This window comes from Podarcis gaigeae (genome assembly GCF_964106915.1).
Source record: "Podarcis gaigeae genome assembly, chromosome: 16".
Classification (NCBI taxonomy): Eukaryota; Metazoa; Chordata; class Lepidosauria; order Squamata; family Lacertidae; genus Podarcis; species Podarcis gaigeae.
This window is the reverse complement of record NC_139693.1, coordinates 23,219,741-23,362,353: the sequence shown is the minus strand read 5'-3', so window position 1 is coordinate 23,362,353 and position 142,613 is coordinate 23,219,741. Positions and strand designations below refer to the sequence as shown.

Sequence of the window (142,613 nt, the reverse complement as noted above, 5' to 3'; positions counted from 1 at the left end):
GGCTTTTCCCTCACTGCGAGAAGTGAGGTTACAGGGAACCAGGCAGAGGGCCTTCTTGGTGGTGGCACCCACCCTGTGGAACGCCCTCCCATCAGATGTCAAGGAAATAAACAACTAACTGACTTTTAGAAGACATCTGAAGGCAACCCTGTTTAGGGACGTTTTTAATGTTTGATGTTCTATTGCGCTTTTAATTCTGTTGGGTGGCTGGGGAAACCCAGCCAGATGGGTGGAGTATAAATCTATTATTATTATTATTATTATTATTATTATTATTATTATTATTATGCGGCCCTCAGAAGATTGCCCAGAACAGAATGTGGCCCTTGGGCTGAGAAAAGGTTCTCCACCCCTGCCCTAATTTCTCATCATGAATCTTTTATACGAGGCCACAGTTGCCTTGCCATGGTGCGTGGGGGGGAAATGAGCTAAATTATGTACCACTCAAAACCACAGATGGTTCTACGATCGTGCAGATCAAAGATAATGAAGAGGGTCAAGCTCCTGCTGCTGCAGTGAAGCTGTAATTTTTCTCCAACTTCTCTCCCTGCCAGCCGTGTCTTAAGCAACTCTGATTCATTTTCTGTCTCTCCTGCTCATCCCAAGGTCACATCTACAGCTCCTACCTGGTGATCCTGATTCTTACCTTTAATTTTTAACACAGGGTGGGGGGATCTTTTGGGTCCAGTGGGCCAGATCCCATTTTGCCCCCACCTGCCAGTCCTCAGGTGCCATAATGCTGTCAAGTGATTGACACCTGTCAAAGTCCCTGGAGCAGTGCTTCCCAAATACCCAACAGTCAGGGGCAGGGAACTTCCAGTCTGGAAGCTGAATGCAGACCTTTCAAGTACCCCTATTTTCCATGGACAGTCCCTGATTTAGAGAAGCTGTCCCGCTTTCTGATTTGATCCTGGAATGTCTCACTTTTCCTTAGGACATCCCTATTTTCATTGGTGAAATGATATTTTTTTATATATGTTGGGATGTGGGTGGCGCTGTGTTCTAAACCACTGAGTCTAGGGCTTGCTGATTGGAAGGCGGCGGTTCAAATCCCTGTGACGGGGTGAGCTCCTGTTGCTCGGTCCCATCTCCTGCCAACCTAGCAGTTTGAAAGCACGGCAAAGTGCACGTAGATAAATAGGTACCACTCCGGCGGGAAGGTAAACGGTGTTTCCGTGAGCTGCTCTGGTTTTGCCAGAAGTGGCTTAGTCATGCTGGTCACATGACCTGGAAAAACTGTCTGCGGACAAACGTCTGCTCCCTTGGCCAGTAAAGCGAGATGAGCGCCGCAACCCCAGAGTCATTCGCGACTGGACTTAACTGTCGGGGTTTCTTTATCTTTACCTAATATATGTTGGAAGCTGCCCAGAGTGGCCGGAGCAACCCAGTCAGATTGGAGGAGGAGGAGGAAGAAGAAGAAGAAGAAGAAGAAGAAGAAGAAGAAGAAGAAGAAGAAGAAGAAGTCCCTATTTTCATCAGAGAAATATTGGAGGGTATGTGAACATGGTCCTCAACGTTTCTCTACCTGGCCCTTGGAATGCTTTCTAGGCCATGCCCCCTCCCAGAGACACACCTCTCTCTGGCCCTGATGGGCAATCTTCTTGATAAAGCCTCTTGTTTGCTTGGATAGAGCAGGCATGTCCAACAGGTAGTCTGGACGTCTGTGGTAGATCATTGGCTCCCCCCAAAGAAGCTGAACAACTGTGGCTCCCCTAAAAAAAGGTAAACATTTTACCTTCTCCATGAAAAAACTCAACAACTTTGACCTGAACCCAAAAAAAGGGTATAGATCATTGCCAGTTGTTAACTCTGTGAGTATATTGCAGTCTCTTGGGAGTTGGCCACCTTTGGGATAGAGAATGGAGAGATTCGTGTAGCATGTGTGTGCACCTTCACAGAAACCTCTTCTGTCGGGCTGTAGCAGGCTGTCCAAAGGTTAGAGTCACACCTGTTGCTCCACCCACTTTTGTGTCACCTGACCCTTGGAAAAAGCGATAAAAGTGTTGGGAGCCGCAGCTCAGTGACTAGAAACTGCAGGCGGTTGCAGGTTCAATCCCTGCCTGAAACCCTGGAGAGCTGCCGCCAATCACTGTAAACAAGACTGAGCAAAATGGACTCAGTGTGAGGCAGCTTTCCTGTGTTCCTCTGTTCCTACCCTCAGCCAGAGAAAGCAAACAGCTGTTTAGCATTCTTGAGTACCCCTCAAATCGCCCCCCTCTCATGAACAATGATAAGCCGCCCCTAAAATCCCCAGAGACCAAGGAGAGGCCATTGGAGGAGCTGCTTTGCATCTCCCTGAAGACCGTCAACCCTTCAAGGTACTTGTTAATGGACAAAGCAGGTTTATTAATATGCACAGCCTCACACTCATATGCCCACGCTGGATAATTGTGCTTTGCCTCAGTGCACCATAGTTTGGGGTGGAAACTTTGTCTTAGCTGGTGCTGAAACCGAGACTTCCCAAGGCAATTTTGCTGTCTGTGGCAATGATGGCATCATCCCAATTCCACATGCAACAGCTGGCTGGACTGGCAGTGGGATTTTACTTCAGGCTGGTCCTCTACTGCACCTGTAAATCTGTCTAATGGTAGGGCTGGCCTTGGCTAAAGCTGGGAGCTGAGTTGCTGACTGCACTCTTCGCACAGTACATTCCAAGCACATGGTTTCTCCCAGAGAATTCTGGGAAGCGTAATAATAATAATAATAATTATTATTATTATTATTATTATTATAATTTATTATTTATACCCCAGCCACTCTGGGCGGCTTCCAACAAAACACTAAAATACAATAACCTACTGAACATTAAAAGCTTCCCTAAACAGGGTTGCCTTCAGATGTCTTCTAAAAGTCTGGTTGTTATTTTTCTCTTTGACATCTGATGGGAGGGTGTTCCACAGGGCGGGTGCCACTACTGAGAAGGCCCTCTGCCTGGTTCCCTGTGGCTTGGCTTCTCGTAGTGAGGGAACCGCCAAAAGGCCCTTGGCACTGGACCTCAGTGTCCAGGCAGAACAATGAAGGTGGAGACGCTCCTTCAGGTATGCTGGACCGAGGCTGTTTATGGTTTTAAAGGTCAGCACCAACACTTTGAATTGTGCTCGGAAACATACTGGTAGTTTACCTCACACTGAGCTATCGTTCCCAGCACCCTGTAGGGTAAACAGTATTGCTGGGATATATTTGCTATCATCATCATCTGTTTTCATTTACCGTCTTCATTATTTCTATCATTAACGTATCTTCTTTTTATGTTTTGACTTTCACGTATTTTTATTGACAACAAGAACATTAGTGGGGAAATGAAGAAACCCATCACCAGTTGTTACATTTAATAATAAATTAAATCCAAGAAGAACTAAATCTAATTATAAGCGAGCCAGTGGTGATCATAGTGGTTAGACGGTTTGAGCTAAGGACCTGGGTGGGGAAGGTTCAAACACAGCCGCCAATTCTGAAACACTTGTTCTGCTATAAGCTTTATTCCTTATAAGTGTGCCATGTCTGTTGATTGCAGCTGGCCTACCCCCAGTGTGATCAGCACTGGATAGGACTATAGGGATTGTCTGTGGGAACCTGCATTTATTTAGCAAAACTGCTTTGTTTATCACTCCCACCCTTACCCCGCCTTTTATTACAAGGTCCCAGGGTGGGCTGCAGCCATATGACATTTAAAATCCAGTATGAACCCAACTAAATTCTATGCAGAATAGGTAAAGGTAAAGGGACCCCTGACCATTAGGTCCAGTCGTGGCCAACTCTGGGGTTGTGGCGCTCATCTCGCTTTTCTGGCCGAGGGAGCCAGCGTACAGCTTCTGGGTCATGTGGCCAGCATGACTAACCCGCTTCTGGTGAACCAGAGCAGTGCACGGAAACGCCATTTACCTTCCCACCAGAGCGGTACCTATTTATCTACTTGCACTTTTGACGTGCTTTCAAACTGCTAGGTTGGCAGGAGCAGGGACCGAGCAACAGGAGCTCACCCCGTCGCGGGGATTCGAACCGCCGACCTTTTGATTGGCAAGTCCTAGGCTCTGTGGTTTAACCCACAGCACCACCCACGTCCCATTCTATGCAGAATAGGCCTGTTTAAATGAATGGACCTAAGTTAGTCATGTCCATTCATTGCAACGAACCTCTTCTTAGTATGGCTGATGTTGAATCCTATGGGAACGATTCAACTAACAAGTCATGCTAGCAGAAGAATCCTCCTGTGTGCTGGATTCACCCTCCAAAAAGTATTTCTGGTGGTGGAACGCAGGGCCATCACGTGGCAACATTCTGTCTGGTGGAACTGCTTGCACTGCCAGAATGATTGTGGTAGTGTTATACTGAATTCCTCCCTGTCTCTCTCCCCCCCCCCCCCGTTTCTCTATGGAATTGTATATGTGGCTCTACATATTTAGCAAAATGGGTTTATTCATTCATTCCAGGGATTCCTTGTGCATTCTTACTACAATGTCCCATGAGTTATGTTTCTTTCCTATTATTTTGTATTTCACTTATTTATTGCAAATTATATCTCACCTTTTCCTCCAAGGAGCTCATGGTTCTCTCTCGCCTCGTTTAATCCCCAAAACAACCCTGTGAGGTGGGTGAGGCTGAGAGGCAGTGACTGGCCCAAAAAAAATCACACAGTGATTACGCTTGTGCTAATTTTTATTTTTATTTAGAAATTCTGGGCAGGAGGGACTGTCTTGTTTCAGTTGTCTGTAAACCACTCTGGGAGAGTTTTTTGGCTGAAGAGCAGAGCACTTTAAATATATAAATAAAAACCCAGGTCCATTAATTTTAATGGGTTTGCTCTGGGTGGAATTTAGCTGGATTGAACCCAGAGATATAGCTGGCCACACACACACACACATACACACGGATACACATATATTGCATTCAGAACATCTAAGGTAGATGCTGCGTCTCAGTCGTGCAGAGATTTCAGCTGCTTCTCTATGATTGCTTTTATTTTTAATTGAATTCCCCTGACCATGCTGAGAGCGGTGGAAAGGGGTGACTTTCAAACATGAATCGCAGCCTAGATTCTCATTTAAGGCAGGGAATTCATTTGCTGCAGAAGTTGCAGAGACATTTCCCCCCAGAATAAACAGTTTCTTTTTAAAAGGGACTCCCGTCTGGTTAAAAATAATAGAATCTTTAACATCTTTCCCCATATCACTAATGACGCCTTTGGGTATTAAAGGCAGAGCAGTGGAACGAATCCAATTCTCTCTCTCTCTCTCTCCTCCGCTCTCCCTGCAAGTTTTTGTTGTTGTTTTTCCTTCCTTTAGCTCGCATGGTGAAAATAGGGCAGTACCATTCTTTAGCGGCTTCTCCAACCTGGTGCCCTCCACATGTTTTGGATCACAACTCCCGTCAGCACAGTCAATAGACAGGGGTCATGGAAGCTGTATTCCAGCAGAATCTGGAGGGCCATAAGTTCCCCATTTCTGATATAGGCTCATGTCCTGTCCTGGTTTTAACTGGAAGACCACAGGACACAAGGCAGACCAGCAGTTTCAGCACCATGGAGAGCTCTAAGTGAGCTACTTGCTCCTGGAGTGCCTCAGCCTTTTATGCTTCCAGGGACAACACACTCCTCCCACATTCCTCTCCTGTCTCAATCGGTGGAAGGCTGTGTGGTTTGGTCCAGGACATCGGATTGGGAGAAGACTGGTGAGAGAAGAGAGCACAGTGAAGAAACATGGAGTTTGGTTCAAAAGAGAAAAGGAAGTAAAGGAAAAAGGCTGGAGTCAAAATCTTGTCATCCCCACCCCCCGCAAAAGCAAACCTGTAGCCCAAAGCATCTGGAAAGCTACCTGGCTGGTGAAAGCCATTCTTTGCTCTCCAGATAGAATTGCCAACTGACCAGGAAAACACCCAAACCCTGTGCTTATGAATGCAGCTTTGTTTGCAATAATAAAAGTGATAGGTTTTTATACAGCAGGGAGAAAATCACTGTCAATTGCTAAAGACCTCGTGCCTTCAAGACACAGAAACATACTGGTGGGCTGTTTTTGGTGTTAGCTGTTTTTACTCCTGCCACCCTTTCCTCAGTTTCCCCGTGTCAGTTACTAAATTCTAAGCTAAATAGTAGAAGGGACTTTTCCTCTGTTGCTCTGAACACTTGTACTTTGAGCTGCTTTACCATGCACTCCAGTTTCACTGTATAAATCATTCCCCCTACTTTTGATGCTCTAGCTTGTGAATGCCAATGATTATGCCATCGTGGCTGGTGATGTAGTGACCTACAGTTTGGGGACCTTGAAGCCTGAACTCTCATGTGCAAAAGGGGGAATGTACTCTGCTGTATGAATAAACTCACTATAGTGTGAGTTAGGAAGGATAATATTTAATCAATATATCCTCTCTTGCTACCCACAATCCCACAGTTCCTTCGGTGCTTCTATGCCTGTTACCTTTCTGTGTTGGGAAAAGGCTTCGTTGGCTGTGTTTCTGAGAGTCGATCCGCTGTTAAATATGCAGGAGAAGGAAGGGAGCAGCCATTGAGATGGAGGCCGCCCTGCCTGAATCCACAACAGCTTTCCCAGCCACCATGCAAAGGTTTCTGAGAGGTCAGGGAGGGCAACTGAATCAATTGAAGCCCAGCTGTACGTTTTGGCGAGATCCTGGAGGCTGCGGTGGCGTGTCTGAGACCCAATGCATCGGGGATAAAGGAGAGGCCAATTAATGAACAGACTGAACAACAAAGTAAATGAGCAAGGCATTAAATGAACATTAAGTAAATGAATGTGAGGTGCCAGCATCCCAAAACCACCGCTACGAGGTACCCAGTTGCTAATAACTTCCAAGCCAATTTCTCAGAACCATCGAAGGGACTCCCCCCGCGGACTCGTAACTCTCACCTATAGGGAAGGCAGGAAAAAAGAGAGCAGAGAGGGATCAGACAGGATGAGGATTAAGATGGGGAGGGGGATATGTGGATATGCCGAAGCATGTCGGGAAAAGGACTTGGATGGAGGGCAGTTTTGTGAAGCTTCCAGGCCAAATCTGGTCTCCCCTCCACACACCCAAGGTGTACTACAGTTTTATTATTGCTATTATATCTATTTATGCCCCACTTTTGTCCAAAAGTTCCCATATTTTAAAACAACATTATAAAACGCAAAGAAAATTTTGGGGAGGTTAAGAACAATAATTAAAGCACATCAGAACATACCGTATTTTTCCATGTATAACACGCCCCCATGTAGAAGATGGCCGCTATTTTTGGCGACCCCAAATTAAGAAAATGGGGAGAGATTGCCCAGAGTTGTTGAGCCAATCGATCACCCACCTGGACACTGCTGCCCATCACACACCTCGCAGAAGCCACCAATCGACTGCCCGCTCGCCACCATTTCTTTACAATAAAAAACAGTGTCTTATCTTATACGTGAAAAAAATACGGTATTTAGAACAGGCAACTAAAATCTAGTTTGCCCTGAGTGCAGCTCAGTGGCATCTTAGTTTTCAGTCTGAACAAGAAGGTCTGCCAGCAGGAGGATAACAGCAAGGGAGGGACTCCCACAATACTGGAGCAGCCACAGAAAAGGTTCTCTTTCAGGTCATTGACAACAGTGTTTTTCCGAGGCAGCTTTAAGGGCAACCTTGCACAGCGCACAATGCAGTAACCTAGCCTTGAGCTTAGCAAAGCAGGAAAGGCTTGCATCTCTCCTGGACACTGTATCCCAGTGTTGGGGAAGCAGTGATGCTGCACCTGGTGAATTTTTACCTGCCATGCAACCTGTCAAGGCACAGCACCTCTGTCAAGGGATGGGAGGCAGCAGCATAAGCTTAGTGGGGAAAGGAGACCCAGCTCACGGGTTAGAAACATTCAGGAATGGCTTAACAAGGAGGGGGAAGCTTATATAAAAGCAAGAACCAGGCCTGAGCTCCGACAGTATCAAAGAGCCCATGTATTGGTCATGAGGGCCTGGTTTTCTCTCTCTCTGCCTTACAGTGTAAATCATTTTTTATGCTGTGTAAACTTAGGGTGGCTGTTGAGTTCATCTGCACATCTCAGGTGTAACTCCATGCTCACTCAGTGCAGCTCTCTTTCGCCCTCTAGTGGCTGCTGCATCTATGCAGGTGTGTGTGTTGCAGGCCAGTGGAGGATTTTCCAACACAATTTGTCCACTGGGAAAAGCGGGTCCATTTTCCCCCAAAGAGTCAGCAATTTTTTCATTTCCCAAATATTTCCAACTGGCTTCTTTAGGAATGTCCTTTGTTCTTAGCACTGCATCAAAAGTTTGCAGTATACAGGAGGGAGTAGAACATCTGATGAGACATCTGATGAACAGGCTGGTGGACTATCTAGCCAGTGGTAGATCAGGATGCCTATGGGAAGCCTGAAAGATGGGTAGGAGCAAGAAGCCACGCTCTGCCCACCTGTGAGTCTCAGCAACTGGTCTTCAGAGGCATAATTCAGAGGCATAATATTCCCCCATGCTTGGTGGAGGACTGGATCAATTGCACCACAGAACATCCCAGAAGGTCCAGAAGGTGATTGAGATCCCTGATGATGTCCAGAGATGCCCATTCCCACAGTTCAATAAACACACAAGACGTAAACGGTTTTACATTTGGAAAAATAATATATACTATTCATTGTATTGAATTGTAGATTTCAACGGAAGTAGCTCATAAAGTTCAACGAAAAAAGTAGAAGACCCAGTGCATCAGTTCATTCTCTAATCAGTTTATGTGTAAGTGTCTATTCCACCTGTCTGTTCACGGAGTCCAACAATCCACACGAAAGGTTGTTGCAGTTCCACAGAATCCTTTCCCAGAGTCTAAGACAAGGATTTCCGGAATATTAGCCTTGTTTCACCATCTTGGGCTTCATCAGTAGTCCAAACTCTAGGTAATGCAAATAAATACAATATCGTAATCTCACACTTTTTTACAGCAAAAATAATATAAAAACCGTCAACAGCCGTACATACCATATATGATATCACAGGACAGTGGATCTTATAGCACAGTAGTTTTGTGCATTCCCACAGTTCAAATTCTTAGATCAATAATTAGAGCACTCAGCATTTATATTGCCCCATTCCAGACAGTCTGTAAGCCTCTATCTAAGCCACTGGATCAGGCCGATGGCCCATTTAGTCATAGAATCATAGAATTGTAGAGTCAGAAGGGACCCAGCGGTCATCTAGTCCAACCCCCTGCAATGCGGCATCCTGTTCTGACAGCGGAGGGCCGGATGTCCCTATGGGAAGCATGCAAGCTGGACGTGAGTGCAACAGCCCCTCTGCCCCACCTGTGATTCTCAACACTTATCCAGAGGAACAATGGCTCTGGAAGTGGAGGGAGAAGACAGCCATCATGGCTAGTAGCTGCTGGCAGCCATGCCCTCAGTGAATTTCTCTAATCCCCTTTTAATGAGAGAGGCGCTCGTTGTATAAGCCCAGCAGATCCTGACTGAGAGTTGTCAGACTTCCCGGCAAGTTCCCTGTGCCGTACTATTGACCTGAGGACCGAAGAGTCTGCCCGCTGCCTGTCTGCAAGGCTGGAGAGACCCTTCCCACAGAAACAGAGGTTGTTGATTCAAGATGAGAACCCCGAGCCAAGCCACTCCAAGGCAGCTTTTGAGAAACTCTGTTTCCCGATCGCTGCACCGCTGAGCACTTGAGGGGCTCCGGGTAAGGGAGCGGATGAGAAGGAGGGCACTCAGCACTCAGAAGGATGCGGCTCCCAGTGAGCCAGTCTGTTCCTACCGCAGTGTCAACACTCTGATAGGAGCCCAGTCGTAGCAGAGCTGATTAATATTTGCAGAGCACTTTCGCAATGAGAGGTGCTGAGCGGGGTTAAGACTGCAAAGCTCAGGATGTGGCTGTCGGAACCTCACTGCGTCTGGGAGTCGGGAACAGCTGGCCCCACTTGGGGAGCAGGAGAGGTGCCTTGCAGTGGTGCGGGGGGGGGGCAAAACCCCATCACACAGCAGCATGTGGTTAGAATGGGAGTGAGTAAGGTTTTTTTCCTACCAAAGGCCACATTCCCTTGGAGATAATCTCTCTCTCTCTCTCTCTCTCTCTCTCTCTCTCTCTCTCTCCACACACACACACACACACACACACAACTCTCTCTCTCTCTCTCTCTGACCATATGCTAGGATGAATTTAGCCCAGTGGTACGTGGGTGGCGCTGTGGGTCAAACCACAGAGGCTACAACTTGCCGCTCAGAAGGTCGGTGGTTCGAATCCCACAACGGGGTGAGCTCCCGTTGCTCAGTCCCTGCTCCTGCCAACCTAGCAGTTCAAAAGCACATCAAAGTGCAAGTAGATAAATGGGTACCACTCTGGCGGGAAGGTAAATGGTGTTTCCGTGCGCTGCTCTGGTTCGCCAGAAGAGGCTTAGTCATGTTGGACACATGATCCGGAAGCTGTACGCCGGCTCCCTCAGCCAATAAAGCGAGATGAGCGCTGCAACCTCAGAGTTGTCCACTACTGGACCTAATGGTCAGGGGTCCCTTTACCTTTACCTTAATGCTGCAGGAAGTGGAAACACTCATCTAATTCAGCACATTTACAGTGGACACTCGGGTTGTGAACGTGATCCGGGCAGGATGCACATTCACAACCTGCAGCGTTCGCAACCCGCGTCTGTGCACGCGCAGGTTGTAATTCAGCACTTCTGCGCATGCGCAAAGAGCAATTTAGCGCTTCTGTGCATGTGCGACTGCCGAAACCCAAAAGTAACCCGTTCTGGTACTTCCAAGTTTCGGCAGTCCGCAACCCGAAAAAACGCAACCTGAAGCAGACGCAGCATGAGGTATGACTGTATTTATTTTTATTTTTATTGAGTTTTACATTGCAAATTTAAATTCAAGCATTAAACATCAACATCATCATTTAGATTCCCTGAATCCTTCGACTTCCCTCTGCCCTTCCATGGTTACCATTGTCCTTCTTTTTTCAGCTGCTTCCCTTAATTTTCTCTATTTTTAAAAAGAATCCATTTCTACCATAGCTTTTCGTACTTTACAAGCATTACTCAAATCCTGCCAAAGTTTTTAGTTGTTCACAGTGTTCTCTTCAGTACATTGTAAAATTTCCCCCTTTCCTTCTTAAAGTTCTTCTCTCCCTGGTTTCTGATTTTTTTTCCGGTCAGTTTTGCCATTTTGGCGTAGTCCATCATCTTCATCCACCATTTGTCTCAGGTTGGGACTTTATTTAATACAGCACATTTAGGGAGCCTGAGGTGTACCAGCATATGAAGAAATGTACAAGTCCCCCAAATTCCCCAGGGGAGACCTCACACCTTACCTGCAGGTATTTATAGCAAGGTTTGGGGGTGTGCTGGTCCTCCAACTCCCATCAGCCTCCAGGTTGTGGGATGTATTCCATTGGGAGCAGTCAAGTACAACATTCCTTGTTTTCCTAGAGTGGACATGCAAGGGATTGTTTGGTCCTGCCAGTCAAAACTTCCTGTTCCTCCTCCTGGCCTGGAGCATCCTTCCTTGCATGTGAATAGTGGGTGGGCATGACCTTTCCAGACCTGGTAAAAGGCCAAGTCACACTGCTACCTTTCTCTTTTTTCGACCTTCCTGTTCGTCCTGTCTGCTTCCTGCATCACCTGGACTGAACTGCTGGCTGCCAAAGCAGTTCTCCAAGTTATCCTCCATATGGGGTAAACCTGTTTGTACATGTTTGTAACTTTAAGCCTAAAGCCTGCCTTCAGGGATTGCACTGTGCTCTGCCTGATCGTGAGTTAAACTACTTTTTGTTACTTATGAATAAGACTGTAGTGTCTTTATTCTTTTAGGAGGGATTCAAAGGGGTCTTACCAGGAATATTAGAACATATCTCAGTCTGGACAAGCCAGATTGAATTGCTTATTGTCTTAAGAAAATCATGAGTTTGCAACCAGCTTTCTGCTGTGTGAGAAGGGGAATGCAGTCTGCTAAGTGCAGAATCTTGCTAGCACAAGTTAGGAAGGATATTAATAAACCATATATCCTCTCCTGCCACCCTAAACATTCCCACACTAGTAGCACAGTCAGTGTTCAAAAATGATGGGAGTTGTGGTCCAGCAGCATGGTTGGGGGGGACCAACAGGTACCCCTGTGTTCTGCCTCCATTGTCAGTATGCCTCTGGACGCCAGTTGCCAGGAATTTCTGGTGCTGTTGTGCTCATGCCCAGCTTGCATGCTTCTCACAAGCATCATCATGGACTGGTTGGATGCAGAGGAATGGTGGCAGAAACCAGCTGGGGAGCCCCCAAGGGAGCCCCCAGGAGAAGAAGACTCAGAGCCAGGGGTTTGGTGGTGGGACAATGATGAGTGGACAGAGGAAGAAGAAGGAGCAGACTGGGAGGATGAGGTGTTGGACACTGAAGAGGTAACAGGGTTTCGTGAGCAGGAAGAGGCTGTGTCAGAGATCAGTCCAGAATCAGAGGCAGCAGTGGAGGCTGGAGGGGAATGGGTCCAGGAGGCAAAGATGAGGCTGGCTGCTGAGTAAGTCTCCCTCTCCAGATGGGATCAGCTCCTCTCCCCCTTGGTGTCCCCGAACCTGACGAGGTATGAAGAGGGTGGATCAAAGTCTGATAAGACAAAGGAGACCCAGGTTGCTTGGGAAGAACCCAGAGGAGACTTAGGGGGTGGGGTGGGGAGGCAGGGAGCTTCAGTCCTCATTGGGGCAAGACCTACTGAAAAGAGCTGCTGTGATCATTAGGCCTGAGCTGCTTTGTTTCTTTGAATAAAGAGTTAACTTCACTGACACCTTGTGAGTTATTGCTGGCCTGCTCCTGACTCCTACCTTGACATGCATCTGGTTGGCCACCGTGAGAACAGGATGCTGGACTAGACAAGCCATTGGCCTGATCCTGCAGGGCTGTTCTTCGATTCTTATGGCCTGTGATGCTCCAGATGTCTGGGGACTGCACCTCCCATCAACCTCAGCGAGCACAGACAACGGTCAGGGGGACGATGGGGATGTTGTTGTTGTCCAACGAAAGCTAGAGGGTCACAGAATCCTTAGCCCTAGACTTCAGGATGGCTTGGAGGTTAGAGATGCTGAACCCCAGATGGGCAATACAGTGGTACCTCAGGTTACATACGCTTCAGGTTACATACGCTTCAGACTCCGCTAACCCAGAAATATTACCTCGGGTTAAGAACTTTGCTTCAGGATGAGAACAGAAATCGTGCTCCGGCGGTGCAGCAGCAGCAGGAGGCCCCATTAGCTAAAGTGGTCCTTCAGGTTAAGAACAGTTTCAGGTTAAGTATGGACCTCCAGAACGAATTAAGTACTTAACCAGAGGTACCACTGTACTGACCCCTTTGCCTTCCACTCAGGAGCCATAAGTAGCTGACCCAATGGGATGATTGACAGGCTCCCAGCTTGAATCCTCTCCGATCCTAAGAGGCAGAATCCCCTCGCGATGCAACACCCACACCCACACACCCCGGATGTATCAAGGTGGGCCACCCACACGCCTGTTGTCAGTCGCTGCATCTGTTCCGCCACCCCGTGAGAGGAGCAGAGTGTGCCTGCGGAGGTTGAAACGAGGACAGAAAATTGACCGCGCAGCTCTAAAGAATAAAAATGAAGTGGCTGGGGGAAGAAGGGGGGAAACGGCAACGTCGAGCTGGAACAAAGACACAGCTGTTGTGTACATCTCCAATGCACAGCTGCTGGTGGGTTAAGGCTGTGGGCGATGGAGGGATCTCACAAGTCCAGCCTTTCCTAGCTCAAGGACACAGTGTGGAGGTGCTTAGCCCAAGGGCCACATTACCTTCAGGGGAACTGCTTGAGAGCCATGTGCCAGGGGAGGGTGGGGCAACAAATACAACTCCCCACCCCGCTTTGCACAGTAGGCTGGTTTCTTCACACCCACAGACATCACCTCTATCTATCCAGGCAAGCAAAAGTCATCAGTGGTGCTTTTCTTCTATATATATGTCAGGCGGCAGAGGAACCAGCTCCCACGGCAGGTTGCCAGGAATGGATAAGACAAGGAAAAGTCCTTATCACCTGCTTATTAGTCAATATTTACAGAGAGAGGCGTGGGAATGCAGCCTCTTGGGATAATGGTGTTGTCCTGAGTGACTCTCTACCTCCTTCCCCCCCCCCACTTCCTCATTCTCTTCTATGGGTCGCACTGAGGGCCCTTTGCTTCTGAGCCCTTTGCTCTCCTACTTTCAAGGCTCGGAGGGTTCTGGGAGAGGGGGGTGGGTCTGGAATGCTTTCTAAAGACACTGTGTCCATCAGCTGGTCTCCCTCTTCCTCCTCCTCCTCTCCCATTATTTCCCAGCTTTCCCCCTCATCCGCCTCTGAGCTGTGACCTCCCTCAAACCCCTGTTGTAATTCTGAACTGTCTTCTTCTTCTCTGGAAGGGTCAGGCTGGGGAGGTGGTCTCCACCCAGTCCCTGACAATGTATATAAAAGGTTCCAGTACCCACCATGGAATTGTTACGGTAAGTGTCACACTTTTATCCAGTGTTTTTCTTCTAGGAAAAATGGTGCCGGTCATGGGCGCCATCTAAGGGGGGGGAAGGGGGCAAGGGCCCCCCAAAAATTAAAAGGAGGGGGCTGGGCCCCCTGAATATTCCTCGGTCTATGGTATTTGGTGACAGCATCTCCCAGTACTGTGGGGACCAGCATGGTCAAGCAGGCCTGCAAAACGTTGGGAGGAGCAGGTGACGTCACATGTCTCACATGTGATGTCACATGTGTGCGCCGGGCTTCTTCAATCTTGAGGGCAACCCAGGGCCTGTGGTGCTGGTACTGCGTACACTTGAGGACTGCTAGAAGAAAAAGAAAGCACCATTCATAGACTTCCCAGAGTCTTTTCTGCCCATATCCTCTGCTGAGGACAGCACAACCAATCGCAAACAGCCCGTGGCACCTGGTGTCCATTGAGACTGGTACTGCAGAAAGCAGGGAGACCCACAGTAGGTAGCTCCAGAACCAACAACTGGTGGGGTCATGTTTGAAGACTCATTGTAAACAACTTAAAACATTAGCAGGATTGACAGCAAACCCATGCAGTAAGAAATAATTAAAAGGGAATGCAAAGGGAAAATAGCAAACAGGCTTGAACTGGGTATGTTTTTTTGTTAAATATATTTGTAAAATGAGGGGGGGGGAATTTGGGGGGGGGAGACAAACAACCTGGCAGAGTCAACTGAGTAGGTTTGTTTCTATCCTCCTCCTTACTGAGTTCCGTGAGGGAAAAACTGAGACCATAAGGTGGAGGAGGAAACTGACAGCTGTTCTTATCAGCTTTGGTTCTGTTTGACTCCTTTTTCAATAAGTATATACACTTTTGGTTTAAGGAATTTTCAGGGGGTGGGTTTTATTGGATCTTTCAAAAAACAGAGCAGTTTGCCAAAGGCCACTAGATGAACTCCAACCGGTAATGAGATTTAAACAAGGGACTGCCTGGTGCACGGCTTAGCCTTTCAACCGTTCCGCCAAACAAGGTTCTCTATTTACACAATCGTGTTAAGTCGCAGGAACAATCCTCAGATTTGCTTCGTCTTTTGCCTTCTGTTAATAGGAGTTCTGCTGTGTGCTTTACTCGTTTAGTGCACAACGGGGATACACAGGAGCCAACTCCTAGGACCTTAGAGGAAGAGGTCCCTTCGTCCCCTCCAAAATAAAATATTTGAGGCAGCCTAGCCCCCCCCCCCCCCAAGTTGATAGGTATTACCATTCAAAAGGTATGTGTGCACTGTGTCTTGTGATCGAATATGCGAGGCAGGGCTTAGCTCCCTCCCCCCAATATTTTATTCAAGTTGACACCCCTGGAATATCCTGCCTTATCCTGAATCAGGTCACTTGCCCATCCAGCTCTATATTGCTTACACCAATGGTGTCCAAATTTTTTTCAAAGAGGGCCAGATCTGATGAAGGGCATGAGGGCCCAAAGTTGAGCTTTTTTAAAGATTGCTCCCTAAAGCAGAAGAGGAGAGGAGACAGACCGGGCTGGACTTTGGACATGCCTGGCTTACACTGACCGGCAACAGCTCTCCAGGGTTTCGAACCAATCTCTCCCAGTCCCACCTAGAGCAGCCAGGGATTGAACCTGCGACCTTCTGCATGCAAAGCCTATGCTCTACCACTGAGCCTTCCACTATACCGCTAGCTGATCGAAGCCAGTGTTGGCCACACTGGCTGGCAGCAGTTCTCCTGTGTTTTTAAAAATGCAACCTGGAGGTGCAGTGGGATTGAACCTGGTTACCGTCTGCAAAGTGTGTTATGTGTTCACTTTCTCTCTTTTTGTCTTTGGGAGTGTTTGTGTGTTCTGAGAATCACCAGGGAGATGGTGCCCACAGCATTTGCTCAAACGTTCAAATGTATCCAAAATATTGGTGACCCTGAAAAGAAAAGGCAAGTTGCCAGCTCCCTTCCTACTCAAGGAGGGGAAAAATCTAAACCCTTTTGAGCAGCAACTCTAAGAAATCACACTGGCAATGTTTTCATAAGGTATCCTCCAAAGGCAACAGGGAAGACGATGGTTTATGGAGTGCCAGGAAACGGGATCTGTTCCTGAGAAATAGGGACAGTTGAAGCATATGCTGTGAGCCCGTCGGCTATTTGTGCGATGTCTGCAAAGAGTGCTAAATAGCCCTCCAGCCTTTCTGGGTGACTGGCACCAGCAGAACCTTACAGACGCTTCAGAACATTACGCTGCAGAGTTGATCGCAGCCTCACATCTGCCAGGTGAGTCTGCAAGCTTGGCACAGACAAGCAATGCCAACACAGGGGCTGACTGCACCTTCATGCAGCAAGTAGTCCTCTTCTGTCTGAGAGGCAGCTTGGTGCAGTGGTTAGAGTGTCAGACTAGGAGCTGGAAGGCCAGAGTTCAAATCCATACTTCTTGGCCATGAAACTCACTGGGGGATTTTGTAGGCCATTCACCGCTTCTCACCCCAGCCAATCTCACAGGGTGGTGGTCCAACCCCCTAAATTCACCCTTTGCTAGCAGTGCCTGGTCTACCTACACATCTGCCAGCCCCACCAAGGCTGGAGGTCTGACTCCATCCAAGAGCCAAAATCTCCCCATTTCAGTGAGTGGGGCGCTTCTGTGATCACTCAGGTGTGCCTTTACTTCTTATAAGTTTGCAGAGCTTCTTTTAATCAATGGCAAAGTGAGAAATAAGTAGGAAAGAATCAGGGTTTGAGTGCAACCTGGAAATAATTAAGGTGGGGGGGGGAGGAGAGAAGGTTTCTGAGCTGGAATGGATTTCTGTTCTTCTGGGCTACCCCCCACCCCCGCACTGGCCTTCTGATGAGGACAACTGATTTCAACAGCGATGCAGCTTGGGAGCAACCAGTCATCTAGCTCAGAGAAGGAGGAGAGAGAGAGAGAGAGAGAGAGAGAGAGAGAGAGAGAGAGAGAGAGAGAGAGAGAGAATTACCCTGGAGATTGAAGTGTTTATTTGAGTGTCTTTTCATTTTCATAATTGACATGCCCAGCAGCCGCAGTTCCTGCCTCCCTGTCCACAGCTGCCAATCAAAAGTCATGGAAATCTCACAGAGAGCGAGACCCTTTTGTTTAGCAGATCTCTCCATTCAGGAGGCAAGTGATGTGTGTGGCTCAAAGCTTCAGCTGTGCGCTTTCAGCAGAGCAGGGGAAAGCAGGGGGTTCAAGGAGCATGACACTGAACCAGGAGGTGTGCAGTGCAAGGCCAGTCCAATACCTCAAGGTGCCCTTGGCACAGTACCACTGTCCCCACCTCAACACCACCCCCAGCCCCATGCATGCCTCTTTGGCCAGTGCTAGGATCTTCCATTGCATTATTCACATATCAATTCATAAATTGGCGTCTGTTGGCATTATGCCTTTCTCAGGCAAAAGCAATCAGTTCCTGCTCCTGAGGAGGTGACATTCCTTGTGATCTGAGCAGTTCAGCCAATGGCAGTCCCTGGGACTTAACCCAGGCAGGCAGCTGAGCCAATCATCAGCAGAGAATCCACCAACAGGGTCTCCACTAGCCGCCCAGAGTGACTTGGGCTACCCAAAAAGATGGACAGGGTATAAATAACAATTATTATTATTATTATTATTATTATTATTATTATTATTATTAAACATCCCACAGCAAATACAGAGTTGACCCAAGCTAAAACCAGTGTGTTCCTGGGTCTGGGTCTGCACTGATTCATTTTTGTGTCCACGTTCTGCTTTAAATTTAGATATACCGTATTTTTTGCTCTATAAGACTCACTTTTTCCCTCCTAAAAAGTAAGGGGAAATGTGTGTGTTTTATGGAGCGAATGCAGGCTGAGCAGCTATCCCAGAAGCCAGAACAGGAAGAGGGATTGCTGCTTTCACTGCGCAGCGATCCCTCTTGCTGTTCTGGCTTCTGAGATTCAAAATATTTTTTTTCTTGTTTTCCTCCTCCAAAAACTAGGTGCGTCTTGTGGTCTGGTGCGTCTTATAGAGCGAAAAATACGGTGTTTTAGATCTCTCTGTGGCTTACGATTTCTATGTTTTGATATATTGGAACAGACCAATGGAGCTAAATGCATAGGTTTGTTTTGATGTTATAAGACCATGAATATGGTTGCAGGGTTTGGGACTTTTTAGTTTAGAAAAACGGTGAGGCGACATGCTAGAACATTATAAAATCATGCATGGTGTAGACAAAATGGATAGAGAAAGTTTTCCTCCTCTAATAACGCTAGAACTTGTGGACATCCGATGAGGCTGAATGTTGGAAGATCCGGGACAGATAAAAGGAAGGGCTTATTAACGCAGCGCAGAGTTTAACTACAGAACTCATGACTGAGGTGATGAGGCAGTGTGGTGTAGTGGTTAGAGTGTTGGACAAGGACCTGGGAGACCAGGGTTCAGAATCCCCACTTGGCCATGAAGCTCACTGAGTGATGTTGGGCCAGCCACTGCCTCTCAGCCTAACCTACCTCACAGGGTTGTTGTGGGGATTAGATGAGGAGGAGGAGAACTGTGTGCAGTGGTACCTCAGGTTAAGAACTTAATTCGTTCTGGAGGTCCGTTCTTAACCTGAAACTGTTCTTAACCTGAAGCACCACTTTAGCTAATGGGGCCTCCCACTGCTGCCGTGCCGCCACCGCACAATTTCTGTTCTCATCCTGAAGCAAAGTTCTTAGCCTGAGGTACTATTTCTGGGTTAGCGGAGCCTGTAACCTGAAGCGCCCTTAACCTGAAGCATCTGTAACCTGAGGTACCACTGTACACTGCCTTGACCTCCTTGGAGAAAAAGCTAGGATATAAATACAAATAAACAAACGAATTTGTTAATGATCACCATGATTCAGGAGACTGAGCTAGGCTGCTGCTCTCAGGTGGAAGACAGGTTGCTGCTCTGTCCACAGTTCTGAAGTAAGATTCAGCTGCCTTTCTGGTCAGCTTCTTTATAAGGAATGGTAGGGGTGCCATCTTGCCCTCTGCCTGACAATATCTTGGCTGATTGCTGTCCCTGGTTTGTCTTTTTCTCCCTCCCGCATCTTGCAACATCTGGTTTGAGTGCAAACCATTGTTGTTCTTCAAGGCATGTACGTTCAACCGGAGTTAAACCTCAGGGAGCAAACGTATCACAACATTGATGTATGTGTGTGGATGTAAGTCCATAAGAACGTAAGAAATGCCTAGTGGATCAGGCCAATGGCCCATCTAGTCCAGCCTCCTGGTCTCACAGTGGCCAACCAGATGCCCGTGCGAAGCCAGCAAACAGGATCCAAGCACAAGAGCCTTTTCCCCTCCTGTGGTTTGCAGCAACTCTGAAGCATCACTGTCTCGGAGGCGAAGTATGGCCATCATAGCTAGTACCCATTTATGGAACCTTCCTCTGCATAAATTTGTCCTATTCTCTTTTAAATTCATCCAGGTTGATGGCCAGCACTGTTTCCTATGGGAGCAAGTTCCATAGCTGCATGAAGAAGGACTTTATTTTATCCTGAATCTTCCAACATTTGTTTAAAGTCCCTGCATTTAAACTCTGCCTGCCAATTCATTCATAGTGCCTGCTAATGTATATTTTGAACTGCTGGTCGTCTGTTGTAAGGCAATTACAGTTTTCAAGTGTGCCATTAATCAAAAGCACAAACACACTCCTGGATTTTGCAGAAGCTGGAGTAAAGTCTTCTCCAACAATGTGTGTGTGTGTGTGTGTGTGTGTGTGTGTGTGTAAAAGAGAGAGTGAGAGAGAGAAGGTGACCTTGAGCAGTCATCATACAATGGGTGCCCCCCGTTTTCATCTATAAAAAGGCAAAGACATTGTCCTAAAGCCACATCCACAGCTCATCTTTAAAGCCTGCAGCTTCCCCTCAAAGAATCCTGGGAACTGTAGTTTGTAAAGGGTGTTAGGCATTGGAGCTCTGCAAGGGATGTGCTGTGGTTCTCAGGATTATTGGAGGAAGCCATACACTTTAAATGTGCTGTGAATGGACGGTGTATGGGTGACCTTGTACCTCTCTAGCCCTAAATCGCACCACATGTCTCTGAAAGTTCTATAAGTTTCCTCACCTCCAGGACCAGCCCTACCATTAAACAAAGTGAGACAGCAGCCTCAGGCAACCAAAGAAGCTGGGAGGGGAGTGGCAGCAGCATCCTGTAGGACAGAATGGGAGTGCCAGGTGGCCTGCCTTGTGTTAGTCTTCTTTCCTCAGGTGCTGTGACAATTGCTGTCCCATTACCAGTGGTGAAGCAAGATCATTCATCTGCTGGTCTGGTCAGCTTCAGTACATGGAAATAGCTTTAACAGAGGATTGGACAAATTCATGGAAGCTACTGATGGGTACTCGCCACAATGGCTATTCTCTGCCTCCACCATCAGTGGCAATGATGCTTCAGAGTACCAGCTGCTGGGAACCACAGGAGGGGAGAATTGCTCTTGTGCTCAGGTCCTGCTTAAGGGTTTCCCACAGGGCATCTGCTTGGCCACTGTGAGACCAGGTTGCTGGACTAGACGGGCCATTGGCCTGATCCAACAGGCTCTTCTTATGCAAGGCAGATAGCACCATTTTCTGGGCAGCTCAGGACCTCCACACACACTGTCCAGGGAGGTCACTTAGGTGCTGCTAACGCAGCAGTTTGACTTCACCCCCGGAGGTACTCTCCACTGTCTCTTGAGACAGATGAATACCAACAAACAACAATCATATCTCAGTGATGGAGCATCTGCTTTGCTTGCAGAAGGTCCCAGGTTAAATCCCATGCATTTCCTGGCAGGGCTGGGAGAGACCCCTGTCTGAAATACTGTAGTACCACTACTAATCAGTGTAGATAACTAGGTAAACCAATGTCTCAGTATAAGGCAGCTCCCTTTGTTTCTGTGTTCCTTTGTTCTGTGCCCCAAGTGGCAAAACTTTCAAATGCATTGCTATTTCAACAACTATGTTCAAAATCATACAGTATGGAATACCAGTTAGAGTGTCAGGCTAGGAGCCAGGAGACCCAGCTTCTCAAATCCCCGTTCAGCCACATGGGTGACCTCCAGCCACACAGCCGTCATCTTGATGGGAAGTTTTGCTTCTGCACATGACTCTGGCAAACCGTTCTAAGCTGAAGCATTCCTTCCTCACCCTAGAATGTTCAGTTCACATTGAGTTCATGAAACATTGTACCCTGACCTGTTCTTAATGCATGGTTGACCACATCTACGGAATGCGGTAGTTATCTTCTTTTAAGCCTTGCTATATCAATCACTAGTAATAGTTTGAGTCTTGCTATATCAATCACTAGTAATAGTTTAATAAGGAGGTTTTCATGCCTGTCCAATTCTGTGTTCCCTTTCCCAGCCTTTAATCTATTGATGATTAATGCTTATATGCAACCTTTGCATTGTATTTGTGTTAACCAATCAGCAACACGCCCATATGTGGCAATGCTGTAATATTCAATAAAAGGGACTCCCCGAGACATGCTCGAGAGATGCCTCCCATATGACACTTGTCACTCATCTGTCGTTTATTTCAACCCAACATCATCTCTTGACCTAGCCTACCTTGTTGGGCAGAGAAAATGGAGACAGGAGGGGGAGAAGAACCATGTGCAATGCCTTCAGCTCCTGGAAGGGAAAGTGGGATCTAAATGCAATGAGTGGATAAAAACAACAGCAGGATCCAGAGATGCTGCCTTGGGGTGTCCATCGTTGTGGTCTAGAAGAGATGGGAGGCCTTTCTCATCCCAGCTGGAGACATTTTAGGTTAGGGCCAACAAGGCTGGTGCCTGTGCCCACTTTGCATGCACTGGGTCCTGGGTGTTAAGTGCTCTACAGACCAGGGGGCCCAACCAACAAAGGCCCTTGTGCTGCAGTCTGAATTCTGGACAAATGAGCACAATGGAGATGGTGTTCTTTGGGTTTTTTTAAAGCATTGCTTCTGTTCTTTCTCTCTTCTTAATCCATTCCCATCCCTCCCTACCATTTTGGGCTCCCCCTCTGCAACCAAACGATGGCTCCTTTTCTTTAGGAGATGCAGGGGATTTTAAAATAGATGAAATGCTTGGCCAGCAAAGTGGGAGGCCTTTGAACATGTACTACAAAAGATACGAAAGAGAACAGCAAGACCAAACTGAGTGTGGCTGTCTGCATACAAGGTGTGTGGCTGCCTTGCAAGGAGAAGGCCCTAGATCCAGCCCCCAGCAACTGCATTGGGGCCTCCTGTTAGAAACCCTGGAGAGCTGCTGCCACTTAGTGTACGCAATACAGAGCTAGATGGACCCCAGGCCTGGCTCACTATGAGGCAACTGTGTATGTGTGTGCATGTGTGTGTGTAGGGATGTACCGGCACTTCCTGGCTGTTGCCATTTTAAAATTTCCAGGTGGGATCTACAATCATGTACGAGTTTGCCCAATCAAAGATGATTTAGAGCTCTTGTGCAACAAACGTGCCTCCTTAAAAGACCAGACATTTTTGCAGTAAGGTAAGTGACTGGGAAATGCACTGGAAACCGCAGAGTAACATTTGCTTGGTGTAACATTGCCTGACCTCCTCGCAAACAAATCAGGAGTGCTCAATAAACTGGTTCTCCACTGCCCTGTGTGTCTATTGTCTTCCTTTCCCACCCACATAAAGGATGGTTTGAGAGGCCCAAACAGCACCCAGAAGGAACGAAGGGTTCTTTTCATTTATACCTACTGCTTGGCCAGGCTCCAGGTGTTCTTAAGCCAACAGCCTGTGTGTTCCAGGGCTGAGAGGACACACAAAACCCACACTGGTTGTGGGAGGCAGTAGCTGAGCAGCAGAGCATCTGCCTTGTGTGCGCAGGGTCCGAGGTCCAATATCCCAGTAGGGCTGGGAATGAGAACTGTGTCACTGCCAGTCAGTGTCGACAGTACTGAGCTTGGTATATAAGGCAGCACCCTCTGTTCCGGGGTGTTGTTACTGGGCAGGGGGAAGCTTTCTGCCTTCTGGATGTGGGTGCAGTGTGCTCCCCAAGGGCAGCCAAATGTGCAGTGCTGAAGTGTGGCGTGTGTGAGATGAGGGGTGGGTGGAATCTGAGAAAGGAGGTGAATGTTTCTCACCTGCTCCCACCACCCGCTCTCTCTCTCCTGCATGTTGCTGATCTTTTCCTCCTATTGATTTAGATGTTCCGCCACTCAGATGTTCATTTGGTTGGTAGTGGGGGGAGTCATGTGTGCATTGTACGTGTGCTGGGTGTGTGTGTGCGCATGAGAGGGGGAGACCGAGGGAGCAAGCAAGAGGGGGAAAAGCCACACAGCTACACCGATTGAAGAGGCAAAGACTGCAAGAGAAAGGGAGATTAAATATTTTTTAAAAATAGAAAGAGTCTGCCACTCAACTCCTACCGAGGGAAAACTTGCCACTGGGGTGGCACCCTCTCCCCCTCCTCTTCTCCCACCCCCTCCCCATGTGCAACCTCAGGGAGCTGGCCTAGAGCCATGCTGTGCAGCATCTAGCTCCACGAGGTCTTCTGCAGCTGAGTATTTTTTTTTCAGGCTCCAGCGAGGAAGGATTGCAGCCTTGCGTTGTGACACGCTCAGAGCCAGCAGCAAAGGGACAAGAGAGTTGCTGGTGAATGGAGAATAACTGATTCTTCCTCTTCCTCCCCGGTTTCGAAGCTGGGGGTTTAGGAATTGGCTGCGGCGGGTGGCGAGGGGGGTGGGAGGGAGAGGAATCCTTTCGCCCCCGGAATTTTGCCACCTGGTTATTTGGATGCGGACAACAGGAGAAAGTCTCGCTGTGCTGTTCACCTGTGCAGAAGCAGCATCGGAGGCGGTTTTTGGAGAGGGAGAGAGAGCCCTTTCCACCGTGGCCCTAAATCTCTTCGAGGCCGGGGTGGCGAGGCTCCGATTTCAGCCGGAGTCGTCGGGATCTGCCGCGCCAAGGATCTGTTGTGACTAACATAACAACCACTTTAAAAAAAAATATTAAAAGAGTTGCGGTTTCTGCTGTGGTTGGGGACAAGGAGGGGGCTTCTCTCTTTGGCTCCGGGAAGACCACAGGTAGCCCCGTGGCAGGTGCGAGCCCTGCCTCCCTTTCCTGCGCTGCTGTGTGTCCGGCCAGGTCGCTTCCTATGACATTTGGGATTAAAGTTTGGCTTTCTGAGAGCGGCTGCCACCATGCCTTTCCACCCAGTCACCGCGGCGTTAATGTACCGGGGCATTTATACCATCCCCAATATCCTTGCAACGGAGCAGCATCCTGTTGACATACCTGAAGATGAACTGGAAGGTGAGTCTGTTTTGGGAACAAGCGTTGAACCCCCCCCTGCCCCCCCCCAAAAAAAAACCCGGGTTGCTTTCTTCTCTCTCTCTGGGATGAGAGAAATGGTCCGCAGCGGTGAAAAACAACCAAGGTAGAGATGGTGGCATCTCAGACCCGGGGTATCCTTCGGTGTTGACTTGGGTCTGTGTTGCAGGTAGAGAGGAGAGGGCAGGATGGGACCCGTTTGGGGTTTGTTTGTTTTTTGGGGGATTCCAGCAGTCGAGGAACTGGGGGTAAACCCCGAAATACGCATCAGCCAGAAGGAGATGGCTGGCTGGCTATTGTGTGCTCGCGTGTCAGAGATTGTGTGTGCTTGCGCGTATACTGTAGATGTCACTTGGGAGGACAAAGGGCAGGAGGGCGAGGAAAGAGAGGGGTCAGGAAGGGGGTGCAAGCCTGGCCAAGTCCGGATCAGGTCCGGGAAGTGAGGCGGAAACACCAGCAGCCTCAGGACAAGGAAGCTCCCCCACCCCGTAAATCGGGGTCTGGTTTGTTGAGGGAAAGGTGAAGGAAGTGGGGTGGTGGAAGGACCAGATACAGGTGGCTGGGATCCGATGGGGGGTGTCGCAGGTGGGGAGAAAACTTCCGTCCGCGCCCCCTTTCTCTTCCTCTCCCTCGCTTTTGCACCCATCATCTCGCTCTCTCTCTCTGTGGGGAGAGAGATTTTCTGCAGTCCGTGCGTGGTGGTGGAACAGGTAGCGGAGGTGTGCATGGTGGGTTTGCTCCAGGCGTCCACGAAGGAGACGGACTCCTCCATGCGTCTCTCTCGCCAGTAAGGCACCCACTCCTGGCTTCATCCTGGAGTTGTAACTTGGGAAGCACGCACGCCAGCAACCCTCCTTCCCCTCCTAGATGCACCTGGGGCTGTGGATGCCCTAATGCAGGTGGGGTGCCCCACCACCACCCGGTCTACCTTGGGCATCACCAAGCCTGACGGCGGTGGCCCCAATGCAGAAGAATGTATGCATGTATGTATGTAGGGGGGGGGGTCTGTGCCTGCTGCACCCGTGAGCTGAGGCTTTGAAGAGGGAATCTCTCAAACCCCCCATCACTTCCTTTCCACAGCTCCCCCCCCCCCACTCCAAGAGCTCCCGGCCGTTCACTGCGCTTCCCCGGATTGAAATTCCGCTCGCCTCTCTTGAAGAATCCAATCTGTTTGGGTTGAAGGCGAAGCGGAGAAGAAGCCTCTCAAGCACCCCCCCCCCTCCACACTCAGTCGCAACCAGCCCCCCCCCCCCCCATCTCCGCCGCCTTCCCTTCCTTGCCTCAGTCAATCTATCGATTTGCCAAAGTCATCAGAGAGTGGCAGGGTTTTGTTATTATTATTTTTCTTTTTTAGGAGAGGCTTAATGGAGATTGGCAGTGGGGCAGGGAAAGCGGGGGGAAGGGGGCGAGTGGTCAGAGCTCTTGAGTGTGTGCCGGGGGGGGGGGCAAGGGGGCGGCTGATGCTGTGTGTGACTGAGCACGGATCAACAAGTCCCTATCCGAAAAGTAACAAGGTCCTTAAGGATCTTGCCCTGCTAGTCTTATCTCTGTGGGAGGGGCTGTAGTTCAAATGCTTTGAGAGCAGAAGGTCCCGGGTTCCATCCCCGGCCTCTCCGTGCAGGACTGAGAATGTTGCCCATCTGAAACCCAGGAGAGCAGCTGCCAGTCCGTGTTGGAAATACTGAGCTAGGTGGACCGATGACCTGACTCAGTATAGTGGAGGGCAGTAGCTCTGTGGCAGAGCACCGGCTTTGCATGCAAAGGATGTCAGGTCAAACCATTGGGTCCATCTAGCTCAGTATTCCCTACACTGGCTGGAAGCAGCTCTCCGGGGTTTCAGAGAAGAGTCCTTTCCAGCCCTCCTGGGACCTTCTGAATGCAAAACAAGCTGCTCTACCACTGAGCTACTGCCCTTCCCCTATGATGCCTCTCATGCTCAGGAGCTAACCTTAAGGATAAGTCAGGTCATTGGTCTGTTTAGCTCAATACTGTCTGCACAGACTGACAGTGGTTCTTGGGGGTTTCAGTCCTTCCTTTAAAGCTGTTTTTGGAGGCTACACTGAGGGCGGTTTCTGAACCTCTTTTAGCTTGCCTGTTCACTTAACCCCTGCTGCTTACTCTGACTGGCAGTTGCTCCCTGGGGTCTCAGGCCATTGACCCTTTTAGCTAGGGAGGCTGAACCAGCAGCCTTATTCAAATCATCCTCAACCACCAGCTCTTTCATACAGAAGAATGCTATGGATAGCTACTAGCTATGATGCCTATGTTTTGCCTCCACCATGGGAGACCCCCATGCTCCTGAATACCAGTTGCTGGAAACTGCAGGTAGGAAGAATGCTCTTGCGCTTCGGTCCTGCTTATGAGCTTCCCATTGGAGCATCTGGTTGGCCACTGTGAGATCAGGATGCTGGACTAGATGGGTCATTGGTGTGATCTAGCAAGCCCATTGTATGTTCTTCTGTTCCTCTTGCCTCCCCTAGTGAAAGCTGGGCTGGATTTTCTGGTGCTTCCAGCATCCTTAAAAGCTCTGTTTAGAAAGGGCAGGGGTGGCTTTTTCCTTCCTAGAACTATTATTATTATTATTAAATGTATATGTCACCCTTCATCCAAAGTTCACAGGGTGTTTCATAACATAAAACACAGAATTAAAACCCCACATACACATCTTAAAAGGTGCTCCTATCCAAGCCGAGGCTGGGTCATCCGGAAACAATGGTTTGCCTTTACTCACTGCTGGGCAATGCATGGAAAGATACTTGCCATTCCCCAGTTATTCCCCATCAGTTGTGCCAAACTAGCAGCCAGAGAGAGGAGAGGACCACTTCCTAGGCAAGCCCCCTTGGCAGACAAGAGCTGCCTGCTGGGACATCGCTGCTGTGCTGGATAATATCACTGTGCAGAAACCTGCTCTGAAAGTCCGCTTTGCCATCACGGCTTTCCTCTGCATGTGCCTATAATTGCTAGTAAAAGAGAGAGAGAGAGAGAGGAAGCTGCCTTATACTGAGTCAGACCGCTGGGCTATGTAGTCCAATATTGCCTACACTTACTGGCAGCAGCTCTTTGGGGTTTCAGGCAGAAACCCATACCCTGAAATTTCAGGGACTGAACCTTTTTGCATGGAAGGAATGTCCTGTAAAGGAAGCTAAATCAGAGTGAGTCAAACCATTACTTCATCTAGCTTGGTATTGTCTACACTGGCTTGCAGCAGCTCTCCGGGGTTTCAGATGGGACGTTCCAAGCCCTACCCAGAGATGCCAGGGTTTGAACCTGGGACCTTCAGCATGAAAGGCAGGTCCCCTGCCATAGGAGGGTGTCTTACTCTGAGCCAGACCATTGGTCCGCCTAGCTCACTATTGTATACCCTGACTAGTTGTGGCTCTCCAGGGTTTCAGATCAGGGAAGTCTTCCTTTCCCAGCCCTGCTTGGAGATTCCTAGGATTAACCTGGGACTTTCTGCATGCAGAAAAGATGCCCTTCCCCTGAATCCACAGCCTGTCCCCAGTGGCGTAGCGTGGGGGGTGCAGGGGGGGCGGCCGCACCGGGCGCAACATCTGGGGGTTAGGGTTAGGGGGCGCAAATACACGGGTTAGGGGGCACAAATTACTTGCCTTGCCCCAGGTGCTGACAACCCACGCTACGCCACTGCCTGTCCCTACTACAAGGCTCTCCCTGCAAGCAGGGACCTCAGATGCAACAATTTACTCTAGATGGTGGAAGAGAACCTCTCACCCTACGGGAGAGAGTAAAGGTAAAGGTAAAGGGACCCCTGACCATTAGGTTGAGTCGCGGACGACTCTGGGGTTGCGGCGCTCATCTCGCTTTACTGGCCAAGGGAGCCAGCAAACAGCTTCCGGGTCATGTGGCCAGCATGACTAAGCTGCTTCTGGCGAACCAGAGCAGCACACGGAAACGCCGTTTACCTTCCCACTGGAGTGGTACCTATTTATCTACTTCCACTTTGATGTGCTTTCGAACTGCTAGGTTGGCTGGAGCTGGGACCGAGCAACGGGAGCTCACCCCATCACGGGGATTCGAACCGCCAACCTTCTGATCGGCAAGCCCTAGGCTCTGTGGTTTAACCCACAGCACCACCCACGTCCCCATATGGGAGAGAGTAGAGGGGTGCATTTGGGGACATCCTCAAGGAAGGGTCAAATCTGCACACTCTGCTGTTGATTCTGCTCTTCACAGAGATGGCTTTCGACTGCAGAGCCTGATATTACTGCCTCACACATGCAGTGGAACAGACGGCAAGCCTTGGACACGGCGTGGTGGTATCTGCGCTGGCTTCCTTCTGATGCAGCAGTCATAAATGGGTCGGCAGGGGCATCCCCAAGACCACCTCTCTCTGTGTGTCACAAGAGCACAATACATCCACTGATCACCTAGTTTGCAGTGGAGGAAGCAGGTAGAAAAGAAGATGGGTCTCCTGCGCCTTTCATAGTTGCGTAAAGGAAAGGGGGATTTCAGCAGGTGTAGCTCGCCATGCCAATGATGATTGCTCAAATGCACTTTGTACTCAACTATTAAAGGAGTGGAGGCAGGATGGAACATTGGAAGATGCCTGTACAAAGGAGAAGAGAAAGTTCCCTTACATTGAGTGGAGCCATTGCTCCATCTAACTCATTATTGTCGACACTGACCAGCAGCAGCTCTCCAGGGTTTCAGGCAGGTAATATTTACTGCTTTGTCTGGAGATGCCATTGGGGATTGAACCTGAGACTGGCTGCCTGCAAGGCAGGTGCTCTATGCTGAGCTACTGTCCTTCTTCAAAAAAATAAATTAAGATTCTAGTCCTTATGGTTTTTAAAAAAGATAACTGAATTAAATAGGAATCAGACCATTGGTCCAGTAGTCCAATATGGTCTGCACTGACTGGAAGCAGCTCTGCAGGGTGTCAGACATGGAATCTCTCCCAGCCCTACTATGGCAGGGATTGAACCTGGGATCTGCTTTGCCACTGGGCTATGGGTTTTCCACGGTGCCTTCCTCAAGGTTTTTCTCCAAACTGTGTTTTTCCATAGCTTGTAGCATCTTTTGACTCGTATTTGATCATCTGAAACATGGGTGCCTATTGATACTGTTCTCCTCCCAGAGCTACAGTTCCCAGAGTCAATTCCTCTTCACAGGGAATTCTAGGAATTGTGGCTCTAGGACAGCATAATGGCGTAGTGTCCTTCTAACAACTTTCAGCACCCTGAGGTCAGCGGTTTGAATCCCCGCGATGGAGTGAGCTCCCGTTGCTCGGTCCCAGCTCCTGCCAACCTAGCAGTTCAAAAGCATGTCAAAGTGCAAGTAGATAAATAGGTACCACTCCGGTGGGAAGGTAAACGGCATTTCCGTGTGCTGCTTTGGTTTCGCCAGAAGCGCTTTAGTCATGCTGGCCACATGACCCGGAAAAAATGTCTGTGGACGAACGCCGGCTCCCTCGGCCAGTAAAGCAAGATGAGCGCCACAACCCCAGAGTCGTTCGTGGCTGGACTTAACTGTCAGGGGTCCTTTACCTTTACCTTTTATGACAGTTTAAAGTGGCATCATAGTGCTTTAAATGTACAGTATGAATGTGGCCCTAACCAGGCAAATCAGGAACCCTTGATGATCAACTGCAAACCATCCAGAGATCTTCCAAGTGCTCCTGGTTGGTGAGCACTGGCTGGCAGCAGCTGTCTAGTGCTTCAGTCAGAGAGTCATTCCCAGAGGTGCTGAGGATTGAACCTGGGCCCTTCTGCATGCAAGGCAGGTGCTCCACCACAGAGCCAGGGCACTTTCCTTAGAACACACGAGCACTGGAAGCTACCTGAAGCAGATAATGGCCCACCTAGCACATCATTGTCTGCCAGCAGTGGTTCTCCAGGGTTTCACAGTGGAGTCTTCCTGGAGGTACTAAGGCTTGGGCTCCTGGGACTTTCTGCATGCATATCCAGTGCTCTGCCTCCAAGCTACAGTCTTTCCTCCTCCAAGGTCTCTCGAAATTCAGCAGCATGGAATGGAATTCATCATCATCCTTAGTGCACATGCATGCAGATGCACCACCACTATGCATGAGCACTAAGGTCCCATGCAGTGGACAGGTTGGAGCTGGTGGCATAGATTCCAAGCTGTCAACATCACTGCAGTGTGTAGGACCGGCGTGCTTTTCTTGTGCACCTTCAACAGCAGCAGCAAAAAGGAACACCTGCTCGTCTTTTGGATTAATGGGAGAAAGACAATTGTAGAATCAAGGAACAGAGAATGTGGAGAAACAGCAGTATTTGGAGCATAGCAATCTGTAATAATACGGCAGGTGGTGGGTTTTAATAGGCAACAAAGAGAAACCCAATTTTGTTTGTGATTTAACGAGAAGCTTCTTAATCGCACTTCTTCTCAAACCAGTACGTGATCTGGTGCGCAGAATACCCTTCAAAATTTGCCTTCCTACGAATTTTGCAGTGCAGTACTCCAACCGATGTGTATTAAAAAAACACATATCTTAGGGAGGAGGCTTGGAAATGTATATATTTGTGGAAGTAACCTACAAAAATACATTAGATCAGGGGACGTAGCTTGCAAAAAAAAAGTGTATATTAATCAAAAACGGCACGCACACACAAAAGTATTTATTAGAAGACGTTCATTCAAAAATGCTGATGGATTTTCCGTGAGGATTTTTTAAATTATTACTTTGCGATAAAGAAATAAATCGCGAATTGCTGCAGAAATGTGACAGCTGAATGTATGATTGAAACACTGAGAAACCTAAAATGGGCTGATATCTCCATCCCCATGGAGGGGTGAGGAGGAATCCCTTAGGATGAGTCTGGGGGCGTCACATGAGCTTCCATTATTATTATTATTATTATTATTATTATTATTATTATTATTATTTTCTGCAAAATGTTGAAGGGCATGAAGACGTACCTTGGAGTTCTCTGCAACAGAGCAGGGACCTGCCTGCACTGCATCTCTCCACCACTTCTTCAGTGCTCGGAAAGAAATAACAAAAACAATTAGCCATCTCAGTAACTGCCTAGGTGAGGCGCCCTGTGTGATGCTCAGGTTGCTTCAGAATGATGCAAAGTGTTGGGGTGAAATCTCAGCAAATTGGGGCTGACTCCTCAAGACCTTTCTGGCAGGGATGTTGCCTTGCAGTCGGCTGCTGTGACTTCATTGCGATCTAACAGTGCCATTGATTCGTACAATATGACAGGCCTGGGAAAGTGATGGTTTGCTCTTCCGAAGCTACATGGATTATGCAACACAGGGGCGAGACTATCTTTCCATCAAAGTGCATCATTGTGCTTTTTACATAATACGGGCAAGGGGGCTTTAACCTGGAGAACACAGGAGCTGGTGGCAATGCAGAGCAGATTACAGTTGCTTATCACTGCTGATACGTTTCTGAAGGCAGTCACTCTCGTGTTTCGCGTTGTCATTATAATGATGGAGAAGGTGAGAGTTTTCATAGGTTCAGGACAAGAGACAACCATTTCAAATTCTTCACTGTGTGAGACAGGGTTAGGGTGGGGTGGAGGAAGGCTTCTCAGCCTCGTTTAAAAATCTTGCCCTTGGATATTCGCACTGGAGAACTCAACCCAAAATGCCTGAGAATATGAAACTGCTAAAATAAAGCCTAGCTGGACAGCATTTTGCTGTGGTCATTTTGGAACCTCTCTGGGAAACTGCTGTTGACATTAGCAAAGCTGTGTTCGCAATGTTACCAATGCAATGGAGGTGGGTGGGAGGGAGGGAAGAGGGGGAGAAAATGTGCCTTTGGCGTGCATAGAGCCATTTTTGTGGCTTCTGATTACAGTCACACTGTGTGGCATTGAGGTAGGAGTTGTTTGTTACCCACAAACAGGTGTAATGAGGCAGTGATTGTTCGTTTTTAAATGAAAAGCAGCTGCTGGGGGCTGCAGTTCTGAGCAGATAAGAAGTGTGCTTAACCCTTTCTTTGCAAGCTGTGTTTGCACTTCATCTTCCAGCTAACATCCCACCTCTCACCGCCCTGTGGGCTTGCAGATTCTAGATGTGTGATTACTCAGGGCTTCCCCAGATCGACCTGAGATTTATTTATTTAATCTAGAGATTTCTGTGCTGTAATAATCCTGGCTTCATCAGCTAGTGAGCACCAGGGTGACATAACATGCTCTCACCCCACTCCCACTGTGGTTCATATCCGGCTCTTCAGTTCTGGTTATGCCAAGCCACAGTTTCCCATGACGTTCAACACAAGAAAATGCCGGCGGTGTCTGTTTACAAGCTGAGATCTGAAATCTGGTTCAGACTATGCCATCTTAATCTTGGAGATGTCTGAGGGTGTCGGATTGTAAATCTGGGAGCTGCCATTTTTACAATCCACAGGGCACCCAATATAGTGTCACTCTGGGGTATTGTTTGAAGTTGAAATGCCAGCTCCTTGTGGACCAGAGCTGATCAGAGCTTTGCTGATGTTGCTGCAGCCAGGCGAGTCCACTGAGAGCCACCACAAAGGAGAGCGTCCAATGATGTAGGAAGGGGATCAATGGGAGGCGATTTGCTGGTGAGGTGTGCCCCACCTTGGAACTGGCTCTGGTGAAAGCAGCAACCATTCCTCATTGTTTTACTAGTTCAACTTTTGTATGTTTTAAGTAGAGACATCACCTTGCCAAGAAAGGTCCATATAGTTAAAGCTATGGTTTTCCCAGTAGTGATGTATGGAAGTGAGAGCTGGACCATTGTTTTTGCTGGACCATTGTTTTTGCTACCCATCCCCCCCCCCAAGAGCTGGTAATTTGCCTTCTCAGTCTGGGAGTTCTACTGTTATTTCCACTCCTAACAACCATCAATTCATTTTTGCATGGCAAGTCCCCTCCCCCCATGTGAAATGAAGACACGGACACATTATTTAAGGTTAATGGGTGTAAAAGGTCACAACTTTATTGATTACAGGAATTGGAAGGTATTGGCCTTAGGCATTGGCTCCTATCGACTACCCGGCATGGAGGGTTATCCACCAATCGTGGGGGTCCTGTTGAAGTACGCCAACTAGGATCCCATGGGTGTCACCTCCAGCACCATAATTCAAAAGCATCAATTCTTTGGCGATCAGTCTTCTTTATGGTCCAGCTCTCACTTCCATACATCACTACTGGGAAAACCATAGCTTTAACTATATGGACCTTTCTTGGCAAGGTGATGTCTCTACTTAAAACATACAAAAGTTGAACTAGTAAAACAGATTAGAATTGCCCCAGCTTTCTAAGCATCTTGGCTGCAGACAGCGTGAGTTTTGGAGCCTTTGCTCTCCCCCACCCCCTACAAACACTATGCCATGGGTCAGCAAACTTTTTCAGCAGGGGGCCAGTCCACTGTCCCTCAGACCTTGTGGGGGGCCGGACTATATTTTGAGGGGGAAAATGAATGAATTCCTATGCCCCACAAATAACCCAGAGATGCATCTTAAATAAAAGCACACATTCTACTCATGTAAAAACACGCTGATTCCCAGACCATCCGCGGGCCGGATTGAGAAGGCGATTGGGCCAGATCTGGCCCCCGGGCCTCAGTTTGCTGACCCCTGCACTATGCCCTTTTCCAAACAGATTGCTGGTTATAACATACACTCCAGGTGTCCTCATTGAGTGAGGGCATCCCCTCTTCCTGGTTCCCTGGTTCCAAATAAATCACAATTATTCCCTTGGAGGTTGTTTTGAGCACATGCCAAATGTTGTTTATTTGCCGACGGAGGCCATAATGTTTTTGAAGACCAGTTGCTGAAAACTGCAAGAGGTGCCAACTCCCTGATCCCCTGGGTGCCTGAGCACCCACAAAATTCCCCATGAAGGGGCCGAGCACCCTCAAATGTTGGTGCCAGGGCCATGCACACTGCATGGCACCCACAGCCCTGGGCACCTACAGTTGCAGGGCCAAGTTGGCACTCCTGACGGACAGTATATAAATTTAAGAAATACATTAAAATACAGGGTTGGGTTTAGATTAGTCTCACTCAGAGCAGTCCCACTGAAATCAATTGGCCTCACTTAAGACCTCTTGGTTTATGTAAGAAGAAGAAGAAGAAGAAAAGTTTGGATTTGATATCCCGCCTTTCACTCCCTTTAAGGAGTCTCAAAGCGGCTAACATTCTCCTTTCCCTTCCTCCCCCACAACAAACACTCAGTGAGGTGAGTGGGGCTGAGAGATTTCAAAGAAGTGTGACTGGCCCAAGGTCACCCAGCAGCTGCATGTGGAGGAGCGGGGAAGCGAACCTGGTTCACCAGATTACAAGTCCACCCCTCTAACCACTACACCACACTAAAGGACCACAGCTCAGTGGTAGAGCACCTGCTTTGCATGCAGAAAGTCCCAAGCTGACATCTCCAAGTAGGTCTAGGAAGGACACTTACCTGGACAGCTGCTGCCAGTCAGTGTAGGCAATACTAATCTAAGTGAACCAGCAATCTGACTCAGCATAAGGCACCTTCTTATGTTCCAATGTGCAAGCATGGCTACAATGCATTCTTAACCATGTCTGCTCAGAAGTACGTCCCATTTGAATTCAGTGGGGTTACTTGCAGGTAATAGGGACGCGGGTGGCGCTGTGGGTTAAACCACAGAGCCTAGGACTTGCCAATCAGAAGGTCAGCGGTTTGAATCCCCACGACAGGGTGAGCTCCTGTTGCTCGGTTCCTGCTCCTGCCAACCTAGCAGTTCAAAAGCACGTCAAAGTGCAAGTAGATAAATAGGTACCGCTCCAGCGGGAAGGTAAACGGTGTTTTCGTGTGCTGCTCTGGTTTGCCAGAAGCAGCTTAGTCATGCTGGCCACATGACCCGGAAGCTGTACGCCGGCTCCCTCGGCCAGTAAAGCGAGATGAGCGCTGCAACCCCAGAGTCGGTCACAACTGGACCTCATGGTCAAGGGCCCCTTTACCTTTTAATCGGATCCTTAGCCTGCATCCAATTTACCGAGGAGAATTTAGAAGAGGTCTTTTGGAAATAAATCCCCCCTTCTCTTCTCCATGACCCACACCACGTTCGTACCTTCTGGGGGGTGATACTACTTGGGCCTAGGGATTCCTGTCTGAGAAACCTCACTGCTCTACATCCACATCATGCCTGGTGGGTAAAGAAAATGAATTTGCATTTCCCTGGTCCTCCTGGGGTGATTTACAGCTCTGGACACCGCAGGAGATAAGGGTAGATCAAAGTCCAATGCGTCGCAGCCCAGGTATATAGAAATCGAGCGCAGCTGGTAATCGAGATGGAATTCTAGTTCTCTTTGCAGGAAAGGACATGTGTAGGTCTGGGCTGAGATGCTCAGTGGAAATGATTGTGATTCAGAAAGAAAAAAATTGCACTAGGCCAGTGTTTGTCAGCCCCATACCCTCCGGGTGTTTGGGGAGGCAACCTCCATCAGCCCCAGCCAAATAAATGGTCATGCTGATGGGTCCAAAATATCTTGTTCCCCCATACTGTGTAATATCTACCATATTTTTTGCTCTATAAGACTCACTTTTTCTCTCCTAAAAAGTAAGGGGAAATGTGTGTGCGTCCTATGGAGCGAATGCAGGCTGCGCAGCTATCCCAGAAGCCAGAACAGCAAGAGGGATTGCTGCTTTCACTGTACAGTGATCCCTCTTGCTGTTCTGGCTTCTGAGATTCAGAATATTTTTTTCTCTTGTTTTCCTCCTCCAAAAACTAGGTGTGTCTTATGGTCTGGTGCGTCTTATAGAGCAAAAAATACGGTATATTAATCCTCCGGGAACTGACATCCAGGGATTTGGAGCCTAAGAACAATAAGAAGAGCCTGCAAGATCAGGCCAATATCCCATCTAGTCCAGCATCTGGTCAACCAGATGCCCCCAAAGGGAAACTCACTAGCAGGACCTGGGAGCAACATCACCTTGCACCTTCTGTGGCTTCCAGAAACTGGCATTTAGAAGCATTACTGCCTCAACTGTGCAAGGAGAGCAAAGTCATTGTGGCTAGCAGCCCTTGAGAGCCTTCCATGAATTTCTTTAATCCTCTTTGAAAGCCATCCAAGTGGGTAGTCCTCACTGCCTCCTGTGGCAGTGAGTTCCATAGTTTAACTATGCATTGGATGAAGAAATCCTTTCTTTTAGCTGTCCCGAATGTCAAAGAGTGGGGCAGAAAGGTGAGAACATGAAAGCACTATACAGTCATATCTTGGATCCCAAATGCCTTGCGAGTTGAACGTTTTGGCTCCCGAACGCCGCAAACCCGGAAGTGGGTGTTCCAGTTTGCAAACGTTCTTTGGATCCCAAACTTCCGACATGGGTTCCACGACTTCCAGTTGGCTCCAGGAGCTTTCTGCAGCCAATCGGAAGACGCGCCTTGGTTTCTGAACATTTTGGAAGTCAAACGGACTTCTGGAACGGATTCCGTTTGACTTCCAAGGTACCACTGTACCTGTCAGTTGTCCAGAATTGGTGTTATTTAGAAGCGCCCATTGCTTGATCCTCACAAGCAATTGAGCTGCAGCATGTGAGTCATCTTCAAGGACAGCCCCACGGAGATTGCACTGCGGCAGTCTAGCCTGCATGTGACTAGGATACATGCAACTGTGGCAAGGTCCATCTTCTTTAAAAGAGGTTTAAACAGCTGAAAAGTCAGCCTCAGTGGATAAAAGGATTTTATTGTGGCCACAAGAGGCAAAAAAAAAAATTGTAGCAATCTCTGTGGTGGTGCCCGAGGGAATTGTGCAATTACACCAGGAGTAAACTTATGGACTGCAATGTAGCTGCTTTTTTTGATGCAAAATAACCAAATAGAAGCTTTGGGCTGCAAAGAAGAAACAAAGGAGGGAAGAGATTTCTGGAGACCCAGAGGGCAGAGGGAGCTTCAACTGATCTTCACTGGAGACGCCTCCGGCGGCGTTTGCAGAATGGAAGAAAATGCCCTCAGCATAGCAAAATGTTTGTAGCTGGAGGGGAGAGGAGGAGAAAATATCTTCCCATAAATGCAATCTTTTCTCCTCTGCTTTTTCTTATTATGTTTAGAGGGCTCTATTTATTGAGTGGGCTGTCAAAGCTTCTCCACCGGCTGCTGTGAATCAGAGCTCAGCTGGTGCACCCCGGTGCCTTCGGTTCTAGGCCCAAAGAGGAGGCAGCTGCCATAAATGGGGGGTGAGGATGTGTCTGGCATCTCCACTAGGAATGATAGCAATGGGAAGAGAGTGCCAACCTCACTAAAGAGGCACTGGGGGAGAGAGCCATAGCTCAGTGGTTAGAGCACCTGCCTTGCTTTTAGAAGGTCCCAGGTGCTACTCTTGACATCTCCAGGTAAGGCTTGGAGAGTTTCCTGACATCAACCCTGCCTGAAACTCTAATTAATTACTTGTTTTAATTTTATTCTGCAAACCACCCTGAGATCTTATGATACAAAAGAGTATAAAAATACAATTAACATCAGCAACAATAATAGCAACCCTGGAGAGCTGCTGCCAGAACAATGTCCTGACTCAGTCTATGCCAACTTCCTACATTCCTATTTAATTCAGTCCTTTAAAAAAAGAAGAACCATGAGGACTAGAACCTTAATTTATGTTTAGGAAAAGAGTCATAACTCAGCCATAGAGCCTCTGCTTTGCGTGCAGAAGGTTCCAAGTTCAATCACTGACATCTCCAGGTTAAGCTGAGAAAGACGTCCCACCTGAAACCCTGGGCAGCTGCTGCCAGTCAGTGCTGGCAATACTGAGCTAGGTGGACCAAGGAGTGACTCGGCATGAGGCAGTTTCCTGTGTTCCCTTTCCTTTTGCCAAATGCACCAGTCATTGGTTAGCAAGCTGATGGGGCCTCGATGAAATCTGTGTCTTGCCTTCCCACCCGTTAAAACCAACATCACCCCCTCTACAGCCTTCTAAAAACTGTATCTAAAAACTGGGGTTATACAGTGGTACCTCGGGTTACATACGCTTCAGGTTACATATGCTTCAGGTTACAGATTCCACTAACCCAGAAATAGTACCTTGGGTTAAGAACTTTGCTTCAGGATGGGAACAGAAATTGTGCGGCGGCAGTGGGAGGCCCCATTAGCTAAAGTGGTGCTTCAGGTTAAAAACAGTTTCAGGTTAAGAACGGACCTCTGGAACGAATTAAGTACGTAACCAGAGGTACCACTGTATACAAAAGCGCAGGGAGCCAGCCCTCCCTCCTCCTGCAAGCCCTATCTTATGCATGGATTTCACTTTGCTTTTCCTGCTGTGCGGGCTGATTGAGACCTGGACAATTTGGGGTCCGCTTAAGATCAGTTCAGAGGAACTTAATGGCTTGTGTTACTCTATGAGCCTACAGGGAAGAAGTTTCTGGCTTCTACATTTGCAGTGCAATCCCAGTTTAAGAACTGCTGCATTTGATATAAAACAGGGTGGTTCCCCCCCCACACACACACACAGTAAGGGCCGCCAAATTTGCTCTGTCTGACTGTCTCTAAAGTTTCTGTACATACCAAGGGAATTCCTGGCAGCAGAGGCTCTCTTGGGATTCATTATTCCTCCCTTATTAGTTCCATTGAATTACCAGGGTGAACAGGATCCAAACCACAGGTGGTGGAGACATCTGGAATCTAGATCAGAGAGAGATTCCAATGCCCATTAGCCCCAAGGTTAGTTAGTTAGTTAGTTAGTTAGTTTTAGTTAGTTAGTTAACAGAATTTATATCCCACTTGATTGTAATGTAACCTCTAAGCAGTTTACAGGAAATGTTAAAATTAAAAGGTGTTGTTGTTGTTTAGTCATTTAGTTGTGTCCGACTCTTTGTGACCCCATGGACCAAAGCACGCCAGGCATTCCTGTCTTCCACTATCTCCCGCACTTTGGTCAAACTCATGTTAGTAGCTTCGAGAACACTGTCCAACCATCTTGTCCTCTGTTGTCCCCTTCTCCTTGTGCCCTCCATCTTTCCCAACATCAGGGTCTTTTCCAGGGAGTCTTCTCTTCTCATGAGGTGACCAAGTATTGGGGCCTCAGCTTCAGGATCTGTCCTTCCAGTGAGCACTCAGGGCTGATTTCCTTCAGAATGGATAGGTTTGATCTTCTTGCAGTCCATTGGACTCTCAAGAGTCTCCTCCAGCACCATAATTCAAAAGCATCAATCCTTCGGTGATCAGCCTTCTTTATGGTCCAGCTCTCACTTCTATACATCACTATTGGGAAAACCATAGCTTTAACTATATGGACCTTTGTTGTCAAGGTGATGTCTCTGCTTTTTAAGATGCTGTCTAGGTTTGTCATCGCTTTAAAAGTACTTTCCCCCCAAAACCAGAGTCCTTTCTGTTGGGGATAATTCAGACTGAAATTCTCAGATATCAAAGAAAGTTGTGTATTTATGCTACTACTGTGGCCTATGTTTTGTTAGCCCAAAAATGGAAAACAAGCAAGGTCCTAACTGAAGAAGAATGGTAACTTAAGTTGACAGAATATGCACAACTCACAGACTTAACTTATAGAATAAGAGAACAAGAAGAATATACATGTAAAGAAGACTGGAAAACGTTTATTGAATATATGGGAAATAATTGTGTACAGCTGAAAATGCTAGCAGCATTAAGATAAATTCAACAGTGTAAACAAGTTTTGATGGATGCAATAATGGAATACTGAATAGTATAGTTTTTGTAAAATATGCATGGATTTATGGTATGTAAAATGAACCATGAAAAGAAAAGAAGTCACTGATATTTTAAGGATGTAAAATGAGTATTTTAAATTGTAAAACAGAAAACTTAATAAAATTATATCCACAAAAAAGGGAATGTTAAAATTAGCAGTGGAAAGAGTTTAAAACAATTCAAAACATCAGATGTAGTTGATGTAAGTCCAAAATGTTGTATAAGATAAGAAAACAGGCTATATGTTGGAAATTATGCGTAAAAATCAATAAAAAAATATTTTTTAAAAAAGATGACAGATAAGAGATGATAGATAGATGATAGATTAGATAGATAGATGATAGATAGATGATGATAGATTAGATATAGATGATAGATAGATAGATAGATTAGATAGATAGATAGATAGATAGATAGATAGATAGATAGATGATAGATGATAGATAGATAGATAGATAGATAGATAGATAGATGATAGATAGATAGATGATAGATAGATATAGATGATAGATAGATAGATGATAGATAGATGATGATGATAGATAGATGATAGATAGATAGATAGATAGATAGATAGATAGATAGATAGATAGATGATAGATAGATGATAGATAGATAGATAGATAGATAGATAGATAGATAGATAGATGATAGATATAGATAGATGATAGATAGATAGATGATAGATTGGATAGATAGATAGATAGATAGATAGATAGATAGATAGATAGATAGATAGATAGATAGATGATAGATAGATAGATGATAGATAGATGATAGATGATAGATATAGATGATAGATAGATAGATAGATAGATAGATAGATAGATAGATAGATAGATAGATGATAGATAGATGATAGATAGATGATAGATGATAGATAGATAGAGATAGATAGAGATAGATAGATGATAGATAGATAGATAGATAGATAGATAGATAGATAGATAGATGACAGATATAGATAGATGATTGATAGATAGATAGATAGATGATAGATAGATAGATAGATAGATAGATAGATAGATAGATAGATAGATAGATAGATATAGATGATAGATAGATAGATAGATAGATAGATAGATAGATAGATAGATAGATAGATAGATAGATAGATAGATGATAGATAGATGAGCAGAGTGCAAAATTAAGCCTGCAGTCATGCAAGATGTGGAGAAAATAGATAAGAAGTTTTTCTCCCTCCCTCATAACACCAGAACTCCTGGACACCCAAGGAAGCTGAATGTCGGAAGAGTCGAGACAAATAAAAGAAATTCCTTCTTCATGAAGCACATAGTTAAACTGCGGAACTTGTTTCCACAGGAACACAGGGATGGTTACCAACTTGGATGGGATCAGACAAATTCATGGAGGATGAGGCTGTCAATGACTACTACCCATAATGGCTATATTCCACCTCTACTGCCAGAGTCAGTAAATGCCCTTGAATACTAGTTACTGGAAATCCCAAGAGCACTGCTGGCCCTGCATTTGAGCTTCCCTTTGGGGCATCTGTGAAAACAGGATGCTGAACTAGATGGACCTTTGACCTGAACCACCCTGAGACTTCAGGATGAAGGGTCGGCCATAAATCAATACCACTACCACCATGGAATGGCATCTAGCATTCTGAATACCAGTTGCTGGAAATGTAGGATAGGAGAGAGCTCTTGTACCCGAGTCCTCATTGCTGGTTTCTCATGTGCATCTGGTTGGCCCCTGTTGAGAACAGGATGCTGCAATAGATTGGCCATTGCCATGATCCAGCAAGCTCTTCTTAAGTTCTTATGACCTTCATCCTGCAAACACGCGCTTTTACTACTGAGCTACAGCACTCCCTAAAAACCTTTCACATGTACTGTAGCACAGTAACACATGAAGCTGCTTTAGGCTGAGTCAAGCCAGTGATTCATTGAGACCGGCATTGGCTGATCTGACTCACAGAAACACTTCAGTCTCAGCCAGAGGTATTTCCCAGCTCTGCTACCCAAGGTGTTTTTAATTAGTTTTGGAGAACTCATCTAACCCCTGTTTTAAAACAGCTGTATTGGTTGCCAGTTCATTTCCGGAACCAATTCAAGGTAATCACTATGGTGTTTAAAGCCCCAAGTCACTCAGGCCCCAAACACCTGAAAGACCCCTTCCCTGGCCGTGGGGGGATCCTCTTAGTAGTCCCTCTACCCTCAGATATCTGTTGACAGGTGGCCTAGGAGAGGGCCTTCTTTGTGGCAGCCCCTAAGTTGTGGAACTCCTTCCCCATAAAGGTGTGATGGCCTGGGAATCCAATTCAGAGGCTGAACCGGAGGAATCCCAGCCTGCACAGGAGTCCCCGCCTCCAGGGCCGGCTGAACTGGGGCAGGGCCTTGATTCTGAAGCGCCTGCACCTGTGCCGGATCCTCAGGAGCAGGCACCAGGTGAATCCACTCTGGCTCCAGAGGTGGTTGAGGACTCAGTGCCTACAGGTGAGTCTCCCCCTGGGCCCAGTAACCCTTCAGCCTCTCCTGAACTGCAGAGGCTCAGGGCAGCGAGGCGAAGGGAACTGGTTTCTCCCAGGAGGAGTGCTCACCTTAAGGCCAGGAGAGGCGGGTCTCCTGGGGGCTGGGAGCAATGTCGTTGTTGAGTACCTGTTCCTGCCCGGACCCAGACCTGACCCTCCAGTGTTCCTGTCCCCGTCCGGCTTCCTGCTTTGGACCTCGCCCCGCTCCTTGTGAACTGTTTCCAGGCTAGTGACCCAGGACCAGACTTTGACTACGCCAACGGTAACCTTCCCCCTGGGACCAGCACAAAAGGTGTGTCTGGCCACCTTCATTATATGGCTTCTGTTGTATGCCAAAACATGTTTTCCCCCCTATTGGTCTTTACAGCCATAGAGAAAGACTAACAGGCAACTCCCTTCAAGATGGAGATTTGTGACTGAATGCGCTACTCACATGATTTAGGGTTAAACACTCATGTGAGACCAAGCAAAGAACATCAACAGTGAATTATCAAACTGTTAACTGCTCGGAGAGCTTCAGTATGCTTCAATGGAATTTTGCCAGTATTAAACCCTTCAGGCATTTCTCCAGTTCAGTGTGCAATTAAACAATTATACTTAACAGCTTTCTCCAGCTTTTGGCCTCTATGATCTAAGAACATGAGAAGAGCCTGGTAGAGGGAGAGCCAATGGTCCGTCTAGTCCAGCTTTCTGTTCTCACAGTGGCCAACCAGATGCCAGTGGGAGACCAGAAAGCAGGACTCAAGCACAAGAGCTCTCTCCTATCCTGTGGTTTCCAACAACTGGTAAACATTTTTGCTTTCAACTGTGATGGTGTGGAGCATAGCCATTATGGCTGGTAGCCATCAATAGCCCCCTTCTCCATGAATTTTTAAAAAGCTTATTTATTAATTTTTCACAAAGAAAAAAAAACTTCTAAAATTTTAACATAAACCATAAGTTTACTTTATCAATTGACTTCCCGCCCTCCCCTTCTATGGTTTCCATATTTACCCTTGAACACTGCTTATTTCGCCTATATTATTTAATACATTCAATTTAACCTATTTATCTTAATAATTCACACTGTTGCTCACATTTCAAGCCCTGCTCATATTTTCATCTCACTATAATAGCTCTTGAAATACTCAACAGAAGGTTTCCAGTCCTCAAGGAATTTTTCGTCGTTTTGGTCTCCAATCTTTGCTCTTCATCTTGCCAGTTCTGCCAGTACTCCACCATTGCCAAAAGCCAGTCTTCCTTTGCTGGAACCTCTCCTTCTTTCCATCTTTGGGCACACAGTATTTGTGCTGCTGTCGTCGTGTACATAAATAAGTTAGCCAGCAACTTGCTCCTCCTGTGACTTCCAGCAACTGGCATTCGGAAGCATATCTGCCTCCAGCTGTGCAAGGAAAGCAAAGTCATTGTGGCTAGGAGCCCTTGAGAGCCTTCCATGAATTTGTCTCATCTTCTTTCAAAGCCATCTAAGTTGGTGGCCATCACTGCCTCCTGTTGGAGCGAGTTCCATAGTCTTAACTACAGTGGTACCTCGGGTTAAGTACTTAATTCATTCCGGAGGTCCGTACTTAACCTGAAACTGTTATTAACCTGAAGCACCACTTTAGCTAATGGGGCCTCCTGCTGCTGCCGCACCGCCGAAGCACAATTTCTGTTCTCATCCTGAAGCAAAGTTCTTAACCTGAAGCAATATTTCTGGGTTAGCGGAGTCTGTAACCTGAAGCGTATGTAACCTGAATCGTATGTAACCCGAGGTACCACTGTATATGCCATTGAGGAAGCATCTCCCTAAATGTGCATGCCTGCTGGGAAAGCAGGAGCTTCCAGGAAAGGTCATCTCACTTTGCCCAAACCATAACTCTCTCTCTCCCTCTCTCATACACACACACACACACACACACACACACACACACACACACACAGTGTGTGTATTTAATGTGCCTGTTTCCACTTGACTGAAATTGAAGAGAGTGTTGAAATCATGAGCTGGGAGTCGGTCTGCAGTACCTGTCCATTAAAAAAATAATAATGTGCATTTCACATTTGAACTTCACATCTTGAATCATCTCGAGGTGTGTTGATGAGCCACTGGAACCCCCGGAGGCACCGATTATGCCTCCCACCATCAAGCCGTGACTTGCTAGCATGCCAAATGTATAATGAATGCATTTTTATGCGTCAGGCTCCGGAGGACTTTGCAGACCTCCTCAATAGCCAGCTTTGGGGACATGGTCCACTTAATTCATATCTGGCTCCTTGATTGACTTCTGTCGGCAGGTGGTGATCATTCCCTTGCTGTGTGTGAAGGGAGGGGGTGTCTGAGTGCCTCTGAGACGTCAGTATCAGGAGAGCTGGATTTACAATGCTCTTAGATTCCGGAGGGGCTCTGGGAAGAATACAGTGGATGGATCAGTGTCATAGGATGGAGGTTTTCCAACTAGGTTCAGGGGGCTTTTGAGACTCCTTGTAAGCTTAAATTGGATTTCTCAAAACAGTAATGTTAGGTGAGATTCCTTGTAAAGACAGATGTCTCACAAAGACATTGAAAGTCAACCTGTAAAGTGTGTCTGTGGGAGGGAAATGACTGCCTTGCTGTTCTGGGGAAAAACAGGATCTCCCTTGTTTCCCTGGACGCTTGCAGAGTATGCAGTTCCATGCATTTGGGGACCCATTTTTGCCATCTCTTTGTATGTTGGTTTTGTGGTGCTGTTGTGACCCACCTTAGATCAGTCCAAACCCACCCGTGGCTGATGAATGTTCTCAGGCATAATCCCAATCCACATGGAGAAACAATGAAGTCCAGAAAGCCTCTAGAGCATGTGGGGGGGACGTTGGACCCTTCCGAGGTTGTTAAACTACAGCTTCCATCAGCCCCAGCAAGCATAGCCAATGACAAGGATGATGGGAGTTGTAGTTCAGCAATCTCTGGAAGGCCACTACTCTAGACTATGCCCCACAGTTTTCAGCTGTGTGTCAGAATTCCATAACTGCTAGATTTCTGTACAGCTCGCCCATGTGATAAACCTTTGGGCTACATTGGTAGCCTTTTCTAGGCGGTACCTTCAGGCCCTAGAATGACTCTGCTGATCCAAGCTGCCACTGGAGCCCCCTGTGCAGGAACGAGCATAAGAGGACTTCTTGCTCCAACTGAGCCTTGCTTGACCAAGCAGGTCTTCCTGATCTGCGGTGTTTTCCTGTATCTGCAGTTGCTCCTTGGTCCTGCATCTTGCTTTCTCCTTTGGTCCAGATTTCCAACTTCTATTGAAGCAGAATATCAGAAAATTCATGAAAGACAAAAGGAAGAGCATCTTCGCACAGCACAGAATTACAACTATGGAATTGTCTACCACAAGAGGGAGCAACAGCCACCTACTTGGGTGGATTTAAAAGAGGATAAAGCAAATTCATGGAGGGGAAGGTTATCAATGGCTACCAGCCGCAATGACTACATTCAACCTACTCTGTTGGAGCCAGAATGCCTCTGAGTACCAGCTGCTGGGAATCACAAATGGGGAGAGACCTTCTGTGCTCTGGTTCTGCTTTTCAGCTATCCATAGTTTCCTGGTTTGGGTGTAATGGGAAACAGTGGTTTGACAAGACCCAGAAGTGTTCTGTTACAACACATAAGAGAAGGGATGAGTAGTTTAGGCATAACACTATTTCCTGGTGTTTGTGTGAACTGGATGTTGGAATAAATGGGTCTTGGGCCTGATCCAACAGGGTTCTTATGGAATGCAACCACCACCATGGGGAAGGCTGATTTGGGACACAGGAAAGTGCCTTATGCTGAGACCATCTAGCTCAGCATTGCCTTTCAATACCAGTTCCTAGGAACTGCAACTGGGGAGAGAGTGGTCCAGCATCTGAGCTTCCCTTTGGGACATCTGTGAGAACAGGATACTGGGCTGGATGGACCTTTCACCTGATTCAGTCAGACTTTTATCACATTCTTATGGATGGCTTTAATAGGGGATTAGGCAAACTCATAGAGGATAAAGCTATTAATGGCTACTAGCCAGGCTTGTTATGTCCAGCCTCTACAGCTGGAGGTAGGAGGGCTCTGAATACCAGTTACTGGGGATTGCAGGTGGGGAAAGTGCTCATATAACATTCTTATGTTCCTGGGATCAGCAGTTGTGCTCAAGCTTCCCTTTCATCTCTTTGCTTCAAAGGCTGTGGCATCAAGTTGTGCACAAACCCCAAGTGATCTCTTTTTTGCGCCAGAGTTTGGCAATCCAACTGAAGACACACTATACTTCCAGAATGTCTTTGATAATGCCCTTTGGGCCACAGGCACCTCAGAAGCCTGGACACAGCATCAAAGAGGAGTACAGCATCCTTTGAGGAGTACAGGAAGGTCTGATGAAAAGACAGGGAGGTAGGAAATGATCCTGTTTATCTTAAGAACACAAAGAAGTATAGTGGACCCTCCAGATACAAACTTAATTCGTTCCGGGGGTCCATTTGCACCCCAAAAATTACGGAAATAGAGGCGTGTTTCTGTGCATGCGGCTGGCACGATTGAGCGATTCTGTGCATGCGTGCGTGGCGAAACCCGGAAGTATACACTTCTGGGTTTGCTGTGGCCGTAACCCAAAGATTCCGTATCCAGAGGGATACGTAAGTAGAAGTACGACTGTCGTGAGTTTTTGCCCAGGTGGGCTGAGATGGAGAGAAGGGCGTTTGCTCCCCAGGCTCAAATCAAGGTGCTGTTTAACTTAGAAAGGGACTTTCCTGAAGGCTACAGTTGTCATATGGGGCTGTGCTCCAAATCTCTCAACCCTGAGAGGTAAGGCTGCTATCAGATGCAGTAGAGAAGAGAGGGGAAGTCCAAAGACAACCTCTTGGGGGCCACAATCAAGTGGTCTGCAGAGCCGGAAGCAAAAGTAGCCAGAGCAATGGAATGGCGATTTGACTTTTGTACAGTAGGCTTGTTTAAAGCAACCCTGGATAGCTCAGTTGGTTAGAGCGTGGTGCTGATAATGCCAAGGCTGCAGGTTCAATCCCCATATGGGACAGTTGCATATTCATTCCCGCATTGCAGGTGGTCAGACTAGATCAGTGGTTCTCAACCTGTGGGTCCCCAGATGTTGTTGGACTACAACTCCCATCATTCCTAGCCAACATGACCAGTGGTCAGGGATGATGGGAATTGTAGTCCAACAACATGTGGGGACCCACTGGACTAGAACCACTGGACTAGATGATCCTCTGGATCTTTTCCAACTCTATGATTTTATTCTCCTTCCAGGCAACCAAGTGGTATTGTCAGAGTTCAAGGGCACATTCCAGCCAGGCAAAAACATTCACCGAAGTGTGTGAAGTAGGGTCAGTGATGGGTGTGGCCTAGGAAGAGGGGGTGTGACCTGAAGAGAGGGTGTGGCCTAGGAAGAGCCCTGAGGGCAAGGCAGAGAAGGCCACAATATACTCAGTCAGGGTACTGGTCTATCCAGCTGTCTGCACTTACTGGCAGTGACCCTCTGTAATTTCAGGCAGGGAGTCTCTCCCTGTCCTGCCAGGAGATGTCAGGGTTTCAATCCAGGACCTTCTACATGCTAAGCAGATGCTCCTCCAACAGAGCTATACACCATCCCCAGCCAGCATGGCATCTGTGCATGCACATTTCTGGTACTGGTTCCATAATTCTGGGGGCCCGTGGAAATGGCACCTTCAATGGACACTCCCAGCCTGCAAGAGGGTGAGACATACAAGCTGAGAATTCTTGGATACTCTGTGGCAACTGGAAGGGAAGGAGTGGCACTGCCAGGGCTGGGGTGGACCCTCTTTGGGGCAAATGCCCAACCTAGACACCTTCCAGAGCTAGTCCTAGGATGCACACAGTGTTCTGGGGGCAAATGCAACAGCTAGTTGCATAAGGGGTTCACGCCACTGTGCAGAGAACTGCAAAGTTTTGGTTAATAATCACAGGCTGCCCATTTGTTTCTGGGCCCAGTTCCAAGTACCTACGAAGCAGGGACAGGGAAGTGTTTTCCTACGCAAGGTTCTCTGAGCAAGTCCCACGGACTCGGACACTGACGCAGGCTGTGGTGCACATCTCAGAGGCTGGCAACGCTCCAGCCCCCACATCGATCTCCTCATTAATTCCACCATTGTCCTGTCTCCCTGCCTGGTTTCACAGTCTGCTCAGTGCCACCTGCCTCCCCTGCACCAGCAGACTCTTGAACAGGACTGAAGGTGCCCCGTGGATGATGCATGTCCTTGTATAACGGCACCTTTGCTTGCTTGCTTTTAACTCATTTATCCAGCTTCACAAAGGGCTGTTGCCATGGAGGGCAGGGAAGGGGGAGTCTGTTCCTCTCAAGGGTATTGCAAGCCTCTTCCCTGAACTTGAAAGGGCCATAGCTGAGTGGCAGGGCGTTTTCGCCGCATGCAGAAGATCCGCAGTCCAATCCCCTGCATATCCAGGTAGAACCAGAAATGCCCCTTGCCTGAAACCCTGGAGAATATTGTCAGCGCTGACAATACTGAGCTAGATGGGTGCGACTCAGTATAGTAAAGGGATGTAGCTCAATGGAAGAGCATCTGCTTTGCATGCAGATTCAATCCTTGGCGTCTCCAGGTAGGGCTTAGGAGAGACCTCTACCAGCCTCTACACAGACTCTGCCAGCCATTCATTGTTGACAAGACAAAGTTGGATGGACCAATGTTCTGATGTAATATAATGAAGAACCATAGCTCAGTGGTTCAACATCTGCCATGCCTGCTGAAGGTACCAGATTCAATCATTGACTTCTCCAGGTAAGGATGGGAATGTCTCCCTGTCTGGAATCCAGGAGAGCCTCTGCCTGTCAGTTTAGACAATAATGAGCTAGATGAATGAACAAGTCCAGCTTCCTCTTCCAAACTTTTCAGCTGACGTTCAAAGAGCCCCTAGTCTGTCCTTGAAGATACAAGATAGAAGGACAATGCGTAAGGCCTGCCCTCTGTCCATCTTGATGGCATCAAGTGGCCTGTTTTGCCTGCATTGGTGATCAGCTGGTTGTCGTTGCTGATCAGTTGATCAGCAGTGCCTGGAAACCCCTATTGGCCCAGCTGAATCTTTACCTGGCCCACACCTGACATCATATATGACAGCACATGTAGGGAAGGCCATTTGGCCAAAATTGCTACAAAGAGCAAATGAGGAAGTCTGATGAGTGTTCTCCCACCCTTTGGATCCTTTGGCCCTCCAGCAGATGTGGGGATCCTTTGGCCCTCAGGATGCTTCTGAATTATGTGAGATCATAAGAAGAGCCTACTGGATCAGGTCCATCAAGTCCAGCATCCTGTTATCAAAGTTGCCAGTTTCCAAAGGGAAACTCTGAAGCAGGATCTGGGCACAAGAACCCTCCTGTGGCTTCCAGCAACTGGTCCTCAGAAGCATTCCTGCCTCTGACCATAGAGGAAGAGCATAGCCATTCTGGCTGGCAGCCCTCCATAGCTCTCTTCTACACGAATTTGTCCAGTCCTCTTTTAAAGCCATCCAAGTCGCTGGCCATCAGTGCTTCCTGCAAGAGTGAGTTCCATAGCTTAACTGGCTATCATGCGTGCTTGCTGGGGCTGATGGGAGTTGTAGTCCACCCAGCAGCATCTGGAGGGCTTATGGTTCCCCGTCACCTGTTTTACAGGATCTTCTCAATCTCCTTGCAAACCCACCCCGCCCCCCGTACCCGCTTTTCAACTCTGCAGCCAAGTCTCCCTCCCCCCACCCCCTGCCCTGGGGGCTCCCAATCCTTGCAACCAGCGCCGCCTCCCCCTTGTGCTCACCCACCCAGCCAAGTGAAATTAATTTCACCGTGCAGGTCCGATGAAACGCCTGCCTGTGTAAAACACTTGCCTAAATGCCGAACGGTATTATGTGCCTCCGGATTCGCTCCGTCTATTAATTTCACAACCCTAATTTACCAAACCACCAATCAAATATTCTTTGGCAATATTTGTACTTTATCACCCATGATGTTTAATTGCTCGTAGCTTCCCCTCTTTCCAGGACTTTTCGAGGTGGTTCTCTGTTTAATATTCAAACCAGGCAGTGAAATGAGACACATTAATCGAACCGTGTGGTTATGAAAACCTTCTTTTCCTTCTCCTTCTCCTTTTCCTTTCTCTCTCTTTCTCTCCCCCTCTCTCGCCTTGGCTGGAAATGGAGGCTGTATCTCGCTTCCTGCAGAATGTGGGCAGGACCGCCCTACAACCTTGTTGGCTTCGGGAATAATGGCTTGGAAATGGATCCTTCTCTCTCTCTCTTTGGCTAATTTCCCTTTTGTCACAGACAAGATGCCAGCACACAGAGAACGACAGATGTTAAGCCTTTGTCATAGTTAGCTTGGGCTTGTCAAAGTCAGGACGGGGAACGGAGCCGAATGGAAGGAAGTTTTCCAAACTGCGCTATAAATATAGTCAAAACCACATCTTTAAAAGCAATTAGGCGAAAGGCATCTTTGCGGATTAATTGCATGGTTTTCGGTGGATTAACCGGTTGATTAAATCTGCATGCAAATAGGACAACGGCCCAGGAGAATGACGAAAAGGGCTCTTTCTTTGTTTTTAGATCAGAGGGGGAGAATCTCAGGCCAGGAGTCCACATGCAGCCACACACACCCCGCCCCCAGTCTCTCTATCTGCCCCTTGGGACTCCCCCCATGCCACACCCCTCACTGGTCCTCCTTCACGCCTCTGGTGGTTTTGCTTGGCTGCGATGTCCCCTTGAACTCTGATAAAGCCTCCGTATAGCTTGGGTGTGTGGGAATGTTCTGGGGTGCAGGAGAGGATATATTGACTAATTATATCCTTATCCAACTTGTGCTAACAAGTTCCCAAAATATCAGCAGAGTTTATAGACATTCCCCTTTAAGTTCGCAACGGTAACGTGTGCACAGGTTCGCTAGAATCTCTATAATAATTACTCTGGTAATTTCCCCTTTGTTCCCTCTTAAAATACAAGACACGACACAGTCTTTATAAAAGTATAAAAGGGTTTACTCACGTTCTGTTCACAATATGATCCCTGAAGGCACACAGCTTTAAAAAGGTAAAATACATTATTTAGAATCTATCTTATAGCAAGATAGTCCTTATCTTCTCTCTTGGCTGGGAGCCAAGAGACCATCCTTAGATGTTTCCTCATCAAAGGAAGATGGCAGAGAGAGATGGCAGAGAGAGAGATGGCTGCCTGCCCTGTGCTTTTATCATTTACCTGCACAGGTGAGGCCACACCCACCTCTGGTCACATGCAGAGGAAGTCCGTCCCCAGGAAGTTTACCTGCTTGCTAGACAGACATCCCTCCCCATGTTCTAACATGTACATGTACACTCTAGGAATGTTGTCATTGACTGCTCCTGTGTTTACATCCCACAGGGTGGAGGAAAGAGCAGGGTATGTGTGAGAGAGTGTAGGAACTACCCTACCATACAAAAGTTGCTCCGCCCACTTTTGCCTCTAGCCCCGCCCACCATCGGCACGTGGCGCTTAGAAGGTCACCTGAAAGGGAATGAGGGCCCCTGACTGAGAGAATTCTCTCACTGCTGTTGTAGATTATATAGGTATGTGTCCCAGCAGGCAAGCCTCAGAAGAGGTATTCCTTCCTGGGTGTGAGGTGTTAAGGGTAATGGTTTAATTGACACAGAAATGAAGAATGGCTTAAGGTAGGGTTAGACAAGTCTAGAATTTCCTGGGCATATCCAGAATACAGTGTCTGGGCAGAAATCAGTAAGAATGCCTGGGGAAATCCTGATTGTGTGGCAGCCCATGTCAGCAGTGTCATTTTTAAAAAAAAACTTTTTGCCAATTTTCCATAAAAATAGCCCAAAAGCTTAAAAAATAATAATATAGCCCCTCCCATCTTGGGACGTGGGTGGCGCTGTGGGTAAATCCTCAGCGCCTAGGGCTTGCCGATCGCATGGTCGGCGGTTCGAATCCCCGCGGCGGGGTGAGCTCCCGCCTACGGTCCCAGCTCCTGCCCACCTAGCAGTTCGAAAGCACCCCTAAAGTGCAAGTAGATAAATAGGTACCGCTTTCTAGCAGGAAGGTAAACGGCGTTTCCGTGTGCTGCGCTGGTGCCGGCTCGCCAGAGCAGCTTCGTCACGCTGGCCACGTGACCCGGAAGTGTCTCCGGACAGTGCTGGGCCCTGGCCTCTTAGGTGAGATGGGCGCACAACCCTAGAGTCGGACATGACTGGCCCATACGGGCAGTGGTACCTTTACCTTACCTCCCATCTTATGCTGGTCTAAGGCCATAATAAAGATTTGTTGTTGTTTTTGTTGTTGGGTAGTTAAAAAAAGGTCAACAACTTAGCCGCCAACCCCCCAAAAAAGAAAAGAAAAAGCTCAACAAATTTTCTGTCCGGATTTTCACTGTTTGAAATATGGCGACTGTAGCTAAAGGTATATCGCAGAAGGTTTAACATGGGGTTCCACCATGAGGCTATATTGAAACCAAGGAGAGCACTTTGCACTCTTGGTAAGTTAATGATTAATTAACTGATGGTTCTCTCCGGTAGCTAACATTTGAGTGTTGTAACCTTAGATCATGTGAGAGGTATTGGGTTGCAAATCTCCATTTTGAAGGGAGTTGCCTTTGAGTCTTCCAAATGCAATGGAGTGAAGATGTAAAATGAAGCTCTCCTGAAGGGAGAGTAAACAGCCTGGTGGCTGGAATTGTTTGGCTGTTTTGGCTGTGGAGAGAGAGACCTTTGCTTTTAGTTCTCTTTGGATTATTTCATATTTTCTAAGATGCTGAGCCTGTGCTGGACAGCACAAGACAATATAGGCATATTTTGGACATAACATTTGATGTATTCTGTTTCATTTTAATGAGTTCTGCCAGTAAAAGTTTAAATAATATTTTTATGGGTCTGGGCAAAAATTTATTCCAAAAGGAGTCCCTTCTTATGCTTCCAATTGCTTCAAACTGCAACAATATTAATATCTGCAACAAGAGATGCAGAGGAAAGTCTCATCTAAGATTTGTAGGTAGTTATATTAATGAACGCTATTCATCAGCCAAAAGGTTTTTCATCCAATAAGCCAGCCTTTGGCAATGTGGTGCCCTCTGGGTGTTTTGGACTACAGCTCCTATCAGCCCCAGAAAGCACAGCTTTGCTGATGGTCTGGCTAAGAATAAGGCAACTTCCTGCATTCTTATTGAAATCAGCCCTTTATTCTGAATACTGAGGATTAGAACCTTACTTTATTTTAAGGGAAGGATCAAAGCTCAGGTACAGCTATCTCTCCCCTTGCTTCAAACCACCCAAAAGTGTTTAGGCAGCTCTGTTATTTACTTATTAGTAAAATGAGGAGGGCAATAGCTCATTGGCAGAGCATCTGCCTTGCAAGCAGGGGGTCCCAGATTCAGTACCTGGCATCTCCAGGTTGGGCTACCTGAAACCCTGGACGGCAGCTGCCAGCCAGTGTCAGCAGCACTGAGCTAAGTGGACAAGGCAGCTTCCTGTGTTTTGCTATTTCAATAGCTGTGCTCCAAAAAGGACAGAAGCAGTATTCATGAATTCTCCATTGCCCATTTCACCTCTTCCAAGCTAAAGGGGTTCACAAGGAGCCCTCAGCTGCCTAGAAAACATCCTTGCTGCAGCAGCTGCTGAACAACAGTCATAACTTACCAACCAAGAATTCATTTCCAAGAGCAGAGGAAATTGGGACACACACACACACCCCACTGTGACACTTCGGTTTCAGGTTTAATGTTCCTGTTTAGTTCAAATGCCCAATTTCTACACTGATTTATACTTCTTCTCCTTTCCATTTATCTTTGCTCTGTTCAAAACATTTAAAAAGGTCTTTCTTCAGCAATAGAAGTGGTGGAATGGCAGGAAGGGTGTTATGTAATTCAAGCCCCGGGATGGGGGGGACACAAGAGATTCACCTCCTTCCTTGACCCCCTTCATCACTTTATGCAGGATTTCTTAAATGCTCTGTGAGCATCCCTTATTTGCATGTGAACCACTGAAATGAAATAGTGGTGAGTGGTGCACATTGAAACTGATAGGGTGGGAAGCAGGGAGCTGGACAGCAGGTGGCGCCACAGCCCATGACACGCAAAGCCAACTACGTCTAGTTTTGCCCTCATCCTCCTCTATGCTGCAACACTAAGACTAAGGAGGAGGGAGGTGACAGGCAGGGCCAGCCCCGGACAAGTTGTAAGAAAGAAGGCTGGCAGGTGGAGGCTGACTGGGAGCAGACTAAAGTTGATGGGTCACTGCCTCTTTCACCCTAACAGACCAGCCACCGCTGTTGAAATGGACCTCCACTAAGCGATGATATTTTAAAATGTAACGTGAAATGTTAACTTGGAATATGGAATGTCCTAAGGCTACTTGAGGGACGCGGGTGGCGCTGTGGGTTAAACCACAGAGCCTAGGACTTGCCGATCAGAAGGTCGGTGGTTTGAATCCCACGACGGAGTGAGCCCCCGTTGCTCAGTCCCTGCTCCTGCCAACCTAGCAGTTCGAAAGCACGTCAAAGTGCAAGTAGATAAATAGGTACCACTCCGGCGAGAACGTAAACGGCGTTTCCGTGCTCTGCTCTGGTTCGCTAGAAGTGGCTTAGTCATGCTGGCCACATGACCCGGAAGCTGTACACCGGCTCCCTCGACCAATAAAGCAAGATGAGCACCGCAACCCCAGAGTCGGTCACGACTGGACCTAATGGTCAGGGGTCCCTTTACCGTTACTTTTTAAGGCTACTTGAGGGTTTTGCCAAGAAATCTTGTTGGCTACTAAGCGAACAAGATGCTGGATATTATTATTATTATTATTATTATTATTATTATTATTATTACCCCACCCATCTGGTTTACCTGGACTATTGGCCTGATCCAGCAGGGCTTTTCTGATGCACTTAAGCAGACATATGTAGGATAGGTCAGTCAGTAGAACATGAGCCTCATAATCGCAGCGTAATTGGTTTGGGCCCCACACTGGGCAAACGATTCCTGCATTGCAGAAGGTTTGACTTAGATGACCCTCATGGTCCCTTCCAACTCTATGGTTCTGTGAGTCTATGACTGCGGTGTTCGACATACAGGCACCTCTTGATTGTTTACGGAGACATCATGCAGGCCGTCACGCAAGCTGACAGCTATCAAGCACTGCCAAGCAGCTAATAGGACGGTATGTCCACTGTCAGATTCTATCAAGGACTTAACGCCTACCAACCCACAAATGGTCCAGTGCAAGATCTCATTACATAGAGCTATCAAATGCAGTCAAGTTCCGAGCACCACGGGATGTCAATTCGAGTCACCAAAGATCCTGTGAACACATCAGAAAAATAGTTAAGTGTTCTAGAAGAATAACCAGCATCAAAACTGGCTTGCAGCTGTCCAGGTTTGAAGAAGTTAACTCAAGGACCTTGCGGTGTAGGTTGGTTGGTGTTAAAAGTGGGGAGGGGACACCCCAGGAGCCAGGTACAATTTTTCTTATCGACATTTATGTTTATGGGAACAGTAATTGAGAGGAGTTATAGTGGATCTGTGTGCAGTGGGCATGCCATAGTGCTCTATTGCCCACGTGCCCAGGGTCTTAAGAAGCTGGCACAAGCTGCCATCACACAGGGAAAAATTCTTTAAATACAGCCCTTAAAGTATTTCAAGCAGCCTTGCCCACTCTGCCGCCTGTTCCTTGTCTGTGTTTTATTTACTGTGGACTGAAAGTGTGTGTGTGTGTGTGTGTGTGTGTGTGTGTGTGTGTGTGTGTGTGGTTTCTGGGCATTGCTAGACAGGGAAAATTAAACTGCTGATGCCATAATGTCATACACACACACCCTATGGTGCGACTGCATTTGGAATACTGTACTTTTTCTGGTTGTCTCACCTCAAAAAAGATATTGTAGAGTGATGAAAGGTTCAAAAAAAGGGCAACCAAAATGATCGAGAGGGTGGAGAGACTCCCCTATGAGGAGAGATTGCAGCATTTGGGAGTTTAGAGAAAAGGAGAGTTAGAGGCAATATGATGGAAATGTATAAAATGATGCACAGCATGGCGGAAGTGGACAGAGAAATGTTTTCCTCTCTCTCTCATAAAACCAGAGATGGCAGACATCCAGTGAAGCCTGAATGTTGAAAGAGTCTGGACAGAGAAAAGAAAGGGCTTCTTCACACATAGTTAAACTATAGAGTTGTCGTCCCCTGTCCCCCCCAGGAAGCAATGATGGCCACCAACTCGGATGGCTTTTTGAGAGAATTGGACAAATTCATAGAGGAGAGGGCTGCCAGTGGCTACTAGTCATAACGGTTGTGTTCTGCCTCCACAGTCGGATACAGTTGCTATGGTTCTAAAGACCAGTTGCTGGAAACAGCAGGAGGGGAGAGGGCTCTTGCGTTCGAATCCTGCTTACGGGCTTTCCACAGGCATCTGGTTGGCCACTGAGAGAACAGGACACTAGACTAGATGGGTCATTGGCCTGACCCAGAGAGGCTCTTCTTATGGGTATTTTTTTAGTTCAGAATATGGACACCTGTGTGTGTTCTGGGTGCAGCCCAACCAAAGACTATGGGGCTTGACAAATGCCTAACAATGCCATCTCCCTGATAGTCAGCTACAGTGGTTCAGGTTACAGACGCTTCAGGTTACAGACTCCGCTAACCCAGAAGCAGTACCTCGGGTTAAGAACTTTACCTCAGGATGAGAACAGAAATCGCACAGCAGCAGCATGGCAGCAACAAGAGGCCCCATTAGCTAAAGCGGTACCTCAGGTTAAGAGCAGTTTCAGGTTAAGAACGGACCTCCAGAACGAATTAAGTTCTTAACCTGAGGTACCACTGTATTTGTTTGAAGGAGCTGCCCCAGGTCCTTTCTCCCCTCCATTCTCCCCCCAGCTGTGGAATATATGCCCATGCTGCCCGGGGCAGGCATGCTCCCGAGGGGGATGTGGTGTGGAGGGTGCCCTCCCAGGCATGGGATAGCCGCTCAGGTGCACAGAGCAGCGAGCATGCCCTGCAGCCGGGGGCAGAGCAAGCCTCCCATGATGGACATTCAAAGCGCCACCCACCCACGACTCCCAAGCCTCCCCCAAGCTGTCAAAACAAAGGAGGAAGGGGGAAATGCTGCCGGCAAAATGGCGCAGCTCCTCCCCTTACCCCAATGGCTTGGGGTAGGCTGGCGGGAGGTGCGCTGAATGTCACCCCCCTCAGTGAGGGCACCTGGGATGATCCTCCCCCCCCCTTCCTACGCCCCTGCCTTCTCCCACTGTATTGTCCCTCTGGTGCAGGATGTGGAAACAGCTTCCCCATTGGCAAAGGAAGCTCACCCCCCCACTTCCTTTCGAGCTACACACCTGACAAGTAAAACACCCAAGTTTACTATACGTTTTGGTGAGGTGTACACTGGTGCGCGAAGGACACGGGTGGGGCTGTGGGTTAAACCACAGAGCCTAGGACTTGTGGATCAGAAGGTTGGCGGTTCGAATTCCCGTGACGGGGTGAGCTCCCGTTGCTCGGTCCCTGCTCCTGCCAACCTAGCAGTTCGAAAGCACGTCAAAGTGCAAGTAGATAAATAGGCACCACTCTGACGGGAAGGTAAACAGCGTTTCCGTGAGCTGCTCTGGTTTGCCAGAAGCTGTACGCCGGCTCCCTCGGACAATAAAGCGAGATGAGTGCCACAACCCCAGAGTCGGCCACGACTGGACCTAATGGTCAGGGGTCCCTTTACCTTTACCTTTACCTTTATACTGGTGCCCATGCAGAGTGCTGCTATTCTCAAGCAGGTTTCAGTCACCTGCAAGCAAATTCAGGCCACTCGGTCAAAGTGGATTCAGAGCTCTTGCGCAACAAACCCACTTCCCCAAAATATCAGACCATTTTTTGTGACAAAGCAGCTGGGAAGTGGAGGGTGAGAACGTAAGTGGTAACTCCAAACATATGTAGTGGACAAGTGTCAATGTATTTGTCTTCTGGGATCAGGTTTTCCATGAAACTAATAAAATTGCTCAACAATATGTCAGGAAGACTCCAGAGCTTGCTCTGCTAAATTTATTTACAGATGATAATATGGACTTGAGAGATAAACCACGATAGGATACTTATTAGAAGCTGCACGTATGACTATTGCACCTTTTTGGAAAGACCGTTAAGGTGCTAATTTAACAGCATGGTATGAAAGGTTTCAGCAGATAAAATCACATGTAAGCTAAGAATAGCTAGAGGAAATAAACATAGAGATTGGTTTGCAAGAGACCAGTGGAATTTTATCGCTTATTGCTTATACAAATACTTCAGACAGCAAACAGAAAGTCCCTAGGGTGTACTCCAGAATATGGATCTGTTAAATGTTTGTTTTCACTTTTTATTAATTTAAATACGCTATCTCTGCATTTATATGAACTTCTTTGTGGGTGTCTGTGCATAGAAGCTTCTTGGTGTTTTTCTTCTGATTTTGTTCAGCTTGTTACGGGGTAGATTTCATAACGTCCTTTCGTCTTTTGTTAAATTGTTGATGCTTGTTATGTAACTTAAGAAAATAAATAAAAGACAGACACACAGAGACAGAAATTAGTTGTTTTCAACTGTTTTTAATATGGTGTAATATTGTATGTTAATAGTAATGTTTGTGTCCATTGTTGTAACCCACCCTGGGACCTGAGGGTGATGGGTGGATTAATAATAATAATAATAATAATAATAATAATAATAATGCCCTGCTGGATCAGGCCAGCAGCCCATCTAGTCCAGCATCCTGTTCTTACAACAGCCAGCCAGATGCCTGTGCAAAACTCTCAAGTGAGACCAGAGCACAACAGCCTCGACCCTCCTGTGACTTCCAGCAACTAATATTCAGAAGTATCCCTGCCTCTGACTGTAGAGCAGGAGTAGGCAACCTAAGTTATTATTATTATTATTATTATTATTATTATTATTATTATTATTAATTTGTACCCCAGCAATCTGGCTGGGTTTTCCCAGCCACTCTGGGCTGCTTAAAAAATATGTCACACATTAAAAACTTCCCTGAACAGGGCTGCTTTCAGGTGTATTCTAAATTTCAGGTAGTGGTTTGTCTCTTTGACATCTGATGAGAGGGCGTTCCACAGGGCAGGTGCCACTACTGAGAAGGCCCTCTGCCTGGTTCCCTGTAGATTTGCTTCTCGCAGTGAGGGAACCACCAGGAGGCCCTCGGCACTGGACCTCAGCGTCCGGGCTGAACAATGGGGGTGGAGACGCTCCTTCAGGTATACTGGACCAAGGCCATTTAGGGCTTTAAAGGTCAATACCAACACTTTGAATTGTGCCCGGAAACAAGTGGTCCATGGGGGTCATTTAACCGGCCCCTGAGCCGCCCCAAAACTGACCTGCCCGCTCACCGAGTACCCACATGCTGCACTACACCAGCGCAGCATGGTGCGGGGAATCGCTTCCGCGGTGCCAGAAATCACATCTGCACATGCTCAGATACCGAAAATCACATCTGCGCATGCTCAGACACTGGAAATTGCATCTGCGCAGATGCAGACACAAATCATGGCTGTGCACGCTCATGCGCGTGCGCAATCTGGCCCACAGAGGGATCTCCACTGGAGTGAACCGGCCCAGGTGAGGTGAACCTTGCCGACTCCTGCTGTAGAGGCATCATGATTATTTGCCACTGATAGCCTTAACCTTCATGAGCATGCAGCTTCAAGCAAATGAGAATACATGTTCAATAAATAGCAGATGTTGTCTAACTCCCCTCCAAACAAATCAGAACGAATGCTCAATAAACAAGTCATCTAGAAGCAACCTAAGTGTTTTGTCTGTTTGGAAGAGGGGGGATTCTGTGCCTCATTGGGTTTTCTCCTGTGTGTGTGTGTGTGTGTGTGTGTGTGTCCATGACAGTTTTTGATTTCCAAATGTGCCCTCAAGGCCACAAAGAGTTAGGAGCCCATAAATCCACACATAAATAATACATTGCCACCTTGCCTGGATGGGGTTTCTTGTGTGTAATTAAATGGTAGCTTAAGCAAGGAGGGACTGCCTTTGTTTCTGACATCTAACCTGATCTCCTTGCCAATTTCCTGGAATGAATCTGAAAGCAAGGCGTTTTACTGCCCATAAATTTCAAGTGAGGTTTACGAGATGCTGAGGAAGACAAGAGAGGGATGGCTGTTACCCTTTCACCCTGTTCATCTCCCACCAGAGATATCTGGCTGGCTGGTGGCTGCTGGAAGCAGCACACAGGAGCACATGCAGTTCTAGTAAGGACACAAAACAAGTGAAGATCATGCCACCCTTTGCATGGAACCAGGTTGTTGCTGTTGTTTAGTCGTTCAGTTGTGTCCAACTCTTCGTGACCCCATGGACCAGAGCACACCAGGCACTCCTGTCTTCCACTGCCTCCTGCAGTTTGGTCAAACTCATGCTGGTAGCTTCAAGAACACTATCCAACCATCTCGTCCTCTGTCGTCCCCTTCTCCTTGTGCCCTCAATCTTTCCCAACATCAGGGTCTTTCCCAGAGAGTCTTCTCTTCTCATGAGGTGGCCAAAGTATTGGGGCCTCAGCTTCAGGATCTGTCCTTCAATTGAGCACTCAGGGCTGATTTCCTTAAGAATGGATAGGTTTGATCTTCTTGCAGTCCATGGGACAGGTAGCTGTTCTAAAATGTTATAAGCATTCGAGATCCAACTTGCTTCCATCATGGGGGTTCAGAGCAAATAAAAATAAGGTTGAATAACACCATAGCCATTTAGGGGTTTTAGTTTAGAGAGGTGGCATCATAGACATTTATAAAATTATGTGTAGCATGGAGAAAGTAGATAGAGAAAAGGTTTTATCCCTCTTTCATAACACTGGAACTCAGGGACATCCAGTGAAGCTGAAGATTGGAAGATTCCAGACCAAGACCTCTAAAAGGAGTTTTGTCAGGAACAGCCCTGTTTCCATGCCCTGGATTTTCTGAGAACAGAATGTTGAACTAGATGAGCCACTGGCCAGATTCAACAAGCTCCTCTTATATTCTTATATTATCTGGTAGGGATGGGTGTGAGATTCAATTCCATTACAGTGGTACCTCGGGTTACATACGCTTCAGGTTACAGACTCCACTAACCCAGAATTAGTGCTTCAGGTTAAGAACTTTGCTTCAGGATGAGAACAGAAATCGTGCTCTGGCTGCGTGGCAGCAGCAGAAGGCCCCATTAGCTAAAGTAGTGCTTCAGGTTAAGAACAGTTTCAGGTTAAGAACAGACCTTCAGAATGAATTAAGTACTTAACCCAAGGTACCACTGTAGTATCAAAAGGCAAACCACCTGATTCTCACTTTCCAAAACAGTACTAGGCCTTTGAAAGTTGCACTTTGCCAAATGTTGAAATGTAGCATTGTGTTCAACCAAGTAATGTGTACAAAACTGCATATTCTGGGGTAAAGTGTGCATTAAAATGTATACATTTAAAAAACCAATAATAATACAAAAATGCATTCTGCTTTGCAAAACCGTGTACACTAGGAAAAATTGCATACAAATATGCCTGTCAAGAGAAATTCACACTAAAATTATGGTGAATTTTGATGTGGACTTGTTTCTGAAAAATTTGCAGCCTAATGTGGAAATGAGGAGAACTAAACTTTAAAATGGGGGGGGGGGTGGAGAAACCAAAATTGACAAATATGCCTATCTGCAAGGCCTGGTCACAAACCCTAGTAGCCTAAATAACAACCTTTTCTCTCTCCTTACAGAGATCCGTGAGGCATTCAAAGTTTTTGACCGGGATGGCAACGGTTTCATCTCCAAGCAGGAACTGGGCACAGCAATGAGGTCCCTTGGCTACATGCCCAATGAGGTGGAACTGGAAGTCATCATCCAGAGACTAGACATGGATGGTAAGACTTTTTGGAGGGGGGTGGGAAAGGTTTTGGATGCTCCCCTCCCCCTCTTGTTGCTCTTCTCTTTTGAATCAAACTCCCTGTTTCTTCTGTGTGCTCTCCTCCCTGACTAGCCTTCCCCCAGTCTGGTGTCCTCCAGATGTTGTGGACCAGCCAGCAAAGACTCCCACTCCTGGGGGAAGAAATGGCATTTGGGAGGAGTGATCTGTCCCTGAAGGCATAAAAGGCTTCAGTCAAGTCCCAGGCACTCTATGAGCAAGTAGCTCACTTAGAGCTCTCCATGGTGCTGAAACTACTGGCCAGCCTTGTGCTCATTTGTCAAATCCCTGTGCCTTCTCCCTGGTGCTATTAGGCATGGATGCGGGGAACAGAGAGGCGACATGTTTCGGGGAGGGTGCTCAATCTTGATCCTTCTTATCCCACCTTCACCTCACACCTTTCCCCCTTCTGTTCCTAGCTTGCTCAGCCAGGCTGCCTTCCCTCCCGCACTGAACTTCATGAGCGTCCCCGGCTGATGTGCCTCTAATGTGACCATTGCCAGAGCTATTACAGATTTGATGTCCCCCAGCTAAAGGGAATATTTGTCTTTCAGAAAAGAGTCTCATCCCAGAGTTGTAAAAAAAGGTTGACAGCTCCATAAAATTCAAGCTGCGAATTTGCCAGCGCTCAGAATTGCTCTTATCTCTGGGCTGCTTTCCATGGAAGGGATTGATATTAAAGGTGGCAAAACTGACCCTACTTGGCTGGCTCCAGAGAGTAAGCCAACTGGACTCGGGTCCCTGGCCCACAGATTCAGGAAGGGCCCATTCATAGGGGCAAGGGGCACCCATGGAGTAGCTGAATTCTATCCCTTCTTTTGCTTGTCTACCTTATGTGATGGCCCCCATTAGCTACTGTTTTAGAAGGCTGCAAAAGAGGCACAATTTCCCCTCTTGCACCACCTGAAGCTGCTGGGAGTTGTAGTGCAAAATAACTAGAGGGCTCCAGCTTGGGGAAGACTGCTTAATTAGGGGAAAGGCCATAGCTGAATGGTAGAGCTTCTTTTTTACATGCACAAGATCTCAGGTTCAATCCCTGGCATCTTCAGGTAGGGCCAGGAATATCCTCAGTCTGAAACCCTGGAGAGTTGCCACTAGTCAGTGTAGACAATACTGACCTAGATGGACTAATGGTGTGACTCAGTTTAAGGCAGCTTGCTGCATTCCTAATTGTAGCTCTGTGGTAGAGCATCTAGTTTACATGCAGAAGGTCCCAGGTTCAATCCCCAGCAGTTCAAGGTAGTGCTGGGAAAGTCTCTTGGCTGACAACCTGGGGAGCCACTGATGGTCAGTGTAGATAATTCTGAGCTGGATAGACAAGTGGTCTGACTCAGTATAAGTTAGCTTCCTTTGGCACAGCACATGCATTGCATGCAAGTGGTCTCCCGTTCGATCCCTAACATCTCAGGGTAGGGCAAGGAAACCCTGGAGAGCTGCTGTCAGTCAGCACAGATGATACAGGAGCACATGGACCAGTGGTCCGACTCAATGTAAGGCAGCTTCCTATATTACTAACTTTAGCTCAGTCAGTAGAGCACCTGCCTTGCATGCCAAAGGTTCTGGATTCAATTCCTGGCATTTCCAGGTGAAGCTGGGAGAGAGCAGTGCCTGAAATCTTGGAAGGATGCTGCCAGTCAGTGTAGATGATATTGAGCTACATGGCCCAAGGTCTAACTCAGTATAATACAGCTTTCTATCTCCATCTTTTAGTAGCAGTCAATTATAGGTGCATGCAAAGGAAAGCCATGGTGGCAAAGTGGATTTGAGGAGCAGGTGTCTGCACAGGGGTATTATCCAGCTCAGTAGCGATGCCTTGGCTGGCAACTCCTGTGTGCCAAGGGGGCTTGCCCAGGAAATTGGTTCTCTCTCACACACACACACCGGCTGCCGGTTTCGCCCAGCAGCTGGGGGAATGACAAGTATCTTTCTGAGCAGCCCAGTGGTGACTATAGGTAATCCATAGTTTCTGGATAACCCAGCCCACCTTGGCTCTGCACTGGCAAAAAGCACATCAGCTTGAATAGGGACATTATTTTCAAATATGTTTGGGGAAAATAGTCTGAGACCTCAGAAAGCTACTGCCAGTGGGAATAGGCAGTGGTGGACTAAGTGAACAAGTAAGCTGACGTGGTCTAAAGGAGTTTCAAAAATCACCCCCGATGTCTGAATTGATCCTAAGTTCACAACCTGAAAACAGCTTTAGTTGAAAGGCCGTTGCTCAGCAGCAGAGTATCTGCTTTGCATATGCAGAAGGTCTCACAGGTTCAATCCTTCAATACAGTCATACCTCATGCTGCATCCGCTTCATGTTACGTTCTTTCAGGATATATCCCGTGGCGACCCGGAAGTACTGGAAAGGGTTACTTCCGGGTTTCGCCCCTCGCGCTTGCGCAGAAACGCAAAATGACGTCACACGCATGCACAGAAGCAGCGAATCGCAACCCGCATGTGCACAGACGCGCCACAGCGGCTTGCATTCTTTTCATTGTAAATGGGCCTCCAAAACAGATCCTGTTCGCAACCAGAGGTACCATTTGTACACACCTTTTGGTGCCAGGCAAAAACATTCTTCTTTAACCAGGCCTTTGGCTGATTGACGTCCAATGCCCTTTTAAAATGTGTTGAGGGCAGGGATTATAGGGTTGTTCTTGTTTTTATTTTGTGTTTTGTGTTTTTATTTTGTGATTTTATGTTGTCAACTGCCCTGAGACTGGTGAGCATAGGACAGAATACATGTTAAACAAACAAACTATCCATGACATCTCCAGGTAGGACTGTGAAAGACTCCTCCTGCCTGAAACCCTGGAGAACCACTCTGTCAGGGACTGGACTGAACAGGAAGAATGGAAATTGAGCCCTCGGTCTGATCAGCTCCTCTCAGAAGAGGAGGAGGAGTGGGAAATTTTGACCCCCATGTCTCCAGCAGTTTCAGGAGGAGAGGGAGACATGGATGATGCACAGCAGAATGAGGAAATGTCTAGTTACGAGATAGTGGAGGAGGGAGAAGTTAGAGAGCAGACAGCAGAGATCTCCCTGGAGAGTATGGGAAACCCTCCTAGTCCAAGGGCTCGCTGGTCCCTCCATGTTCAAGAACAGAGAATGCAGAGGGATGTGACTCCTGTGACTTCCCGTAGGTTTCCAGGATGTTGTGGGAAACAGAAGAGGAGGGACTCAGAGTAGCCAACGTCTCCTATGCATGGAGACGTAGATCCTTTGTCTTGCAACCAGATGACTGAATCAAAAGCCGTAAAATACGAACAGTTTGTTCTTCTTGCCTCTGAGGCTACCGGGGGACAAGAGGATACTGTCAGGAGCTTGTCCTACTCTCGAGTAGGACCCTGGCAGAGACACATGCCCGACTGGCATGTTCCCTCCCTCCTGGTCAATCGTTTGGGAGCTTCAAAAGCTTTCTTCTGCCCAAACATCACAGCGATCGAAGCCAACAGACATCGGCACACTTAGGGATCCGCAGAGTCTTCGCAGCTTGTGTAACAGACCTCAGCAACTCGGCATTTTGGCTAAACTACCTTACTTACATATAAACACACATGGAGCACTGCAACCTGGCTCCCTCTCACTCTAGCATCAGACAGCAAAGAGAAAAAGAACAAAGGATAATAGTCCCACTTCACGGAACACAGCAACACAAACATCCTGTCTCCATCACTTTCCACTCTGTGGAGTCAAAACATACACCATCATGTGATAGACAAAAATCCCATGACTGCAATAATGGAGCAGGAATTCTAACAGATACTCCACACTTGAAACACTGCCAGTCAATGTAGACAATGAACCAATGAACCAACCAATCGATGAACCAATAGTCTGACTCAATACAGTGAAGGGACGTAGCATCTCCTTTGCATGCCAAAAGTCCTAGGTTCAATCCTTGGCATCTCTGAGTATGGCTGTTCTCCACTAAAGATGAGATGGGTCCTAGGGCAAAGGTGGTATTTCAGTGGTAGAACATCTGCTTTTCATGTAGAAGGTCCTAGTTTCAATCTGTGACATCTCCAGGAAGTTCTGGGAAAGACTCCATCCTGAACCCTGGAAAGCAGCTGCCAGTCAGTGTAGACAATACTGGGCTGGATGGACTAATACTCTGACTCAGTATAAGGCAGCTTCCAGTGTTCCTGCACTGATCAGCTGGAGAATAATATACCTTCATTTTCTGCTGCCGCCTCTGGGCTGCCTTTGTTGCAGTGACAGATTAACAGAGCTGTCCGTGTAATGGAGATAATTAACTCTGGCATTCCCCAATAATTATCCAGAGGCCATGCCAACTCATCTGATCTACTCACCAGATCACCAGGGTAGATAGAAGATCCCCAGAGGGATGGTGTTTTCAGCCCAACTCTATTTCCTAGGTTATTGACTTCCTTGCTGGATTTTAATCTGTGAGCTGGTTACCTAATGGGGTTTTGAACCTTTGTGCCTGTTTCTTCGGGGGCAGCAGGGAATGAGGGGGGGGCCCGGTCCAATCAGAAGGAATGGCTGTTTCTCAAGGCAGCTGGGATGCAAGATCAAAGGCAGTGAAAGGCAGTGTGTGAAGTGATACAGACGGTGGCAAAGCATCTAGCTAGCATATATATTTATCTCCTAACACATGCACTAATGGGAACTGAATTGGTGGTTGAGTGACCAAGGATGAGATATATAGGGGTCATGGCAAGTAGCTTGATGAAAATGTTGACCCAGCGTGCCTATCAGCTGCGGAGGGGAAAGGTGAATTCCATGCTAGGGGTCATTAGGAAAGGGATGTAGAATAATTATTATTATTATTATTATTATTATTATTATTATTATTATTATTATTATTATTATTATTTTAAACTGCCAGTGTCATAATGCAGTTGTACAAATCTATCCCTGACCCATAAAAATGGACCCTGTGTTTATATCTTTGAATCGCATTAACAGTGTGTTTGTTTGTTTGTTTGTTTAAATAAATAAATAAATAAATAAAGCAACCTTACAGAAGAAGCTATCTGGCTAACACAACGTATCATTTGGACCTCAGAAAACATTTTGTGTGAAAGCAAAGCTAAAAAGCAAACATATCCCTTCTCAAACTATTTAGAGACAAACAAAAGCAAGAAATAACTTACCATATAAATATAAATGTAAGACTGTCATCACGCAGGTGGTTGGCAAGCAATGCAAGCAGGGGAGGTAACCCCTAGTAAAAACACATACAGTGGTACCTCGGGTTAAGTACTTAATTCGTTCCGGAGGTCCGTACTTAATCTGAAACTGTTCTTAACCTGAAGACCACTTTAGCTAATGGGGCCTGCTGCTGCTGCTGCGCCGCCAGAGCACGATTTCTGTTCTCATCCTGAAGCAAAGTTCTTAACCCGAGGTACTATTTCTGGGTTAGCGGAGTCTGTAACCTGAAGCGTATGTAACCCAAGGTACCACTGTACTTCTAACACTAGTATGCCCATTTGGTTGTTTTATATGAAGCATTGCTAAGAACAATTCTTGCCTTCCACAAAGAAGCTGCCTGCCTGTGAATTGTTTTTAGTTATTTTAGTATTGTGTTTTTATATGGTTTTAACCTGCCATGGGGACCTGGTGCTGCCTCGTTTTCACCTGTGCTGGTGTCTGTCATTTCCAGGCGATGGACAAGTGGACTTTGAGGAGTTTGTGACGTTGCTTGGCCCCAAACTTTCCACATCCGGCATCCCAGAAAAATTCCACGGCACTGATTTTGACACTGTGTTTTGGAAGGTAAGGAAACACCGATTCCCGCCCCCTGCCCCTGAAACCTGATGGTTTGGCCCTCTTTCTTGATTTTACTGCAGATATATGTACTGAAGATGCGTATTTTCCCGTTTTTCATGGTGACTGGAACTGCTGGTTCACACCAGGAGGTAGGCATCACCATTTTCCTTAATTATGTCATGCTCCTTCATGCTTCCCAGCTCAATTTCCATCTCACAGAGGAAGGGAATGGGGATTCTTCAGGGTGTTTCTACATTTTATGGCATCCTCCCCTCAGCCTGGTGCCATCCATGTGTTTTGGACTACAACTCCCATCAGCCCCATCTGCATGGCCTTCTACTCTTTGAGGTAGGGATGGAATCTGGGAGAAGTGATGGTGAAGTCAAACAGGTTTCAGTCATCATTGGAGCAAGCAGCTCACTTAGAGCTCTCCATGGTGCTGAAACTACTGACCTGCATTGTGCCCTGTGGAAGGACATTAGCCTATCAGGGATGGTGGACCTGTGGTCCACCAGATGTTGATGGACTACAGCTCCCATCATGCCTGACCATTGGCCATGCTGGCTGAGCCTGATGGGAGCTGTAGTCCAACAACATCTGGATGGCCACAACCTCCCTGTCCCAAGCCTATATGAAATCCTAGAACAGCCTTCCCAACCTGGTGCCCTTTAGATGTTTCAGACTACAATTCACATCAGCCCCAACCATGTTCTTATCTACCCTACTATCATACAGCAGTGCTGGTTTGGGGCTGATGGGAACTGTAGTCCAAACCCTCTGGTTTTGTAGTCCAAAACCAAGTTGAAGGAGGCTGTTGCTGGGTTTGGCACCCTGTCTTTAAAACAACGTCCATAGGATCACTTTTAGCAAATCAATATATCAAAACACTCTATTCCCTCCACCGTTTTCAAGTAGCCCCATTTGTGCAAATATGCCACACAGCCAGTCTGTGATGGCCTGCCACCTTCCTTTTAAAAGATCCGTGGGTCTAGAATTACAAACACCAGTCATTGACTAAGGATCTTCTCTCTTTTATCTTAAGATTCATAGCATTGAGCCTGTTCATGCAAAGCCCTAACCATGGCTCAGTAGTTTCTTCACGTGAACCTCATTCCTCTTGGCCAGGGACGGAAAACCATTTCCAGCCAGTGGGATGGATATGTATTTATTTATTTATTTAAAAATATTTACATGCCGCTGTGTCAGAAAAATCTATAACAAAGCGGTTTCCAGCGATAAAACCATAGAATAAAAACCATAACAAAGGTTAAAAAAGACATCAATTAACCATTTTGGAAAGATGTACTCTTAATTGCCTACATAGGCCTGGCACAGTAGTAAGGTTTTCAGCATAGAATGTGCCTGCTGAATATCTATTGGCAATGAGTTCCACAAGACTGGCCCAGTAACATTAAAGGTTCAGTTTCTTGTTGCTGTCAAATGAGTCTCAGCAAGTCAGGGAATGGCCAACGATGCTCCTGCAGATGATCTCAGATACTGATCTGGGGCATAAAGGTTCAGGCAATCCCTGTGGTACCCTAGAGCTAAGTTCTTCAGGGCTTTGTAAATTAACCTTGAACCTGGCTTGGTAGTAGATGGGCAGACAGTGCAGCTGTTTTAGCAATAGTGTCTCATGTCCTCGACCAGAAGCTCCTGTCAGCCGTCTAGCCACTGCATTCTGCAGACCCGCACAGAGTGCATTACAGCAATCCAGCCTTGATGTTACCAATGTATGGACTACAGTGGTTAGGCTATCCCTGTCCAGGAATAGCTATAGTTGATGACGCTGATAAAATGGTCCCCCAACCTCCCCTGCCCAGAGCTGCTTTGAGAGGTGGATAGAGCCACCTACCTGTCAGTCACCTGACATCACAATGCCATCAGGTAGCATATTTTCCTTTGCCCATGTGGTTTGAAATGGAACCGGAAGTCATTCCTTGGATACAACCCAATTTCCCATCATATCCAATCATTGGTCATGCTGGCAAGGGCTGATGGGAATTGTAGTCCAACAACATCTGGAAGTCACCACATTGGCTAACCCTGGTGTATGTGTGTGTATGTGTGTGCTCCCTGGCTCAACCAAAGCTCCATGCAATGGATTCAGGAGCTGTGACCATCCTGTGACGGCTGTTCCTACCTCTGCAGTGTGACATGCAGAAGCTGACGGTTGACGAGCTGAAGCGGCTGCTGTACGACACTTTCTGCGAGCACCTCTCCATGAAGGACATTGAGAACATCATCATGACGGAGGAGGAAAGCCACATGGGGAATGCAGAGGAGTGTCCAGTTGATGTGGAGAGTAAGCAAATCTTTGCCAGCACTTGGATCGCTGGGTGCCATGGGATTTAAATTTGGGAGCCACGGAAATCATGGGAGCCATGGGAGCTGGACATCAGCTCCATACGTACACTTCTACCAGCTGGCCATAAAAGGGAACTACTTGCCCTTCAATCCGATAGGCAGGAGCATCTAGGTAGAAGCCTTCCAGCCAAGGTATCAGGTGATGGGGAAGGAGCCAATCTCCGGCATCTCCCTGTAGGTAGGATAGGGGTTCTTTCAACTGAACTAAAAGTACTCTGGGACGCAGGTGGCGCTGTGGGTTAAACCACAGAGCCTAGGACTTGCCGATCAGAAGGTCGGCGGTTCGAATCCCCGTGACGGGGTGAGCTCCCATTGCTCGGTGCCTGCTCCTGCCAACCTAGCAGTTCAAAAGCATGTCAAAGTGCAAGTAGATAAATAGGTACTGCTCCGGCGGGAAGGTAAATGGCGTTTCCGTGCGCTGCTCTGGTTCGCCAGAAGCAGCTTAGTCATGCTGGCCACATGACCTGGAAGCTCCCTCAACCAATAAAGCGAGATGAGCGCCGCAACCTGAGTCAGCCACAACTGGACTTAATGGTCAGGGGTTCCCTTGCCTTTAAAAGTACTCTGGGAAGCCACATGGTTGTCCCTCAGTACCTCTCTCCATCCACCTAGATCTGATCCAGGACTCAGAGGGATGGAGAACTTTGGCCCTAGAGAAGTTGTTGGACTCCAATTCCCATCATCCCTACCTAGCTTAGCCAACAGTCAGGGATGGTGGGAGCTGTAGTCCAGCAATCTCCAGAGGGCCACAGGTTCTTTACCCCTGCAGTACTATATACCTGGGCAAGAAGCGGTTCTACAGGGTCTCTGGCTGGTATGTTCCCTGGCCCTGCTACACCAAAAGAACCAGTACTTATGCATAATGTTCATAAAGTCCAGACTCAGGATAAATCGAACTAGACAGCAACCCTCCAGCAGGTACTCAGTGGTTCAGGAAGCTTCCTCACCTAGAGACCCACACTGTTAAACTGAGTGGGGCAAATTAGCTCAGCAACCACCAGTTGTCATGAATTCAACCTGAGACCTTCTGCATGCAAAGCAGATGCTCTACCACTGAGCTAAGGTCCTTCATTGACGTTTTTCACTTTTAGCCCACTGGCTATGGTCTCTATTCCCATTTTCCCAGCTATTGGGGTATCCATCCCTCAGGCCTTCCTTTCCTCTCAACCTATTCAGGGGCATAAGGGACAGTGGGTAGCGCTGTGGTCTAAACCACTGAGCCTCTTGGGCTTGCTGATCAGAAGGTCGGCGGTTCGAATCCCCACGATGGGGTGCTTGCTCTGTCCCAGCTCCTGCCAACCTAGCAGTTCAAAAGCAGACCAGTGCAAGTAGATAAATAGGTACCGCTATGGTGGGAAGGTAAACAGTGTTTCCGTGAGCTCTGGCGCTCACCATGGTCCTCCATGCGCCAGTAGCGGTTTAGTCATGCTGGCCACATGACCCGGAAAACTGTCTGTGGACAAATGCCTGGTCCCTCAGCCTGAAAGCAAGATGAGCACTACAACCCCCAGAATCACCTTTGACTGGACTTAACCGTCCAGGGTTCCTTTACCTTTTTACCTTTACCTATTCAGGGGCATGATTCACCCGCTAGCAGCCAACCTCAAAGAGGGGAGGTAAACCATCCTTTTACAAAGGCTGTAGTATCTAACTCTCCTTAAGAAACTGCAGCACCTGGGAACCAAAAGGAAGGGCAGAGCAGGTGGTTAGCTGTTCAGTGTCCCAAAAGGACTGAGGACTGGGACAAATGCCCCACATGTCCTGTGTCGATCCGGCCCTGGCAAGGCCACAACATCAGCAAGTCCTGTCTGTTCCTGTGCTAGATCTTGCTCACTCGTCTTTTGTTTAATTAGGGAAGTGGTTGTTCTGTTTAGGCTATGAGCTGCTTTGAATACTAATGCCAATGGTGGCTGCAAGGGGACCAGTGGAGAAAGAATGGCTTTGCATGCCAAATCACACCAGCCCAGAGCGGCGGGGGGTTGGCAGTCACTGTGCAGGAAGGAGCAAGTCTCAGAAGTTGGATATATCGCTGGAAACGGATCCCCAGATATTGCAGGGAGGGCAGGTTGAAGATTTCCCATGGGCATCTGTAAGAACAGGATACAGGACTAGATGAACTACAGTGGTATCTCGGGTTAAGAACTTAATTCGTTCTGGAGGTCTGTTCTTAACCTGAAACTGTTCTTAACCTGAAGCACCATTTTAGCTAATGGGACCTCCCGCTGCCGCCGCACCACCACTGCACAATTTCTGTTCTCATCCTGAAGCAAAGTTCTTAACCTGAAGCACTATTTCTGGGTTAGCGGAGTCTGTAACCTGAAGCGTATGTAACCTGAAGCATATGTAACCTGAGGTACCACTGTATTGGCCTGATCCAGTAGGTTTTTCTTATATTCTTAATGCTTCTGAATACCAGCTACAGAAAAGCACTGGAGAGGAGAGTTGGTCTTGCACTCCGGTCCCGCATGTGGGCTTCCCATATCTGGTTGACTACCAAGTCTGCCATTGGGGGGGCAGCCCCCCCAAAAAAAAAATCAAGGAGGGGGCCAGGCCCGCTTAAAATTCCCAGGCGGCCATGCACGCATGCCACGGGGCATGCTCATGTCACACATGCAAACCACAGGGCATGCACATGACACATCAGCCCCCCATGTGAAATGAGAACACAGGCTGCAAGAAATCAGACCTGAGGCCGTATGCAGACCACAGGTTCCCCACCCCTGGCCTAGCTAACACTGAGCTGAATCAACCAACATTCTTACTTGGTGCTCTAAATCCTTTCCAACTGCTCCAAGTTACCCTCAGCATCAGTATTACAATTAGTTTATCAATTACCTTCTAAACTGCTGTCTAAAGACAATTTGCCCATAAGATAATATTTTTAAAAATGGCTTAAAACACCAAAAGCAACAAATGCAGTGGTACCTCGGGTTACAAACACCTCAGGTTACAGACTCTACTAACCCCGAAGTAGTACCTCGGGTTAAGAACTTTGCCCCAGGATGAGAACAGAAATCGTGCGCCGGTGGCATGGCAGCAGCGGGAGGCCCCATTAGCTAAACTGGTACCTCAGGTTAAGAACGGACCTCCGGAATGAATTAAATTCGTAACCAGAAGTACCACTTTACATTTAAAACAAGGCTGAAACCCTAACAAGAGCACACACATGGTAAAGACCCATTTATCCTGCTGGAGAACCTTGTTGGAACAAAAATGTTTCTGGAAAGTGCAGACAATGGGTGCCTGCCATAGCCCTGCTTCAAGAAAAAGTGTAGGCAGCAACCTGTATAAATTATGCATATATTTACATATTTTTTTTATTTTTTGCACAACGTGTTCTTAAATATATATCCCATCAATTCTATTTGGGTTTTGCTAGTCACGGGGAATACCCCAAAATAATTGTTCAGAGTGGCATTATTGGCTACCATTTTCTGATAGTTTGGAAACCCAGAATCCATGCTTCCAGGGGATTAGCAATATTTGCTGGCATGTGTCTTTTATTCCCCCAAAGAGATAATATATGCTGTAAGGGTGTGGAAGTGGAACTGAAGAACCAGGAAGCTCAAGTATTTTTTTTAAAAAAAGATTGGAGTACATTATTAATTTACTTAAAAGACCACTGTAAACAGTTAAAATCATTGGCAGGGATGTAATGACACTTGTAATGAGGAATTAATGATGGCAACTATGGATATGTAACAGTTAGATAACAGTAAAAGATGCAGAAAAACTAATTTTATTCCATGTTTGAAATGGTTAAAGATAAAATGTATAAAGTTTTGTAAAAAAAACACACATACATACATACAGTGGTACCTCTAAGTTATGAACTTAATTCGTTCTGGAGGTCCGTTCTTAACCTGAAACTGTTCTTAACTAGAGGCGTGCTTTCACTAATGGGGCCTCTTGCTGCTGCTGCGCCACTGGCACATGATTTCCATTCTCATCCTGGGGCAAAGTAGGCAACCTAAGGCCCATGAGCCACAAGCACCCTACGGGGGTCATTTAACTGGCCCACAAGCCACCCCCAAACCGAGCCGGCCGCTTGGAGAGTCCCCGAGCGCTGCACTAAACTGGCACAGAGCGGCGCGGGTACTCACTTCCGCAGCTCCAGAAATCATGTCTGTGCAGAAGCAGACACCGGAAATTGCATCTGTGCCGGCGCAGGCACTGGAAATCGCGTGCACATGCGCAATCCGGCCTACAGAGGGATCTCCGCTGGAGTGAACTGGCCCAGGCGAGGTAAACCTTGCCGACCCCTGGGCTAGAGAATCTTTAAGCTGAGCAGGTATCCTTTTTCTGCCATCCCAAAGTTATGCCACTGACCTCTATGCTCTCTCTTTTCTCATTCTCTGTTCAAACCACCCTCCTCCTCCTCCTCCTCCTCTCCTTGTTCCTCCCCTCCTCCCCTTTCCTCCCTCTTCTTCAGCCTGCTCAAACCAACAGATCAGACAGACGTGCGTCCGCAAAAGCCTCATCTGCGCCTTTGCCATTGCGTTCATCATCAGTGTCATGTTGATTGCTGCCAACCAGGTGCTGAGAAGTGGGATGAAGTAGCCACAGCTGGAAGGATGGATGGATGGATGGATGGACGGACGGATAATTGGAGAGATGGACTTCCTTGAAGAACAAATGGAGAAAACAAACTATACATATCTATAAATACCTATAGCCACGAGGGCCAGGGGTGGGATAGGGGGGGAATTGTGATTCCTCCACAGCAAGCCTCCTGCACACACACCCATAAACCCACCTCCCCTCCCTCCTATATTTGGAGGGGGCTCCCCTCCTTACCCGAGATGCTGCTGTCTTCTCTCAGCAGATAGCATGGTCTCCCCCTGGGGTGGGTCCAGCTCAGTCCGGCTGGGGAGTCCCTGGAACCACCCCCTCCCCACGGAACTTTTAAACTCAACTTTAAAAGCATGTTGACGTGCATGGAGACCCCACCCCACCTCCTAAAATCTGAGTGATGCAATACCGTGTGCTTTTATAACCAGATATTAGACTCCTACAAATATATATATATATATATATGAAATTATTATTATTCTTATTATATATAATATACATATATATATTTATGATAAACTGAATAATCAGTTAAGCAATACACTTGCGTCAGGATTTTCCAGACTGAAATTCAGGCGCTGCATGAACATTATACACTCCAAGGGCTGGACACGAATCACTTGCTGTTTGTATTTTCATCCGACCACCCCCCCCCCCTTCCCAGCAGGCCCTTTGGGGGCATCTATGCACTTTTTTCTCCCCGACCCCTACCCTCCCAAAAAGAACCTGGGAGGGAGGGGCTTAGTAGAGCCTGCTTTATGTGGACCTGGGGGTTGTTCAGATGGTGGACGCCGGCCAAAGGTTGGCTTGCTCAGAGGAGGAACTGCGCTTTGGTGTGGCCTCTGCAGCCGTTCTCTTCCCCACTGCATGCGAACGAGCTACGGCAGGCCACACCAGGCGCGAGGAAACCCCTTCTTCCTCCTCAAGGGGGCACTGGGCCAGAATGTTCCAGGAGACATAAGAGACTCCACCTCCTTTGTGCCCTGAGCCATCCACTCACGACGGTGTCACATCCTGTATATATAAACAAAGGTGTCCAGAGAGCACCACTGACATCACCAACTCCGCCATCTTTCCAGCTGCAAATTTCCCTTCCGCTAAGCCCAGTATAACGTCACCCGGCTAGAGGGGAGGTCTCTTTTCCAACAGTGTTTTGTCTTGAGGTGGAGACGTCTGAGTGATGGAGATATCACTGCTATTCCTGGGCAGCCTGCCTCAGCAGTTAACTATTTCCCCTGTTGTTTTAAAAAAAGAGAGAGGAAGGGAGGGAGGGGAAGAAGAGAGAGATATCTATCTATATATATATTGTGCCTTATTTCTGATTTGAATTTGTCCAACTTTTAACTTGCAAGCTGTTGGTTCTTGTTATACTATGGCTAGATCAAAGAGACTTTCGCTCTTCCCATGCTTTCTTTCCATGAATGTATTTTGTGCCGCAATGAGTCAATTCTTAAACTTTAAAGAAAAGCCTAGCGGGTCCTGTTCCTCAAGTCTGTTGCCCTTTTCCGCTTCTGTTTTTTGGAAATGTGTTCTGCTCGGAAAAGTACACCGGAAGCTGGTACATTAGCATCGTATGGGGCATTGCCCCACCAAACTCAGTCTGTCGTCAGCCAGCCCCCATCTGCCTGCCTTCTTACTTACAGCCAGTCCATGGCGGGGTGGGGGCGGGGGTGGGCAGGGGAGACCTGACCATCAGATTCCTCCTCTGTAGTCTCAGCAGTGTTGCCCTTGTAGAACTCAGCCCGAAGGAGGATGGGGAAAAAACTAGAATTAGCTGGCTCTGCGTGCCATTGGCTCTGGCGCCCCCTAGTGTTGGGCTCCCTGCCTTCTACCCAACAATCCCTATGGGCACCTCCGGGTCACGTTAAATTTAATCCAGCCTAACACTAGAGCTGTTCAGCAGAAACCCCTCATGTGCATGAGAAGGGGGCCGTAGGATCAAGACTGAAGCACATGCCAGTCACAACCCCTCAGCATTTGGTGTTCATCAGAAAGGGCGTTCCATCCATCACAGGTGGTTGGACTAGATAACTCTTTGGGTCCCTTCGAACTCTACAGTTCTATATGGTTCTATGCATGCAGCAGTGAGAGCGTGGCATGTTGGCACTGGGGGCACAGCCAGCAAGAGTGGTCCCACTTAGTGCATGTTGAGGTAGTACAGATATCTGAACAGGGAGGTCCCCCCAGATACATTTTGCTGCCTATGTTAATGGAGAAGACAACTCCCTATCCTGATTCCATGTATCAAAGTTGACTGGACTGCCTGTTGAATCTTAATGCAATGCCCTCCAACAGATAGGAATTGGCCAGGGGGTCTTAGGAGGAGCAGCCAGGGGCTGCTGCCGTGGTTCAAGGATGCCTTGTCTTGCCTACCGGTAGAGATGGCCCTGTGAACATTCCCTGCTTTGCAGAGAGTATTATATGCCGCAGAAAACTGATATGTCTTTAGTGTAAATCCACTCATCAGTTTGAGGTTTAGACATCATGCTGGCTAGATGAATCATGCATCTTTGGGACAGCACTTGGAGCCTGGACATCAGAAAGAGATGGAATTGTTAGTAACTGTATTGTGAATCAAAGCTCTGGTCAAGGATAAGGTGAGACAGCTCAGCCGTCTTTGCTGAGCTACATTTTGCCTGCTCTTGGGACTGGCCTAAGAAAATGGACACATCATGGGAGTTCTCTGCCTTGAATTCCTGTGCATTTGGGCCTGTCTGGTTCACACATGTGCATGTCCATCAAGGGAATGGCTTGTACGCATGACTAGGCCACCTGAGACATAATACCAACAATGGAAAACCCTCCTATTGTGTCAACCTGTATCATGGTTTTCTATGGAGTTTTCACATGTTCAGTTTTTTTTGTTGGCAACTGTGCATTGGCTGCTTTTAGGGGGAAGCTAGTGAATGTCCCTGAATGGCTGATTATGTGAATGAAGCACTCCAGCAGCCCGCTTTGAAAAGGTGAATCAGAGGCAACATTATAGAGGTTTATAAAAAGCACTCATAGGAAGGAGGAAGGAGGAAGCGGAGAGAGAGAAAGGTTCTTCCTTCCTCTCTCATAACGCTAGAACTTGTAGAAATCCTACGAAGCTGAATGTTGGAAGGTTCAGGACAGACCAAAGAAAGAACTTCTTCATGCAGTGCGTAGTTAAACTGTGGACCTCCCTTCCACAGGAGGCAATGGTGCCCGCCAACCTGGATGGGTTTAAAAGAGGATTGGGCAGATTCGAGGAGGAGAGGGCTGTCAGTGGCTACTAGCTAAGATGACTATCCTAGGCCTCCAGTATTAGAGGGTATATGCCTCTGAATGCCAGTTTGCTGGGGCTCAGAAGTATGGAGTGTTCTCTTTCACTCAGGTATATTATTATTTATATCTTACTCATTTCATTTACAGTCATACCTCATGTTACGTTTGCTTCATGTTATGTTCTTTCAGGTTACATCCTACGGCGACCCGGAAGTACCGGAAAGGGTTACTTCTGGGTTTCGCCCCTCGTGCATGCACAGAAGCACTAAATCATGCTTCACGCATGTGCACAAGCGCCAAGTCGCGCTGCACACCTGCGCAGAAACGGCGCTTCAGGTTGCATTCTTTTCATGTTGCGAACGGGCCTCCGGAACGGAGGTACCACTATAAAGGGGGGGGGAGGAAAAAAACCCGCAGGAACTCACAAGACATTTTCATCTTGCGAAGCAAGTCCATAGGAAATTCGTTTTGCGAAGCACCTCCAAAACGGAAAACCCTTTCGTCTAGCGGGTTTTCCGTCTTGCGAGGCATTCGTCTTGCGGGGCACCACTGTATATCCCAACATTTTCTCCAGAGAGCTCAAGATGACGTACATGGTTCCCCCCTCCTCATTTAATCCCCACAACAACCGCATGAGGTAGGCTAGGCTGAGAGGCAGTTACTGGTCCAAGGTCACCCAGTGAGCTTCAAGGCCAAGTGGGGATTTGAACCCTGGTCTCCCTAGTCATAGTCTGACACTCTAACCACTATGGGCTTCCCATGGGGATTCAGTTGGTCTTTGTGAGAACAGAACATTGGACTAGATGGGCCATTGGCCTGATCTAGCAGGGCTTTCCTTGTGTTGATAATATATTGTAAGACCAGTATGGGTTTCCCCGCCAAAAAAACATATATTTAACCGAAAGAACAAAACCATCCCCTCTGCTTTTAAATCAACAGATGAGCTATTGCCAAATAAGCTAGATACTGGTGTGGTAGCTCGCTGAGGCTGATGGGAGTTGAAGTCCAATGACATCCAAAAGGTTCCATGCTGGCTACCTGCAAAGCAGGTTGGGCCAACCTTGTCCCCTTCCAGATGTTTTGGACTACAACTCCCCTCAGCTGTGCTGGCTGAGGCTAATGGGAATTGTAGCCCAGGACTTCTGGAGAGCACCTGGTTGGTGAAGAATACTATAGAGCTTCTTCCATGGTCAATCACTTGTGTATTAGGGGTGAGGAGGAAAGGAAGTGATTTGGCAGAATTGGGATGTCAAAAACCTGTCCTGTTTTTTTTTATCAGGGACCTGGGATCAAAAAAGTAAGCTTTTGAGGACAAAAAAAGGACGGAACCCAGAATAAGGTGTGGACTGCACTATATATGTTCACTTTGCGTGGCAAACACACAAACACACACCCCGCTGCACTCTCCCACCCAATAAACGCTATCGGTCTGAATATTCAGGTATAGCTTTCCATTTGGGGCTGGTACAATAGCAAAATCACAGCAGAATCCTCTCTGGCCAGTTTCAGATAGCAAAGGCGACCCCACCTGGTGGCAGCTGGCATCTACCAGCATCCTTTCTAAGACCTGCCTTTTAGTAATTTGTGAGACCACTTCAGATAACAGGGAAAAACCATGAGATGTATTTGAGGATTTCCACTGTCACACATTCTTCCGAAACCTATGCACACAGCCAACAGAAAGTGCTGAGCACCCGGAAGGATCTGTGCATCCAGATGCCAGAAACTAGCTACAGAAGCTTCTCTCTTTGAGCTAACAGGTGTTAGTGCTTCAGGGGCACTTTTTGGCAGGGAAGAGGAAGAGTTTAGGGTTGTTGTTTTCAAACCTTTGTGTGTGTTGTAATCTTGATTTTGCTCTCTCCACCACTGCAAGTGCTGTTTTTAGGGGAGGAGGGAACCAGACATATTAAGTGCACACATTTACTTCCACATCTGACTTTGACCTTTCTATAAGGGTTTTTTAAATAATAATAATCCAATCATGGTGAGGACTTGCATCCAGCAATTGACAGTCTCGGTCTGCTAAGCGAGTCCCTCCATTGGGCAGAGTGAGATGGAATACATGGAGTAAGTAATGATGGCAAGGAGTAAGTAATAATGTCCCAGCCCTAACTGGAGATTAAACTTGGAGTCTCCTGCATGCAGATCAGAAGCTGTATCCCTGAGCTATGGTCCATCACTATACTGAGTCAGAAGCCTGGTCCATCTAGCTCTGGCTGTCTACACTGACTGCGAGGAGCTTTCCGGGGTATTAGGCAGAGGACATTCCCAGCCCTACCTGAACTTTGGATCTTCTGCAGGTATATGCTCTGCCACTGAGCTTTGGTCTCCTCTGATCTGGGTCAAGGACAGGTAGCATGGGATGATGGGAGTCGTAGTCAACACATCTGGAGGGCCCCAGGATGGGGATGGCTGAACTAAAAGTTGCCATGACAAAAACCCTGCTGGTACAATTCACCAAGGTGTTTGAAATAATATGCACATTCTCAGAATTTATTCAAAAATGTAAGCCTGAGGGGGTTTATTTTTAAAAAAGAGAGAGTCTTCGTTCTGTTTGCAATGCTCCTGAAAGAGTGAATATTGTTCCATTGTTACAATCAAAGAGGGAATTGCTCGCCATCATTTATAATAAAAGGCATAAATCATACTGCTAATTTCTAAATAAAGAGCTCTTGGTTGCTGTTTGTTTTTTTAAGTATAGATTAAACAATTCAGCCTGCTGTGCATTATTAACCATAATTTTTGCATGCTGGTGACAACAGTCCTTACTGTTGTTTTTCTTTGGGGGGGGGAATGCCTGTCAATTTGATGGGCAGGTTATGTGTGGCGAGGGAGGTGGTAGCTGTTCTTTTCCAAGACCCTGTGTGTACATTTGTGCACATGCGTGACAGTGCAGAACGTGTCTCTTTGTGCTGCCAAAACTTATTGACCTCTCTGTGCAGTCCAGTAAGAGCCATTCATGCAGCACATAGTTAAACTATGGAACTCACTGCCACAAGAGGCAGTGATGGCCACCAACCTGGATGGCTTTAAAAGAGAATTGGACATGTACATGGAGGAGAAGGCTAGTAATGGCTGTAGCCATAGTGACTAAGTTCTGCCTCCACAGCTGGAGGCAGTGGTGCTTTTGGGTACCAGTTGCTGAAATCCACAGAAAAGGGGAGTTTTTTTGCTCTCGAATCCTGCTTGTAGGTTTCTCAAGGTGGTCACTGTGAGAACAGGATACTGGATTTGATGAGCCAGTAGGCCTTAGACTGGTTGAAACAATATTAATAATGAACAGCACAACCCCTGGCTTCTAATCTAAGGCTGTGTACACACACCCATTTGCTCTGCATCCTGTGAGCCTCCACTGCAGGTTTCGGAGGCGGTGTAGAGATGGTGTGAGCAACAATCTACATCTATCCTGTCATTTCTTATGAAATGCCGCATTTTGATGCATTTCCCCCAAACACCAGCTTCGATCCAAAATGAGGGAAAGAGCTGTAGATATTCCTGGGGCAATGTGCTCACTTGGAGCTCTCTGTGGTGCTGAAACCAGTAATTAGCCCTGTGGCCTCTGTGTGCTGCTGAAACTAACAGCCTAGCTGGTGCTCTGTGGGCTCCCAATCCAAGTCAAGTCAGGACTTGGGACTGCAGCTCCAATAAGCCCCTGCAAGCTTAGCCATATTAAATACTGCATTTTGATGCATCCCCCCCCCAACCCCAACCCCCCAATTTCAATCAGAACTGAGAAGAAGAGCTCCAGATATTCCTGGAGCAACTTGCTTGGAGCTCTCCATGGTGCTTAAACTACCAGCCTGCCTGTAGACTTCCAGACAAGTACAGCTCAGGGCATTAACCTATATTAACTCAACCTGGTTCCCTTCATACGTTTTGGACTACAGCTTCCATCAGCCAAAACCAGCATGACCATATTTTGCTGGGGTTGATGGGAATTGTCATCCAGGTTTGGGAAGACTGCTCTAGAGAAAATATTCTCTTACCTTGCACAGCTATAACCAGATAAAGTGTTTCATCCCACAGCAGCAAAGCCTGTTAAAGCCTCACTTAACTTTAAGGGCATGCTAAGTTCCGCAAGGCACAGTGAGCGCAGATTTAACTCAATTCTCTTAAATGCTGCAGCTGATATTAGCTTTGACCTGTTGAAGACAGAGCAATTTGACCGTGCGACCAGGATCAGAGGACGCATACCCCTGTGTCTTTGCCATAACATTGTGCTCAGCTATAATTCCAGCTCTGCAAAGAGGGATGTGAAATGTGTTACTAATGAAAACGATGTCTCGTTTACGTAAAATACTTTCTCGAGATCATTTCTGCCTGCATTCTAGGCAGAAGTCTCTGACACTTACCTAATGGATGATCCTCCCTTAGTCCCCCAAACTATGAATTTTTAATAGGAAACAGATTAAAATAATAAATAAAAATGGGGTAAACTCCAAGAGTCATTAGCAAATCCCCCAGCACTATATCTGCAGAACCTCTGTCCTCCCCCCGCCCTGGTATGCCTTTCACATCCTCCATACGGGAGGCACCATTTAATTCAGAATATGAATTAAGCTGGGTTTGCTTTTCCTCCAAATCTGCAACCTTAGAAATCTGGAGAACGACCCAGTGTTCTTTCATGCTCCCTCTGTTCTCAGGAATTACCATATTTTCCAGATTTCCTCGTTCCTGACCCAGTCACTATTAGTTTGTTCAAATCCCGCATTCCCTGTCTTGCCCTTCCTTGTGTTTTTTGTGCTTTTTCTTCAACAAAATCACAATTGCAACATCCACCCATCTAATGTGGGGTGGGCAAAGTATTGTTGAGACTTCTGGGGCCTCCTGTGCCTTTAATTTAAAGTTCCCTGTTTTCCTGTTTTCCGGTCCTGCTTGTTTTATCGCTCTCTGATGAGCAGAGGAGTTACTGATGAATAGGGCTATCATTCATCCCTTCAGCAGTCTCTTAAGCGGCCTGACTACAAGAGAGCAACTTTCTACAGTATTCAACACTGCAGCGAACCGTTGCTGAAAGGGACTTATTTCCAAAGAAACATTATAACTTGGAAGTCGGCCACAAGGAAAAGGCATTGCTGGAGAAGATGGTACTATTCTGAGAGATGGTGTAGAACCTTCATTCAAGCTCCACTTCCCACTATTGGCAGGAATGCAATGCCTTGGCCGTACTGCAGGGATCCAGTGGGAAAGCAAAGGCAGCAGCCACATCCAGGTGATCAAACCCCAGCTCAATATGCCAGGTCCAATGCATTCACCCATAGCCCCTTTCCTTCCATGAGAATATAAGAAGAGGCTGCTGGGTCAAGCCAGTGGCCCAACCTGTTCTCGCAGTGGCCACAAAGATATCTGCAATAAACCTGCAAGTAGAAACACAACCACAAGAGCACTCTCATCTCCTGTGGTTTCCTGCAACTGGTATTTAAAAGCATTACTGCCTCCAACCATGAAGCAGAGCATAGTCATCAGGGCTAGTAGCCATTGATAGGCTTCTCTTCCATGAATGTGTCCAGTTCTCTTTTAATGCCATCAAAATTAAAAGACGCCTGCTTCTTGGGAGAAAAGCAATGACAAACCTAGACAGCATCTTAAAAAGCAGAGACATCACCTTGCCAACAAAAGTCCATATAGTGAAAGCTATGGTTTTCCCAGTAGTGATGTATGGAAGTGAGAGCTGGACCATAAAGAAGGCTGATTGCCGAATAATTGGTGCTTTTGAATTATGGTGCTGGAGGAGACTCTTGAGAGTCCCATGGACTGCAAGAAGATCAAATGCATCCATTCTGAAGGAAATCAGCCCTGAGTGCTCCCTGGAAGGACAGATCCTGAAGCTGAGGCCCCAATACTTTGGCCACCTCATGAGAAGAGAAGACTCCCTGGAAAAGACCCTGATGCTGGGAAAGAGTGAGGGCCCAAGGAGAAGGGGACGACAGAGGACGAGATGGTTGGACTGTGTTCTTGAAGCTACCAGCATGAGTTTGACCAAGCTGCGGGAGGCAATGGAAGACAGGAGTGCCTGGCGTGCTCTGGTCCATGGGGTCATGAAGAGTTGGACACGACTAAATGACTAAACAATACAACAAGTTGGTGGTCACCAATGTCTCTTGTGGCAGCGAGTTCCATAGTTGAACTATGCACCCCCATTTGCCTCTTCCCTTCATATGGGAAAAGAAGCCAGAAAGCTGCAATCAGCTGTAGCTTTCAATTACATATGAAGCAGGAAACTATGGTTAGTGGCTTCCAAACAAGCTAGGTAATGAAGCTGTGGTTTAAAGCAGGTTTCCAGATCCCAGGTTGTTAGGAAGCCAATAAATATAATTCCTGGTTCACCTGTTGCCTGTAGCTTCCTGCTTTAGAGAAACAAGGAGGGTTGTATATGGTTGCAAAAAGCTTATGAAACCAGGATTTGCTCTTGTAGACCATGTCATAATGAATGAGAATTCTCAGTTTAAACTTGGGGCGGAGGAGAAATTTGGTTCAGGGCACATTTAAAGGGGAACTTTGCACTTCCTGAAATGATACAGGGGAAACAGCCATCCTCCCAGATTCACCCTAATCTGAATTGCGCAGTGGAGTTTTCCAGCCAAGTTATGCATTCAATAATGCATGGAAGCGTGCATAAAAGTGCATATTATAGTGAAAGCAATAGACAAAGGTAGGGAAAACTTATTTGCAAAAAAAAAAAAAGTATTAGGCAAAGTTCCATAAAATGGGTATATTAAGAGAAAATTGCCTTAAAATACTGAGGACTTTTTAAAAAAATAATAATCTCAAACTGATGTGCAAGACTAATGGAAAAATGAGGAAGTGAAATTGACAGATTTACCCATCCATGATTTACCTGCTTAATAGAGGTTCGATAAGGATACATTGCCTGAGAATATCCATAGGTAGCTGCCTTATACAGTGGTCCCTTGGTTCTCAAACTTAATCCATTCTGGAAGTCCGTTCCAAAACCAAAGAGTTCCAAAACCAAGGTGCACTTTCCCATAGAAAGTAATGCAAAATGCATTAATCCAGGGGTCAGCAAACTTTTTCAGCAGGGGGCCAGTCCACTGTCCCTCAGACCTTCTGGGGGGCTGGACTATATTTTTTTTGGAGGGGTGAACGAATCCCTATGCCCCACAAATATCCCAGAGATGCATTTTAAATAAAAGGACACAATCTACTCATGTAAAAACATGGTGATTCCTGGACTGTCCACAGGCCATATTTAGAAGGCGATTGGGCCGGATCCGGCCCCCGGGCCTTAGCTTGCCTACCCATGCATTAATACATTCCAGACTTTTAAAAACAACCCCTAAAACAGAAATTTAACATGAATTTTACGATCTAACGAGACCACTGATCCATAAAATGAAAGCAATAAACAATGTACTGCAATCACACAATCAATCAGTCAGTAGCTGAAATGGGTTCCACACAGCCACAAAAACAAAACAAAAAAGAGCCATAAAAAAACAAAGAGCGTAACACTCAAAACAGAACTATGGCACTCAAATTGGAAGCGTAACACTCAAATGAGGCCCGTTCAGCTTCCAAAAATATTTCGCAAACCGGAACACTTACTTCTGGGTTTGCAGTGTTTGGGTTCCAAGCTGTTTGAGTACCAAGGCGTTAGAGAACCAAGGTACCACTGTATTGAGTCAGATCATTGGACCTTCTAGGTACATGGACTGGCAGTGGAGCTCCAGGATTTCAGACAGGACTCTCTTGCACCGCTACTTGGAGATGGCAGGGATTGAACCTGCGAGCTTCCGCATGCAAGGCAGATGCTCTGACCACTGAGCTATGGCTCTTCTCCAAAGTCCTAGCCCTTTCCCCCCCCCCTTCTTACTTGACAGGATTGGCCATGCTCAAGATGCCTATTTCTGATCAATGGATTTTCTGGTCTTCTTATTAAAAAAAAAAGTGTCTGATTTGCTTTGCTTGTCTCCAATTTCCTGTTGCTACGATAAGAGTTATAGATCTGTACATTGTATCTCCCCCCCACACACACACCCTCTCCCAAGCCCAGTTCAGGAAGCTTAAGTGCATATCAGACATGGTAAATGACACACAAATTTGCTAAAGGAAAAAAGCTTTTCCAAAGCTGTCACTCTGCAATCGTTTATAAAAGGAGGCCGTGGAAGGGGGGGAGGGTGTCAGTAACTGGAGTTCTGTGAGAACACTGAATTATGCCTCGCAGGACACACACACAAACACACAAAACCAGAAAGAAAAACAGAAGCAGCATCACCTCACATTAGCAATAAGAACAACACATCAATTCTAATTTAAACCTACATATTAATATAAGCAGTCTATGTGTTCAAACAGATTGATGGTAACAAGACAGTGTGATTCAGCAGCAAAAATAGCTTTGGAAAGGGTAATGCAATTATTTGCTGCAGCAGCACAGGTAAAGTACTGTATCCAGATCAAGGGAAGTAATTGTACCACTCTACAGTGGTACCTCGGTTTACGAACTTAATCCGTTCCAGAAGTCCGTTCTTAAACCGAGGCACGCTTTCCCTAATGAGGCCTCCCGCCAACGATGCCCTTCCACCATTCGGCTTCCATTCGTAGACCAAGGTAAAGTTCGCTGACCGGAACACTACTTCTGGTTTTGCAGAGTTCTTATACCGAATAGTTTGTAAACAGGGCTGTTCTTAAACTGAGGTACCACTGTATTCTGCCTTGGTTAGACCTCACCTGGAGTCATCGTTGTTTAAGAATATTGACAAGCTGGAAGGTGTGCAGAGGAGGGTGACCAAGATGATCAAGGGTCTGGAAACTCAAGCCTCATTAGGAACAGTTGAAGGAATTGGGTATGTTTAGCCTGGAAAAGAGGAAACTGAGCGGCAATACTATAGCCAACTTCAAGCATCTGAAGGTGCATCCCACGGAAGGTGGAGCAAGCTTGTTTTCTGATGTTCCAGAAGAGAAGACCTGAACCAATGGCTTCAAAGGATAAGGAGATTGCGACTCAACATCAGGAAGAACTTTTTGACAGCAAGAGCCATTCTTCAGTGGAACAGACTCCTTCAGAAGGTGGTGGGCTCTCTTTCTATGCTTCTGTGATCTTTTGCTATCTACAGATAATGCAACCATCCTGCAGGAGGATCTGTTCCAACTCTGCAGTTCTGTGATTCTAACTCTCTGCTTCAAGGGTGCTCAGCAAAAGGACAGGAAGCCAACAGATTCCAATATTTAATGCTGGTCTCAGGCTCATGAACCCAGCAGTGCCCTGAGAAAGATGAGATATTGCAAGGGTGAGGAATCTCCAGCCCACAGGCCATTCCTGGACCTCCAGAGGAGTCCAGTTCAGCCAGTAAGTCCATCCCCACCCCCCAGTTTGTGATGCCAGCTGATGGGCAGGTTGGTGGAGGTTCAATCCTGTGTTGGCACCTGTTCTCAGTAGGCAATAGGTGTGTGCAGACAAAAGCAGCAGTATTCAGTCCCCAGCAAGTCGGCTGGTGTGTGGTTTGTGTGTGTGTATGTGTGTGTGTGTGTGTGTGTGTGTGTGTGTGTGTAGCGGTTAAACCACTGAGCCTCTTGGGCTTGCCGATTATAAGGTCGGTGGTTTGAATCCCCCAACAGGGTGAGCTCCCATTCCTTGGTTCCTGTTCCTGCCAACCTAGCAGTTTGAAAGCACAAAGTGCAAGTAGATAAATAGGTACCACTCTGGAGGGAAGGTATACGACGTTTCCATGTGCTGCTCTGGTTTGCCAGAAGCAGCTTAGTCATGCTGGCCACATGACCTGAAAGCTGTATGCCGGCTCCCTCGGCCAGTAAAATGAGATGAGCGCCGCAACCCCAGAGTCGGCCACGACTGGACCTAACTGTCAGGGGTCCCTTTACCTTTGCAGGGGGATTAAATCCTGCTCAGTTTGGCAGGATCCCATGCAACCTCCTCTCTGTTTCAGGAAGAGGGTTGCTTGGAAACTCCCATTTAAAATGAAGGCTTTCCCCTTTCTTTTAGCAGATTCTGGTGAAAAGCCTCTTCCTATTTGTAAAGAGGAATGAACCAGCTGGCAATTCCCTTCTGAGTGGAGAGATACTTTCATACGGACACTTTGTTCCATTAGTACCACCAACCCTCCCTTCCTATTCAGAGTCCCACCACAACTGTTCCAGTGACCACTGGCACAGAGAAGCTGAATGAAAGAGGGGAGCGCATGAATGTGTAGGGAAAGTGCAATGCATTTTAACAAGCTCTTAATGGGAGGCAACAGCTGGGAGCAATCTAGAGTGATAGGCTGTGGGTGATGACCCATCAAGCTGCCTCCAGGCCCTCAGCAACCACCCTGCGATCTCTGGCCCTCCGTCCAGGCACCTCTGGTTAATAGGCTATACATGCTGAATTAATACCCTGCTGGGGCACACGCTGCCTGCACTTCCCCCAGCCAAGCTCCTTTCCGATGGCACTCTTTAACAAGTTCACCCCTAACAGCTGGCACATCGATGATGCATCGTGCCATTACAGCTTCCTACTCACAGCACTGTTTAAAAAATAAGGAGAATACAAGGCTATAAAAAGCTGGTAATTTATGATTCCCTACAGGTAAACTGTGAGCTCTGGGGCTGTGATCACACAACTCAATGGCTTCGGACTTTGATGAGATCAGGTCGTCCCCATATAGCTTCTTTCCTGTCCCCTTGCAATGGCTTCTGCTGTTGACACAGAACCACGTGTGTGTGTGTGTGTGTGTGTGTGTGTGTGTGTGTGTGTGTGTGTTTAGATCAAAACCTGTTGCCAGCAGGCATCTATGTATTATATTAGAACCTGTTGTTTACCACACTTAAGAGGGAGACACCTTCTCTCTCTTTTTAAATTTATATCCCTTTTCTTTCCCTGGCTCTGAGCCTTCTTCCCCTTGGGTTTCCCTCCCACTACTCCTCTACATTCAGCCAGTCCATGACTCCTGATCTATTAGGTCCTAGTCCAGCATTCTAAACACTGCTCTGTACTGGTTCACTGTCAGGCTTCGAGGAATCCAAACCCTCCCATGGTGGCAGCCAAGAAGCAGATAAACAAGAGTTCTTACCAAGTAAAGGTAAAGAGACCCCTGACCATTAGGTCCAGTCGTGACCGACCCTGGGGTTGCGGCGCTCATCCCGCTTTATTGGCCGAGGGAGCCGGCGTACAGCTTCCAGGTCATGTGGCCAGCATGACTAAGCTGCTTCTGGCAAACCAGAGCAGCACATGGAAACGCTGTTTACCTTCCCACCAGAGCGGTACCTATTTATCTACTTGCACTTTGACGTGCTTTCAAACTGCTAGGTTGGCAGGAGCAGGGACCAAGCACGGGAGCTCACCTTGTCATGGGGATTCGAACAGCGCCACCTGCGTCCCTTCTTACCAAGTACAGTGGTACCTCGGGTTACATACGCTTCAGGTTACATATGCTTCAGGTTACAAACTACGTTAACCCAGAAATATTGCTTCAGGTTAAGAACTTTGCTTCAGGATGAGAACAGAAATTGTGCTCTGGCGGCGCGGCAGCAGCAGGAGGCCGCATTAGCTAAAGTGGTGCTTCAGGTTAAGAACAGTTTCAGGTCAAGTACGGACCTCCGGAATGAATTAAGTACTTAACCCAAGGTACCACTGTACTTCATTCACTATTCACAGAGAGATGAAGACATGCAGTCTCTCTTAGATAATGGTGTTGCTCCAAGTCCCATCTCCTCTGTCTCTCTTATTCTACATCACCCCTGTGCTGGCTGATCTGAGCTTTCAGCCTCTGAGTTTTCTGTTCTACTACTCTCAATGCCCGCTTAGTCCTGGGAGATGGGGGGGGGGTCTGGAATGCTGTCTAAAGACATGAGAGTCTGTCAGCTGTCTCTCCCCTGGTGCTTCTTCTTCCTGCTGCTTTCCCAATATTTCCCAGCTTCTCCCCTCTGTCGTCTCTATGACCTTCTGCAAACCACTGTTGTAAATCTATACTGTCCTCCTGTTTCCAGGAAGATTTAGGGGGGGGGGCGGTCCCCACCATTCTTCCTCAGTCCAGCCCCCGACATTCACCTTCTTCCAGCGTCCCATTTCTTAGTAGCCTTATGGTGGTTTTAGACTGCTCAATGTGATTACAGGGACAAGAGATATTTTGCACTAGATCCACAATCCTCCAGCACTTCAGTCACGCAGGCGTTGTCACCATCCAGACAAGGTGAGAGTAATGCTCTCGCAGTTGGGCTGCCCTTGAAGACACTGTAGAGATCTCGAATGGTTCAAAACGCCAGGATGCTGGTAAAAGGATCACGAAGCACTCTCCCTACAGCAGCTACATTGGTTACCAATTTGGTTCCAGCTTCAGGGCATACTTTTTTGCGCTGGCTTTTCCCTTCAAAGCCCTAAATGATCTGGGACCCGGTTACTGAAAGGCCTGGCTCTTTGCCTTTATGTTGTTGTTTTTTTAAAATAATTTTTAACCCACCCTCATTAAACCCACCCCACCCCAATATACAATCCACCCTCATTAAACATGAACATAACATACAGTGAGCATAACATACAATACAAACAACGAAATAAAAGACTTCGTTTATCCTGTATCTGGCCTCCTTATTTACTTCTTATAAACTGTTTCCTTTATGAATAATTATTAAGATTTTTCAAATTATAACTTAAATATCCTACAGACATTAATCGAAACAAATCCAGGTATGTATTTTAGGGCACTGTTTTGTGAAGTATTCTCTGCATTTTCCCCATGCTTTTTGAAACTCTTGTCTAGTGTGATCTCCAATTGCCTCTGTTAATCTAGCCAGTTCAATATACTCTAACAGTTTGTCTTGCCATTCCTTTTTTGTTGGCAGTTTCTTTTTTCCAGTTTTTAGCAGTTAGGATCCTTGCCACTGCTGTGGCATAGAGGGATATTTTCTGATCTTCTCTTGCTATACCTGTGTCCATTATCCCTAGCAGAAAAGCTTCTGTATTTTTCATAAAGTTATGCTTAAACATTTTTTTAAGCTCATCATATACTGTGTTCCAGAAGCTTTTGATTTTTTCGCAGGTCCACCAAACATGCATAAGTGTCCCCTCTGTTTTACACTCTTTGCCTTTATGAACCTACCTGGTTTTTAAGATCCTCAGAGCAAGCCCTGCTCTCCCAGTAGATTGGACCCAATTGGCAAGTCAGGCAAATGATGATGGGAGGTGCAAAACACAGCAAAAAAACAAGGGCCACAGATCTCCCATTGCTGCTCTGCAATGAGGGCTTTTAAACAGGTGGCACCTTGACAGGTGCCCTATGATGCCAGCCCTGTCCTCAGCCTTGCCATCAGCACACCAAGCACAGTGCCCACACCAGCTGCAGATCCCTGGCACACAAACAACAGCATATGCATAGCAGCCAAGGGCCAAATCTTAAACCCAACGCTGGGCATGTGCAATGTCACAGGAGTTAAAACTCTTGGCGTTCCCCCAGCACACATTTTTACTAGGCAGCAAAGAGAAGGAAGTCAAATAACGCAAGTTTGGACACTCAAATGGTACTGCCGATTTAATATTCTCTCCCACACACGTGTCCCAAAATCTTGGTTCTGTAGAAATATAAACATTTATCTTTACAAGTACACAGGAAGTACAAATTTCAGCTTTATTTAAACAACAACAATAGATATTCCCACCCTCTGCAGGTAAAGCAAAGAATCCAAGTTGGAGGGACTGCAAAATCCAGGGAGCTGTGGGGTTCTTGCTGGGGTGGTTGATGGCATCTGTGGGTTAGGATGGTTTCCCCTTCCCCTCCCCATTTTCTTCTGCTTTCATCATCCAGAACGCTTCCTCCTTCTGAATTTTCTCTCCCAGGGTTGGTGGGTCTTAGCCCCACACCCACCACCCTTTGGAGCCACACTGTGGGAAGATGAGCACTTTGGATCTGGTTAATCCAAGGTGCACCCTTCCATAACGTCCCCCCTTTTGCTAACCCCCACAGTACTGACAGCGGAGCCACAAAGGGCAGAATAGGTCTGCCCCTCACAACGGAGAGTCTTGAGATGGGACCATTCTACCCTAGGACACCCTTCCAAGGACTGCCAGAGCGAACCCTTCAGTGCCCAATCAGCTGACTTCTTCCATTAGCAATTTTCACATTTTCTTTTTTCTCACCAAACCATTACCTTAAATAAGGTCCACTTTGTTTTGATTCCCCTTTGCATTTTCCGTATTATATATGCATGAACTTGAGCACCAGGACACCTGTCAATAATCGGAACAGCTGAAAGGATATACATGTACATCCTGTATCAGGGATGGGAAGGATGTGGCGCCGCCCCAAGATTCCAGCTCCAATCAGCACCAACCAACACAGCCACCCTCTGATGAGGATGGGAGCTGCAGTTCAACATCTGGAGGCCCGCAGGTTCCCTGTTCCTGTTGTATTTCCTCCGCAACACTGGAAGCAAAGGCATAAGGGTGTTCTGAAGGGCGTCCTGGTTGCGTCAGCAGAATCATCCCCATTGGAGATTGGGTGGCACCTGCCATCCACCAGGAGGCGGAGCCTGCAGGGAAGGTGGAAGATCCTGGACCGAAGGCCAGCCAGGTGGATACTGGAAAACTGACTCTTCCTCGGAGAGGGGACTGAGAGAAGAAAAGCACAGCATTGGAAATCAGATACTTTTTTATATTAAAAAAACAACAACCCTACAAGACTCCATATTTCTACAGAGCTTTTGCAGGGCTCAGGGCACCCCACCAACAACTCAGTAACCTTTGCAACAACAACCCTGTGAGGTAGGGTCAGTGTCAACATCTCAATATTGCAAACAGGGAGGGTCAGACTAGACAGCGGTTCTCAACCTGTGGGTCCCCAGATGTTGTTGGATTACAACTCCCATCATCCCTGAGCTCTGGCCTTGCTAGTTAGGGGCGATGGGAGTTGTAGTTCAACAACATCTGGGGATGTCAAGGTTCGAGGACAGAAATCTGGCTGAGTCTGGAATAACCTTGTGAAGTGAAAGGATATGAAAGAGGGATTTATATCTAGATCTTAGGATAGAGGTGATAAAGAAAACAGGAAAACAGGAAGACGCAATGAGAGATAAAGGAGGTGCTGTGGGATTGGTGGAAGTCAATGTCTTGTTGTTGTTGTTTTAGTGTCTATAATATTAACTTGTAAGATATGGATTTGTTTTTTATTGTTGTTGTTGCTTTCTTTAGTTTTTGAATGTTGATTTTTGTGCGTTGTGTATTGTTATTTTTCGATATCTTTCGTGTTGTTGTTGTTGTGTGGAAAATACTAATAAAATTTATTTAAAATAAAAAAAGAGCACTCTCCCCTCCCACATTGCTGCTTCCAACTGTGGAGGCAGAGCTTTGCCATCACCTAAATCTCGCGCCCCAACCCCCCCAGCTGCAGAGAGTGCATTACCTGTCAGTCTGAGCTGTGCCAAGCCGCTTGGCTCTCTTCTCCAGCCACTCATCAATGGTGCCAGGCGTGACGACTGCCTTGTCCAGCCGCTGCTCTTTCGCCCTCCTCTCTTCTGTTTTTTTGGAAAGACAGACAAGGGCAATCTCATTTAGCCCAACAGCCTTTCGCCCCATTGAACACACTCCTGGTTATTTCCCCTTGTATTCCTGCAGCTGACAGTTCTGGCCCAGGCGCCGTGGTTCCCTTTACGGAACCACCTTCCCAGCTGCCGTTCCGTCTGCGATTTGGCCAGTTCTGGACGGATGGTTCTGCCTTCCCATCTTATCCAGTCCTCCACCTACGCAGCTCCAAATCGTGGAACAGCTTTTTTTCAAAAGAACAACAGCAACAACGTCCTTTGCCTTGGCAGAATTTGTACAGGCTGGGAGGATCACTGAGTGCGGTCCACACGGCAGTTAAAAAGAAACCGGGGAGAGGGCCAATGAGACTCACAGGTTGTGCACAGAGCAGCAAGAGAAGGGCCAGCTGCAGTTCCTGCTTCAGAAGACAGGTCCATGTTGCTCTCCAAAAACAGACAGAAGAGCCACAAGAACATCAAAAGAGCTCTGAAGGATCAAGCCAATAGTCCAGCGTTCCTGTTCTCACTGTGGCTAACCAGAAGCCTTTTCTGGTAAGCCCACAAGCCAGACCCGAATACAAGAGCCTTCTCTCCTCCTGTGGCTTCCCGCAACTAGAATTTAATGTTGTTAGCCGCTCTGAGCACAGCGTTAGCTGGGGAGGGCGGGAGATAAATAAAATTTTATTATTTATTTATTATTATTAGAATGCAGAAGCATTACTGTCTCCGACTGCGGAGGCAAAGCGAAGCCTTTGTGGTGCTGAACAGCTGTTGATCAGCCTTCTCCTCCACCAATTTATCCAGTCCTGTTTTAAAGCCGCCCTGGTTGGTGGCCCCCTGCAGCAGCGAGTTCCATAGTTCAATGGAGCAATGGCATGACTGCAAGGCACAAGAAGGAGGAGAAGGAGATTTGGAAACAGGTTTGATGCCTGAAGCATTGGCGCAACCTCGGCTTGGTGAGTTCATCACTGTGTGAGGAAGCACTTTTGTCTGTCCCAAATTTTCCAACGTTTGGAGTCGTATTTCCTAGTATTAGGAAAAAGGGGGACTAGATCTTGTGGGATCAAATTCTGCGGTTTATGTGTTGGGAGCAGTACAGTTGCTGGAAACCCCAGGAGGGACTCAAGTCTTTGCTTACAGGCTTCCCAGAAGTGGCCCTTTGTTGGCCACTGTGAGAACAGGATGCTGGATTAGACTGACTATTGGCCTGATCCAGTAAATAATAATAATTATATTATTTGTACCCCACCCATCTGACTGGGTTGCCCCAGCCATTTTGGCCAGCTTCCATCTGATATAAAAAAATAACAACACATTGCACATTAAAAAGATTCCTTATACAGTACAGGGCTGCCTTCAGCTGTGTCCTGAAGATAATATAGTTACTCATTTCCTTGACATCTGATTGGAGGGCATTCTACAGGTCGGGTGCCATTACCAAGAAGGCCCTATGCCTGGTTCCCTGTAACCTCACTTCTCGCAGGGAGGGAACCACCAGAAGGCCCTCGGAGCTGGACCTCAGTTTCCGGGCTGAACGATGGGGGTGGAGACGCTCCTTCAGATATACAGGGCCGAGGCCGCTTAGGGCTTTAAACGTCAGCACCAACACTTTGAATAGTGCTTGGAAACGTACGGGGAGCCAGTCAGATCCTTTAGGACCAGTATGATGTGGTCTCAGCAGCTGCTCCCACTCACCAGCCTAGCTGCCGCAAACACCATGATGGATATTGCTCTGCCTCAATGGTCAGAAGCAGCAATGCTTCTAAACATCAGTTGCTGTAACTCATGGGAGAGAAAAGTGAACTTGTGCTCAGGGCCTGCTTTCTGGCTTCCCACAGGCATCTGGTTGGCCACTGTGAGAACAGGATGCTAGCCTGATCCAGCAGCCATCCTCTTCTTACACGCAGGCTGAATTTCTACACCCTTGGTTTAGGAATCTGCGCGGGCTTGGAGCTGTGGTTTCCCTGCCGCCCGGTTACGACTGGGGCAGAACTCGCATTCTCACCCTCCGTCCCTGAGCAGGGACACAGGACTCACACTGATGCCCGTTGCAAAACAAGCCAGGCATGGAAATTTTGCCTTGGTGACCCAAAGCAAGCCCCTTCCCCAGATTAGTCTCTCCTTTCAAAGGCGGCCTGTGCTGTTGCTTTTCTATGGCTTTGGTGCATTAATGCATATTCGGGGAGGGGAAACATCCTGGCTCGTTGACATTAACAGTGCAATCACGGGCCCGAAGGCAGAATAAGCCAGAGACAGCTTGAGTGATTGCAGGAGGCAGTCGGGAGGAAACGTTCCATTCATCAGCAACAAGAACACAGATTCCTGGGGGCACCTGAATACCAAAAAACTCAATGGGAAAGCGGGGAGAGAGGGACTTGGACAACACTGCTCCCCATACTAATGATCAGATCACCCTGCCCAGTCCCCAGAGGAAACCATTCCAGAACAGAATCCAAAAAAGGCATCTCCTACCACCTACCCCGGAGGACCCCCCACCCACCTCCTGCAGCACCCACCCTCCTGCCAACCACCTGCTCCAAACCAAGACGGTGCCATATGTCACGCTTTTAAGCAAAATGTTAAACATTTTCCGACAGGGTGTGAAATTAACACCGCCACCACTCCAGCAGAGTGAAGGATCGCGCCAGCTCGGCAGTGGCAGCCAATTATTCTTCCAGCCTGCTGAATATTCATGAGTGCAGCCGGGGAAAGAAGGGGGAATGAGGGAGGAGTAGCTAGAAACGGGTAACATGGAAGAGTCTCCCCGCCCCCCCCGCCATCCATCCCACAACCTCTCTGGTTTAGGTTCAAGAGAGGAGCCAAAAACAGGCATTTTCTACCGTTGTGGAATGCCCTGCCCCATCCATCATCCACTCATTGTGTCATATGCCTTGCAAAGACATCGTTTTGCCCAGGCTTTCCCTGACCTAGAAAACTGGCCCTGTTACTACTGAATTTCCGGTTTGTTTGTTTGTTTGTTTGTTTGTTTGTTTGTAATAATGCTGCTTTGTGGGGTTTTTTAATGTTGCAGCTCCGTTTTCAACAATACAGTGGTACCTCGGGTTAAGTACTTAATTCGTTCCGGAGGTCCGTTCTTAACCTGAAACTGTTCTTAACCTGAAGCACCACTTTAGCTAATGGGGCCTCCCACTGCTACCGTGCCGCCGGAGCACGATTTCTGTTCTCATCCTGAAGCAAAGTTCTTAGCCCGAGGTACTATTTCTGGGTTAGCGGAGTCTGTAACCTGAAGCGTCTGTAACCTGAAGTGTATGTAACCCGAGGTACCACTGTACTGTTTTTAAGTTGCCTCCATGCATACCGCTTAGAGATGTCAAACTATCGAGTGGTATGGAAATGCTTTTAAAATAAATGAATCACAAATCTCCTGTGTCGTGCCTGGCCTGGCCCTACACTTGAAGGGTATAAAACATCTTGCTTACCCCCCGTCTGTCCGAGTGAAATTCATATTGCTTCCCCTCAAAGCGGGGCTTGGACAAGGCCCCCACCACCCCGACTTTAGCCTCTTTTCCATACTTACATAGGAAGCTGCCTTATACTCAGTCCACCTAGCTCAATATTGTGTACACTGACCAGCTCTCCAAGATTTCAGCCAGGCACCTCTCTCATGTCTACCTGGAGATGCTGGGGGGATTGAATCTGGGACCTCCTGCTTGCTAGGCACCCTACCATTGAGCTACAGCCCTTCCCCAAAGACAATGGGATAATTGTTAAATTGTCAATAACTTCCATAAAACAGAAACACTGCAGCCATTGCTCCCCACCCCCATCCAAGAGACCCCCCCACCCCCAAAAAAGCATTGTGGGTTCAGCTTATCTTGCTCAGAACTCCCAGGGAGATAGCAAAGAAAGCTTAACCCCAACCGAGTGCCCCTTTCTGCACAGTGGGGACACGAAAAATCAATTGCGGCAGGCTTGCCAAATGCCAGAAGTCTAGGCAGCAGGGTCGTCTTTGCAGGGGAGAGTCTTTAATTAAAAAGGTTTCGATTTGCGGAATCAAGCAGAGGAGTTGGGGACGGAGAGTTGTGCTCCCCTGCCTTTCTCTTTCTCTCTCCAGCTGATTCAATTATTTGCTTTTGCCCAGCCCATTTACCCTACATTGATAATCAATAGCTGTATAATTGGTGAACAAACACAACAGGAGCTGGGAACAGCTGCTCGGATCTCTCTGGCCTTCCCTGGCCTCCACTTTGCAGTGGAGGCTGCAGAGTGGGGGGCTGCGTTTGGGGAAAGATGTCCATCACAATGACTGCAGTCAAGGCTCTGGCAAGAAGCCAGCCTCAGTGCCATAGCAGGCATAATGCAACACAGGAGATGCTAGCTTGCTCTTGGCTTAAAGGGCAGCCTAACAGTGATTTGCACAGGGTCTACAGAAGGGATTAGCACTTTTCCTTATGTTTATCCCACACCCTGTTAAGGCCATGGGTGCCTACGTTCTCCAGACCCCATTTACCTTGCACATGAGCATTCAGCTGCTCCAGATCTTCCTCCGTCATGTGGGAGAACCTGCAGTTGGGGCCAAAATCACACCGTCCTGCTGAGAGATCCAAAGCAAGCACAATTTTAAAGAACGAAACCACAGCCTCAGAGGAACAAAGGAGCTAACCGCCACAGCAGGACCAAGAGATATTACAGCATTCAAGAATTGTCAAAACTTGCATCACCCCCCGCCCCTTTCCATTACTGGCAGTATGGCCCTTCCTGTGTACAAAACTCCATTGGCGGGATTTTTATATAACCATTTGAGCAAACAAATTCAATTATTTATTACAGTCTATTGCCACCTGCCGCAAATTAAAAATTAGGGAGAAATAAATGCACTGCGACAGCTACTAACTTCAGCGGTTTCAAAAGGGCGGGAAGACAAATTTATGGAGGCTTAAAGGTAAAGGGATTCCTGATCATTAGGCCCAGTCGTGACCAACTCTGGGGGTTGCAGCGCTCATCTCGCTTTATTGGCCGAGGGAGCCGACGTAAAGCTTCCGGGTCATGTGGCCAGCATGACTAAGCCGCTTCTGGCGAACCAGAGCAGCACACGGAAACGCCGTTTATCTTCCTGCCGGTACCTATTTATCTAGCAAATGCTATTTATCATCAAATGTCCAATTCTGATGTTCAACTCTGAACTCTGCTGAATTGTGCTTCCGGATAACAACTACTGTTTCGTTGAATTCTTCATCAGCCAATTAGTTCAACACTTGTAAATAGAAAGATATGTAATTTCTTCATTAACCAATCTTTTTTTCAAATAGATATAATGAAAGATACTCTGGAACAGTGCTCATGCAATTATACAAAGCTTCACAGCTTGCTCTCCGCCGGGTAAAGTCTGGCACTGTAATTCATTTAAGGACTTTCAGAGACTTCAGTTTGTTAGTTTTGATGTTTTGAATTATTCCATAAAGTTTTTCACATTGTTATTGTTTCTGGCCATTGTGTTGCTTCTGATATTGCTGACTCATATTTTGCAACACAGGGGTTGGTTTGTTTACTTTGGTCAGATCCAGCAGGGCACCTCCCATATTTGATACTCTTCTCCCTGCCCCTGAGAACAGCTTTTTGGGGGTGGGAGGAACCCAATGAAAAGAAAAGCATACCCGATAGCAGGAATTCCCGACACGGTTTCTTACTCTGCTCCTCCTGCAGGATGGTTGCATTATCTGTAGAGGGCAAAAGATTACAGAAGCATAGAGTTGGAAAGGGTCCCAAAGGTCATCTAGTCCAACCCCCTGCAATGCAGGAATCTGCTTAAAAGTATGGAGAGGATAATAATAATAATAATAATAATAATAATAATAATAATAATAATACATTTTATTTATTCCCCACCCTCCCCAGCCAAGACCAGGCTTAGGGCGGCTAACACCAAATATAAAACAATTGATTGAAATACAACTTAAAAACAAGATTAAAATACAACATTAAAATTCAGCCTCACTTCAGCAGAAACTCAAAAACTTTTTGGGGGATGAGAAGGTCAAGTCTTCACCAAGGCTAACTATCCAGACTGGTCCTACATGGGCCAGAAAAAAACCAGGGAAGTCCCCAAGCAGGAGTTCCATCACAGAAGGAAAAAGGAAAAAAGAAAAGGGGGGTCAAGTTAATTCCAAGCCAAGAGCCAGGTGGAACAACTCTGTCTTACAGGCCCTGCGGAAAGAAATCAGATCCTGCAGGGCCCTGGTCTCATGAGGCAGAGCGTTCCACCAGGCCAGAGCCAGTGTTGAAAAGGCCCTGGCTCTGGTTGAGGCTAATCTGACCTCCTTAGGGCCCAGGACCACTAGGGTGTTGCTATTTATGGACCTTAAGGGGTAAAATAAGGTGAGGGAGCCTCGCTCCACACATCCACTAGGGCAAGCAAGAGGCGTCCCACAAGAATCCCACCCAGGCTTACAATCGGGAGTCCCATATCCCCTGTCGGGGACAGCAAATGCCTCCGAATACCATTTGCTGGGACTTGTAAGTGGGAAGAGAGTGCTGTCGTTCTCAGGTCCCCTTTGCGGGCTTCCCCTAATAAGCTGTTGAATGGTTTCTTTAAATGTAAAGGTTCATCATTGTTCCACTCGATGTGTATGTCTTTAAGGGGCCAGAGCAAGGGCCAGAGCTAAATAACGAGACCCAGCTTTACAGCTGTGAAACATAGCAGGTGCTGCTGAGTTGTATTGATTAAGCTCTGTCAGCAATTGGGTGTACAGTAGTATATAAGGAGCAGCACCTAGCTTTCCCATTACCCTGGGGGTGGTTGGGTCATGTTTGTTTGTTAATGTATTTAGTGTAAAAGGAGTTTTTGTTTTTCTTATTAAAACCTTGTTTAAGTTATTTTTGAGTCCCTTTTAATGCATGGTCTCCCCAGCAAGCTCTCTGCAGCGCTACCATACTGCAAATAGCCAACATAAGCATCTGCTTGGCCGCTGGATGGTGGACCAGATAAGCCATAGGCCTGATCCATCTGAAGGGCTCTTCTTTCTTACCAAGCAGCCTCTTACCTCGAAACAGATCGTACCAGACTTTCTTGGCCCGGAGGTGCTGAACCCCATTTAGGTGCTTCTTCCTGTTGTGGAGGTTGTCCTGGAAAGAGCGGTTGCAGTAGTCGCAGAAATAGCGCTTCCCCATGGAGACGCTTGCTGAAGGAAACCTCTGCAGGGAAGATCAAATACAGTGGTACCTCGGGTTACATACGCTTCAGGTTACATACGCTTCAGGTTACAGACTCTGCTAACCCAGAAATAGTGCTTCAGGTTAAGAACTTTGCTTCAGGATAAGAACAGAAATCGTGCTCCGGCGGCGCGGTGACAGCGGGAGGCCCCATTAGCTAAAGTGGTGCTTCAGGTTAAGAACAGTTTCAGGTTAAGAACGGACCTCCGGAACGAATTAAATACTTAAAACGAGGTACCACTGTACTGTTTACCCACATGTCAATGAAATGATCAGACTTTGGGAAACAAACTTCATAAAGGGAAAGATTGAGAAAAGCGATGGATAATGAAAATAAGAAGCAAAATGTACAAGGAAACGAATATAACTAACAGTAGTGGTAAATGAATACAGACAACAAGAATTGTATAAACATGAGGACTTATTTGTTTATAGATACACTATGGACAAATATGGAAAATGAATAAAAATATATAAAATGGAAGAAAATAATGCGATCAAATTATATGTGATATAAAAAACCAGAAGGAGGGAAGTCAGCTCTGAAGAGCATGTATAAATGTAAAATGTAATGCAATATGTGTATGTGGAGTATCTAATTGAAAAACTAATAAAGATTATGGGGGGGGGGGGAGAAATGATCAGACTTTGGCTTCTTTTCCTTGATTGCACAGCTTTCCTACAGGTTTACTTCCACAAGATGTAGTTACTTGGGGAACAGCTTTAAAATAAGGATTAGACAAATTCATGGAACAGAAGACTATCGCTGGCTACTAAGCCACAATGGGTATGCCCTCTTCTTCACTAATGAAGGCAGTAAGCCTTTGAATATCAGTCACTGAGAATCACAAGTGGGAAAAAGAGCTGGTGTGCTCAGATCTGGCTATGGGCTTCCCAGAAGAAGCATCTGTTTGGTCAACCTGAGAACAGGATACTGGACTAGATGGGTGTTTGGCCAGATCCAGCAGACAGGCTCTCGGTACATTCTTACAGCTTCAGAGACTACAGCTCCCACTCTTCCACTAGCCTCATTAACAGGCTAGCAATATTTATTTTTGCAGCCTAATACTATTTGTGGGCTCATTTACCAGGCTGACTTAATAGGGTCTATTGCAGTAATAGCAATCCCATCCGCCTATAAATCTGATCAGCATTATTGCATACCACTTCAAGAAGCATGATGGTTGATAATCAGTATATAAATATTGTAAAAATTATAAAAAAACAACAACATTACAGCTCAGCAGAGGAGACTAGTCTAATTTATGGTTGAGTCAGAATCATTTTGGGCTTCATCGATCAAATCAGCTCATTTGCTGCCCAGAAGGCAACTGAGACTTGCTTCGGATGCTGGGATGATGGTTGCAAATAGGCTAGAGTCTAGTAGTGGCACCTAGAAAGCTATTAAAGTCATAGAGGCACAAGATTTTTTGAGCCCAAACTATAAATAAATATGGTGCTAGTTCCCCACGCACTCTTGAACTATTACTTTTGAATTTATTTTTTTAAATTCTCATAACTACAATGGGAAAACAATTGCTCCTTATGCTCCACCTCAGTCACAAAGGTTCTCTGATGGGGGCATTTCTGGTGGTTCCTGACTCCCCTGAGGTTCAGTTGGCCTCTACTGTATTTTAATCAACTTGTTTTTATTATTGGTTGTTAGCCGCCCTGAGCCTGGTCTTGGTTGGGGAGGGCGGGGTATAAATAAAATTTTATTATTATTATTATTATTATTATTATTATTATTACTGGGGACAGAACCTTTAGCATTGCAGGCCCTGCCCTGTGGAACTCACTGTCAGTAGAAGTTTGACAGGAAACATCACTCCCTTCTTCCAGACATCTTCTGAAAATGGTGTTGTTTAGACCAGCCTTTGCAATGTGATTATTTTTTTTAACCAAACTGGTATTTTTTGGGATATTTTCTTGATGTTTTCATTCTTTTTGGAACTTTTTTTTTTAAACAAGAATGCAATTTATAAAGCTTTAAACAAACAAACAATCAAGGAATTAGGCACCCAAACATTCCCAAGATGAATCATACAAATGTTACTTTAAAATTGCTTCAAAATCTGTTTGTCTCTTCATACATAGCCAGGTTCTTTGATGTTGTCTTTGCTGCAAAAATCTTAATGCGGCTGCCAATCTGAAGTGATATCTGCTGATAAATGTTTGGTGGTAGAACATGTGTTTTGAAAGTCCCCATCGCCCAGTTCAATCTCCAGCATCTCCAGGGTTGTTTTGTTTTGGGTTTTTTAAAGATCAGGTAATGGTGAGAAAGGAACCCCAGAAGCTGCCCTACATACCCAGACAAACCTTTGGTCTATCTAGCTCAGTACAGTGGTACCTCAGGTTAAGTACTTAATTTGTTCTGAAGGTCCGTTCTTAACCTGAAACTGTTCTTAACCTGAAGCACCACTTTAGCTAATGGGGCCTTCTGCTGCTGCCGCGCTGCTGGAGCACGATTTCTGTTCTCATCCTGAAGCAAAGTTCTTAACCCGAGGTACTGTTTCTGGGTTAGCAGAGTCTGTAACCTGAAGCGTATGTAACCCGAGGTACCACTGTATTGCCAAGCAGTTAACACTCCTTGCTCTATGTGATGATACCAGTGAAAGTCTCGGATATTTATATATAATTTTATTTTTTATTTTGACAAAGTAATAAGAATAAATAAGAATAAAAATGTGCACCCCACCCCTGAGACCGTTCCATTGTAACTATCCAGCTTCCCAAAATTTCATCACCTCTTGCGATGGTTTGACCCCTGTCCGTTTTAACAGTACAAATTCTACAAACACCTTCCATATCTCCTCATTTCTCCTGCATATTCCCCATCTTACCTTAGCAGAACATGCTAATTTACCATTACAGTGGTACCTCGGGTTAAGTACTTAATTCGTTCCGGAGGTTTGTTCTTAACCTGAAACTGTTCTTAACCTGAAGCACTACTTTAGCTAATGGGGCCTCCCGCTGCTGCCGCGCTGCTGGAGCACGATTTCTGTTCTCATCCTGAAGCAAAGTTCTTAACCTGAAGCACTATTTCTGGGTTAACGGAGTCTGTAAGCTGAAGCGTATGTAACCCGGGGTACCACTGTAATAGCTATTTCCCACACCTCTTTATACCAAAGTCTCAGATTCAATCCCCAGCACCTCCCGCCACGGCTGGGAGCGTCTCCTGCCTGAACCTCTACAGAGCTGCTGCCAGTCCGTGTAGACAATACTGAGTTAGGTGGACCAATGGTCTGACTCAGTATAAGGCAACCAGGATGGACAAGCGGGTCTTACCTGGTAGAAGGCAGCTGACCATGCCACTGTAAATAAGAGCCGGAGCCATGGGCGGCAAGGAAGTAAAGCAAAACAGCCCAACAGACTACTCACCTCCCTTTACACAGACATCACAGGCCTCGCCCCTCACACCTGGTAGAGGAACCCAGCAGGCAGCATCTCTAACTATAGTACTCTATCCAACTAGCAGCTGTAGTTTGGGGCAGGCTTCTAAAATCCCCGGAAAGCACACAAGACTACGATTCCCAAAGGCATGAGGCTCAAGGATCACGTGACACCAACCGTGGTGCATCCCGGGAAATGAAGTTTATCTACCCGGCAGACTACAGGTTAGGGGTCTGGAGCGGGACTCCAAAGCCCATCATCCCGCGCGGGAAAAGGCTTCGTTACCCATAAAGCTTTGGCAGCCGGAGCGGTCGCCCTTGCTAGAGGAGGGCGAGAGCTGCGCGTGCGCGGTACCTGAAGGCTGCCGAAGATGACGCTCGCCAAGCAGGTCTACCGAGTGCTTTTACGCCGCAGCGCTACCTTCACTCTCACGGTCGTGGTGGGCGCCTTGCTCTTCGAGCGAGCCTTCGACCAGGGCGCGGACTCCATCTTCGAGCAGGTTAACAAGGAGGTAAGTTGGCCTGTAGGGTCGCGCAGGCCCGAGCCGGGGACTTTCGTAGAACGCGGGCCCGGGCTCGGCGAAGGTCAAACAGGGCCCTGATATACGAGAGGCCCCGGCTTCGGGCCTCTCGCGCTTCTTCGAAATAGCTGAACGCCTGCTTGGGCTTTCTCTGTGTGTCTTGCATGGGGCCACCAGGAAGGTACGAGGGACAGTCTCCCAAACAAGCGAAGGCCAGAGGGCCTGAAAGGATGTGCAGCTTGCAATGACTACGGTCTGTTAAGATCCTTGTTTTATCTTGAGTGGTGACCAATCTTAACTACCAGGATTGTGAGCATAGCGGGGTAATGAAAGAATTTAATCAGTCACTAACGCACTTTAATTTATAGCAGAACTAACAACAGTTGGGACTACAGTTCCTAGAAGTCTTGGGGAGACGCCATGGCAGGTAAACTATAAACAAATAAGCTGTGCCAAGTCAAGTCCCAAGTGTCTACTTAATGCTGAATTACATGCATGAACTTTTATTGTGCTAGCCAAAGGCCATGGCATTGTTATTCTATGGTTCTTACCACCCATTATGATCTGTTAGTTCACCTGTGAAATTTGTAGTTCAGGTTGTGAAGCATCTACTTGAGAAGAACATGTGTTTCACCTTATACATGGAAGAGAACAATGGCCTGTGCTTCTGGGAAAGAGCCATAGGAAGTGGCTGCTTTTGCAAATAAATCAAGGTCTCTTGCTCCCTCAAAAGATTCAGCAGTTTCTCTCCTGCTGCCCAGAATGCTTGGAACTGCTTTCCAGAACACCTGTGGGATAATAATAATAATTATTTTTATTTATACCCCGCCCTCCCCAGCCAAGGCCGGGCTCAGGGCAGCTAACAAGCAATAATAAAAACAAGTTGAATGATTACAAGTTAAAAACAAAAATTAAAATACATTGAAACATTAAAATATTAAAATGTAGCATCGCAGGATGAATGCAACCTCATTCCTTCAAAATCCGTCAATCAAACTCATGTTTTCTGTGAAGCATTTGCCACAACCTTCTAGTTTTCATGTCCTACTGTAACTATAACCTTAAGAATGTGTAGCTGAAATAATGGCATATTTTTCCTCTTTTATCATTCTCCACATCTTCCCTGTGACAGATATTCAGATTGTAATCTCCCTGGGGCAGGCACCTATCATCTGCTCATCATCATTTTATTTATTTTATAGGCACTTTGGTGATCTATAAAGATAATAGAAATCAAGCTTTCTTATTCTGAGGGGTTTTTTTGCTGTTGACATATATCTGGATGTTTTATTCTCAATGTGGTTGTACTTTTGGAGGAGAATTGGGGAGGCCACAGCACTGATTTTGAGGCAAAGAGAGTGTTAAAGGCAAAGAAAGAGAACAGTTGACAAGTAAAGAGTGCAGTTGTATGAGAAAATGAGGATGCATAATATAGACTTTAACGCTGTAGTCCTAATTACACCTTTAGGGAGTAAAAAAGTAAAGGACCCCTGGACGGTTAAGTCCATTCAAAGGCGACTATGGAGTGCAGCGCTCATCTCGCTTTTGAGGATGGAGTAAGTTCAGTTCAACAGGACTTTTGAATGAACATATTTACTGGAATGATGACACTCCTATCATGTTCAGGTTATCAAAGCAGATGTACATCTTGTTACCTCTGTTGTCACCTTTATTTGAAATCACCTTGGGAGTACTATTGAGTGGTACTGTATTGCTGTGCTTTGCAAAATACCACCCATTAATCCTGGTGGCAGTAAGCAGTGGACTGTGCCAGGTTGTAGTATTCTATTCAACTGCAAACAAGCATTCCTGAGGTTGTTGCTTAAGATTACTGTATTCTTGTGTCTCTTATGATGCAGAAACTCTGGAAGCACATCAAGCACAAGTACGAAGAGCCACGTGACGAGTGAAGCAGAGATGCTGGATTCCTGATGGATCTTCTGTGATCTTCACTACAAGCTCCTCTTCTTGACCACCAGCTGCTGAGGCAGAAAATGTTTGTCCATATGTGGCAGTTTGAGCCAGAGTGCATCCTCCCAAGAACAAGCTACCTGGGCTTATGAACTTATTGTGCTGAAATGTAGCTTAATAAAATACATTCTAAGACATTGTATACTTCAGACCTTCTGTTTTAATTTCCTCTGAGCTGATTCCTTAGAAATGTGGGACTTTAGCTCTCTATTTTTGGATAAAGAAAAAAAATCAATGAAAAGCATGCCATTCTGTGCTTGCTCTCACCTAAAAATCTGCAGGCATTTATAGGCTTAAGGCTAGTTTAAGTGTCTGCTTTCTAAATACTCGTTTATTTGGAAAGCCTCAAATAGAGTGATGCAAAATCTTCAAGCAGATCTGCACTGAATGGGGCTGCTTTCTGTTCAGGGTGCCAACCTTGCTCACATCATCCCAGACCACTGATTGACCATGCTGGCTGGGGATGAAGACAGTTAAGAGTTAAACCTATGGAGGGGCACAGGTTAGACCCACTCCTGCTCTACAAGGCGAAGAGGCTCAAGCAGAGCATTCCACTACCGTCCTCCACCACAGGTTTACTCTGGAAGATGGCCATTGATGCAGAACCTGTGCCCCCCCCCCATTGCTAGACAACAACTCCCATCATCCCTAACCACTGGCTATGCTGGTGGAAGTTTAGCAGCAGCTGGAGAGCCACAGGTTCCCCACACCAGAGGTAGACTACTGAGCTAGATGCACCAATGGCCTGACCCTGCTATAAGCCAGATTTCTTTGTTCTTAACTCTGTTTGCTACAGTGCTGGACAAATGGAAAAAAATATTCCCTTCCTAACTTTTAATAGCTGCTGACGCTTCATGATCAATGCAGACAAGGTAAAACCATTATGCAGGAACTGACCAAATCAGCAAAAGCTCACTCTATGCTACCTTTCTTTTGGCTGATTTCCATGCTGCAGTATTGACTGAAAATGCCATCCTATCAGATTTAAAGTGCCTGTTCTTGGGGTCCGTCTGCTGCTGAGCTGGTTCACTTCACTGATTCAAATCTTGGCACTAGACTCAACGTGGAATTACATTAGGTAAGGTTCGTTGCTAAAGAACATCCAACTGACAGGCTGAAGTTTTGGTTCCTTACGAGAAAATTTCAGTGCACAACTTTTGACACATCAATGCTTTTCAGAGCTGTGTCAAAGTGTGTTCTAGCCCATCACCTGCTGGGCAGGCCCCAGGGGTTCTCATGGACCAGCTGAGGCCAGTACATTTATTGTATGCCCAGCATCAAAATAACATTGATGCCAGATATTTGAACAGCTGTGTGCTGGGGGAATAGGAGAGCCCCACAGCCTGGGCATAAGCACAAGACACATATTTAATGGACAGGAATCTCTCAACCTTGCTGAAGTTTGAACTGGCTGCAATTATCAAAGAAAACATTTGACAGAATGGGTGGAAGAGACGGGTGACTAAATCAGCCTATTAGTGAAAAAATGTAAGGAGTTCAAAAGTGGGACGGGGGGTGGAATTGGGAAGTACATATTCTAACATCTACAGTGGTGCCCCGCAAGACGAACGCCTCGCAAGACGAAAAACCCGCTAGACGAAAGGGTTTTTCCGTTTTGGAGGCGCTTCGCAAAACGAATTTCCCTATGGGGTTGCTTCACAAGACGAAAAAATCTTGTGTCCCCCGGCGGTTTTTTTTTGCTTTTTTCGCCCTTTTCCTAAGCTGCTAAGCCGCTTATCAGCTGTTCCGCTGATAAGCCGCTTAACAGCTGATCGCTGGAAGCCGCTTGACAGCTCTAGCACTAATCCGCTAAGCTGTCAATGGGCTTGCTTCGCAAGACGAAAAAACCGCTAGACGAAGAGAATCGCAGAACGGATTAATTTCGTCTAGCGAGGCACCACTGTATTTCCCCTTTCTCTTTTGGAGGGATAGGGAGGAAAACTAAGAACACGTGCCTTACTTTGTCCCCAATTCTTTTCCCAGCCCTTAGCATTTGGGGGAGTCTTCAGGAAGTGGTAAGTAAGGCCTCTGTTGCTAAAGATCTTCATCCCCATTTAGGCTCATGAGATGCCTACACACAGATTTCACACTTGCCTACTGCAAGTGTACAGTACAACGTACAGTCAAACTTCGGTTTTCAAACGTCTTGGCTGCCAAACATTTCTAAAGCCGAACGCCGAAAACCCGGAAGTGAATGCTTGTTTTCGAATGCGCCTCGGAAGTCAAATGACTTCCAAGGCGTTTCTCAGTTTTCCCCATTGAACTCTCTGACAGCTCTCTGATCCTCTGTTTTTGAGCATTTCGGAAGGAGGTTGCAAATATAACATCATTATGCAATAATAATAGCCCAGAACATGGTCTGAGGATACATGAGGTCACCATCTTGCTTGCTGGAGCTAGGTTGGTCTGGGCAGTGAGGAAAAAACTGACACAATGCAGGATTGAAAGCATGAAGTACTTTACATAATCCTGATGCGTAATTGAGGAATTCGCTAAGAATAAAAGTTGGAGATGGTGGCCAACCATCTATAGATTTCTTGAAAAGGGCATTGGGGCCCTATTCAGGTGGACATAGGAAGTTGCCTTGTATGGAGTTAAATCGCTGGCCCATTTAGCTTAGTATTGTCTACACTGGCAGCAGGTCTCCAGGGTTTCAGGCAGGTGCCTTTTCCCAGCTGTACCTGGGCATATTGAGGATTGAACCCGAGACCTTCTGCATGCAAAGCAGCTTCTATACCACTGAGCTACAACCCCTCCCCCAGAAGTAGTACCCCTCTGCACAACAGAGGCCAGAGGCAGAACACAAGTAACCCCTCACTTTCACACCCTGCTTGTGGGCTTGCAAAAAAGAGCTGGTGGACTAGTTGGGAACTTGATCTCATGCATCAAGGCTGATATATTATTATTCGTGCTGACAAATGTTCACAAGGAACTGCCTGCACAGCAAGGTCCATTGTGTCTGCATAAATATCTTTGTTGCATTCCCCTATAAATAACAATGCACAGCTGTTGCAGTTCTCTGTAATGGGTTGCTGGTTGTTACATGCTGATGCTCTCCACAAACAAGAACGGAAAAGTACTGTCCCTTAGGATAAAGGCATTGCACTATGAGTCTCTAAGAGGAAGAGTTGCCCCGTTCTCCACCTCTTCAGGAAGGGATCATGCCTTTGTTTCGCTTCCGGTCTGCCATGGCACGCCGATTATGATTAGCCCTGGTCCCTTTGCTGGCTTCTTTCTTCCTGCGCTCCTGGACTGTCTCTCGGCTCTGGCCATGTCCCTTGGCGCTGCCCAAAATGACACCTGAATTGTCCGGCTTGTGCCTGTGTAAGAGGAAGGAGGAAAGTTCCATTGCTAAGTTCCACCAAATAGGCACAACAAATCTCGCTGGTAGTGTAAGAGTGGGGTGGGGAGGGGAGGCAGTTCAGGTCGACAGAAACTTAGTGGGTCTGAACACCAGAGGGTCACAGTAATCCTGAAATGCAAAATCTGTAGAAAACACAGGGACAGCCATCTCAGAAGTGATACTGCTCTATATGTAAAATGTGGCAGTATCCAAGTAACGAAAAGTCTTAAAAATTCTGCCAGGGGAGCAGCGGGCCTCCAGAAGCTGCTGTACATCTCCCATCATCGGTGAGCATTGGTCATGCTGGGCAGATGGAAGCAGGAATTCAACATCCCCCAAGTTTCCTCTCCCAAGATTGCGGTGCTTGTTTATTATTATACATCGTACCCCATCTTTCCTTGAAGGAGTTTGAAGCGGCACCCGTGACTCTTCCCTTCCCCATTTTGTCCTCCCACAAACCCTGTGAGTTAGTTTGGGCTAAGAAACATCAACTGGCCCAAGGTCACAAGTTCATGGCTGGTTGAGTGTGGGTTTGCACACAGGCCTCCCAAGTCCTCGTCCAACATTTGGACCACTAAACTGCAAAGGCTCTCAGGTATACTTCTAAATATTAGTCCCTCAAAGTAACAGAACACTAGATATATACTATTCTCCATTCCACCAATCAAAACTCTGACACTGCCTCTTTTATTTCCTTCAGACATCTGAAGACAGGACAAAAGGAGTAAATCTTGTGTTAGTGGAAGCCTTCAAGTGCCCTCACACTAACTGGGTAAATACACATTGGGGTCACAGTTATGATTTGTAGACATGATTGTGCCTTATGATAGTTAGTCATGGAAGCAGCCCTTGATTTAATCTTGCAGGGCACCCAGGACCCTCATCCAAGTAGTTCTGACCAGTAGTTTGTGACTGTGCTCACAAAGTTATCAAATTCAGCACATATGTGAATGGAAAGCCCAACATATTCACAGTTATATTTCTAATGGGGGGGGGGGAGCGCAGAAGAAAAATGAGGGAATTAGTGAAAAGAAAATGGGAGACAATGAGGTGGATCACATCCTTTCAAAAAGGCCGAAACATAAGAGGCTGCTGCATCAGACCAATGGCCCATCTAATCCAGCATTCTGTTCTCTATAGAAAACCTACAAGCAGGATTCAAGCAGAGTACTCCCCTCCCCACCCACCCCTGCGTAGTTTTCTTAAGAAGCATTACTGCTTCTCACAGTTAAAGGTGAACATAGCTATTGCAGTCAGTAGCCAATGACAGCCCTATCCTCTATGAATCCGTCCAATCCTCTTTTCAAGCCATCCAAGTTAGTGATCGCTGCCTCCCGTCGAAGTGAGTTCCATAGTTAAATATGTGGTTTGTGAAGAAGCAGGAGGCTCAGGATTAAAAAAAAGATGGGTGGGTGGGAAAAGGGGAATTGACAGTGAAAAAAGACATTGAAATAACATGCATTTAAATGCTAAATAAGTTAGAAACTAATCAGGGAAGCAGCAGGAATGAGGTACAACAACAACAATATAAATACCCCATCCAGCTGACTGGGTTGCCCCAGCCACTCTGGGCAGCTTCCAACAGATATCAAAGCATAATAAGACATCAAACATTAAAAACATCCCCATAAGATTAGTGATGGTCAGCTGACACTCCCACTTTAAAAACATCTGCTTGAGAAAGTCCTCCAACCCTTTGGAGTGGATTTAAGGGGATGCGGAGGACTAAAATGAGGAGGGGTAATCACCCAAAAGTTTTTCCCTTCCCATTCATCTGATGGAAGCTTTCCTGTCAGCTGAGCAACTCAGCTGGATACAGCACAGAGCAAGTCACTGGGCCTAAATGGCTTGCAACCAAGAATTATTGGAAGAACTCAAATGTGAATTTGGTCATCTTCTAACAAGAGTATGCAACCTTGTTGATGAAACTGGTTTTCTTAGCAGAGAATTGAAAGGCATCCAACATAAGGTAAAGGGACCCCTAACCATTAGGTCCAGTCATGGCCGACTCGGGTTGCGGTGCTCATCTCGCTTTATTGGCCGAGGGAGCCGGCGTGCAGCTTCCGGGTCATGTGGCCAGCATGACTAAGCTGCTTCTGGCGAACCAGAGCAGCGCACGGAAATGCCGTTTACCTTCCCGCCGGAGCGGTACCTATTTATCTACTTGCACTTTAGCGTGCTTTTGAACTGCTAGGTTGGCAGGAACAGGGACCAAGCGATGGGAGCTCACCCCGTCATGGGGATTCAAACCACCGACCTTCTGATCGGCAAGTCCTAGGCTCTGTGGTTTAACCCACAGTGCCACCCATGTCCCATGGCAGCCAACATAACACCCATTTTAATATTGCACAGAGGAATTCCAAGTCCCACGGATACAGCAGTGGGAGCTAGACCAGCTGTTTGTTGTGAAGGGTGTAATGCAGCCCTCTGTTTGAAGGTGTCCCCTGTTTGAGGGCTGTTGAGCGACATGTGATAGAAAGACCAGGAGCCACAGAAGGGGAGTTGCATCTTACCCTTTCCTGGCGAGGAAAGTCATCCGCCGGGCTTCAGCTCTCTCCCGCAGCACAGCTGGGTCCTGCACAAAGTGGTCCTGCTGCACATGAAGGAAAGAATGGAGCTCCAGTTCATTTCCAGTTCAAAATGCTGGTGGGCCCTCCAAGTGCTGTTGAACTAATGCTCCCAACATCCCAGATGAGCCAGGCTGGCTGAGGCTGATGGGAATCAGAACCCAGAAGCATCTGCAGTGTGGATGAAGGGGAGGGGCCCCACCTCCCTTATCCCCGCAGAAAAGGGGTTTGTCCTCAACAAGGCAGTATGCTCTTTGTTGTGGAGATGGATCTTTGCGGCCCTTTGCACTTCCCCAATCTACCCTCCCCTACATCTTACTTACTTCCCTCCCTCCACTGTCTTCTCTGTGTTGAATTTTAGCCTGTAACCTCCTCAGGGCAGGGACCCATCTTCTTGCTGCTGCTCTGTACAGCCCCACAGACTATGGTTATCATTACATCTCCATTGGCTGATGCACATCAGCTCCACTTAGCCACAGGGATCTCAGAGACCTCCCCAGCCTGTTCCCAAAGAGTCATCTCCCCAAAGAACAGCAGTGCAAGGGTTTGCCTCACAACCCCTTCCTCCCCCTTCAGAGCTGCCCTGCAACAATCACCTTTGCAGCCCCCTTTTCATCAGCTGCCGCCAACTCCTCTTCATTGTCATCTTCCTCGTCCTCTTCTTTCTGATCTTTTGGTCTCAGAACTTGAGGGATGGTAAATGGCCTAATGCAGGGAGAAATGAATGGATGAGACGTTCCAAGGAGAGGGATTGCTTTTCAATTGCTTTTCTGAGAACTGTAGCTCTGGGAGGGGAAGAGGGGTCTCTCCTAACAACTCTCGGCACCCTTTAAAAAACTATAGCTCCCAGAATTCTTTGGGAGAAGGCATGACTGTTTAAAGTGGAAGCACGGGGTTTTAGTTGCACTGTGTAAATACATCCTGACTGTGGAAAAGCTACACATGGGACCTAGCTGAGAATGGAGGGAGAGGGAGTGCCCTTCAGAACACACTTGCTGCACTACACAAATGATTATGGCAGGCTCCATTCAGAAAGGCCTCTAAACTCACCTCCTGCTGATCAGCTCGTCATCTGAGTCGGCGTCGTTTGCTCCCACCTGGTTGCCATCATAGGTGTCATCATATTCGTCCTCATACTCATCCGGGTAGGAAAGACCTGCTCCGCTCTGCTCTGGGACCTCCTCCACTATCACAGAGTACTGGCTGTAGCGCTCCCTCTGCTCATTCACAAGGCGCTTGTCATTCACCAGACTTTTGGTTGAGGCTTTGTCACTCCTGGGAACGCAAGGAAAGCCCAGCCAGATCAGAACAAAGGCTGATCCGGTTTCCACACAAAAGCCCCTGGGGAACAGCCACGGGTCAGTAGTGGAACATTTGCTTCAGAAGTTCCCAGATTCAATCTCCTGCATTTCCAAGGTAGGGCTGATAAAGGCTCCTCTAAATCATAGAACACCGCTAGCAGTCAGTGCACACAACTAGATGAACCAATGGCATGACTGGGCATTAGGGAGCTTCCTACGTTTTAAGGAAAGGCTGTAGCTCACTGGCAGAGCATCGGCTTTGCATGGAAAAAGTCTCAGGTTCAATCCCCAGCATCTACAGGAGCACTGTCCCCTGCTCAAAAACCCAGAGAGCCACTGCCAGTCAAGCGTGGGCAATACTGAACTAGATGTACCAATGGCCTGACTTCATATAAGACACACAGAATTCCTATTTAAAACAGCCTTTAATTTGGAACCATGAGGACTAGAATCTTACCTCACTGTAGGGAGGTATTCGCTGTTATGCAGTGGCAGAACACATGCTTTGCAGGCAAAAGGTCAAAGGTTCAATTCCTGGCATCTCCAGGTGGGGCTTAGGAGACAGCAGCTGCCAGTCAGTGTAATAGACAATGCTGAGTGAAATGGACCAACAGTCTGACTCAATATAAGGCAGCTCCCTCTAATGTTTAGCCATTTATATACTCCACAAATTGAACAATGTCTATATTATATAACCACATTGTCATTGTAATGTGGAAGCGCTGTAGCTCAGTGGTAGGGCATCTGCTCTGAAGAAGGTCACAGGTTCACTCCCCAATGGCACTTCCAGGTAGGGTTGGGAAAGACTCTGTGTCTGAAACGCTACACTAGATGAACCGATGGGTCTGAATCAGTAGCTTCCTATGTGACCGCTCCTTATTCTTGAGAATGACACCACCTCCTTCCCTTGTCTCTGGCCTATCCCATTTCCCTGGCTGGCTGGCTCCCTTTGGGCTGACACTTTGGTTTTGAGATCCCAGCCAAGCAAATGACATTTTGGACTTGTCCTTTCTGCAGACATCTTCTGGTGATACTGCCTAGGGCTGTCGTGCCACGCTGGGCCCTGATCCTGCAGATGCTAAGCCTGGAACTCCCACCAGAAACCTACACTTTTGATCAGTGCCACACCCCCTATGCTTCAGTAAGCCTTACCAAGGAACAATGTCAAAATCTGCTTCCTAACTGCCAAGCCAGCAATTTATTGTTATTACTTTGCTCCCGGGGATATACAAGGTATTCACGTCTGGGCTTTTCCGTGCAGCATTCCTCTCATACCATGGATAGAAGATCACGTCTCAGGAGCAAGTGCAACTGGAACAACCAGCTGCTTGAGGCATCCCAGTGTTGACTTAATGAAAGGCTTCCTTGCAAGCAAAGAAGCAGAGGGGAAGTCCCCTCCAGGGCTCCACCCTTGGCTTTCCTTACATCAGGAAACCACTAGAGGGAGCTACAATTCCCAGAGGGGTTTGAAGATTGTAGTTCCAAGGAAGGGGATAGGGGTCTCTTCTTAACAACTCTCAGGACCCTTAACAAACAGCTCCCTCCCTACAGCTCCCATAACCTTTGGAGGGAAGCCATGACCGTTTAAAGTGGGATCACAGTACTTTAAATGTATGGTGCAAATGTGGTCTTAATCTTAATCAGCAAAGTGGTTTTTAAAAATTATCATAGTGCCGTGAGAGCAGCAGGTGGGCAGACTGTGCTGGTTGGGGCATATGGGAGTTGGAGTCCATAGCACCTGGAGGCCACCAGGCTGGTGAAAGCTGATTCAGGTGGTATTCTGGCATTAGAACAATTGGGAGTGAGGATTAGAAAGGTAACAGGGGTTGTGAAAAGGAGCTGCCACCACGCCAAACAATGGCAAAAAACAGGTTTTGTTTTTTAAAATACCGGTTACAACAGCCATCACTCATGATAACACTCCAGAAGTCAACTTCTGCTCTCTGAAAAATGGCCCTTTCCAGATTCCTTCCTACCCATGGTGGGAGGAGAGGGGAAGGGACAGAACCTTCCTGCCTCGAGGATGTTAAAAACCGGAGCACTATGAAAAAGGAACAATGCCCAACACTGTTGGCTAGAAAAACAGATCCGCCAATCCCAACCCACAGAAATTACGCAGGGCAGGTACAGGAAAGCTTTGGCTCTCCAAATGTTGCTGAACCACAACTCCCATCATCCCCAGCTATTGGCCAAGCTTGCTAAGGCTAATTGGAGTTGTTTTCAGCAACACCTAGAGGGCCACTCCTGATGTAGGGTCTTTACCTTTACGGGTAATATTTCCTAACTTGACAGCCATTGATCAGACACAGCCTGAAAGGCCCCAGGCAACTCACCTCTTGCCTTTCTGCACGCGGGAGAGATCCAGAGAGTCCTGGCTGAAAACATCAAACTCATCGTTCTGGAAAACGTTGCATCGGGAAGTGAGAAGAGGTGTTGGGTCTGGCTTCACTGACCTGACAGAAAAAGACCAAGCCCTCCAATTTGTTTTATTTATTATTGCTATTATATCCCACTTTTCCTCCAAAGAGCTCAAGGTGAAGTAGATGGTTCTTCCTCTCCCCATGTTATCCGTACAATGACCCTGTGGGAAAGCTTAAGCTGAAAGAGCGGATGGCCCATGGTCAGCCAATGAGCTTTAACATGGCTAAGTGGCTATATGAACCCTGGGGAGGCAGTTCTTAACTCATTACTCTATCCACTACACCATACTCTTCAGAAGCACAATCTTGAAAAATTCCTCACAAAACCAAGCAGCAGCCTGTGGCTCTGGAACTGCAATTCTAAGCCCACTTATCTGAGAGCTGCAGCGCCCAAACTCAACACAGCATGCTTTTGAGCAGACATGTACAGCAGACATATGCTGTAGCTGATTTAAGGGGTTTTCAATCAAGGTCAGTCACCAATACACTGATTATAAATATGCATATTTATATATAATATATAAATATGTTATTGGGTTATTGTTTTTATTTTTATTTTATATATTGTGATCTTTTCTGTGAACTGCCCTGAGACCTCTGGGTGTAGGGTGGTATTCAAACAAACAAACAAACAAAATTAAAATTAATAATACGAAATAGCACCACTGCCACTTTTTTATTCCTAGTCAAATGCCTGGTTTAAAAGAATGCTTCTTTCCACAATAAGGTAAAAATCAGATTAAAAGCATCCTCGAAACTACTAACAAAGAAAAATGATGTGTGGATGGTCCAGGTTAAACCCACCACGGATGCACTATTATTGTGTCCGTAACATACCAGCAAAACAAAATTCAAAACAAACAAACAAAAACAAAAAACAGAACATGGCAGCCTGCAGGGGCTCCAAGTGGGTAAGAGAAGCAACTCCCCCATCCAGATCTACCTGGGCATTGCTCGGTCCAGCTTCTGCAAGGCTGCCACCAGCTTGTCCTCCAGAACGTTGTTGATCACCTGCTCTACGCTGTAGTTGTACTCCTCCAAGCAGGCCAGGACAAAGCCTTCTCCAAGGTCAGGGAGCAGGTCCTTCACTTGGGAGATCAGGGAATCCAGCTCCACCCCAGAGACCTTGCACACAGGGGCCGCGGCTGCTCCAGCGTACTAGACACATCAAAGGCAACAGGCAACGTTACCCCAGAAGAGTCACAAGGCTGAAAGTAGCTGGGTGTGCAGAACCATAGCCAGGGGAAGGGTGGGGGTGGTTGTCATCCAGTTTTTGTACCAAATATGCATAAATCAAATTCAGCCCCCCCTACAACCCTCTAGCTTTCCCCCATTATCTAAATGCAATGAAGGCTCAAAGCAGTTTCCATATGAAAGAGGCAAACATGGAAGGGAGGATGAATCTCTCAGGAGCAGCAGGGCCCACTTTGTTCAGAACACTCCTTACAATCAGCCCAGGGAGTGGCACAACCTATAATCTTAGCCTCAGTACTGCCCTTGTAGAATTCAAGAGGGAGGTCAGATAAAACTAAAATTAGTTGATTCTGCCTACCAGTGGGCACCACCAGCCACCTCCCTCCCCTCCTTTTCTACCTGACAATAGTCAGGAATGATCAGGATCCAGCAGCATTTGGGGGCGGGGCACAGGTTCCCCATCCCACAGATATGCAGGCTCCATGGCTAACGTAGGTAGCTCCTCGACAACCTTGCTCCCCAGTTCACAGCAAGTCAAGGCTAGCAGCACATTCTGAAGACTCACCTCTGTGTGGTTTTCTTCCCTGAGTGTCTCTAGCCCCTCTGTATTACTGGGCAGCCCCGGGGCCATGGTTTCCGGCAGGGGAAGGTCGTGGGCTGTTTTTTTCCTCCTGTCCACTCCCTCCCAAGCACTGTCCACTCCTTGCAGGATGTAAGCTGTCCTGGTCTCATCTCTGCCCAACAGCATTAAGGCACCACACAGATAAATCTGATGTAAATCACACACAATGTAACTATAAGCCCTGGCATTCAGGGCAGATGTGCAGGGGTAGGTTGTGGATTTTCATGCATTCGGGGAAAGATAACCTGCACATTCTCAGAAGCACCCTTCTTCCTTATTGTTACAGATTCCAAGCCTGAGTTGTGGTGAATGCCTGCATTCATTAAACCTTGAAGAGGAGCAATGTTTTGGAGGATGCAAGCCAGTCTTCCCCAACGTGGTGCCCTCCATAGGATTTGGACTACAACTCCCATCAACCCCAGCCAGGCAAGTGGAAATCCAAAACATCTGGAGAGCATTAGGTTGGTGAAGGAAGTTCCCCAGAAATGCCAGCAGAAAAAGATACAGGGTTGAGGAGGCTTGCTGGAGGAGGCTCACGTCATCTGCTACAGGAAAGAGCTCATCATAGTCACGGAGAAACCTGCAAATATAAACACTGCACAATTACTAGGGAGACCTTCCCAGCAAAAATACCTGCCTTGTGAAATTTACATGCAAAATGGACTGCCAAACAGTTTCAATGGCTAGGGAGGTTTTTAAAAGTGTAATGAGCCACCCAAAACCCGGGTGAAAGAGATGTGTGTCTTTCAAGCCAGCTGCCCTACACTTTCTCCAGCCCACTGTTGTTGCCGGACAAAGCAGGTTTGCAACACGGCTGTACTGACTGGGGCTGATGGCTGCTGTAGGCCAGGCTGCATTGACAAAATATATTCCAGAGGTTGTAAAGGACCACCAACATCCAGTCAGGACTCTCACCTCCTCTCCTGAAGCACTGAGGTGAAGATCTGCAGGAAGTCTTCTATGTAAGGCTGGATATTATCACAGCTGAAACAAGAGGGTAATGTTAACAACAACCAATGAACCTGTATAGGCTTAGGTGCAGCTTGTTCATCCAAGGGGGCTGATCCTTGGAGCTGGGAGCAATAAGTCCTGGGTTCAGTTCCCAGACAAGCCCATGTTCCTAGGAAAGGAAGCTAGAGCTTAGTGGCAGAGCACACGCTGTGCATTCAGGGCTCCCAAGTACAGTTCCTGACATCTCAAGTTAAAAGGTTCAAGTGGCAGGTGATTGGGAAAGATACTGCTCTGCTCAAAATCCTGGAGAGCTGTAGCTTAGTGGTAGAGCATCTCCTATGCATGCAGAAGGTTCCAGGTTCAATCCCCTCAATCTCCAGGTAGGCTAAGAAAATAGCCCGGAAAGCCACTGCCAGTTAGTGCAGGCAATACTGAGCTGGGTGGACCAATGGTCTGACTCAGTACACCGAAGGGCCATCGCTCAGCGGTAGACCATCAGCTTTCCATGCAGAAAGTCCCAGGCTCAATCCCGGGACCATCAAGTAGCACTTGGAATGTCTCCTGTCTGAAACTCTGGACAGTTGCTGTCAGATGCGGAGCTAGATGGACCAATAGTTTGGCTTGACATAAAGCAGCTTCCTGTGACAGGGGAAGGGCCACAGCTGAGCGAGAGAGCATCTGCTTTGAACACAGAAGCTCCTAGATTCGTTCCCCAAGATCTGTAAACATTATCTGTTTCTGAGGTTTCTTTCCTGGTGTCATAGATATGAATGTGTAAGGGCAACCCACCGCATGGAATCCATGCACGTTAACAAGTACCTGCTTTCCAAAATGGGCTGAAGGCACAACTGGTTTATAATCATATGGAAAACTTCCACCATCTTCTTCCGAGAATGAGACAGCCTCTTCCACAAATCTGACAATAAGCTGATGGTGGGGAGGGAAGGGGAGAGGGGAGTGGAATTTATGACACAGAAGCAAAAGGAAGTTGTAGTGATAGTTGTTATTACTATTATTTTCTTCGACCCACTCTTCATTGCAAGGTTCCAAAGTGGGGTATATACGTTCAATAAAACACTAAAAAATATTAAAGCCATGATTAAGTACAAAGGCTAGATTTAACTAAGCAGTCCCGCTGGTGAAAGTCCGGGCTAGGACTTCTCCTAGCTCAATGGAGCTTCCCTCCCATGATGCAACCTGAAGTCCAAGAACATCTGAAATGGCAGCAGGATGGAGAAAGCTGCTCTAACCATTATACCTTACTGGCTCTCCTACATCTCGGGGGGGGGGGGACCTCCAGCCCAATAAATTACAGCAGGGAACAGGGACAACACAACTGTGTAGGATGAGTTACTGATGAGTAGGGGTTAAATCCTGCTCAGTCCAGCAGGATTCTATACAGCCCCCTTCCTGAATTTAGCAGGAACCCACAGCTAAAATGGAGTGAGAGAGCCTTTGTTGTAGCTGCACTTTGCACCTGATGTCATTGTGATGTCAGGCAACTGTCAGGTGGGCAGCCGCCCAAAGCCAATCCTGATGAGGATCTGGCCCATGGAGCATAAACGTTTTCCCAGCACCTGCTCCTAAAGGATGGTGGAACTTCAGGTATGCTGCAGGAGCAACCTAGGCAGATATATTGCAGGGCTTGTGCCTGGAGGGGACAACTGCACTTATTTCAGAGGGGAATGGTCACCTCCACAGGAAACATACCTGCTGTCCTCGCGTTGCCTCTTCTTAATAGCAGCTTCCAGTTCAGGTACCACCAGCTCATAAAATGCAGCAAGCCTTTTTTGAAAAAAGTGAAACACACCTAATTGTGATTTAGATATATGTGTATATACAGTATATATACAGAGCGAGAGAGAAATCAAATCAAGGAAGGATATGCGTACAACATTCTAATATTGATAATACAGAAGAAGCTGGGGGGGTCATAGCTCTGTCTAGAGTAGGTATAGTCACATGGTGTCCCACAGATGCTATTTTAAATCTGGTACTGTATGCATTTTTCAAAAAATGGTAAGTTGCTCGGATCTATATATATATGTATATATTGTAAGCAACTCTAGGAAACACTTTTTAGCTTTCATACCATTTGGTATAAGTACTTAAGTACTGGTTCTATTTTTCTTGATGAGTGATCGCCTTGGGAGGTTTATTGTATCTGTCATTAACTGATCTGTTTCAATGCTTGTCTTACAATGACCTTAAAATAATATAACAGAATCAAACTGAGTTGTTAGATTGTCGTGTTATGTTTTGAAATGATTTCGTATTTGTTATTGTAATGATTTGTATCTCTCTCAGCTGTAACTTTTTCTGAGGCAGTGTTCTTCAACCTGGTGTGATCCCAGTGTAGTTGGGCTACATCTCCCATCATCCCTGACCAAAGGCTAAACTGGCTAGGGATGATAAGAGTTGGAATCCAACAACACTTATCTAGTGGAATTGAAGCACGTGCACACACACACACACACACACACACACACACACAGGCAGCCTACTAATATACCTGTAGCAGAAGTCATGCTTTTGGAATGTCTGGCAAGCCAAAGGAAAAACATCCAGAAAGGCCCAGAGGGTGATGCAAGTGTCACACAGGTACAGGACAATATCCTTCAGCTCCTAGGAGGAAAAGAAAGGAAGGTCTTTCATTTTTTAAAAAAATCAGATTTTAAGCACAATTTTATTTTTATTTTAAAAGTAAGCTGCCAAACAAAGCAATTCCCTGCCCTAGATTCCTCCCCAGCCCCAGTCTCTGGGTTCACTTCCTCCTCAGAGTTGGCATAATATCACACCTCAAAATCTGAGCCAGGGAAGTCCTAGAGCGGTCAGCTCCATTATTAGGCCCACCACAAGCGGTAGCATTAAAGGGCAGCAAACCAACAATTCTTTACATCAGCTTTTAATTTTAAGGCAGCTTTTTCCTGCCTGATGCGCTTATAACATTTTAGACCAACTCCCGCAAGCGTGGCCATGCTGTGGCTGCCGGGAGCTGTCATCCAAAACATCTGGAGAACATTTAAGCACATAAAATTCCATGCAAGTGAGTGATCAGGACAGCAAATGAGGGGCAGAGCTCTTCCTCAAGATTCTTTGGGGGAAGTCATGTCCTTTAAATATATGGTGTCTATGTAGCCCTGATCCACAAATTCCCAGCTGTCATTAAACACACACACACACACACACACACACAAACTTCTAGCATTTGCAGAACCAGATGAAACCAAATTTACAGGCAGTATATTCTCATTTTTCATGAGAAACTAGCCTGCTTACCCCCCATCTCCTTTGCCCCCCTAGAAGTATTATTGTAGATGCCCATGGTTCTGTTTATCAAAGAATACAAAGAAAGGAAGTGTTCAGTGAGATTTTAAAACTTGAACACATAAAATATCAATACAGAAAAAAGTGTATCGCAAAGCACAGGAAAATTCATGTGATGAGGAAAAGCTGCCTCACCCAGTCACAGGACAGGGAAGGGAATGTGTTACTAGCAACCATGTGCAGAATGAGACATAAGCTGTTGGGTGGGGTGGGGAGAGAGAAAGTATCTGTGGTGAAGATTAAAGCTGAGGCCAGGTTTGGAGGAAGTACATCGGTCCCAGGAAATACCTGCCCCACCCCACCTGCAGAGGAATATCCCCAGGAGTCAATCGGATTCTTTCCTCCAGCTTCTGTGGTGTGGATGAAGCCCCTTCACACTGCAAGCCACATGTATGCAGAATGCTGCTGAGTACCTAGAAGGAACAAAGGGTCCATAAGCGGAATACAACTGGGTGCATTTTGCCTTTTATTGATGGTCATCATCTGACCAAGGTTATTGTTGTAGCTGTTTTGTTGTTATTAATAATAAATAAATATTATAATAATAATAATTTATATAATATTATAATAACTTAATGTATTTCTATCCCACATTTAACCCAAGCTGGGATTCATGGCAGCTTCCAACATTTGAAAACATTATATAATACCAAGTAATTATATCCAACTAGTTACAAACAATGATTAAAACACATCAGAACACATTTAGAACCAGCAATGAAAATCCAGTTTGCCCTGACAGCAGCCCAGAGATCAGCATAGTCCGAATCTTCGTTATCAAAGGCCTGTCTGAACAGGAAGATTTTGGCCTGCTGGCGGAAAGATAACAAAGAGGAAGCCAGTCTTTCCCCTCTTGGGAAAGAGAGCAGCCACAGAAAAGGCTCTCTCTCGGGTCACCAACAATCGTGCCTCTGGTGTTGATGGGACCAAAAGCAGGTGCTGAGCTAAGGATCATAGCACCTGGGCAGGTCTGTATAGGATTTTTCAAGTCACCTGGGTCCAAGCCACATGGGACTTTATAGGTCTGCTCTCCAAGGAAAGAACTCCCTTCCTTATAAATGGGGGTCAGGGAGCATTTTTTTTCCAGCTTTCAGTTCACATTTCCTTCATGCCAATTTTCTGGTGTGTGTCAGTCACAATGGATACACTGGCTGGGGGCTGATGGGAACTGCAGTCCAACAACATTTGTTTCCCCATAACTGTTACAAATGGGAACAGAGCTTCTCAAATAAGCCCAACAAGAAGTACAACCTGAAGGACTGTAGGCACGGTTTCATCCAAGTCACTGAAATAGCTTGGCTGCTGGGTAAAGATGTTTTCTGAGGGGTAGGATGGAGAGGGAGGAAGAAAGGAAGGAAAGAGAAAAAGATTGGTTTCAGGCAGGTTAAAACATTCAACACCACAAAAGGCTTCACACTTAATTAGGAGATCTCCATGCATCCTCTTCATGTTACACGTAACTCATATTGGCCTGGTTTGAATGTTGCATTAAGCCAAACTATGGTTTAGCACATCACTCTCTATTTTCCACCCAGGCAAGGGAGAGGCGAGAGGCACTATCAGAGTTCAAGGAAACACACCAGCTAGGCAAAAACACAGAGGGAGGGTATAAAGCAGGACCAGTGAATACCAAGGGTTAGACAGAAAGGCTTGGAGCGCCATATCTGGACCCCAGACCCAAGGTTCCTCCCCCCTGCTTTAAAGCTTTAATGTCCCTTAGCAATGGGCCAGTTTGGAACAGCCCCTCTTTAAAAGCTATTGCAACTGAATGCTGGCTTTCTGTTTCCTAGTAAAGAAATAATGGAGCCTGACTTGACCAAAGTAAAAGTAATATTAAACAGTAAATTAAGAAACAGACACTTTACTCCTACAATTAGTAAAACCAATTGGACTGAGGAAAGTGGCAAATTTGATTTAAATCCTGATTTTTAGAGTGTGCCACCCCCCAACACTTCACACACCCACACCCCATTCCCTCACTAACCAATCATCTTATGGAGCAGAGGACCGTTGCCTTTTCCAAAGAGCACACACAGATCCAGGATTTTGGGGATATCAAACAAGAAGTTATTGTAAAGGATCTCTCCAAAAACAGATGGCGTGATGAAGTGATCCTAAAAAGGGGTGGGGAGAGAAAGATATTGAAAGATGCTTATGGATAACTAGCAAAACGCCCTTTGTCGTCATGACAGATATGAGGAGGAGGAGGAGTTTGGATTTGATATCCCGTTTTATCACTACCCTAAGGAGTCTCAAAGCGGCTAACATTCTCCTTTCCCCCACAACAAACACTCTGTGAGGTGAGTGGGGCTGAGAGACTTCAGAGAGGTGTGACAAGCCCAAGGTTACCCAGCAGCTGCATGTAGAAGAGCGGGGACGCGAACCCAGTTCACCAGATTATGAGTCCACCGCTCTTAACCACGCTGGCCCTCTACTGCAAGTGCCCTGAGGGGGTTAGGGAGGGATGATGCACATGTGTGCGTAATTGCCCTTCATGCTGTGATGTAAAAGTTTAAGAGGACAAAGGACAAGCCAGTCTTTATAGTCAGGAGGAAGAGCACAAGCCCTTGATTTAGGGACTGGCCTGGAGAGATCTAAAAGTGCTCTGGATTTTGCTGCCTTTACAGAGCATCCTTTGAGCAGCGTATATTTAGGGCTAAAAGGTTCTACAGAGTAGCTTTTAAGTACGCATAGGAATTCAGAATTTAGACGATACCACATGCCTCCAAAGAACCTCCAGGGCAGCTCACAGCATGACAAAAACATAGCACCATGATCAATGAGCACAGATTAAAATTCATCTCCCTAAATCAGCAAAACTGACATCTTAAAGCCACAAACACTGTAAAACAGGATAAAATCACACGCAAGCAGCCACCCACCCCTCTGTAGCTCCAAACATCCACATAATATACCTAAGGACAGTGACAGGGCAGGACCTATGAACATTTCCCAGGGTTTTATTTTCACAGCATTGGTACCACTACTGAAAAGGATGTATTCCTTGGCTATATCAATCTGACCAGGCATCCGCAAGTTTCAGCTGAGCTTTGGAGGCACTCAGAAGGAGGTGTACAGCTTTTCAATTGCCTCTGAAGCCCAACACAAGACCAGGGATACCTCTTGCATGACTGCCAGAAACTAGTTGAAAAACCCATCAGTGGAGCACATAGTCCTGAATCGAACTTTAGAAAAGTAGAAGGATTCACAGCAAAGAGGCTCTTCTAATGACCTTAGTGAACAAAGAGGGTCATATATGAGAAGTACACCACTGAGGTCACCTGTTGCTGGACTACAACTTCCATCACCCCCAGGTAGCATGGCCAATGGTCAGAGATGGGGGCTGTATTCCAGCAACATCTAGATGGCCACACGTTAGACACCTGTGTTAAGAACAGTGGCTTGTTTCCAATGCTAGCCCTACTCAAAGTAGACCCACTAAAATCAATCAACATGGCTCACTTAGGTCCATTAATTTCAGCTGATCTACTCTAAGATTGGATGCAATCCATCTAAAAAAGGAAAAGAAAGAGGGAGCCAATGGTGGTCTTGCAGAGAAAACCAATAGGAACGGCCAGTTTTGCCTTATTTCTTACAGGATGTATTGAAGTTACTTCTATGAAAATTAACTTGAAAAGAGTTGAGGTAATTAAGGATAGAGAGACTCAGGCACGGAGGCTTCACTATCTGGCCCTCAGAAGTCCCCCCCCCCCAGGCCACACCTCCTCTCCCCAGGCCACACCCCTCAGTGGTCTTACTTTGCATCATGAGTGTTTTTGCCTGGCAGGACAATGTCTGAAACTCTGATCAAGCTTCTTGCTCGCCTGGATACAGGACAGAGAGGGGTGTGCATCAAAACCGGCCTACTATGAAACGTTAAGATTGGCATTCATTGCTCCACCTGCTTTTGCCTCTGGCCCTGCCTGCCACTGGCATGTGGCCCTTAGAAGGTTGCCCAGAAGGAAATGCAGCCCTGGGGACGATAAAGGTTTTCTGCCCCTGAAATAAATAACCTCCATGGAACTACATCTCTTTGAAGGTTCCAACTAATTGAACCTCCCTGGTGGCAAGACAATTTATGTACATGGAAGCCCCCAGAGGAAACAGCTGACAGAATATTGGATCAGGACCTAGGTTCAAACTGGGCTCCTCTTTGGCTGAAAAGGCACCACACATGTTATTTGTGAAGGTGAAAGGAAAGAAGAAAATGTTCTTTCCCACCTCGGCCTTCAGGACAGAATGGGCTATATACCTAAACAAATACATTAACATTTCCCGAAAACCATTTGAATATATTGGAGCGTAACTGTGCTTCTATTCATTAATGACTAGGGAATGGCATATATATATATATATATATATATATATATATATATATATATATGCTTTCGTAGATTTTCATATATATATGAGAGAAACTCCAGGTAGAGGCTATGAAGGGAAAGCCATTAGGAAAGACAAACAGAAACCTGCTATTTTTCCACACACAAAAACATGTACACACATCTCAAAAGCAGGCTGGGTAAAGAAATTATTTACTTTGGACTCCTTGTGAGTGGACATGCGGAGGAAGGTTAGGAAAACGTTCCGATGGAGGCGTCTCTGGAGGTCATTCACCTCTGGAGGCAAGTCCGCCACTGTGTCAAACTTGCGAGGGGCGTGGCGCAGGTACGAATCCAGGCATTTCTGGAGCGTCTCATCAAATATCACCTGCCACAAGGAAACAAAAGGTCTCATGGGAAAAAGAAATCTAGCTGCCTAGCAGGACAGCAGATCACCAGAGGAACTTATGCCAGTCTATTGCACGTTGAATCAACAAGGGAGCAAAACATTTTAAGATGAAGGCTGCGCCAAAGAAGCAAAGATTCCAGGACACTTGGGGGGGGGACATTTTCAAAGTTTCAAAACATCACACATTTATCTTGAGTGTAATGCAGAGGCTTGGCCTCACCCCCTTTACGGATTTTATAATACTCATTTACAGAGTCAAACATGCTTCATAAATAGGACCACTGACCATTTTAATTGCCTTTTAACTGGCTGGTTAAGCCTTTTGATTCATGTATCAAAATCTCAAGCTATGCCTTTTGAGGTGTTGAAGGAAGCATTAAGATAACTTACAATTTAATAAATAAAAGAATCTGGTAAATAAAATGTCACAGCTTGAATAAAGTATGATCCTGAATACTATCTTTTTACTGTGTTCAGTAACACCAGAGACTCAAGGTCCTCCTAAAAAAACCCACAAAAGGTGTGCCCATAACTCTCAGCCTCAACTATCAAAACTGCATTTGTTACATTTTTTCCCCTTACTTCAAGCAGCAGAAATGGGGAAGCCCACTCCTCAATTGCTGTTGGACCACAAACTCCCATCATCCCTGCCTGCCTGCAAAGCTGGGGTTGATAGGAGTTGGGAGTCCAATAGGAACTGGATACCCAAAGGCTCCTCACCCTTCCCCTACGAGCTCCTTACTGATGCTTCTACAGCCGGTGCTAGAGTGCTCAGATGAAAGAAGAAAGGGTAGGGCTTAAAGAGTTGTGAGGACGGGTGGAGAACCTGAGGGCAAGGGATGAAATACAACCCCTAGGACTCTCTCTAGTACACAGCCCTTCCCTGCCCCCTCCTTGACTGCTTTCACTTGACCAATATGTGTCCTTGAATACAGTTAACGTCTCTCATTTGCCTGGATCGAGAGATGTGTGTACAACTGGGGGTGTAGAAAAGCCTGACTTCTTCATGGCTGGAACTTAACCTACTGCAGAAAGGAACGATTCATGCCTTTTGTCTCACCCGCTTTTGCCTCTGGCCCCACCCATCCCTAGCACATGGCCCCCAGAAGGTTGCCCAGGAGGGAAATGCAGCCCCCAGCATGAAAAAAAGGCTCGCCACCCCAGTGTAGAAGGAGGACTTATACTTTCATCGTCACCACCAACACATCTACACATGCTTCTTTCTTCCTTTACAAAATAAATTATACCTGGCACCAGAATTTGTCATGAGGCAGAGTCAAAAGCCACTCCAGGTCATCTGCAACAAACTTGGCTCTCTCCCAGAACTCCTCCAGCAGGGCACGGTCGCCTCTGGCTTTCGGTGGGGGCTTATACATCACAAAAGACCGCTCTGTTTTCTTTTCAGGATGCTGCAGAGAGGGGGAGGAATGCCACGGGATGTCAACAGGTCAAAGACTAAACAAAAATCCTCGGTGTTGGCTTTCTGAGCTATCTCAGAAACCTGGGCACACCAGGGATAATTCTCCTATTTGTCAGAAATTTGGCCTGTGGTTTAGCAGGAATCCAGCCCCTCATTTGTTGCTGCCTTTGGCTTGCTGGCTGCTCCCGTTTCTCTTTCATCGCAAGAGGCCTGCTGAGTGGCGGTTTGGGGAGAACTCCTTGTTTTGCAAACGACACTTTTAGAATCCTGCAGAAGTCACAACAGACTCTGCCTGGCTCCTGTTAAGATAAGAGCTGGCACCTTCCTCATGCTCCCGTGTTTTCAAAACTAAAATAGCAGAAGCTGGACGGAGAGCACCCTTTGGATGTGTTGAGGATATGCCAGGATCCTGCACTAACAGCCACAACATAGTATGAAAATGGAAAACCCGTATTCCAGGGGTGACCAGTGTCCATTGGGACTGGTAGGGCAGAAGGCATGGGGTCAATCAGTAGATGGAGCCAAACCAATGAGAGGCAGAGCCAACCAATTCTAGTTTTGTCTCCATCCTCCTGCTCCCTACTGAGCTCCATGAGAGCAACACTGAGACTAAGGAGGAAGAAGCTGACAGGCAGTAAGTGAGAAAGCAGGCAGGTGGAGGCAGACATGTTAGAGTGCCCTATTTGCCCTAATGGAGTAGTCTCTACTGTGACTGTGCACAGGTGACAGTTTTTCAAGGGAGCTGGAGGGGGGAATTGTGGATTCAGTGCTATTCATAGGAAAAGCACATATCCATTTATTTTGCTCCATGTGGTTTAGGTTTTGCTTTAGTTTTTCCATTTTGTATTTTTAGTGTCCTACTGTGGTTTTTGATGAAACTGGTTTTGCAGCTAGAGAGCTCACTGGGACAAGTTTGAGAAAACCTTCCTGGTGTAGCAAAGGGAGGAAAAAATCGGAAGCCAGAGAGGTGGCCAAATGAGATTTCTGGTGGGTAGGGGTGGGGCTGTGGTGCCCTAAACAGCAACTGGCTTTTCCCCATAATGAAGAGAAGCAGGATAAATTATGCAAAATAGAAACAATGACAGAATAAATTAGACAAAACAAATCCTGCATATTTGCATAATTTACACAGCTTGCTAATTTGTGCTATTTTTAGGGCAGTTTCTGTTTTTAGTGCAGGAAACCTACAGTTCAGTGGACAGATGCCAGATCACTAGGTTTCCAGTTAGAACCAGGAATGCCAGGCAATAAGAGGAAGGGAATTCTCTATTTTGTTATTGTACTTGATTTTGTTATTGTACTTGATTTGCTTTTGGACCAATTGTCTTTTTAGAACAGTAAAACAGCTCAGTGGTAGAGCAACTGTTTTGCATGCAGAAAGCTCCAGGTTTGATCCTCAGAGTTTCCAGGTAATGCTAAGAAAGTGCCCTGTCTAAAACCTTCAAGAGCATAGGACCAATAGCATAGAAACCTGCAACCAGCCAGTGTAGACCCAGAGAAGGAAACATGTGGCCCTCTAGATGTTGCTGGGGTGCAGCTTCTACCATCCCTGACTATTGGTCATGGTGAATGGTGGATTATGGAAGCTGGAGTCAAACATGCTCAGGAGGTTCCCACCCCAAGTTAAAGGAGTCATATACTGCATTTTCACGCCTCAGCTAATTTTATTCTATGCATTAACAAAAATAAGAAGAGAATGGGTCAGGCTTCTGAACTGCAAAAAAAAAAAAAAAAAAGCACCCCGCTTACCAGGGCGGGTAAAGTTTTCATCTTCCCAGTCAGTGAATCTTTCTCTGTCAACTGGAGCTCATCCAGTGGCAGTGCTGGCATGCTGCTGTGTTATCTCTGCCTTTAAAACATAAGCACATAGACAGGTTGCATCAGGAACTGTTTCAAGAATGCACAACCAGCAACAAGCAAGACAGGTTGCTCCTAGTACAGCAGCCACACCTAGAGACATCAGCTATGTTTTTTACACAAACAGAGGAGCTGATGTGCAACTCAGGAGGAAAAGTATTTTTGGGCTTCCTGCACGAGGCCCAGAGAGCTAAGCATAATTTAGAGATATTGGTCATTGCTTCATGAATAGGCACCAGGGAGTGAGGGAATCTTAAGGCGTACAAAGCAATACAAATATCCTAAAGGCAACAGAATCAGAGATGGGGACAGGTGTTGTTGGACTCCAACACCTGTCAATCCCAGCCAGCATAGTAAACTGTCAGAAATGAAGGGAGTCGTAATCCAGCAGGATCTGGAGTCTATTCTGTACAGTGGGCTATATTTTTGACTAGCTCTTTTGTGGACTCCTGAGCAGCCACTGCCTCAGGCTGATACTCTGTGGTCTAGCTAAATGGTTAGAGCTTGTGCCTTGCATGCAGAAGGTCCCAGGTCTGGTCCCCAGCATCTCCATGCAGAGCTAGGAGAGACCTGTCTGAAATCATGGAGCCAGTGCCAGGCAGTGGAGGCAGTACTGAAATGAATGGATCAATGGTCTGGCTCAGTACACGACAGCATTCCTATAGCGTCATCTAGCCAAGCTTGTTTCCTATTACTAGCTTTATTGGGGTTCTCTGGAATGCAGTTGGGAGATAACTATAAGAGCTTATGGTATATTTCTAAGACGCTTGAGCTGTTAATCAGAGGTGGAACAGGTATATTATCAGGTCTATATATCACACTTGATCTCTCCACTCTATGCAGATTTGATGTCATTTCAAAACACAACAGGAGGAGATGAGTAGTATATGCGAAAAGGATCTAGGGTCTTAGTAGACAACAAACATAACATGAGTCAACACTGTGATGCAGCAGAGGAGAGAAAAGAGTAAGAACCAAAACGGTATGACTCTCTTTTTTATTGCTTCCCTGCAAGGAGGGAAGATGAAATCTCTGAGCAGATAACCACCGTACCCTTACCCGCCTTTCAATAATTTATTTATTTATTTCTTATATCCCCCCTTCAAGGACCCCAAGGCAGTGTACTCCTTCCAGTTTTATATCACAACAACCTTGTGTGGGAGGTTAAGCTGGGAAGGAGCTGGTTTCGGTGAGGTGGTTAGGGTATTGGACTAGGACCTGGGAGGCCAGGGTTTAAATCCCCACTTGGCCTGGAAGTTGACTGGGTGACCTTGGGCCAGTCCCTACCTCTCAGCATAACCTACCTCATAGCGTTGCTGAGGTTAAAATGGGGAATGGAGTGGAGTGGGGGGGGAGGGGAAAGAAATCCAAGTATGCCACCCTGAGCTTTTTGGAGGAAAGCAGAGATATAAAATATAATGATGCTTAAAATAATATAAAAATAATCATTAAAAAAAACATTATGTCACCCAGTAACAAAGTCAATGCTGAAGGTGGGAATTGAGCCATCACTGCCGCCCAGCCTAACTTACAAGGTGTTTTGAGAGGATGGGGGGGTGGAGGGAGGAAGGGAGGAAAGGACACTGCTTTGAGCTTCTTCAAGGAAGGTTGGGTGCAAAACAGAATAATAAATGTAAATAAATATTAATATTAATACAGTGGTACCTCGGGTTAAGCACTTAATTTGTTCCAGAGGTCCGTTCTGAACCTGAAACTGTCCTTAACCTGAAGCACCACTTTAGTTAATGCGGCCTCCTGCTGCTGCGCCACCGGAGCACAATTTCTGTTCTCATCCTGAAGCAAAGTTCTTAACTTGAAGCACTATATCTGGGTTAGTGGAGTCTGTAACCTGAAGCGTATGTAACCTGAGGTACCACTTTACTGTAAATGTGTGTGTGTGTATAAAATGAAGTCACCCAATTGCTGAAGGGGGAAATCTGGCCACTTCCTCTCAACCGGACCTACCTCACAGGGTTGCTGAGAGGTTGGATTGGGGGAGAACCAGGTACATCACCTTGAGCATTGCCTTAATAAAACACAACCAATTTTTTAAAAAATAATGTAAATAAGCAAAGTCACCCAGCACCAACATCACTGTTGAAGGAGCGTTTCCACCCCCATCATTCAGCCTGGACATGGAGGTCCAGCTCTGAGGGCCTTCTGGCAGTTCCCGCACTGTGAGAAGTGAGGTTGCAGGGAACCAGGCAGAGGGCCTTCTCGGTAGTGACGCCTGCCCTGTGGAATACCCTCCCATCAGATGTAAGGAAATAAACAACTATCTGACTTTTAGAAGACATCTGAAGGCAGCGCTGTTTAGGGATGTTTTTAACGTTTAACGCTTCATTGATTTTTAAATATTTTTATTATTATTAATATTCTGTTGGGAGCTGCCCAGAGTGGCTGGGGAAACCCAGCCAGATGGACTGGGTATAAGGAATTAATTTATCATTATTTTTTATTATTTAATTATTATTATTTAATTATTATTTTATATTATTATTATTATTATGCTGAAAGGGGTTTCCGAACCCACTCCAGCCCCGCTGCCTAACCTCCCTCACAAGGTTGTTGAGAGGATGGGGAGGAGGGAGGGAGTCGGGCACGCTACCTTGAGCTCCTTGGAGGAAGGCAGGCAAGCGTTTAATAAAACATAACTTTTAAATAATGTAAATGGTGAACTTTAAATATACGGTTACAGATAGGTAGCCGTGTTGGTCTGCCATAGTCAAAACAAAAAAAATTCCTTCCAGTAGCACCTTAAAGACCAACTAAGTCAGTTCTTGGTATGAGCTTTCGTGTGCATCTGAAGATACGTATCTGAAGAAGTGTGCATGCACACGAAAGCTCATACCAAGAACTGACTTAGTTGGTCTTGAAGGTGCTACTGGAAGGAATTTTTTTTGTTTTAAATATACGGGCATCCGGCGACGACATCATAGCTCCAGGGGGGATTCGAACTCAGGGCTCCACGCTGGCCAGCCACCCACTAACGAACCCCGCGAGTCACGACGTCACTGGACACCTACCCCCCCCACCAGCTGCCACGCCGCCCGTGTAACGTCATAACGGCCATTCCTCTGCTTCGCGCGCCTGCCCCGCCCCCTTCGGTTCATTCCCCTTCTTCCCTCAAAGCGCCCCGCAGTCAGCCACTGACCCGAGGCCCGGACGCCCTCCAGCTTTCCCGGCCGCTTTCGTTTCTTTTCGACAAGGCTCAAATAATAGTCTCCCACCCGGTTTTCCCTGCCGGCCTAGTCCTTCCGGGGTCGAAGAAGCGCTTCCGGTTCGGTGGAAGGTCCGCCGAGATAATAAACGTAGCAGTTGTCATCGTCATATTACGCTCCTCTGCAGGAGAGAAGCTTTGGTTCTGTTTCCAGTTTTTGCGGGTGATAAAGGGTTGTATCAGGATTAAGTGTAGACCCTTTGAAACCAGAGTTAATTAAGTTCAATTCAACAGTTTTCAGTATGCCCACACTTATTTACATTTTTATATTAATTTTTGGCAGAAAATTGGTTACTCAGATGCTCCATGGTGTTGAAATCTTGGGCTCCGACTAAAACTCCATTAAAGTTTTGGAATTGGCATAATTTCTCCCCACCCCCGGAAACAATACTCTGCCACCAGGAATATTGGCAGCTCTTCCATGCTGGGAACCAGGGAATCAGCCAGAGGGCCTTCTCGGTGGCAGCACCCGACTGCCTTGTGGAACGCTCTCCCACCAGATGTCAAACAGATAAATAACTTTATGACTTTTAGAAGGAACCTGAAGGCAGCCCTGTACAGGGATTTTTTTTTTTTAATGGTTGGTGTTTTATTGTGCTTTAATATTTTGTACAGTTCTACCTGGAACTGGGTGATATCCAACTCCAAGGAGCTCAAGGTGGCATACATTTTTCTTTTCTTTCTAATAATTTTTTAATTATATCTTTGAATTGTTGAAAGAAAGAACTTACCAGAAGAGAAAACAAGTTGCATATAACAACATTATTGAAATGGTACAGTTGCAATGGAATCCTATGTAAATAAGCAGATACTTCTATATGTTTGGCAGTGAGGATGTATATATATAAACAGTTTACCGGTCTGCTAACCAAATGGTGGTTCAAATGATAACACTGTCTCCTGTGTTTTTTCAATATGTGTGTCTTAATACAAAAGAAGAGTAATATTGAAGAGCAGGAAACCTTGCTGACTATGGCTTATACTGAATTTTAGCATAAGCTGTAGGAACCATCTGACCTTGTGCCTCTTAGTTTGTAAATGAGATTAAATCAAACCATGTTGTGGGGGGTGGGGCGGAAACCTGACTTTTTTAAAACTAAAGCCACTATAATTTGTGGGAAATTTCTCAAGTACGACCATCTGCTAGACCTTGGAGCACCAATAATACAAATTGCAGTATCTAAAATAAAGGTTCTCCAAATTTTTGATACATTTGCCCTTGCTGTCATGGATACATGGTTTTTCCTCTCCCCATTTTATCCTCAGAATAACCCTGTGAGGTTGATTAGGCTGAGAGACAGTGGCTGGTCCAAGGTCACCCAGTGAGTTTCATTGTGGCCATGTGGGGATTTGAACCCTGGTGTCCCAGGTCCTAGTCCAACACTATAATTGAGAGGGAGTGTACACTGCCTTGAGCTCCCAAACTTAAATTTTCAGAGTTGAATTCTATGCAGGTTTACTCAGAAGTAACCCCCTGCTGTGTTCAGTGTAGTTTGCACCCCAGTCAGTTTGTTTAGGATTGCAACCTAAAACTGTTTTGAAAGTTATTCTCTCACAGCAGGAAAAGGACCAGGGGAACTCTCATTCTGTGGAGTGAAGGCCCTGAGAATGCTCAAGGCCTTCAGCAGTCGACAATTCTCAATATTTCTTTATGGCAGGATCAGGCAGTTTGCAGCCTATGGGCCACATGTGGCCCATGGCCTAATTTAATGGGGGTGTCGAGGAGAAGGAAGAGTGAGGGGATAGGGGGTGGCAGAGAGAGAGAGAGAGAGAGAGAGAGAGAGAGAGAGAGAGAGAGAGAGAGAGAGAAAGAAAGGGTATTAGAAAGAGAGTGGGTGCTGGCTGAGACAGATAAGAAGAACCTGTTGGATCAGGCCAATAGCCCAACTAGTCTAGAATCCAGTTCTCACAGTAGCCAACCAGATGCCTGTGTGAAACCCACAAGCAAAATTTCAGCACAAAAGCATTCATCCATGCCCCAGAAGTTATGAAGAGAAGCTTTAAGAATAATAATGGCAAAGGTGTGTCACCACTGGGCTCATGTTCCAATGCAACGCATCAGAAATAAAACATAAAAAAGGAATGACACCTTGCCATATAAAAGGGTAGGGAACTGACCTGATTCTCAGAGAACAAGATCAAAGGCACTAAGCACGTCACAATCAATAATCTTTACATAGGGAAATATTCTGCACCTCTTGGGTATCTCTCCCACTGTTTGAGGAAATTACCCCAGACAGTGTGCACTTGAGACTGAATATGTGTTTGCTAGTTAACTCTAATTGCACACTAATCCCACCATGAGCTCTTGTTTTGTCACTCAACATGACAAACCAGATAAAAAAGCAGGGTTGCAGAAAATACAATGTTTCCATGACAGGCAGGGTGATTGCAGGCCCAATACACCATCTAGGCTTGTGATGGACAGAGGGCTTTTTGGAGAGCCTCAGAACCAGAAATGTGGCTTGAAATATTTAATTCTCTCTCTCTCTCTCTTGTCCCCTTTTGATGGAATCAAGGGCAAATAAGACCATATAGGACTTGCCTATTTTTCTGGGCTTTTATAGTTTTTCATTTTTACATTTATATCCCACCTTTCCTACAAGGAGCTCAAGATGACATACAGGATTTTCCTCCCACCTTCCCAATTTTATCCGCACAACAACCCCTGTGAGGTAGGGACCAGTCCAAGGTCATCCAGTGAGCTTCAACATGGCTGAGTGGGGATTTGAACCCTGGTCTCCCAGGTCATAGTCCAACACTAACTACTACGTATTGGTGTGTTGTTATTGTACGAATAACCCTTGCCAGCGTCAGGGCCAGAGCTAGGTCAAGACATTTTGCTGCCTGATGGCACCCTCCCCAGGGCACATAAGAAGCCAATTGGATTGACAGCTGTATCTTACTCTAACCCTGGTGAACGAACAGTATCTTCTACTGCTATTGGCAGCAGGCTGGTGTAGTGAGTACAGGGGCACTGCTGTGGCCACTCCTTGCACATCAGCAGCTGTTGCCTAAGACAGCTGCCTCACTCTGCCTCATTGTAAGGCTCAGGTCTGTCTTGAAATGTATACGTATATTATAGATAGTGGCACGCATGGTTCTCCCTCTCCCCCTTTTAATCCTCAAAACAACCTTGCAAGGTATGTTAGGTTAAGAAGCAGTGACCGCCCTAAGGGTCATGCACTGAGTTTCATGGTCAAGTAGGACTTTCAACCACGGCTTTTCAGGTCCTAGTTCCAAATTCAAACCACTATACAATGCTGCCTTACTTTTATGTTTCCTCTGATAAGTACTTCTGCCTCCTTGTCCCATTTGTGTCTACTGCCCGGTGACCCCTGTACTTGTCTCCAGTGACTTCTTAGCCCTGACGTTCCTGCATTCTCTAAATCCTGCTATCTCATCTACTCCTAGTCTCCCACTTTGGAAAGTTTAGGCAGTAAACTCTTGGGAGCTGCCTTTCCTCTCTCTTTATCACACTCCATAGAGGAAGGGATAGGGAACCGTGACCTTCCAGATGTTGTTGGGCTGCAATTCCCATCCTCTCTGTCCACTGGTCATATTGGCTGGGGCTGATGGGATCAGACCTAGGACTTTCTGAATGTAAGATGCTCTGCTACTGAACTATGGCTCTTCCTCAATGTTGACACTCAACATTCCCTGGATAGTGAGCATGCTCAGTTTTCTTTGGCTTGTTTTCAGGAGGGGGTTGCTCCTTAGGTTTCTGGAGTTTTAAAATATGTTTGTTGTACGCCTGCCAATCTCAGTGTTTCCCTCACTCACACATGCCGACACTTTCCTCTGATTTCTCTGTGACCCCATTTTAGCTCCAGCCCCATTGGCACTCATCACTTGAGCTTGCTATTAGAGGGAGTAAACGTGTTAATACACTAGAGGAGACAGACTGTATTATTCCCGTTTGTAATTCACCATTATTCAGTATCTACTTATTAACATGCCAGCCTCTCTCCTCTCCGGAAGGAGACTGCAGTGGGTAGAGTTTGTTTGCCTTGTACTTCAAGGGGCTTGGAAAGCTGTTTAGAATGCTGTAGACTTAATGCTCTCTTTTTTGCATCTTCTAAATGATTTATTTTTAAAGAAACCATGGATGACTTATGTTTAATTTCCTTTGGCATCCTATACCCAGGGCTGCTGTTGTTATTTGTTTATCTAAAGCTGTAAGTTGCCTAATACAGGGCAGTCTTTAGGAAACTTACAATCAGGTTTTATTAACAACACTTGCCATTGACGAAGCTTATCATATCTGAGGTTGAGTAAATTATGCAAAAAATTACAAATATGGGGAAGGTTGTAAAGTCAGAGCCAGTTTTTGATAGCTGAAACCTGAGTCTTGGCATTACATTTTCCCTTTCTTTTTTATATAACTACAGTAAATTAAAATGTGCTTTATAGGTACAATAATGCAGAAATGTTGTAGGACTATATGCAATTTTTTAATGGTATTGTTTTGAACTGGGTTGTTTCTGAAACTTGTTGACAACAATATGCAGGCCAAAGGCTAGGATCTAAAGAATGACAAAAATTTGGACATAACAGTATTTTTTGAGGCTCTTTATTCCTATGAATAGCAGACCACAACATGTACCTGCTATAGTGCAGACTTCCCCAATCTGATGACCTCCTGATATTTCAGACTACAATTCCCATCACTTATAAATAACTGAGGAGGAATTGGCACCCTGATATCCTTTGTCCACATTCAGTATTCCTTCATTCATCTTACCATGCTGACTCAATGTGGCAGACACAGAGCTCGTCCAACCATCTGCCTGCTTTCTTTCTTACAACCAGTCCAGGGAGTAGCACTGTCAGTTTCCTCCTTCTTAGGGCTCATCCAGACTTCCTTTTCCACCACGCTATCCATCCGGGGAGTCTTTAGCATATGCACCACCAGGGTGCAAAGATCCATCCAGCACCCCCAAGTCTCACAAGCGTCGCCATTGTGAATGACAAGTGCTGCGGCTGGTGCCGCGTGTCTTTGGTAAATGAGCGCACAAAGTCAAAAGTTCTTTAGTGAAACAGTACGTATACATTTTGGTAATACCTAGGTATATATGTATTTTGTTTCTCTAGCTTGATCAAAATTATTTATATTTCATTACAGGTAGATAGTTAAGAGAATTCGGCGCCCAGGTGCCCTGCACTCCTTGCACCCCCAGGTAAAGACGGCCCTGGTATCCATGTCTGGGTCTGGATTTTAAGCTCTATGTCCAAACAGGTGTTTTCTTGTCCCAACGCTTTCCTTGGGGAAACCTCTGTGTAACTGCTGAAAACGTGATTGCCGTTTGCTCTAATTCAGTAGTAAAATGCAGATTTCCCCAGGGAAAGTGCCAGGCCAAAAAACCCTGCTTGCACACAGAGCTTTAAAGCCTGGACCTATGCCTAGAAACGCAGCATAAAAAGAAGTCTGGATGAGCCCTTAGTATTTCCCTCGAGGAACTATAGTTCTTCATCGGCACTATGCATTTAAAGCAGTATCATACCACTTTCAACAGGCACAGCTTCCCCCAATGAATCCTGGGAACTGCAGTCTGTTAAAGGCAGTCTGTTAGAACAGAGTTGTTCTGCCTGGCCTTTGGCTTGGAGTCAATTTGATTCCCTCCCCCTCTTTCTTTTTCCTTTCTCCTCCTGTGATGAGGCTGCATTTTAATTGTTTTAATGTTGTTTTAATATTGTATTTTAATCTTGTTTTTAAGTTGTATTCATTCAACTCATTTTTATTGTTGGTTGTTAGCTGCCCTGAGCCCGGCCTTGGCTGGGGAGGGCGGGGTATAAATAATAATAAATTATTATTATTATTATTATTATTATTATTATTATTATTATTATTATTTATTATTAAGGTGCTGAGAGGTGTTAAGAAACCCTTATGCCCTGCACAGAGCTTCAGTAACAGAGTTCCCTGGGAAGAAGGATTGATAATTAAACCGCTCTGAGAACTGTAGCTCCATGAAGAGAACAGGTGACTGCTAACATAGGTGCTGACTCCTAGGGGCTGAAGCACTTTGGGGGGGCCCAATGGGTTTTTAAAGGAGAGCAAGGGCTGCAGCCTTCAGTTGAACACTGAGGGACAAAATAGGCATGATTTCATTCACACACTTGGCTTTAAAAAAAGTAAATAGCAGTCATGGAGGTGGTGGGGGTAATCTGAACCATGACGTTTGGGGAAGTAAGGGCTGCATCACCCTTCCCCTCAACACCACTGTGGTCCTGATCTGAATTACGTGGAAGCAGGGTCCCCTCTTGCTATTTGTATTGGAAGAAACTCTCCCATTTGTACTGATGGAAGCTCTCCTCCCATTACAAATAGCTGGCATGAACTGCCCCCACCCAATATTTTTATTGAGACCATGTAAGGATAAAGGGCTAAAGCCCCTTCTATGCCACAGTCCTCCTGATGCAGTTCCAGGCTTCCTCTATGCATTTTCTTCCTTCCTTTGTTAATAGCTGTACAAGGGCTAAAGCAGGGTTAGTGAATCTGTGGCCCTCCAGATGTTGTATTACAGCTCTGGTCTTCCCAGGCCATTGACCATGCTGGTTGAAGCTGATGGGAGTTGTAGTCCAACAACATCTGGAGGGCCACAAATTTCCCCATCCGTGGGCTAAAGATACACACACAAACATCACACAGCTAAACTGGTCCTGAAAAATAGCTCACAAGGACCTCATATTTTGGCAGGAGCAAAATCTGGACGAGATCCTAATGCTTTCTAAACAAAGGAACTGTAGGAAATGGAGTTTGACTTACATAAGAAGAAGACCCATCTCAGGGGCTGATTTGCTGCTTGGAAGCTGTTGAGTGCTGAATGCACAACTATTTAATGGTCCAGAGTGTCCTATCCAGTCAAAGCCTGGGATGAGTGCCTTGACATTGCCTGGAGGTTTGACAGATATATGTCGCTAATTGTCTTGGCTCTGTTTGAGGACCAAGAGAACCCTTTTTGGCTCAGCCAGTGATAAGGCACAAGGCAGCATTCTCCCTTTCAAATAATGCAGCATGCAGGAAAAGATGCCAGAGTCTTCCCAGGAGATAGACGGTTTGAGGTTGGCTTTTAATTTATTTGTTCATGTCTCATGCAAACTACAAAAAATTGAGACTGAGAGAGAGAAAAAAAAGTTTTCCGAAGTTTCTGGGTTCTTTCAATGTCAGACAAGTTCCCAGCTGACAACCTCACCATTTACAATCTTAAAAACTGCTTTTCTGTATGTTTAGAAAGATTCTCTGTTCAAAGTTCTTTTCCACCAGCTCCTGCTACTCTCAGCTGCGGCCAAATGAACTTCCTTCTTGCATGGAAAGAAGGCTACTGTTGATTCTTCACACTTTTATTTATTTTTTTCCAGCAGAATACAAAAGGGCACTTGCAGACTGAAGGTTGTGATGGTGGGTTGTTGTGGTGTTGCTGTTTGTATTTTCTTCTCACAAGTAGGTCAGAGAACCCGAAGCACAGGAATAAGTAATGTTAGAAATCTAGGATATAAATTAGAGGTGGCGAACCTCAGGTCAATGCAACTCCCCCCAGCCCGCCATGGTCCTCACTGGCTCTGCTCTATACAACCTCTGTTAGTTTTACCTGGCTGGAATGTGACCTTGATGGATTAATATGTCAATTTCGGTTTTCCTACGTTTCTCCCTTTTCCAGTCTTATTATCAGTTTCTCACAATTCCACACCAGTTTGTTTGTCCTAATGATCACCATCCTTAAAATTCACCAGCACCGTAGTATGAATATCTCCTTACAGTTTGTGCTTTCGCCTAATATACACATTCGTGGAAAGTAATTTCCCCTAAAATAAAGTGTTTTGAAATGTTATTTTTACTAAAATATACATTTTTATGCATACTTTACCTCAGCTTGTGCGTTTTTGTAGACCTCACTGCAAAATTCATAGTACAGATTTGTGAGGAATGGCTGTGTTTCCATTTCAGTATTGTTTCAGAAAGTGCAAATTAGGTAGGTTCACCTTTTGATGCAAACTGAATTGAACTTATCCCCCATCCCTACTTTGTGTTCCCTCTGTGGGTTTTACCTAGCCTGAATGTGTCCCTGAACTGAAATAATAACTCCTGCTTGCTTGCTTGGATGAAGGATGGAGAGCTGTGAGTGCCTGGCCACACCCACCAATGATATGGCAGCTGCTGTCACTGTATTCTTTTAAGCGCCTGGTAAAAACATTTTTGTTTAGGCAAGCCTGTCCGGACTTGTATAATGTTGGCATGTGTTTTAATCTGGTTTTTAGCTGATTGCTGATTTTAATTATTTGTTGAGGTTTTGAAATAGTCATTTTTTAACTTTTTCTAACTAATAATTTTATTGCTTTATTCTTTCTGTAAACTGCTCGGAGGTGTTTTCTTTTAACAGTCAAGCTATATGTACATTCTAAGAAATCAAATATGAAGTATAAGGCCCCTAGAAGGTTGCTTATGAGGGAATGTGTACCTTGGGTTAAATGTTCCCTACACCTGACTTATCTTGTCCTATATTCCCAGATGCATCTGGGAAACCTATAAACAGGGCATGAGAACAATTACTCTCGGTCATTCATGATCCTAAGACATACTGTCTCTGACCCTGGAACTCCTTAGATGTGTAGCAGTGGTGGATCTTGTCACTTCCCTGTGTACGTTGCATGTTTTGCAAT

At 46.5% G+C, this 142,613-nt stretch overlaps 4 protein-coding genes and 1 long non-coding RNA gene across 7 annotated transcripts; 3 read left to right on the top strand and 2 right to left on the bottom strand.

Annotated features, from left to right (window-relative positions):
• Positions 1–23,623: 23,623 nt before the first annotated feature.
• On the top strand, positions 23,624–75,282 carry CABP7 (calcium binding protein 7). Of its 2 annotated transcripts, XM_083717703.1 has the most exons (6): positions 23,624–24,629; positions 62,384–62,527; positions 68,189–68,301; positions 68,376–68,444; positions 70,444–70,597; positions 75,092–75,282. In XM_083717703.1, the coding sequence occupies exons 1-6, from the start codon at positions 24,518–24,520 to the stop codon at positions 75,217–75,219; spliced, it is 720 nt and encodes a 239-aa protein (XP_083573829.1). In that variant the 5' UTR covers positions 23,624–24,517; the 3' UTR covers positions 75,220–75,282. The 2 variants fall into 2 exon arrangements, with proteins under 2 accessions (XP_083573829.1, XP_083573830.1); XM_083717704.1 differs by lacking the exon at positions 68,376–68,444 and having other exon boundaries at positions 23,636–24,629.
• Positions 75,283–91,934: 16,652 nt separating this feature from the next.
• On the bottom strand, positions 91,935–104,681 carry ZMAT5 (zinc finger matrin-type 5). The gene is made up of 6 exons (XM_083717786.1): positions 104,497–104,681; positions 100,947–101,097; positions 99,561–99,623; positions 98,417–98,497; positions 93,828–93,939; positions 91,935–93,037 (listed from the first exon to the last, which is right to left on the bottom strand). Exons 2-6 carry the CDS (start codon positions 101,071–101,073, stop codon positions 92,908–92,910), a joined length of 513 nt encoding a protein of 170 aa, XP_083573912.1. The 5' UTR covers positions 101,074–101,097; positions 104,497–104,681; the 3' UTR covers positions 91,935–92,907.
• A 136-nt stretch (positions 104,682–104,817) lies between these two features.
• Positions 104,818–107,136, top strand: UQCR10 (ubiquinol-cytochrome c reductase, complex III subunit X). Its single transcript, XM_083717834.1, has 2 exons — positions 104,818–105,019; positions 106,888–107,136. The coding sequence occupies exons 1-2, from the start codon at positions 104,879–104,881 to the stop codon at positions 106,936–106,938; spliced, it is 192 nt and encodes a 63-aa protein (XP_083573960.1). The 5' UTR covers positions 104,818–104,878; the 3' UTR covers positions 106,939–107,136.
• Positions 105,028–106,748, top strand: LOC310834298. The gene is made up of 2 exons (XR_014559162.1): positions 105,028–105,818; positions 105,985–106,748. It is a non-coding gene; the product is annotated as an uncharacterized lncRNA (long non-coding RNA).
• A 2,812-nt stretch (positions 107,137–109,948) lies between the features above and the next one.
• ASCC2 (activating signal cointegrator 1 complex subunit 2) lies at positions 109,949–134,013 on the bottom strand. Of its 2 annotated transcripts, none has more exons than XM_083717173.1 (19): positions 133,887–134,013; positions 130,625–130,724; positions 128,703–128,864; positions 127,264–127,434; positions 124,709–124,838; positions 123,976–124,043; positions 123,027–123,137; positions 121,910–122,022; positions 121,108–121,182; positions 120,217–120,324; positions 119,362–119,430; positions 118,952–119,026; positions 118,390–118,558; positions 117,574–117,788; positions 116,544–116,663; positions 113,960–114,184; positions 113,506–113,614; positions 112,856–112,932; positions 109,949–110,319 (listed from the first exon to the last, which is right to left on the bottom strand). In XM_083717173.1, the coding sequence occupies exons 2-19, from the start codon at positions 130,703–130,705 to the stop codon at positions 110,148–110,150; spliced, it is 2,250 nt and encodes a 749-aa protein (XP_083573299.1). In that variant the 5' UTR covers positions 130,706–130,724; positions 133,887–134,013; the 3' UTR covers positions 109,949–110,147. The 2 variants fall into 2 exon arrangements, with proteins under 2 accessions (XP_083573299.1, XP_083573298.1); XM_083717172.1 differs by having other exon boundaries at positions 112,856–112,935; positions 133,887–134,012.
• Positions 134,014–142,613: the final 8,600 nt, after the last annotated feature.

What these genes read in the sequence shown, in the direction of transcription:
- ASCC2 (XM_083717172.1), bottom strand. Translation starts at nt 130,705, where the DNA reads ATGCCAGCACTGCCACTGGATGAGCTCCAGTTGACAGAGAAAGATTCA. An exon ending in TGAAAACTTTACCCGCCCTG is followed by an intron (nt 128,865 to 130,624) that starts GTAAGCGGGGTG and finishes CCCTCTCTGCAG; the next exon opens with CATCCTGAAAAGAAAACAGA. An exon ending in CTGGACCGAGCAATGCCCAG is followed by an intron (nt 116,664 to 117,573) that starts GTAGATCTGGAT and finishes TTTTTCTGTCAG; the next exon opens with GTCAGTGAAGCCAGACCCAA.
- UQCR10 (XM_083717834.1), top strand. Translation starts at nt 104,879, where the DNA reads ATGACGCTCGCCAAGCAGGTCTACCGAGTGCTTTTACGCCGCAGCGCT. An exon ending in TCGAGCAGGTTAACAAGGAG is followed by an intron (nt 105,020 to 106,887) that starts GTAAGTTGGCCT and finishes CTTATGATGCAG; the next exon opens with AAACTCTGGAAGCACATCAA.
- CABP7 (XM_083717703.1), top strand. Translation starts at nt 24,518, where the DNA reads ATGCCTTTCCACCCAGTCACCGCGGCGTTAATGTACCGGGGCATTTAT. An exon ending in CTGCTGGTTCACACCAGGAG is followed by an intron (nt 68,445 to 70,443) that starts GTAGGCATCACC and finishes CTACCTCTGCAG; the next exon opens with TGTGACATGCAGAAGCTGAC. An exon ending in GTGTCCAGTTGATGTGGAGA is followed by an intron (nt 70,598 to 75,091) that starts GTAAGCAAATCT and finishes CCTCTTCTTCAG; the next exon opens with CCTGCTCAAACCAACAGATC.
- ZMAT5 (XM_083717786.1), bottom strand. Translation starts at nt 101,073, where the DNA reads ATGGGGAAGCGCTATTTCTGCGACTACTGCAACCGCTCTTTCCAGGAC. An exon ending in CTGGTACGATCTGTTTCGAG is followed by an intron (nt 99,624 to 100,946) that starts GTAAGAGGCTGC and finishes TGCCCTCTACAG; the next exon opens with ATAATGCAACCATCCTGCAG. An exon ending in TCGGGAATTCCTGCTATCGG is followed by an intron (nt 98,498 to 99,560) that starts GTATGCTTTTCT and finishes ATCTCTCAGCAG; the next exon opens with GACGGTGTGATTTTGGCCCC.